The sequence below is a fragment of the Fringilla coelebs genome, assembly GCF_963513975.1.
Source record: "Fringilla coelebs genome assembly, chromosome: 4".
NCBI lineage: Eukaryota > Metazoa > Chordata > Aves > Passeriformes > Fringillidae > Fringilla > Fringilla coelebs.
Genome location: NC_140032.1, coordinates 22,320,948 through 22,442,843, shown reverse-complemented (window position 1 = coordinate 22,442,843; position 121,896 = coordinate 22,320,948). Strand labels below are relative to the sequence as shown.

The 121,896-nt window shown below is 39.2% G+C and overlaps 1 protein-coding gene across 1 annotated transcript; it reads right to left on the bottom strand.

The window, feature by feature from the left end:
- Positions 1–5,026: 5,026 nt before the first annotated feature.
- On the bottom strand, positions 5,027–54,021 carry NWD2 (NACHT and WD repeat domain containing 2; the record flags this gene model as incomplete). Its single annotated transcript, XM_084204603.1, has 7 exons — positions 5,027–8,959; positions 10,471–11,060; positions 11,362–11,506; positions 13,057–13,260; positions 28,953–29,069; positions 33,900–33,988; positions 53,871–54,021. 7 exons carry the CDS (start codon positions 54,019–54,021, stop codon positions 5,027–5,029), a joined length of 5,229 nt encoding a protein of 1,742 aa, XP_084060729.1.
- Positions 54,022–121,896: the final 67,875 nt, after the last annotated feature.

Genomic DNA, 121,896 nt, shown 5'->3' with positions numbered 1-121,896 from the left:
TATTTTTTGTTCCACAGAGTGTTCATTCTGGAGATTTCTCGAACCAGCAGCCCGTATTCCTGTCGTAGTAGAGCAGTTCTGTCCCAGCCCCTGCAATCCCAACCGTGCTGTGCTTCTGAAATTTATCGTTTCCTGTGAGTATGTGAGAACTGCTGGGATCTTTTGGGGTTGATTGCCTGACAGGTTTTCACGGATGTGTCCTGCAGGAAATGATCACTTGTCTCACCAACCCATAGTGCTTGTTCAATAACACGGGTGTGACGCTTTTTCAAAGGAAAAGTAGTTGAGACATTCAGCCTTCAGAAATCCTCTTTTCCCTCTAATCTCATTTTGTACCTTAGTCCACTGTTTTGGCTGGGGGGGGCTGTGGCTTTCTGGAGAATGCTCCTGCTGAGATAGAAGGCTGCCTCGAAAAATTGCAGCCTAAGAAGCTAACTTTATGACTTCATATGCTATTGTCAATGTGATATTACAGTGGGAAGTGCTGGGCAATTTACTAGCCAGCAAGGGGATAATGCAGACAAATGGCAGCAAGCTCTCCAGTTGCTTTGGGGATGTTCTGTTTTCATCTGTGCTACAGCACGTCTGGATTTTTGCTTCATCTCCCGCCTTGCAATTCTGTGTATTTCACTTTAAGTATGCTAACTAGATCTATTTTAGTCTAGAAGCTTTCTCACATGCACTGAAATGCATGTGTAATCAGAGATGTAGTAGGAGAGCAGGCAGATGATTTTATTTATACAGTACTACGTGGTGAAAGCTCTGGCAGTGGGAACATGTGAACATGCCTTAAATCCATTTTTGTATATTCCCTGCTGAGGCTGGAGGAGAGACCAGTGAGCCACCACCAAAAGAGCAGGTCTGCAAGTGGAGAGTGTACCGTGGCTGGGAACACATCAGGGGCTTCACTGAGTCGGGGTGGGAGCTTCACCCACGCTGGCAAGCAGGGCAGCACAGGGCTGGGATGACAGCACAGCAGAGGCGGGGAGAAGGGCTTGGTAGATTTTAACAGTCACTTTGGGAAATGTGTGATTTTAAGACCATGTTATACTGTACTGGTAACATTCCCTCACACTCTTCTGCTTATTGGCCTCTGTTTTCAAGTGAATTGAGCATTGTATAGCTTGTCCTTCATAGTGGAAGACCTTTTTCACAAAAGGTGATGGTTCAAATTGCTCCTTCTGGAGAAACACATGATAAAAGGCTCAATCCTGCCTTGGGAAGGATGGTGATGACTATTCTTGCAGCCTTTGACCTTCCTGTTGAAACTGAGAATGGAGATTATGAACTGAACCCACACTGAGAGCATCAGTTATGTCATGTCATAAAAGTCAGGAGCCTACCCCCAAAATGCAAGGAATGGTGTTCTGTAACCAGGCTGGAAAGGTAAACCATGTAAAAAATGTAGCTCGCCCCCTGCAGCCATGTGGTGATGTAGGAAGAGTAATGTCCGTAGCAGGTTACAAGAACCCGAATTGGTTATATTTGTAGCATAAATACTTTATAATGATTCTTAGTAACAAGTCCTTGTTAATGAAACCTATCCAGAGGCCCCAGTCCACACTTGGATGACTACATGATCAATTTTATGATTATATTAAAAAATGCAGTGGTTATATTAACAAATATTATTATATGAAAAAAATAGAAGAAACAAAAAAAGATTTCAGAAGTCTGTCCTTTTGCAGTCTTAATATTTATACTAAAAGAGGTATTTTAAAATCTTTAATCAAGAAAATGAAACAATGCAGAATGTTGTTAACAGCTTTATAGAAGTGCCCCAGAGGACCCATTTTATGACGTATTATACAGACACATTAATAGTTTTTGACAAATAGCAAACTCTCAGGGGTTTAAGCTGAAAAAGTCCCCTCTGCATACAAACACCATTTCAGCAATCAATATTTGCTTTAAATTTTCATTGCAAAATGGCCAATACTTTCGTTTCTGCAGGTAAAGGGCTTGAGTGTGCATCATGGAAAAATAAGGGCTGGGGAGCCACTGAAACCTGAATGCCTTCTGAATGCAAACTTTTCCAGGCTACATGTTAACCCACATTTTGATGTTATCTGATAATAATGTGAAAAAAAGTCAAATGGCTGCAGGCTGTTTGAAATGAAGTCACGAGCCATGCATTCCCCAGCTGTGGTGCAAAGGAAATGACTGATAAAAGTATTTTTTCTAGCTGACCTCTGGCTTACCTTTGTCTGCCTAAGAATTTCCGGCTAATTCCCTGTTAAAGCTTTCTTGCAGCTACAGCCTATTCCTAGAATCCTCTGTATCAGAAAATACAGACTCCACCTGAGCTTGTTTATAGATGCACTTTATCTAAAAGATAAATGAAAGCTTTGTTCTAGAGATGCAAACAGTGCTTCTTAACAAAAAGTAAATTGCACTATTCCTATGTAGGGGTAGAACAGCACTTGGTATTTGGATGGCTCATTATTGGAGAAAGTACTTTGTCTCAGTACCGAATCTGGGGACAGATTTGTGAAGGGCTGTGGAGCAGTCACTCTTGCAGCAGCAAGTATCAGCAGCCTGAAGCCATTCAGAACCCTGTGTCTGCTGTATAGGCTAAATGTGAGGAGTCTGACCCCTGAGGAATTGATTCAGAAAGCTGGCAAGCTGAATGAGACAGGTTAGGCACAAGGTGTGATTCTTAGGGGTGTCCTATGCAAGGCTAAGGGTTGGATTTGATGATCCCTGGGGGTCCCTTCCAACTCAGAATATTCTGTGGTTCTGTGGTTGCATTATACTCCATTACTACCCCAAATCAGCCACTCTCCTGGCAGACAGAGGATGTACTTTACCCTTCCAAGATAATGAAAGAACTAACTTTCCAATATTACACAGGTTATGGACAGGGAGTTCATGGCCAAGACGCACAAGTCGTGCACCATGTTTGAAAGAAGGCAGAAGCTGCCTACATTTGGGACAGGATCCTGGGAACTGTGGTGCCTCTTCCCATAGCTTCCCAGGTCTGAATTGGAGTGGGGTTTTAGGTCCTTTTTGGGTGCTTTTTACTGGGTTGGTCACAAAAACCTCCAAGTCTGCTGATTTGCATACTATCAGTATGCAATCTGATACACATCAGTCATACACATAATCTAAGAAGGGTGGGGGTTTTTTTGGCAAATCTCATTGTATTTCGAATGCTTGATTTGGTTAGCTGCAATGGGAGAAATACTGGAATTTTTCCTTATCAATACTGTCCTTAAAAATTATTTATGTACAGGCCAAAGGGAGCTGTGAAGGCCACATGTCCCTCTGCCAGAGTGGAATTTCCATGAAATTAAGGGACACACACAAGTCTGCTTCCACAGTTTATTAGTACAAACAATGCATACACAAGACTGTATATTTGTTTGAAGACTGCAATAGATTTCTAATTTAACAACTCTGTAACAAAATTTAACTAAATTTGACATTTATGAAAATATAAATCTCTGATTGGGTAGGTTCTCCCAACAATACAAAGTTTACATAAAAACATTCAATATGATCTATTAGTTGCAAACCAGTTAGGAAAAATCATTCAAGTCACTTAATATACTATATTGGCTTGTACATTGAACATTCACACACTACATTAAGTTCTAGCTTAGCATTCATTTCTTGGAAATTTGTGATATGGAATACTGATTTTAAAAATAAGATTATTCTGTTTAAATAATTTGAAAATATTTCCATGGGTGTGGCATCTTTAAGATATGTAAGTAGGGGAAAATTTTCTTATGCTTTCAGATGTTGTCTGGTATATTTTTTTTACTTAGGAAAATGTAATTTTTTTTTACAGCATTTGTCATTATTTCACAATTTCTGCCTTGAAACTGGTAAAACTGTACAAAAGGCTCAGAACAGTTTCTAAAGCAGAAAGTGAAGGTTGTATGCATGTGAAAGTAAGAAAAACCCATTACAAACTGGTCTAAGAAGGGACCTGTTGACAGCCTTTACATTTAGTGGAATATTTCAGCAGGTACACAAACAGTCTCAGAGTGTTTGGTCACTTGATCTGTATTTATAATGGGAAAGAAGAGAAACAATACTAAGGCAAATGTTATAAGGACTAATACATGGCATGTCTGAAAACTACCAGGATTACTTTGGAGACATAGGAGATACTTTAGACTTTCTTACAACAAAATGGACAGCAACCTTTTAATATAAAGAAATTAATGTCTTTAAGTGTTCATCAGTAACGCCCCTTCTCTTTGAAAAGTTTTCATTACGACCTGTACTAATACACACTATGAAGACGAAACATTTCCCCAAACCAAAAATAAAACCCCAATCCCTACACTTCCCTTAGAACTCAGAACTTTTATAATTTTTATCACAATACAGAAACCTGAAATCCCTGCATGCAATTTAAAAAAAAAAAGCTTTCATTCTGTTCATTGAGGTGAACAAATACTTGTTGCCTCACACGCTGACATGTTAGCAGCTGACTGGCACTTACTCCTTTCAGCCCAAAGGTTAAACCCAATTAAAAAGAAAAATAAAAGTAGATATTTTTAAAATGATGATGGAATGTATCAAGTGTTCCAGGTTGGCAGGTGACATCTTGTCATTGCACCATCAAGCAGAAAAACACATTTTTGCAAGTGGGTATAAAGTTGACTGTTAGCTATAGACCCATCTAGGTGACTTGGAATATAAAATAGTGGTCTGACTTCTCACCAATCACTTAGAGCTTTAGCTCTAGTTAAAACAGTCTGTCAACCACAGATACGATCACCTAACTTCTGTAATAGCATAACAATTTTGATAGTATTGCTAGAAATTTTTAATCAAGGCCCTGGTGAAATTCTGGACTAAACCTTGTATTCCGAAATTAAAAAACACCCTGCAGCCCATTTGCTTTATGTCTGCTTTTATGTTTACAGAAATGTAAGACAGGAAAAAACAGCTGGTCTGCCCTCTGCTGTTTCTATCTGTCTTCCAAGAAACACACTGATTTTTACATAAATTCAGAAGACGTACCTAAGCACGGGTACTACTCAGATAAGCTCGCCCAAATGGTTACTCAGTTGTCAGATGCAAAACTGTGTCTGCAATCTATGGCTGAGCACACTTTCTCGTAGCAGTAGCTGTGTCTTTTGGTGGGTGTTGCTTCACTCACCTCAGCCTCTGTAACTGTAATGGGGCTATCCCTTGCAAATACTTCTGTTGATTCCCTCCAAATGCAGTCTGCAGTCACTTTGAAACTATAATTGTGACACTTTGGCCTAATCACTTGTGTTGCGTTGTTGAAAATCTGACGGCTGTTTGAAGTAGCAATTTTGATTTTCAGTGCAGCATCAACTCGATCCACTACAGTGTAAGTACCTATACTTCCATCATCAAATCCAATAATAATGTTTAAATGTCTCTGTGAGAGTGCAAGAAAAGTGGGAGTTTTATAAAGAGAACAGGCACCGATGTTTTTGCCATCTGCTAGCCTCATTACTATTAAACTAGAGACCGCACCATTGTCATCATCTTCTTCCCCGCGACAACAAATGTACACCAGGTAGCGGCCGTCACGGGACAGCCTCTGCCGCCAGACGACACCCGGAGCGTGAACCACACGAAGCTTTCCGCTGTGGAGATCAAGCACATTGATGTTCTCATCACCACGGGTTATAATTCCTAGCTTCCCATTTGGAGATATTTCAAAGTCTTCCAGTTTTTTTAAGAAATTGGTAGGCAATTGTACACGTCTGCAGATGACTTCCTCTGTTAGGCTCCAGATGTTCACACTTTCAGTAGATGTTATAAATACTATAATATCTGGGCAGTCTGGTATCAACTTAATATCCACAATGCTTGCACCGTCATCACAGCAAAACTTCTTTGTTATACTGCCTGTCCAGAGACTCACTGCCAAAACTTTGTTCTTTGCCATTCCAACCACAAATGTATTTGCAGTTGTTATAAATGCATTCTGTAAGGCAACTAAAATATTGCAAACCCTATGTCCTGTAGCCAGTCGCCAAACTCTGGATGCATTTTGCTCACAGAGAGAGACTACAAACTGATCATTATGAGTAATCATTAGCTCTGAGATTTTTTGTCCATTAATGCGAAAGATATTTTCACCGCTAACTGTGTGCCACACATACTGGCTGCATTTATCATCCGACGTAACCATTATCTCTCCAGAAGAGGTCAGCACACAGTTTTCAACAATACCTTCATGCTTGAACACAGCTTCAATAAATCCAGTGCTGAAGTTCCACTTATGGACAGAATCTGATCCATCCAACGTGTATATTAATTCACCTCTGGCTGGCAACACCAGTCTTTGGATGGGTTTGCCAGATTTGTCAATATTGGACATAGCAGTTATGATGTCTATATCCCAGATAGAAAGGACACCACTGGTGGATAAGGATAGCAGCATGTTATGATGATTTGATTTAATTAGCCTGACTATAGTTCCTGAGATTTCCTGTAAGCTTGCCATACATTGTCCAGTATCTCTTCTCCAAACAAAAATGGCTGAGGTATTTTCCATTGAAGCAATTATACAGTTGCCATTTTTGGACAACACGGCAGATATAAAGCGCTCATTGTGTTTAGCTCTAAACTTTTCAGCCACCTTCCACACACGAGTGTCAAGAAGTTCAATGCTGAGAGCCTTACAAATTAAAATTGCACTTTGGTCTTCAGAAAGCTCTATGCTGACAACTTCGCTGTCCTCTCTTCTGCAGTCAAAGTCATCTGTAAGCTGGGGTTTTGCGATTTCCTCTGTATTCCAAACAGAGAGGCTGCCCTCGCTGTCCACCATCACCATTTCTTGGGCTGTGTCTAAAATGAGAAGGAATTTCACAAATCCACTTGAAAATTCAGAGGTCACAGTGGTCAGCTTCTCTCCACTGCCCAAGTGGAAAATGGTTGTGGTGTTCAAATACTGCCCGCAGAATGCATAAACTCCATCTGGAGAACACTGCACGCAGGTCACTTCGTACCAGCAGTGGAAGTGATAGAGAGGCCAACCGTAAAGCAGATCTATTACAGTAACATCTTTACTGGCCTCCAGCCAAGCAAGCGCATGGTTGACCGATAATGTAAATCCATTTATAAAACTGGAGTCCCCTGCAATTCCACAGTGTTTTGACCCCTTAATTTCTACCTCAGAAAGAAGACAGGAATTTATGTTATCATATACCAAAAGAGTGTTGTTTGTTGTAGCTACTACAAGATACTTTTCATCACCAGTAAGCTTCATCCCTAAGATAACAGACGGAGCTGTTGTAATTTGCCTTAGTAATTGTCGGGTTTCTACATCCCAAGTGCTAATGGAGCCATTTTCCAAAGCAGCAATAATTGTGCTGGGATTAAATGTAGGCAAAATCTCAGTGACATGCATGCAGCTGGATGACAGTGGCAGGCGCTCGGGGCTGTAAGTCACATCCATGGAGGAATGCAAAGGGACGATCGAGCAGTACTTGGGTCCATCCTTGTCACATTCTAGGAGGAGATGTCTGAGTTTGGGCAATGAACTTACTACTGGGAGAAGTCTCTGCTGCAATTCAGCGGAGAGTGAACCTGGGTATTTTACTACTTTGAACTTTATACTGCGGAGGGTACTGGCCAGAAATTTCAGCTCCTTTTCTTGAGAGTAAGTGTAAGCTAGTTCTATGTCAGAAAGTGCTTTATCAAACTGCCCTATTCTAATCATGGTGTAGAGCCAGCTGAAGTTCATGATCACTCCATACAGAAGGTCATCAGTTCTTCCGCATCTTGTTAAGTGATGAATAAGCTCTGTCATTTTTCTGTGGTTAATAAAAAAGATATCAGGTTCCAATGGGTTACACTGAAAGACCCAAGGCTGATCTGGAGCCTGCCTGTCAAAAGCTGCCTGATCCATGCAGTGCTTTTCATCCTCGTTCATGCCCCTACTGGCATGGTCAGGACAGCCACTCAGATATTGGTCATTGCTGTAAAAAGGTTTTCTTCGTCCACCTGACCAAACACCAAGGAAATACTCTGCCATGACTGTGTGCATCTCACGCAAGTCTTCTTCATTGTGCAGGTACAATTTCTGGGCAATTAGTTGCAAGTGCCTATTTGCCCAAAGAAGCAGTGTTACATTTTTCACCTGTCGCTCTATTAAATACCCCTGTAAGCCCTCCTTAAGTCTTGCAATGTATATATATGGAATTCTCAATGGGTTACTCTCTCTGACTCTCTCATTCAGTTCATACATAACACTGTTGTCAAGGGCTAAAATATCCTCCAGTTCCATTTCACTCAGGCCAGATTTGGACATAGTGATGTAGCCAAGTGCTCTTGACAATAGTCTTGACCCACACTTGTTTTCCAGTGACCAAAACAACTGCTCTATGCTTTCATGGACAGTAACACAGAGGGAGGACTCATCCACATCCTTGTGAGATCTCCAGTGCCTGACCTCTCTGAAGGTTAAGTTCACAAACATAGGCAGTGTGCACTTGGAGAATGCCTCATTGACATAGATTTGTTGCCCTGATGTTACTTTCCTTTTAACTCGCAGCAGCTGATGTTTCAGTACTTGACTACACATCTTTCTGTCCCTTGCAGTCAACTCAATATAGTTGCTTTCTTCATGAATAAGGCACCTCAGTTTTTGCAGGATCCCGTGCTTGTTTGGCAGTGTTGACAAAATTATCCGTACTGAACGTGGAAGGTGAATGGGAAGCCACCAGAGCTTTCTACCATCATCACTATCCGTTAGCTGCTCTAAAGCATCAAATATAATCACCAGTGGCCTGTGAAATGAAGACTCATTCAAGAGATTTATGAACAAGTCCCGAAGGTCATGAATCTTTTTTGGGTAACTTTGTACGAGGCAGCGATAGTTGACTGCTAGTTGTTCACAAATGCTTTGAAGTATATTCTTCAGATCTGTACTTGTTTCAGTAGATCCTAAAAATCTTATAACTACCACGGGGTCAGAATCTGGTCCCATCTCTTCTTGCAACCAGGAATAGGCCTAGAATACAAAGCATGATTTAGTTTATATCTCAATGAAGCACAGTAACAGAGTTTATTCATAATGATAGTCTATATATGAATAAACATTTAAAAATATGACTTGTTGAATAGAAATGCTTTCACTGGCAGAGTTCAAGGTGGGTGCAGTGAATGAAATTCAAATTGTGTATCATTGTTTAGCACCAGAAGGCTTACATCAAAGGGGACATGACTAGAATGTATTCCATAAATCCCAGGGTACTCTTCAAAAAATCTAAGTCTCACCTCTGAAAGTGTGTAGATAGAGTCTCTTCTAAATAGACTTCCTTAGACACTACACAATGTCGTCCTTGGTCAGCCACACCAGCCTACCACCTAAATCTGTTTAGCATTGATTCTGACTGAGTATAAAGACACATCTCTAGAGCACACGGACCAGAGTACAGATCCCTGGGCCACTGAACTACACTTGCCCTGGTGTACCTGTGATTTTACTCTAAAACACTGCCACAAAAGAGTAAAAGTGTCTATCTCTTGAAGTTTTCTTGGCTAGAGCACTCCAAGCCAGTGAGGAATGTAACTTCTTTAAATCTTCCCAGTCTTTGTAGGCTAACACACTCGGTTCTACATCTCTTCACCTCACTTTATGGTATTTTACAGTATTTTAAAAGAAAAGCAGAACCTGAGTCTCTAGGCTGACTTACATACTCAGATATGAAATGAGATCCTGAGTTGCAACTCCCAATTTCATATATGCAGCTAATGTGACTCCACAGGAAGTAGAGACTGGGATTTTAAACAGTAGTGTTCCTTTCTTCATCTCCTCCTGGCTGATATGGCTTTTTCCCAGCTCACTATGCTAAATTCTCTGACCACCCTGCCGGGATCTCAAAGTTGTGGCTGTCATCTGCAGAATTAGGTCTAGCGATGCCAGCTTTGTCTCCTTCGGCATCTTGTCCTGCCTTGCACAAAGTGTTTCATTCATTTCCCTGTAGGACTCTGCCCAATGACTTAAACAGCATACTCCAGATAAGTAAGTATGGGTATTTTTGCAGCTTATTACATATAGATGTGTAGCCAGTGTATTAGAATAATTCTGGAATAGCTTCTTATGAGAACATGAGATGGCATGACTTGGAAAGACATACTGCATTTGTGTTTAAGACAAAAACCAGAATAAGATGTTTAGATGGTTGTGGATTCATAGGGCCTCAGAGGAACAAGAAGGAAAGAGATAATTCTAAAATATACATTATTAATTTGGAATATATTGATTCCTATTAGATTTATAGGAGCTTTGATAAACTATATTTGTTTTGGCTAAGCACATGATACAGATACGTTATCATTGAAAGATAATATTTTTCTGCATTTTATTGTACAATAATATGCCAAATATGCATGTTATTATTTTTATTTTATGTATCGAGGGCTGATAGATCTGTTGAGAAAAGAAAGAATTAAACTAAGCTGGCCTTTACACACAGTAATGCTCTCAACATGACTTTAGGATGTAAGATACTCATTTACCTTCTTTGCTGCTTCAGCTAACAGAAGAGTCTTCCCTGTGCATGGTCCTCCATATATGATAAGAGGGTTAATGTGTCCTAGTTTTCTAGGTAAAACATATTTGTGAACAATGTTTAATGCCTCACATCTATATTCATAAAAAGTGGAGTACGTTTTACACAGCGATGAGTGTTGAAGAACTTCATCGTACAGCACGTCTGTCTCCGTGTCAAAATTCTGCTGCACTGTAGCTTGGATTATGTCAATCATGTCTTCATAGAACTGTTTACCAAGTCCTTCAATGTAATGGCTCTCCACTTCCTGGGAGTAACCCAGCTTCATGTCACAGTGGGTGACGGAGGTGTACACTCTCAGGTTGGACGATGCGACGATGGTGGGAATGAATTCATCCCTGAGCTTGATCAGTTTCTCATGGGCTTCAGGATCTCGTAGGAACTTCCCAGCTTTATGCACCACGTCCATGTATTTTCCCATCTCTGGAATTTTAACGAAACGCTCGATGTTGGCAATTTTCCGGATGTAGCAAACACACTTCTTTAGGAAAGCCGGTGTTTGTTTACCCAAGGCAAAATCAAGTTCATCTTCAATAGCTGGGGATGAAAAGAGAACACAGAGTCTCTGTCAACTTTTCTTTATAAACAATTTAAGAACATGCCCTACCCCCGACAGGCAGACTCGATTGCATTTGTTCTCTGTAAAAACAGAGAAAACAAACACAGAGAATTTGCTGAGTGCTTTTGTATGGGTTTTAGTCTCAAGCAAGCACAACAAACCTTTTTTCCCCCTTTAATTATATGAGAAATGCCAACAGAAATATATCTTCATGTTTGTGCAAAGGTTGACAGAACAGACAATAAATGAATACATAGAAATTGTTAGTGTGAACCTTACCAGAGGAAAGATATCTCTTTGCCTGGCTGTGTTTCATTTTTCCTTTCTCATACAGCAATTTCACAGCAGTCTTAAAAATCTTCTTAATCTCTTCTGATATATCTTGCCATTTGTTATCATTCATTGAATTTGAAGAAGATTCCATCTTTTAAAAATATCCATTGTTAAAAAGTAGGTGTAATACATACACATACAACTTCAGAAAGTAGAAATCTAATATTCAAGGCCAAAAATAACATGGTAACAGACAAACACATACACTAACAAAAATCAATAAAAGATAAACATTTTATACTGCAGATGATCATATTGTATTCCATTTTCAAATTTTAAGAGTTAGCTCCTTGGAGTATTTTCTAAACCCCTAGTGTAGGCAGCTAATGCAATATTTTTCAAGAATAAGGCCACCTTTATAGAAAGAGGGGTTTGAGAACCAAGCCTGAAATAATAATAAAGCAGCAGCAATACTGCTAAAATTAATGCTCCTTTAATGAGACGTAATAATGATAATGATTTAAACTTGGATCTCAAAACTGAAAATGGGGTTCCTGGTACCTATAATTAAGTGCCTTCTATTAGCTACCATATTTTAAAAATACAGGATTACATGTGACATTATGATCACTCATTCATTGCTATAGTAACACTAATCTTAACTGTCATCAGAGAGGAATTCTAATATAAATTCACTAATCCTTTCAGATGGTATCTTGTAAATGCCATGCTGGTGCTTTCCCTAAAGCAGCTGGGTTTCATTTACTGCTGGTGAAATATTTCAGGGGTCTCCAGTTTTCTTGGAGTGTGGAATATCCAGGATAAATTCCCTAGCAACTCTTTCTTGACAGAGCTGAGTATCTTTTATTATTTTCTATAAGTTTATGAGATGTAACTCTGTGTTCCATCTTTAAGTTATGTTACATCTATGTTACAGCTCTAAGTTATGAACATCTTTTTATTTAGTCCTGTGTTAGTCAGTAGCTTCAGGAAAAGTACAAAGACTTAAGAAAAAAAAATTCCCAATAATATAATATGCACTGAAAATGAAGTGAAAACTCTTTTAAGGACTTCATTTTTTGTACACTAAAATATGTCCTTAGGTATATACTGGATGTGTAGGAGGATAGAACTGAGCCCTGAGAAACAGATACAGTTTTTATCATCATCAATTAAAGACAAATGCCTGCTTTAAAAATCATAATTAACAGTGTTGAAAATAATCTTATAATAGTTAATAAGTTAAAAATATGATATCTGACTCAGGACAGTGCTAAGCACTTGTCTGACAGGTTTTCTTCTATGGGGATAGAAGGGAAAATGTGTATTTCCTCTGCAAGTCCTGTTCATTGAAATCTAGCATATGCACAGTAAAAAGCAGAAGAACCTGAGTTCTCCATGTTACAACATCAGGGAAGGGACATCTGTCCCACTGTCCCACTAGCCCTACCAGGGCACAGAGGACCCAAGTTCACTTGCTCTAGCCATCAGAGAGCACATCAATGCAGGAGTCGTGCTCCTTGGTGTTTTGCAGCTGCTCCTTCCCCGTGTACAGGAAAGGAGCACCACAGCAGCAGTTGTTCAGCTGTGGACAGCACTGCAGAACCTAATTCAAAGACAACAGCAAGTGCCTGGCCTTGGGGACTGCCTGCCACTGAAATGGATACAGAAAAATTTTGTGAGCAGGTGACTGTGACTTACCGTATTCTGGTAGTTCTTCAGCATTTCTGATTTTGGTCTGAGGTAATACGCTGGTGGCACTGCGTTCTCATCCCTGCAGTACCACTCTTCTAAAATCCTTGTCTCTAGCTTGGCCTCGACAGCAGCATCCAGGATCATTTCAAATTCTGCTGACTCAACTTCCCCTGGTATTCGGATGTTGCCATACTTCTCTCCCAATAGGCCCTATGTAGTTACAGAAAAGTAGGGATTAAATTTTTCTTTTTCATTATGCAAAAAGCATCCTCGGGATCTGCATTTCTTAAAAGTAAGTCTGGTAGTAGTGTAATGACTTTGAAATTACTAGGAAGGGAAACAGATCCTGTGTGACAGGAATTACTGTTAAGGGTACTGTACTGAGCTATATTTTACTATGATGACTTAGAAACTATTTCAAGTAGATGCATTGTCTCTCATAGGACTAACTAATAATAAAAATACTACTAGTATTTTTACTACTAAAAAGAAGGCATTCAAAAGAAATAATTAAAAAATACCCAATATACTTAGCACGGTGTTGACTCATGTATTATTGAGTTCCATTAGTCACAGGCTGAGATTATCCTCACATGCAAAAGCAAATTGACATTGTGGCTTATATCAGCAAGGATCAGTGTTGCAGAACCACAAGCTACTTTGCTATCTTCTATTCTTGTCTTTGCCCCAGTAGCTGTCCACTGAATGAACAGTGGGGCAAGGAAGAAGCAAATACTGAGTAGAAATTGATCAAACCCAATTTTAGTACCACTGAATAAAGGTAAAGGTTTGTGGAAGTCAGTTCTTAAACTGGGGCACAGGAGACATTTCCCTTAAAAAATGAGGATTAAAATACTGGTTGTGGTGCTCTAAATATACTCTTTCAAAACAGATTTATTTCTGTAGTTTATTGTCTGTAAACATTTTGTAAAAATATGATTGTAATGTCCTACAACTTCATAGACAATAGTGTTATAGGAAATTGCTGCAATCTTTTGACAATTTTTTCAAATTTGTGACCATCAGATCGATTCTGCATTAAATACTTAGTCTACAGAAGTCAGTGAGAATTCTTACCTGATTTAAAATGTGATTTTAAAAAATTCTTTCCTAATTTTAAATGTATTCAGCAAAGATATTGTGTTAATGAGAAGGAGCACTTAATGTAGAGGAACCAACAGTATCAGAATCCTGATTTGAACCAGAAAGATCTCTTGGTAAAGTAATGCTAATGAGAATATAGTAGTGCCCTAAAAATGTGAGCATGTTTGTAAATAATATCTAAATATTCCTTATTTTTAAACCACTTGTCATAATGAGAAGCTGTTTTAAACTCTTCCAGCAGAAGAGCAGCCTGAAAATCAATAACTGATGATGATGAAGTCTGCTTCACTGATTACAAAAGCAGGAAGCAGCAGGACACTTTGCTGAACCCAGCTATGCTGGCACACAGCACTCCAGTGGCTCACCATGCCAGATGCTGCAGCCCCAGAGCAGGCATCAGAGCAGTGCACCAACCCTTCCTAATCCTTCCAGGGAAAACCAGTCAGCTCAGACCACACCTGACACTGTGAAAACTAACCTGGCTGATTTTTGCCCGGAGCAGACTGGGGAGAACTCATGAACTGCCATGCTGGCTCTGATGGCAAGCAGCCGGCACCCTCCACAGAGGAGCACGGGCAAAGAGCTGGTGGACAGAACAAGTCAGTGTCTGCCCAGTGCCCAGGAGGAGCAAAGGAATGTAGGAATTGTGATAGTTCACACAGCCCAGGATCCAGTTTCTGACAAGTCACAGCATTCAAGTCCTTCAAGAAGCTTATCCAGTAGAGAGGCTTTAGGGGAAAGTTGAGTTTGCCTGGCTGCCCATTCAGATCCCACCATAGTTCCACTCAGGGCACACATCAAGGAGCCACGAGAACAGAATGAATGTGTTCAGCAACTAGAATTATATAATAATGAATTTAATGAAATAAAATGAACCAGTATTTCTATAATCTAAAATTATTTTTGATTTGTGATCATTCCAGCTAGTAGCTCCCTTCAGAGAGGGCTATGTTGCTTCACATAATGAGATAGCTGGGGAAAATTTCGAAGCTTTTACTGGTCTGATCTATTCATAGAGCCCTGTAATTTTAGAATTCTGAAGCTGCAGAGGTTAAACAAAATATAGTATTATTTGCCTTCTTCATTCAAGTGAGGTTAATAACTTATATCATGCTGAATTGGAAAGCTTCTTCACATTCAGGTTGACGTAGAAATCTCACCAATTTCTCTCAGAGGAGCTTTTATCTTGTATAGAAATTATTACTTAGAATTCATTAGGCTCCACTTTTTCCAAATATAAGTCCAGTGGATTCAATAGACAGTTCCCTCAGCAAAGATCAATAACTAGGCCCTTCATAACAATACTAAAATGTCAACATTATTATGTCTGATTTTAATGTACTGCATTTAATCAACTAAATTTGTTTTGGAATTATTCTGTGTACTTTTCTGCTTCTCTGGTACAGGTTATGCTGTTCTCTCTTCACTGTACTATAGCTGAATAATGACTGGTTTTATTTTAAAATGAAAAGACAAGACTTTTTTTATACCTCTCATCTGTCATTGCAAAAGACATTATGTAAATAATCTTGTACTAGGGATTATCCTCCTGACTACTTGAGCAAAACCCAATAAAAAAGAACTTTGATATGATCCAGCAAACCCTAAATACAGTGCTGAGCAGGTGTATCATTTAGAGCAGGGTCATCCCAGGCACTGCACTGCACCTGTGTTCCACAGAAGTTACCTGAGTTCTGGTATTAATACCTGACTCAATGCAATCATTTGAAGAATATTCTGGTAGAAAATTTTATGAGATAGAAAACTCTTCATGGAGTCACTCCTGTGCTTTCTGGTAACTTCAGACCAGTTTCAACCTTCAACCTACAGCCCAGTCTCACTGGCTCTTTAATGGAGGCATTGAAACAAAACTCTTCATTTTACTGGAGAGTACAGAAGGGACTAGCTCTAGTTTTCTGCAGGACTGTGGTATCACAACCCAGGCTGGGAGCAGGAGGCATGCTGAGTGAGTGCAGCTGTTTTCTGCTGAGGAACTAATGCTCAAACGCTGGGTTATGCCACATAAACACACCAGGCTCCTGGGAGACAGTTCTTCACCCAAATGCGCCTCCTCTAGGCACACTGCTTGTTTCCCATTAGCAGGGGCACCAGTAAATTAAAAAAAAAGACTAAGGGGTAAAAAGAGACTATATGTATTTGCTGGAATTTTAATCCACTATTTGTTTCTAAGGCTGCATGACAGCCTTAGGATGGGTGCATTTGCAGGCACAGGCTATGAAAAATGCATCTTCCCAAGTTAGAGGAGAGGCTTGGAGTACCTCCTTCCCTTTTTTGGTGTCATTCTGGTTAAATTGCTATCTATCTGTATAAATGTAATCTATCAGAGTACCACAAAACCACTCAAACTTTAGAGGAGACAATGAGAAGCTCTGAACTGCACTTTTCCTTCAGGAGTTTCAGTGTCTGAACTGCATCTGTGTCAGAGGCTTGCAGCAGCCTCTGGAAATATCTGCCCCATCTCCATGTCCCTATACATTCAAGTAAATGCAGATTTCTCCTTAGAAAAATAAAGAAAAATGAAGCAACAGGATTGAAAGTAATTTCTCACAATCTTTATGTAGTTTCATACTTAGTCTGTAAATAAGAATTACCACTATTTCAGATCCTTTTGAAATATATTATAGTACTCCACAGCAAGAACCCCAAACTTCAATTTGTGATAACAACATTGTAGCATTTTGATGATTATTATAGGGAATTATTTTTAAAGGGAACAGTAATGTTTACACTGTGCTCACTATCAATAGACAGTTTTATATGCAGGCTCGTGAACCAAAAACTCCCACCTGATGAGTCATTTTCCTCTAATAGTAAAACAACAAATTAAAAACTCATTAGATTGAAGGTGATTGAACTGTATAAGACAACCAGGCTGACAAATGTATAAAACCCTCAGCAACCATTTGTGTCTAACAAAACTTTACAGAATTAGCACAGAGCAGCCTCAGCAGTAGCCTTGTTAGCAGAATCACAGAATCACAGGATGGGTTAGGTTGGGAGGGACCTCAAAGATGATTTACTGCCAAGTCCCCAGCCTTGGGCAGGGACACCTTAAACAGACAAGGCTGCTCAGAGCCACATCCATTGTTGTTCCCATCAGGAGTGCTTTGTTGAGCCAGAGGCTGAAATCACTACTAAATGAAGGTTAAAAAACTACTGTCTGTATGATGAGAAGTATTTTTCATTCTAATATTCTTGGTGTGGAAAGATATTAAAATTATAGGTGCAGTCACAATAATGACCAAAATGAGGACACAAAGAAGATTTAGATTTGATCTTGAGATATGAGGGATTTACATGGCATGTTGTTTGATTAGTTCAGACACCACCACTAAAATATTCATGAATTCTGATGCCATACATTATCTTATGGCAAAACAAGTGGAAATTTTAGATATGTTTAATTGCAGCTAAGATATTTGGTGGTAATTTTAATAAAAAACAGCTGTCAAATAACAGCAAATTATATTAATTGCTGATTGGTTTAATGAATCTTTTTTTACAAAATTATATCTTGACATCTGCAAATGAAGCCATTTGAGAAGTCAGATTTGTAAAGTTTTACGGAGTGGTTTTAGGTACTTGCCAACTTAAGAGCAACAATTTTTTTTGCTATTTTGCCAACAGAGATCTGATCCAATCTTTTGCTGAGTTACTTGGAATCAGTCCTTTGTCTTGGTCTCTGTGAAGACATGTGACACTGAAGTGCATACACATGGCCTCTCTGTCTCTTCTCAGAGCAGTCCTGGATTGCCAGCTTTTTGAAGCATAAGCATTCAAGAGGTCATCTTTGAAGGAATCAAATCTAACCACAGCTAATTTTTTAACTTAATATACTTCCTTGTGTACAGGCCTAAGCACTTCTTAAACAATCTGGTTTTGCAAGATCCGTGAGAAATTACAGGTATTACTGTCCCCATGCAACACAGGAATTAAGTGCAGGGAATTAAGCCTGGGCCAGGACTCAGAGCTGGGACAGGTATGCAATGGTTAGTCATAACCACAGAGTGGAAGCTGTTTTTCCCTAATTATCAGCTCAGTCCTTCTTACAGAAACTGCTCACTGCTGAAGGAAGAAAGCCCTGACCCCTTGTGATGACATCCTGAGTGACTCACAGTTCAGCCTGCTAAATTAATATAAGCTTAGACTAAGATCACTTATTCAAAGAGGAACAGCTCCATTAGGAGAATGAGTATCTCACATTATTGAAAGAGGTGTTCAATGCTTCACTCTGTGGGCTGAAATTTGGAGGGATTTTAGTGCTTTTAAAACACCTGGGGTATTAAGTTCATCTGTTGTCAGGGGCTGGGAAAGGCTGGTCCTACTGATGTCCCAGAGGTGTCCTTCTACCATTCCCAGGAGAGCTGTGGATTGCAGTCTGGGTCATGCCATGCCTCAGCAGGAAATCTGCACAGAAATCTGGTGTAGCTTGTGGGCAACCACCTGGAGCAAAGCATGAAATAAGAAAGCACATCCATGGTGCAAAAGCCCCCGCGGTTCAAAACCTCCCCTGAACTGGAAGAAGATCAAGTCAGTGGTCACCAGGTATCAACCTCACTCATCAGAGCCCGAATGATGGGGTCACATCACACATCACAGGCCCTGCTCTGCAGCTCCTTTCTGTGCAAGCAGTCTCATAGCATTGAGTATTAGCAACTGAATATTCACTGCAACACAAACATGAATGTTATCTTTCCACGGTTTGCATGACTAACAAGGGCTGCAAAGTCCTCTGGATCCCTGTCTCCCCTGTGGTCACTTACTGTTCATTGCCTTCTGTTTATCCTGGGGTTAGAGACCTAACTCCCTCAGCCTTTGCTTCTAGCCTTCCTCCCTTTTGTAGTAAAATCTTTCTTATGAAATAAAGCTTCTTTTTCCTCTTTAAAGCCATACATTTCAGTCAAATAGCCATTTTTTCTCAGACAAATATTTTTTTTTTCTCTACTACTTACTGGGATGTTCACACATGTGTTAGCTGATAAAACATAAGTTCCTATGCAGTGGATCAGACTTCTTTAGACAAAAGAGACACATAAAGAAAAAAAGTAAGTGAAATATTGACATTTCTATCTAGCACCAGGCTTAAAAGACCTCAGATTTAATCCAAATATTTTTTCTAAAAAGCATACTTACTGTAATCAGATTACAGTGCCATTTGATTTCTTTCAGTTCCTGTATTTGTATGTATGGATACAGAATCACTTCAGCATCACTACAAGAAATGCTGCATTGTTTTCAAATCTTACTTTTTACATGCATGCTGGCTACACTGCATGTCTTCTCTTTCATATTGAATTTGGAGGTGGTCAGACAGTGCATTTGCACCTGCAAACCTGCCCAGGAAGCCATTCAAGTCGAGGAAGGCACACACAACTGAAACATGTCGGCATGCTTGCCCTCCTTGTCTGCAGAAATGTGGGATTAGCTGATATAACCAAATATACAGTAAACCACATCTAGAAAATCTGAAACAAATGGTCAGGATATCAGTTTTTAAGGGTCTTTTATTTAACATTCCATCCTAAGAAATTTAGTACAACTATAGCTCTTTTTGGTTTCTTGCAGGTATATGATAACTCTGTTCTAACAGTATCCTGTATAAATCACTTATGTGATATAAAATGTGCAGGTCCAGCCAGACATATTTTGGGAAAAAAAAAAGAAAATTAAAGTAACAGGATTGGCTGGGTCCCTGCCTGCCAGGCCTTGAAATCAACAATTTACTACCAAAAAACTAACAAAAAACAATATCCTATTTTATTATTTTTTTATAAGTTAAGGGAACAATAGCCAACTTATTTCAAATTCAATGCCGAAATGTGAATAGCTAAACAATAGTGAATCATCAGATCTAAAGCCAGAAGAGTATGTTTACTTCAATTCCTCTCAATGGAATATACCTGTTAATTGCTTGTTAGGACAAACTCCAAGCTGTTGTACCAGAAACTGAAACCAAGGTGAAGAAAGCTGTAATACTATGCTTAAACTAAGCCAAGTTTTAGGAAGTTGGAGTTCTAGAGTAGCTGGTGCCCAGGAGATGTCCTGAAAATTGCTGCCTCTATTCCTTTTTATTGTACTTCTAGCTGCAATGAGGTACAGTGTAAGGACCTCATGATAGAAACACAGGGAGAAAGTCCTCCAAATAAATAAATAAATACATTTGATGGCTTTTCTTGCCTATCAAAGGAGAAAAGTTATGTTGCACTGGTATTAAGTTTCCCAAAAATACCACCACTAGAAATTAAAAATATGAAAAAACCCACAAAAATGTCATAATCTGTGATTTCTGGGATGTACAGGTCAAAGTGTCTTTTAGAGCAGCAGTTTTCTTCTTTGCCAAGAGCTGTAAGGCAGTGCAGCTAATCAGACAGAACATTAGAGCTGCTGCAGATCTCTTAAATCCTCTTTCCTACTTTTACTACATCTCAGTACGGAAACTTCTAAGTTCCTGATACTTTTGCCACTGACTCAGACTGCCTATCCATAAAATGAGGCGAATGATAGCTTGCAAAATAAGTCTTTTGTTTTGAATATTTCTATTTTGATATGCAAAGGATGTGTATTTATGCATCAGCAGCGATGAAACTGGTTTTTTACAATATTTGTCCTTTTTAGTTTTTAAGGGGAAAATGATACCACAGGCAGTATCAAATATTTTCATTTGCTTTTTCATTTCATTTGCTTCAACCTATGGAGATAGGTTGAAGCTGTGAATAAACAGAATTAATTTTAGAACTTCAGCTCACTGTAGAAAACACAAGAAATACAATTTTTAATTGAAGTTGCTGAAGCGAATAGGAAACTGAAGGCATAATGAAGATGTTTCTGTACTAAGAATTGTTTTTCCACCTGCCAGGATATATATTCATGTTCCCTAGCTTGAGAAATAGTGCAGTGTGTTGTTTCACAGAACCATGCCCAATTTCTGTTTTCCCTTTTTCCCTGGAGGCACTGCAGGAGCAGCCTGGGGGGGACTATATGAGTTTCAGAAACTGGAGACAGGTCTTGGTTTCAGTTTCATGAGAAACAAAAAGGATTGTTGAACTACCTTGTAAGAAAACTGACTGCAATTAGGACTGGAAGGATGAGGTGCAAGTGCTGAAGTGTTTTGCTGTGTGTACAGTTTCTGACATAAAAGGTGTAGAAAAGAAGAAAATGATGGTGAAGTTTCTTGATGCTTGACCTGTCTTTCAGAAAATTAAAGAGACTGGCAAAACCTGGCTGTAAATGACCCAATTCCCTCAACTCTGAACTTCACCCACAGTGCAGTATTTTTAAATCTCAAAGCTTTCCCTAGTGGTAGGGATGAAACAAGGATGAGTAATTTCTCAGGACATGGTGTGTAGGAGCTACCAGTCTATCATACAGAGTGAACATGCTTTCTCAGAAGAAATTCATGACCCACTTCCTTGAAACAGTTTGCTTCATCAGAACTCTCTCCTGGCTGAGAAAATATTAATGGTCTTTCTCCACAATCTCCCTGTCTTCTACAGGATCACGCAGCACCAAATGCATTTTGTTGCCTTTTCCTTCACTGCCTATTATTGCTGGGTCTTTGATCAGCCTGAGCATAGATGCAGGTGAGAAAATCAGTCAAAAAAGTTATAATTAGGGAAGAGGTCAGTGAATAAAGATAGCATAGAGGAAGAACTGGATATTTTGCCTACCCCCGCCTAAAGACCTGAGGAGCACACTCACTGTGATTCTCCTTCAAACAAATGTGTTATTCTCACTTTGCTCTATTTTTGAAATTGCATGGGAGATTTCTTGACAGGCATGTACATTTTCCTTTGACATTAAGCTCAGGACCTTGCAGGTAATTCCTACCGCAGTCCAGATTTCTGTCAACTCTCTGACAGGTCCTGTAAAACTTGACAAGAGTGGAACTGGGTAGAAAAACAAATCAAAAGGGTTAGCTTTACTAAAAGACTGTAGCCCATAGCCCAGACTGAAGTCAATAACCTTGTCTGTGGAAATCAGTGCCCTTCTTACAGAGAAGGGGAAATGCACCTTTGTTGGAAACAGCAGGGAGATCAATACTGTCTTTTAGAGGAAGGCATGGTGGTGTAACCTTCCTTGCTTTGTAAAATAATCACAACACTCATCCAAGCCAGAAAGAATTGGGATTTGAAACACTGTCTTGCATCTCTCAGGTGTAGAGTGGCTAACAGGGAAATGGAAAAGCTTCTCCTCCTACTGCTGTTTAATGTGCCTTCCTGAGCACCCAGGGACACAGGTGTCCTGGAGTCAGAGAGGAGGAAGATGCTCTGAGCCTGTCAGTGTAGTCCCTGGGAAGACAGGGCACTGGCTTCTGGGCCCCAAACCCTGGAGTCAAAAGCTGGCACTCTTCCACGTTCTTACTGCCCTCTTTGGTATACTTGGTATGCAAAGAGGGGCCATATCTTTATTTTCTATGAAATATGCTTTTTCTTGTATTTATCAGAAAGGCAGCTTAGTTTCTGCATTCCAATTTTGGGATGGTATTTATGTGTTAAACAGCGAGACAAAGAGCTTAGATCGAGTTAAAAGTGAAATAGTGCCTTTCTATTGGGATATCTTTATGACTTTTCTAACACTAATTTTTACATAGTAGGTTATTTGACTTACAATTAATGGTAAGCATACAAACAATGAATGTTAAGTACTGCCCTGCAGGTAATGGGTCAGATCATTAGGCAAAAGTTTAAAAATTCTGCAGCAGATGTCCATGGTAATGAAAAAAACATAGCAAAACTACAATGTGTCACTCACCTGAATGAAAACAGTCTTGCCTGTGCCATGCACTTGTATGACTGAGAGGCAGAGGATACAGTCTGCCAAAGCATGTGGCCATCTGGTGAACTGTGCTTCCAGCCATGAGTAGCACTGGTGTACTAAAGTATTTTAAAACAGTTTCAAGCATTAAAGTAATTTCTGTACTATGCAAAAGAGCTAAGAAGAAAAGAACACGTAATTTACTCACAATAATTGCAGTCTCCCTGGTTTTCTAAGCAAAAACTCCCTAGTTTTTGATGCTTCATTTTTTCAAGGTGGAATGAAATAAAAGGTTACTGTGTGAGGTTCTCCAGTTACAAAAGAAAGAAGCTTATTACATTGCATATTAACAGGACACAAACTCCAAGAAAGCACATTGCACTAAATGCAAATATTTTAACAGAGAAGAGGCAGCAACTTAAGGATGCATAACAGTATCACTATGTATTACACTGATGCATTTTCTTATTTTACTTTGTAAATTAGCATCCTTCATTGAAGAAAGAGGGATCCTGTGAAATTATACATGCTGATTATTCAAAAAAGAAAAAAAAAAAGAAAAAAAAGAAAAAAGAAAGAAAGAAAAAAAGAGACCCAGCTACTGCTAGCTGGATTTAACAATAATCAGACTGAAAAGTGAACTAGTTACTTTTTGGGTGGGTGTTTCTTTCTGGGTCTGCATTGGAGAAGTGAACTGGATGTCCATATTTGAGAAAAAGGAAGGCATATATGCTAGGTACTAGCAGCACTATTAATATCTCTCTTTGAACTTACCAGCTGCCTGCTAAATATTGTAAAGTATGCTGTTTCTTTACACAGAAATAGCACTGCAAGGTTTAGAATCCCCTCCATCTCTCTCATTTCTGCGGAATAGTTGATGCTGGATTTTTGACCTACAGATTCATTTGCAGGGCAGATCATTACATTTAACTGATTACAGTACTACCTCAGAAGATGGTTTGGTAAAGTTCTTGAGGGTCATGAGAAAATAAATTGCATAAATCTCATGCAGCCTATTTCTTCCTCTACACATTACATAGAATGATGGAAATATGACTTCGTGTTAATCGTATTCTGGCTAATATGGTCATTCATATTAAATGTAATACTTAACCTTTCTGGAACACAGCACCAGAAATTGTCAAGAAAAAGAAGTACAGTGGCTTAGCAGAAAATATGTGCAGTCTTCTGACTGAAAAATACAAGTTATTTTTAGGCTACATAAAAACCTATGCAGTTTCTGTGTTACATGGAAAAGCTGTCTGATCAATCTTGTCCCTGTTTCCAATGGGCAAAGTATAAAAAAAAAGGTAAGTATTTAAGATTTAAAGAATCAGAGATGATTCACAGGAAAATACATTCCCATCCCTAAAGCAGATGAAGGAATTCACTCACAATAGCTTAATCATGTAATATCACCTCATGCTTGATTTCCCTTTCTGTGTCCATGTGTTGTTCAGAGCCAAACTATAGGGAAAGGGATAGAAATCCTTTGCCTTTTAGTCTGGAGGCTGTGAAAGAAGAGCAAAGTCTGCTGGGGGGAAAGTTGTGTATTTTGTCTTTAAAATGGATCACTTTGTTTTGAAGGGTTTCAAAATACACAAAGCTCTACTTTGATGATTTACAGAAGAATCTTTCCTGTTGGTCAAGTCCATCTAAAGCAGGATTAATATCTGCAGACATGTACTTTACTCCAGACTCAATGCCAAGAAGTCTTATGGAGCCATTCCTGATATGACCCCAAACCCACCTATATTAGAGGGAGTTCTTATTTTATGGTTTTAAAATCAGATGCAGAGTGAGAAGAAAAGTAATAATTTGATATTTCTTTCTTGGAATTTACTTTGCTGGAAGAGGTGGACTGTTCTGCCATGTCTGTCTCTATGTATTTATCTTCATTCAGTCATAAACAAATATATAAAAATAAATAGAACTGTGTCCTTAGGGAAAATGAAATACTGAAATGCCCAAGCACAGATAACTTCTGCTGAATTCCCCAAAAGCACTGGGTCCTTAGCATTCCCCCTGAAATGGATGTTTTAGTATAGATACATTTGGCTGACTCTTGCCTCCCTAACTTAAAGTGCGTGGAGAATTTCCCAGGAAAGCAAAAGCAAAATATAACTTAGGCATTCCAGACCTTGTGTGTATTTAGTTTACATTAGGAATAAACCTTAAAGTAACACCAGAACTGAAACTGGAGTTGACAAGATCCAGCAGAACAGTAATTATATAATTTGGAATTTTCTCTGAGCTGGAATGTACTCAAAATGAATTATCAACCATTTGTACTAAGAAGAGAGACTGCAGCAATATCTTTCATGGAACAATTAAAGCATGCATTAGACTGAATAACACAAAGACACAAACAGTTGAAACATCCCAGTCCACAATTTACCATACTTCCTCTTCAATTTCAGTATGATTTAAGGACATGCCAAATATTGTAAATTGCTAATATTCTTTTAAAATACTACTGGAATTCCAAATTTATAATGCTAGATTCTTTAGGTCTATGGAAGTTGAAAGAGTGTTATGCTTCCCTAGGAACTATTCAGGAAGGGATTCATGTGTTGCTCCTGAATTCAGGCCTGTCAGTCACTTCCTCCTGGCTTGCCCTGGACTGAAAGTGCAGAAAAGAGCTTTTATACATCCCCAATAAGTTTGTGGAAAGAGAAGCTTCAGAAATACTCTGTGGGTACCTCAGCAGACCAGTCAAAACACAAAGCAAGAGCTCAGGTTGCATTTGTTTAGATGTGGCAACTCTTGAGGGCATGGTGAGAGCCAATTCAAAATGTTTGGTGATTCTTGTATCTCTGTGTGGTCACTTGTTCTCCATCAGCAAACAAGGAAGAGAACTGGTTGTGGATGCCGCTAACAGGTTCAGATTAAGAACAGCTGCTGGTAATTTGAGAGGGCTAATGTAAATTCCAGATGCTGTTCAGGGTACGTTGCGAATGTTTTTAATATTCTTTGGCCCAGATGTTTTAAATTATAGGTGGAGATAACCTTTAAGGTTTGTACAATCCCAAGCATTAATTGAGCAAATCTTTACAGGTAACAGACTGACTTTTAATTTCCATTTCTCTTCTTCATTTTGCAATCTCTCAGGACATAGTCGTGCAAGGACAGCAGTTCAGGCAGATGGAAAAGCACCTATGTGTTATAATTTGCAGGATGTATGTAAATGTAAAGGTTCCAGTGATGCACTAAATCTGTTTTTTCTTTGGTATTGTTGTGCAATGTAGAGTTTAAGCAGCCCACAATTTAATAAATATACTGCATTTCAATCTTCCCAAGTAGATTCCAAAGACAAGATATCTGCATAAAATTTGTATGAAAAGTATTTTCTCCTCATAAATTAGTCTTCATAAGTTATTCTGTAGACCAAAAAGAGCACAGTATGTATTTACACAGAGTAAAAGCTATGAGTATCTAAATTATTTAAATGATAATATAACAGGCACTGATTTTATGCAGCAGAAAAATCCCCCCAAAAAACCCACAACCTAACAAATAACCCCAGCCTAACCAAAATCCAAACAACTTCCCTCTCCCTTAACTGAATCAAGTATTAGTAGAGGTCAGGCAGCAGTGAAGAGAAGAACTGTAATTCCCAAAGTCAGTGTTCACAGGAAATTAGTTTTGCATTTTTTTTCAGAACTGTCTCCTCCTTGTGCTTACAAGTATGTGTTAATTTTGATTATATTGTTTCATATTTGGAGAAAAGCTTGGGACATCCAACTTATTCACTGCACTAATTTAAGGACTGAATTTCATTTTCTCTCCATCCGCAATTACAATGCAGGCAAAAACTGCCATTAAAAAACACTTTCTAAAATCAGTATATATCAAGTAGCTAATTCTGAATATTTCAATTTAATCCCAGATGTTTGTCTCAATTCAAAAAGTGGTAATTGATAACTACAAAAAAAAAACAAAACATAAAAAACCCAACCAAAAAACCCACCAGCTGAAAAGAAGTGGCACATTTTATAGAATTTTCTGAAGAAATGGCATGCTGCCCAAAGCCTTCAGTGCCAAAATAAATTTTTCATTATGTTACTATAAATTAAAAATAATTATGCTTGTTGGAGTAGAATCATCTTCAATTTTTGTTGTAAATTAAATAAACCCCATCTCACTATGGTACAACAGAGAGAAAAATAAATGTGCATAAGCAGATTTCTGTGGTTTTGCCAGTCTAGTCACTGGGAGTGCTACTACTTTGGCCCATACTTGGAAAACCTGAAATAAACATTGAAGTCATTGGCTTACTGCAACCTCTTTGCTAACTGCTTCATTCTGTTTAAAAAATCTGATTCAGCTTGATTTCTTTAGTAACAATATCAGGCAGGCAATTTTTAAAAGCTTCAGGACTGTGAGCTGCTAAAATATGCAGCAATAGTATGTGACAAGGTTTCTTTCACTATCAGAGATTTTACAAATCGTGTCTAAGGACACTGGGTGTTGCTACATGAAAACCTCCATGCCTTTCTGTTCCAACTCTGTTTTTTTCATCAAAGGGAAGATAGAAAGTAGAAAAATAAACCCAGAAAACTAAATATAGTCACACAAGATGAAAGCCACCCAAACTCTCTGGAGATCTGGGCCAGTGTGTCCTTGTGTCATGACAGCATCAAACCCAGCCCAGACTCTGTACTCCAGATGCTGGGTTCTTATGGTAAAGCCTTTGTTCTCCAGGGCTCTGAAGCTAAATAAGGTACTGAGGCAAAAAGGTGAAAGAATAAGAGCCAGAGATGGTTGTAAGGGTGTGACAGAAGTACAGAATGACACACGCAAGGTTGGTCCTTGTCTGATCTTTGGCATGGAGAAACGTGATCTCCAGCCTTCACAGCAGGCAGTGTTTTGTATCCTTTCCATCCACTGGACTCAGTTCACAAACTCCTTAACATTCTTCACTTAAAAAAATAATCAAGGACTTGCGGTTTTTTCTCTGCCTTATTATGACAAGACTAAGATTTAGAGTTGACTTAGCTACATTTAGACGCAAATGAGAAAAACTGTGTACCTTTTGTAAAGTATTTTCTTGGCAAATATAATATATAAAAGAACATTTGGGATAGTGAAAGCATGGTCTTAAGACTGTTTTGCATTGAAGTCTAGCAAGAGACCATGGAGAGAACAATCAGTTGCATATCAGTATATCAGAGGGGACCTTATCACCCTCTACAACTTCCTGAAAGGTGGTTGTAGTCAGGTGGGGGTTGGTTGGTCTCTTTCTCCAGGCAACAACTGACAGAATGAGAGGTCACAGTCATGTTCTGCTGTGTCCTAAGCTTCACCAAGGGAAATATAGGTTGGATGTTAGGAAAAAAGTTTTTTATGGAAAGAGTGATAAAGTACTGGAATGGCCTGCCTGGGGAGGTGGTGGAGTCACCATTCATGGATGTGTTTAAAAAATTGGATGTGGCACTTGGTGTCATGGCTTAGTTGAGGGGTTAGGGCATGGGTTGGACTCAATGACTTGAATGTCCCTTCCAACCTAGTGATTCTGTGACATCACACACTCAGAGCCTCCTCAGGTTGTCACTGACCTCCAGTCTTTTCAGGCTCTAATACCGGCCATACCAAATTGTCCTAAGTTTGTGACATGAAACAGCAAATGCTGATCAGAGCAGATTGTTCTTTGCTGTTGCTGCTGCTTTTTTGTAAGTCTTTCTAGGTCAGCTGATAATGCATGTGTGAGAAGAACCAAGAATTAATTAACTGTGGCCTCCTTAAACAAGCTGTCAATAATTCTGTTGTGATAGTAGTACAGTCATACAGTCATACCCACCTTGCTATGAGGACTGATCACTAAAGATCCTTGTTTCCTCTCCACTAATACTGAGTAATCACTGTTAATCTACAGAGTTGCACATAGAAATATTTGCATTGCAAATGCACAGCAATGAGCATAAAGTATTTTAGAAAGAAGAAAATCATGCATTTGTTACTGAATCACGCATGTTATAACATTATATTTTTCTTGTAAAGTAAAACATTATTTTTATACCCACAACAAAACATGGACCTGCAGAACTTTTCAAGCAATCTTCAAGCAGCTTCATGCGAGTCTTCTGCAACTCAGGACTGTCCCATTCATCTGCTTCAACTCCCCAGTACAAGTCTATGACCTGGAAAACAGTATGCAACATAGTCACTTATCATATGCTCTTTCTACCAATCAAATAGAAAATGAGCTTTGCCAACATCCTGTGCACTAAGCTTTGCTCTTCAGTGTGGTAGAATGCAATGAGTTCTACATCCAGTCCTTACACAGACTGGCAGGGTTTCCTTGTACAAATGAGAATTCCAGCCTCTTACTTTCCCTCCCAGACAGTCCCTCCTGGGACAGTCTCTCATTTCATAGTCATATGGAGATTAGCATGACAAGATCCTGATTTGATGCAGCCTTTTACCCTTTTCTACTAGATTGCATATAATGGGTAGGTAAGAATAATGACAAAAGAATTGAAAAAAAGTCCTGGCTCCATGAAAATTAATGGGAATCTCACTGTGGATCACAGTCAAGACCATGACTTGACACCCAGTGTCACTTCTATCCACAGGATACAAACTTATCCTATGCACATGGCTCAAAAGAAAGAATAGCAATGGTTTTACATTATCATACTTCTTTGTTAGCTGATCCTTGTGCTTTGGAAGCAGAGCTTGTAGAGACATGCAGTGGCAGAGAGCTTGCTGTCCAGCCTTTCATATTTAGCTACAGACTCAGTTTTATGACCCTAATTAGTTGCAAACAAGCTCCTGCAAGAAACTTATTCATGTTACACTTATTTGAACAAATTAAGTGATGACCTGTGACTTCATTTTAACTAAAGGCTGAAGTCTTACAGTGGGAAATCAAATTTACAAAGGTAGTGATCACATGTATGATTTACTTTTGGAACAAAACTCATGGTACAGGCTACTACTCTCTCATTTACTACTGATTCTTAACATTTTGTATGCAACTGTAGCAAAAAAAAAGTCTAAATGAATAATTTAAAAAAACCAATCAAAATTGTGTCAATCCATGAATATAGTACAAAATTACAGTTAATTTTAGTGTTGTTTGTTCTGTGGAAGCAGTCTGCGAGAAACAGAATAATAAAATTAGCTGTTGTATAAGAACTAATAATGAGTTGATGTATAACTAAATTTCAGCAGTTTTCCAGCTGGTTAATCTTCTTGGGAAATTTCTCCTGCCAAGACCAAGGTTTAAGACCAAATCCTAGAGCTATTTATGCCGATGTGTAATTGCACTATCAATAGTTTCATTGATTATTTCTGCCTTAAAAGTTTGTGACTCACATCAGTGTTTGCTGCAGCAGGCACATTGTTACTAAACATGACAGGCAGTGTCCTGTGTGACTCACGATGAGTGAAAAAACCCAGGTATGGAATGCGTAAGTGTAGCTTACACTGCCAAGAAAATACACTCAATATCTTTACTTTTTACAGAAACTCTGTTGAAAAATATTGCAGGAACATGCATTTTCTGCCCTACAAAACTGCATTTCAAATAACTTTCCTATTTCCCTCACTTGCACAGATTTCTTTTTGGTCCTTTCTTTTTAGTCTCATTAGGAAAAAAAGTGTTCCCTTCTTTCTCTCTGCTTTCTGTTATTTATTAATACAACTTTATTATCGAACTTCACATTGTAATAATCTGTGATTACTTGCATGATGTATGATAAAACTTAAATATTCTCATTATAAAATCCTTCAGATACCAATCTTAGCATACAGTAAAAAATGTTTTAATTACTTGTTGAACGAATTTATTGTGCTGCTGAGGTTCTTCTGAAATGTGAAAGCAATTTCTATTTTAATTAACTATTCAGAAATCACATTAATTCTGAAAATATGAAGAAGAAACTCCCTGGAGTACCAGATAATCGCAGGGGCTCAGTGGCTGTTTTTTATTTTATGGGGTAACAGTTTTGGTGCAGAGTATCTTAACATGATGCAATTTGGTCCTCCAAGAGTAAATATTTTGCCAAACAAACCCCTGAAGACACCACAAATTTTAAAGTAAACGTCTCATCAGTTGATCATTATGCTAACTAAAATAAATAGCATTTAAAAAATTAAAGAAATGGAACAAGGAGACAATGATATCTGATTCTGAAGCATGTTTTTACTTATACTTGGAAAACTGTGTGACAAACACTCACTCAAACTTTCAGCAGGGCTGCCAAGGTCATATGACAACTAGTGCCCTCTGCAAGAGTTCCTTACCCACAGTGGACTGACGCTGCTCTAGTTCAAGTCCACACTAGTCACCTAACAGGACATTTTTCATGTTTCCTTTTGCTTACTTTAGCTTTTGTCCTACCAATCCTACAGTTTCACAGATTTTGCTTAGGAGATAAAATGATTTTATTTTTATAATTTCCAAGAGCTTAAAAAAGAATTAAAATTTCCATTCATACAGAATTCTACTTTCCTTCTAGCATATATATCCTGTTGAAAATTATTTGAAACAGCTCATTGTTTTGCAGAAGTGTATGTTGCTAATTAACTATGTTTGGTTAGCCTCCCAAAATTTTCAATTACAACTACTTTCTTTAACCTCTCCATCCTCTCCTGTAAAAGTACTGTATTTCAGGTCAAAACCACCATGAGTTCTGGAAGCCTGTTCCTCAGCTTATTTGCCTCCTTAGCCATAAGCGTGTCTTTTTCTGAAATATTTTCCAATACAATGACAAAAAGACCATCAAGCTAACAAATTCATAGTGTGATTGAAGACACTTCACAGATCTTACGCTTTGCAGCCACTGAAACCATTTTGAGTGCAGCCAGGTGACTCAGTGAAACTTGCAGTATGCATGTACCCAAATGCTTTTCATTTGGGTCATGATTTATTAGGTAGAGGGTGTCCTGAATAGTGCATTTGTGGTAGTCACATGTGAGGTAGCTCTTCTTTGGTCAATAGAAGATTACATACCAGGATGAAAAGTTATGTGCTCTGCTCTGCACAGAGAAATATAAATTTACCCCTGTATCTGAAAATGACATAATATTTTAACACTGTAAGAAAAACTGTAGTCTTGATTTTTCATGCTAACCTAAGAAATTTAGTGTATCAGGCTTGGAATAAGAAACAAAAAAGGTCTTACTAAAGTCTACCTCAGAGTCTCTTTCAAAAGGCTTTGCTACTTTTCCTTGGGTTTTTTGGTACAACTTCCTACTTTGCTTCCCCAGAAATGTGATAGCTTTCTAGCAGTTTTTTGAACTGTGTCAGTTGAGCTGGCTTTCACATCGCATAAAGATGCTGGTGTTGACCTCATATCACATAAAAATACTGGTGTTGAAACTATACAATAAAATAATTTGCTTCCATGAATTAACTTTACTAGAGTAAAGTTAATTTTTCCTACCCCAGAGATTACATTACAATCTGTTTGAAGAAAGATATGTGTCCTCTCACAAAGAATTCAGTGGATTATGATTTACTTGGAAGAGACATTTCCTTCACCAAGAAGTCTCCTCAAAGATAACAGAAATAAGGGGTTGATATTTTCGATGAATATCACAAGAAAAATATTATTTAAATATCTTTTGCTATTCTTTTCATGTACCACTGCAGCTGGGACTTCCCAATCAGCTGATGAGCTAGGACCTTCAGATGAAATTCTTTTATAGCCATAATCAAAAATCACTGGAATTTACCATTATGAAGATTCAGCAACTCCACTGTGACTCAGGGAATTAAAACCAAATATCCTAATTTAAGAACTTGTTATTTTGATTAAAAACCAGCTGCATGTGCATCAAGAATAATACACTGGGAGGAACAGGATGTTGCAGAGAAGGCGTTAGCTGTTTCCGAGCTACACTCTAGAGAGATGAATTTTTGGGGTCACTAAGTATGCAAGGAAAACTTGTGGATGCAGAGCCAGAATTTTTGGAAGACTGAACATTTTTGCAACATCACAAGCTGTATTTGTTTCTCTTAGCAGAGAAATGGTTCCAGGCCTGCTGACATATAAAGGACTGTGAATTAGGACATACCTGATTTAAAGTACCAGTGACTTTAACAGTGATGCCAAACACACCTGTTTTTAATCAAATACAACTCTTTTCATTACCAACTGGCTCTTGCCAAAGATGTGTATGAGTCTATTTCTCTCATAAAAAGAGAAGAAAACATAAACTTACTGAAGCAATGGGAATGCTACAGTTGACATTGAAGAAAGCAAGTTCCATAGTATATAATCACAATAAAAATGCAGCATGTTCAATTCATTTTGGTAATCAGTTTTGGCATTCACCTGTTTAAATTATTTTTCACGTTAAAGTGGAACTTAAATATGGTTTCTAGAAACACAACATAGTAATTCAGATGTAACATTATTCCTTCTTATATACTCTGAATACCTAAAAGAGAGGTGGTACTTTTTCATCTATTCGTAATTTACCTCAAATCTGCTGTACAATCAGTACATTAAAGTACTGAGAGAGCTGGGCCTGTTTAGCCTGGAGAAGACACAGATGAGAGGGATTTTATCCAAGCACACAAATAACCTAAAGGTGGGTGTCAAGAGGAAGCAGCCAGGCTCTTCTTGGTAGTGCCAAGCAGCAGGACAAGAGGCAATGGGCAGAAACTGATGCACAGCAAGCTCCACCTAAACATGAGGAAGAACTTTACTGAGAGGGTGACAGTGCACTGCAACAGACTGGCCAGAGAGGGTGTGGAGTCTTCTCCTCTGGAGGTACTCAAAACCTATTTGGATGCAATCCTATGCAACTTGCTCCAGGTGAAGCTGTTTTAGCAGGGGAAATGGACTAGATGACCTCCAGTGGTCCCTTTCAACCCCAACAATTTTGTATATGATTATGTGAAATAAAGTTTTTGTAATTTTCTATTTTTCCAATGATATTTAAATTTGTTATCTGTTCTAAATAGAGTTAATTTCAAGTCAAACGAATGCATGATTCAACACAACAAAACCTACCTGAAATTCCAGGCCATAGTTTTCTCTGCAGAATTCTCTCAGCTTAGGATACACATGTTCTCTTAAGGCTCTCCTTTCTGCTATTGTATCTGCATTGTGGAAAAAGATGCTATTAACAACATTTATATAAACTCCTTTTAGTCAGGTTCACAGATTTTTCACTTAGAAATGAACCCTTAACACACACAGAGCGCTAAATGAAAACCAAGTGCTGGGATCTAATTCCCAAACTGTATGTTGTACAAACACAGGGAAGTATTAGCATGTGTAAATATATGTAAAATCACATAAATGTGTTTGTATGTGTCAAAGTTATGCTTCATACACATTTTAATGTGGCAGCATATTACAATTCAGTGGAGCTGAATTCATTTTGTAATTCAGCGTCAGAATTTCTTTATTGTTTTGACTTCTACTTGGTTTCCAACAAGCTGAATTTTACAAATAAGAAACACCATGGAAAAAAGAGATATACCAAAGATGAAAGAGATCTCAATGCTTAGAAACAAATCAGTAACATGAACTAACAACATTGTCTCAAATGTATCGCTTTCTTCACCATCTTTAATCTAATAGTATCTTCAAACCATAATTCATCATTATTAGTATTATTTTTCTTTTGCTCAGATGATTCCTCCTATAAAACCAAATACCCAGTTCTGATATCATGCAATTCTTACCAAGCAAAATGATGTTTTGATAATGAAGTACCATGACAATGACACCAAAATTATTATTAAATTCACTACATCCAAGTGAATCTCAGCACATTTATATAAAACATATCACTTGCACATGCGGTCAAATATGAAGTAAATTTGGTTAGTAGTGATATTTTGTATAGATAATACATTTTATTCTCTTTCACAAGACTATGCTATGGGATGGATTTTGCTACATTGTAACTAAGTTGAGACCACACAGAGATAGCACTGTTGCTAAGTTATTTCCAAAAACAGAACAAAACTGTTGTAAACCACTAGCTCTGAGCGACATGTGATGAAAAATGAAGTGTTAACTTATAAATGATGGGGAACATCTACTGCAGGTAATGCATTACTTGTGTAACTGCCCTGAAACAAAACAACAGATTACAACTGATTTGATGCTTCCCATATCGTTGCAAAGAAGAGACATATATATGCAAATCTAACAATGCTTTAGAGCCACAATCGGAGCCACAACTGATAGACCTGAGTCAGATGTCTGTTCATAGAATCATGGTCACAGACTTATATTGTTTTCATCTAAAAAATCTAGGAAAGTGTGAAATCTGTAATTTAATTTATTACACCAAAAAAAAATCCTTCTCACTGTATAAGTGTATCTTTGAAATATTACACAAATGTGTGGTAAAATTGCCACTTATTTTCATGAACAGAAAGCAATCCAGAAACATCCAGAGAAATATTTCTCCTGAAATCTTCATCAAGGTAAAAAAGTCTGTAACAAAAGGTTCAAAAGTACATTCAGGTTTAATTCAATTTATCTGAATTACCACAGTTATTCCTTTACAAACTTTTGATGTGGGAAAAAGTCAGATACGCTTTCAGAAAACATCCCCTCTAAGTGGAATAATGTAATGCAATGCATTTATGCTTTAACATTTCAAAATACACTATGCTCATGCGTGATAGCAATGGTCCAAGAAACATTAAAGTCCTTGTTACATCACAAACTTTCCATTTGACTGTCCACACGCCATGCAGAGTGAGATTCTAACTCCAAAGTGTAGATCTCATATATCCAATCTGAGCACTCTTAATAAGAAACCCTGGATGAGTGTAGCCTCAGTTTCTCTGGGGCAGTCATCTCCTCTCCCTGGCACTCCCTGGCTTCACCAGCAATGCTGTGCCCAGCTCTGGGCACCCCAAATCAGGAGATGGGGAGGAAAATAGAGAGGCTTTTGAGAAAGAGGACAAAAGCACATGGCTTACACAGATGGAGGGATCTGGGATGTTTAGTCCCGTGAAGAGTCTAAGAGGGAGCCAATGCAGCCCACAATTACTTCCAAGGCATTTACAAAGATGATGGAACCAAGCTCTTCATGCCAGAGAGCACAACAAAGACAATGATAACACATTACATCTTGGAAGTTCAGGTTGGGCACCAGGAGGAGCTCCTCCATTCTTGGAGCTCTTCAAGACTCAACTAGACAAGTTTATGGCTGACCAAGTTTCTGCTGGCAGCACCTCAGGAGGGAGGTCAGCCCTAGGACCTGAGCTGAGTACCCCCTGCAGTAACCTGTGGTGATCCTCAGGAGAACGTGCAGGTTTGGCTGGGTTATCCAGGCTGCCTGTACACTGCCTGGGAAGACTCTGGCTCCTGTCTGGGCTAGTGGGAGCAAAGCTGCAGAGTAAAGCAGCTGCTCCCAAGGACCCAATGTCAATGCCATATATTTTTCAGGGCATTTTCCTTTACACTGAGCTCAAACCTCACAAACATTTGGAATGCATTTGGTGAGAACCTGGAGTTATCTTCCTGTTTTTTATCAAAAAGGAGTCCATGCACACCAAGACACCCCTATGACATCAGTCAAAGTGTATTAGATAGTGAGGACCAAGAATTCACTTCACTTGCAGATCTGGCTGAATACAGACACATCCTACAAATCTTTAGGAATGGAATAAAATAAACAGCACTCTCAGCTTAGAGCTGCCTGTGTCAGTACATAAAAGGGATGGATGAGTTGCTCCCTCCTTAGGACCAACAGTCATTAATTTTCTCTCATACTTCAGTGTCTAAGTCATCCTTTCCTTGCAGAATGCAGTACACAGCTAACAAGGCTAATTAGTCAGAGGGTTGCACTATGCCAACACAGCAATATTATTTTGGCTCCAAAGCAATGGTGCTGCTGGACCTTGTGATAAAAGCTAAAGGTGTAGTTTGCTTTATTTGAAATACTTCATTTTTCTATCTTCACAGTAACTGAGGTCCCTAGATCAGTCAGTGATAGAAGAATTTGTATTCTATTTTTTTTTTTGCCTTAACACAGGTTAATTTTGGCATACAAGTTTATGAAAACACAGAGCATCATACCTTCATGATCAAGTAGAATAAACTCTGTTGAAAACTGAGTTATTACTCAGTTAGTGAGATAAACCAAAATTATTCTTGCATTTTTAAATTAAAATCAATCATGACTACAGCTTAGTTATTAAGGGAGCAACAATCCACAGTTATTGTTTGCTGTTACTTAAATGTGACAGCAGACAGAATGGTCTTAGGGATATAAAATAGGTGAAGTTGCAGGAACAACAACAACAAAAAGGAAAAATGCAGAATTTTAAATGATAAATAGGAAATATTTTGCCTGAGGTTTACAATAGGTAAAACCATGTTCTCCTACTTTTTGTTTATACTGCAGAACCCCACTGGCTCTAGTTTTAGAACATGGTGCTGCTCCCTGCAGCTTAACATGCAGAGTCTTGTTCAGAAAATGAAACAACACGCTGCAGGAGTAGTGCTACTTTGTAATATCTTAGAAATGAAATAGATAAAACATTCCTTCAACTAGAACTGTGGTCTGGATAAGACACTTGGCATTACCCATTCTGTATTTTTATTCCTACTTTCATATCTAATGGAGTGTGCTTATCTAATTGGAATTTGAGTCTGGTGCTTATATTAATTAATTTTAAGAATTCCTGCATTTGAAATCAGCTTTGAAACTTTAGGGAAACAGAAGTGTATATAGTTAAGATGAACTCTGGTAATTAGTATGGATGGCAGATAAACTGGTTTAATTAAATATAATCTAAACTTGATTTAAAGTGATGGCAAATTTGTGAGCTGGAAGCTCCTAACAACGTCACACAGGCAAATTCCACCTTCCAGGATGCTGCAGCAGATGAACAGATTAACTAAATTACACTCTTCTAGCAGTGAAAATGGGACAGTAGTTGTGAGATGAGCTTACCACACCTCTTAATGTTAATTCTGATACTCAGATATACAAATAATAGTTCACAATAAACTGTGGGAATGAAACTACATGTGAAAAAACATAAGAGAAAACTTAAAAAAACCCTCCCAACCCTGACCTTGTCTCCAGTATTTAAACAAACCCAAACCCACTTGCTGAGTGCACATCCTCCATCCAAGAGCCATCTCTTGCAGATGGCTGCCTCCTAAGCCATTCCATACCCACGCTGTCCTGCCCACCCCTGCACTTTGAACTGACAGAGAATGTCAGCCCACCCTCCTTCTCCTCGTGCTCCCAGGGGGGAATCCTGAGGACTGAACTGAATTAGTCACATACCCATCTACATCCATCCTGTCCAAGAAACACCACTGTTTGTGTGCAGTGTGATTTCTGAGGGCTTGTAGCTCAGTCAAATCGCTGCCAGTTTTCATTAGAGCATGCCAAGGTGCTGCTTCTCAGCGTGAACTATTCCCATGCCAAAGTCTGACCTTCAAACACAAGCTGTTCTGCTATTAAAGTCACTGATTTTATTTTAATAGAGCAAGTACATTTTTCACTCTTGTATTAGTAAACAGATGATGTGTATTTACAAACAGCTGCCGAACATTCATCTCTGGGATAAAATAGGTCATGGAACACAGCCCTGTTGAAGAAAATTTCAAAATGTATATGCAAGTGAAGAGAAAGAGTTAACATGGGCCTGATGGAAATTGCCTGTTTTCAAGCACCAGCTATTCTGTCCTAAGACCAAATAGTTTATCTTCTCGCTGGTGCTGCTCTGGTCTGAGTTCAGCCACAGTGATGTGAATGGCTGTTTTCATGAATGTGGGTTGCAGTCACACATGGACTCTACTCAGTCAAGGCTTGATGCAGCAGAAGAAGGAGATTGCTCAGCCCCATTCTCCTACTATGTGTGGCAAGGGAGGTGCCAATGTGGGGACAGTGAGCCCCACTCACCTCGCTCAAAGGAGCAGCACATTCAGGTTGACAATCTGCTCATGGAAAGGTTACCTGTGAGTACCCATGCATGGTGCCAGCTAAGGTCCTCAAGCAGAGGAAAATCCTAAGCAGGGAGGTGTTTGCCCTGTCACTCTGACTGACAGGGCAACATTGCAATACCCAGCTTGAGAGAGCCAGCAGGAAAACTGCTGACTGACATAACAAGTTGAGGCAGGCAGCTGAACCTGGAAGAACCCTGGCAGGAAAAAAAATAATAATTAAAAAAAAGAAGTAAATAAAAGAGAAAAAAGCTGCTCTTACAGCTGTTCAAGGCACCACAGAAACAAATGTCATATGGGGTCACAGAGCTGTCTACAGGTGTCATCTCCAGGCAGTCACCCAAGAAAGAGCAGCTCCTCCCAGTACATGCAGAAGAAACAATTTCTGTATCACCTCCTCCATTCTTGGTGACCTCGTGCTTTGCCGTGGGTCAGGGCAGACACTTGCTGGAGGTTTTCACCTCATGTCTTTCGGCCCACTGCTCTGCTGCCAAAGTCTCCTGCCCAATTCACACCTTATTACCACATAATGTTGGAATCTCTTGTGCAACTGAGGAAGCCCTGGATGAGCAGTGAACTCCTGATTTAGTCCTGAATGCATGTCCACTAAGACACCCAGCAATTTGCTTTCTCTAAGTTTTCTAAATGCTTAGATTAGATAGAAGGGTAGAACAGACTCCTACTGTAGGATTTTTTTTAATGCATTGCAATATTAAAAAATGTGGGTATTTTATAACCGTTGTCTGTTAACTGCAGTGAGAATATCTGCACTTTAATTATCTAAGGTTAAAAATTACTTAGCAGCAGTGCCAAGTAAGAAGTGGCTGCCAAGCCTCTTAATGCTAGTATGTTCTTGACTCATATGACTGTTCAACTGAATTATTCCTTTTAAACTGCCCTTTTCACTGATAATGCACAACAGCACTGGTTATTACCCGGGCTACTACAAACTTCAAATACTAGGAGGTAACATGTCCCTAAATATTATGGAAAACTTGTCTCTGAAAACAATACCATAATAATATGTAATTTTTATTTCTACAGTGCCTTTCATCTCAGAGTATTCTGCAAGCAGTGAGTTTGAATCACGTAGCAGATAAGAGAGGGGAAAAAAAGACTTGAGTTCCCTACTACCCTTGCCTTCCTAGAAAATCAACTCCATAGACACTGATGTCATTTTTTCCCCTTGGATTTTCTGTGAGGAGAGAGCATTAGAATAGGCATCCAAAGCTTCCCAAGATTAGGTAGACCAGGAATCAGAACAGACTGATCTGAGTCAACTCTCCCAACGTCTCTCCCCCAAACAACAACGGCAACCTTGAGGTCTCTAGTGGCTCTCTGGAAGGCAAGTAAGAACACTCATTAATTCAACTAAACCCCAGAAATAACTAACCATCCAAATAAATCCTGATTAGCAAACCACTGCAACATTACTGTGATGTAACAGAGTGTGTGTCCTCACTCCACCTGATGGTCAGAGCTCTCTCAGGAGCTCTGGCCAAAGTGCACAAAGTCTGTGTGACTCAACCTTCTCAGTTCTTAAAAAACATAAATACAAGACTGGACTAAGCATTTCAGCCCAAAGGAATGTCCGCTTGTCATGAAAGTCAGAAGAAATAACGAAAAATAACATTAAGATGGTAAGTAATTCTGAAATGTGTCTCTCAAGCAGGAAGAAATGACAGGATGTGATTACAAATTTGTGATCTACACCAGAACACTCAAACAAACACACTTTCAAAACAAAAGACCTAGCTAGGCAGGATTCAAAATGTAGGGTGTAATTATAAGCCTAAAACTTCTAGTTGCAGCAATTACCTTTTCTTTCTTAGCCCCAAATCAAACAATACCTCATTTAAAATGAGGCATAGTTTTCTCTGAAATGTTCCATGTTGTCAGTTCAGTAAGAAGACAAGTATAAAAAACACATATACAATAAGTGAGCATATGCAACATGTATTTTTTAAATTATGCTTTCAAAGTTATAATGGCCAGATTTCACCGTGTCATTTTATAAAATACCCTGCATCTTGACTGCTACTATGCTTAACTAGTGCCACCTATTGGTTTGACAGTAACACCCAAACAACTGGAAAAAAAAAAAGGTTGGCTAGTAAAATCAGAGGGGTCCAGACCCGTGTTAAAATACAGAATTTAGGGGAAACATCAGTATTAAACTGATATTACAGAAGGGAAAATGTGGTTCCTATATCCAAGTATCAAGATTCAAATTTTCAGTCTTCACATGATTGTCTTCCCAATTTGAAACAGATGTTGGTTTCTGACAGCTCTATTTTGTGTGCAGCATGCTTACATGGAACAAATTTGGAATTTGGATGCAAAAGTTGGTGAAGTTAGTGGAAAGATCTGCTAATCTCAGCAGATTTTAAAGGAAGTTCTACATTTGGCATGTATTGAAAGCTTGTATCTTTTGATACCTTACTGACTTCCACAGTCTGCATGAAACCTCTCAATCCATAAATAAATCAATCAACCAGCAAATAAACAGTACATACTCTCGTGTCACTCTAGTGGTGATGACATGGATGAAGACTCTGAAGCAGAATTTTATCTCACAACGTGTCCTAATTAACTAAACCTCACATTACCCCTTGGGAACAGAGCACCCTTATAGAGAGATGTTCCTAAATATAACAAGAAGAGCTAGGTTGACCTGGAATCCTTCCCCAGCCCTGCACAGGTGCAGATGTGCAGACCTGCTCATCGTCCCTAGAGCACTGCTGGGTGCAGAGGTGTCCTGGTGTCCCCTGGCACACTCGGGAATGCCACAACCTGCAGGAGCTCCAGCCACACCGCGGGCTGCAGGCAGCATCGCTGCAGGGGAGAGCTTCTTGCACTCTGCAAACTGCACCAGTGGAAGAATTCAGAAAAGTCTAATTCTTTCACTTAATAAAGCAAGTCAGGTAAAGCTCCTGCAAACATGACACTTTGCAAACCATTAGTGTGGTACAATTAAATGATGTGACAGGAGAAACTGAAGACGCAGCACATTTAGAAACATCAAAATTAAGTCTGAAAATTATCTCTTCAGCTCCCCAAAGGTTATGAAAAATAAGCACTGGAAAACAACAAGGCCTGTTAGGACAAGAATTTGCTACTATGATCAAAATTAATGAGAAAGAAAAAATTCTTGTGAAATCTAGAGGAGGAGTTCTGAATGAGTTGTGGAAAAATGAATAACACATGACAGAAATAGAGACGAGTGTAGGACAAAAGTTATGGGCAAAAATCCCATAACTTCATGATTCATCCCATGATTCATTGAGAGGTGTCAACTCACACTTTAAAAAATTATGGAATTTCCCAGAAAGCAGAAAAAAGGCTTACAACACCAGAAAATGCTTTTAACAATTAAGTTATGTGCACTGCAATAACTTTGCTACTTTTTTTCTCACCTCACTAGACCAAAGAGAAAACCATCAGGGTGTGTTACTATGGCACTTAAGGTAATGAGGCTGTGGCAGTCAATAAAGCAAAAGGATGTCAGAGACATTCTTCATCCTAACTGCAGGTTCAAGTGCTGGAAGAGAATGAAGTAGTATGTTGTAGGCTTTGAGAAAGCATAAAGCACAGCAGAGCCCCAAAAACCACAAGAAAGCCAGTCTCATAAAATCACACACTTATTTCACAGAACAGCCTGGTACAGGACCTTCACATACACCTCATTCTGAAGAAATTCCAATAAAAACTCCTGCCTTTTCATCTGCCAGTACTGCAAAACAATGGAAGAGCTCTGCAAGCACTGTTGGCTCCTGAGTAAAGTTGCCCTTCCTTTATCTAAATTTTCTGCTTTAAGTGCACTAGTCATGGAGTTCCAATCCAGCTTGCATTCTTCCTTAAATTTGGTGTAACACAGCCACAATTTGGGTGACTAAAAAACTGGTGAGGTCTGTTGGGCCAACTGGAAAAGCACGACTGAGAAATGTGTGGGCTTCAAGTGAAAGATGTGAAGGCTTTTATGCCAGAAGATGAAAAAGTCCCGAACCTGACACTTCTGGGTGTGCAGAAGCACCCACATAAGAATAAAAGTTGCTGCTTGCTATCAGTGCAGTAAGTTTGCATCACTACAGTAGGAGTTTTCTTTGCAATGGATTTTTTTCTTGATGCTAAATGGAGAGGATTAAATAACATCACTGAGCAGTCAGAACAGCTCGTGGTGGTTGTAGAAACTGTTGTCAAAGATGAATAAATGAAATGACAACCCCAGCAAAGGGGAGCAGCTGCAAGAGGGCATTAAGCCCAGGACAAAGGGACTAAGTGAGGGAGGTATGCCAGATACTCAACTATGGCTTGCCTGAAGAAGTGGATCTCAACTGATTTTTAAGGACTACTTCACTTACTGACAGACAATTTCAACCTGGGTATTAACACCCACTTACAGGCCCTGTGGTACAACAGTTCTTAAAAGGAGAATTCTAAGTAGGGCTTGCACTGAAACTCATTGAACGTGGCCAAATAATTTACAAAGCTGGCTCGTTTTGATGGATTATGTAATGTCTGAGAGGCAAACAGTGACTGACATGTAAAGGAAGAGTGATTTATCAGACCTTGTTCTCCTTACCCTTCCAATTCTAATGATTCATCTAAGCATTATTTTTAGTGAAGATTATATAATCCAGTTGAAAAGGCTATTTTTAATAAATTCTAAAATGTACCTGTTTTTATCAGTCAATTATTCTTCAGATGATTTGATTTTCCTAGCTATTGCTTTCTTGCTCTAGATTTTATTAATTTCTTCTGCTTGCTAATCACATTTTGATGACTACATGTAAAGGTAACAGTAAATTTGCAGTTGAACAATCTTGAGGAGTAAGTAACTGAAAAAGGACAACACAAGTTCTAGTCACTTCGAGAAGCAGATGTAGTTGAAACAAGTAAGTCTAATTTCTCACAAACACCTTATACAAGTATGATATAGAAAATAATTAAAGAAAACTTCCAAATGGCATCCCAATTTCATTAACTGGTGACTGAACTACAGAATGTTTCCCAGATTGGCACTTTCGAATTGCTTTAACCATCCTCCCCACCTCTTTACTCTTATTTTCCTGATTATAATACCCAATGAGTTATAAATACCTTTAAAGGAGGATAAAGACCTTCTGTGCTGCTATGGTCTCAGTGGCAGTGTAGAACCTGGCTAAAAGGGTGGACTTGACTTTATTTCCATTTCTTGCACTGCCAGACAGTATCAGTCTTTCTCAGTGTCTGCAAAGGTATTTGTCCCTTGGCCACAGAACAGAGAAAAATACATCTTTTATCTGCCACACCTACATACAGTTAAAGGCAACTGAATCTATAACTGGAGATTTTATTTGAAACTATTTTGAATTTACATAATGACTGTGAGGAACTGACTGTGGCATTAACATTGGAACAATATACCAGCAGTGGAATTGCTCAATAGAATTATATAATATTATACATGGCTGATTATAGAAAGTGTAAAATAGAATATTTTTAATTAAAACATGTAGAGTGTAAAGAGATTATTTGCATTTTAATATCTGTTTCCTAAAAAAAAAGAAGGGAGGAATAAAGGATGAACTGTATTTTCTACATGTGTTCTGTTCTCTTTTCAAAAGTATTCTTAACACATTAACTGACATTAAACAAATTAGACCAACAAATCACCATGTAAATAAGAGAAATCCTGTAAATGAGTCTCCCATTCATAAATAAACCACCAAAGCAAAAGCTGTAACACGAGCAGTAACATTACAGACACTTCATAAATGCCTCATTTCCAAAAAAGCTTTACCTGAAACAAGCAGACCACTGCAGGACATACATCCATGATAAAGTTATCCTGACAGGAGTTTATTGATTTGTACTATCTATCTTTTGTACACATGCTCAGATTGAGTTCCTGACACGGTAAAAGGATGAGGAGGAAGAAACCAGATTTGAGAAATTTGTGAGTAATTACATACAGCAGTTACTGAAAGTTATTGAAACTCATTCTAAGCAAGGAAGTTTTCAATAATTTTTAAACTTTTGGTAATTTTATTGACTACTGAGGTTATTTTGTGTCTGTATGCCGCTTGTAAGGATGACCACAATGCTATTGAAGACACACCACTGCAGTATGCTGTAAAGTCTGCTTTCCTCTGTATTTTCTTAACTGGTTTGGAGGCAGCTCATGGAATCTGCCAGGAATGGCACAGGTAAGTTTGCTCCAGCCTCGGACAGGAGGACAGATCTGAAAGGCTCGAGAGGTCCCTTGCAGCCCCTGTAGTCTGTGATTTGCACAACAAAAAATGACTAATGAAATATCTCTCTTACAGCCACACATGCCTGCTTTGGGTGCCATGTCATGGAACTCAATGGCACCAACCCTGCCCACCACAGGTGGCTCAGTTCTTTACAATCCCACGTCAGAAATGACTTGCATTTCAACATAAATCATGACCCAAATTTTGCTAGAGTTTTGATGTACCAAATTAGGGATCAGACAAACAGAAATGCTTCAATAACTTGTTTCAAGAGCACTGTATAATTCTTCATTACTTTTAAATGTAATACAATACATATATAGATAAAACAAGACCATTATCAAATAATATGATCCTATAATTTTCCTAGTATTTTCTAGCAACCACTCCTAAAAAGATCAACTCTTACTGCTCACTGATATCTGAGCTATCAGAAATATTATAGAGTGAAAAATAGAAATTTTCTTCAGAACTTACTACTTTGTCTCGCCAGAACAATACAGGTTGTGAATCTAGCCACCAGGACTATTATCTAGGAAGAAAATATTTTTCTTTTGATCTCCTTTTATAGAATTTGTGGGGACTTTATTACACAGCAGTAGGTATGGGGAAAAAAACCACAACCTCCTGAATTTCAAAAAATCACTTGATCACTTGACAATAAAGCAAGATCCTCTAGATGTGTCATGTTGGCATAATTAGGTGTGGAAAGTTCTCAATAATAAGGTAACCCTTAGAGTGCTGCATTCCTTTAGATCCAACTTCATACCTTATGCTCCTTAGATTGTTGAATGCTGTCATTTCCTTATTTATTTCTTATTATGGCTCCATTGTAGTAACTCTGTAGGAATAAGGACATTTGGATACCTAGGTCTCCACAGCTAACCTCTCTTTCTATATACATATACACAAAAATGGATCACTGCAATGATGGTTTTGGATAAAGTTACTCTGTAAGGGAGATCTGCTTCTAGGTACCCCTTCTCCACAGATACTCTCACATTTGTTTTTTGAGATCTCTTCTTTGGGTGAATGAGCACGGTCTTGTTCATAAAAAAATTCCCAATAAAGTTAGCAGGACTAGGCATTTTACTAGGCAATAATCCATCTCAAGATTTGTAAAGGTTGTCACAACTACCAAGACTATTGACAAATTAATGGAAGCAAAGGGCCTCACAGGTTATTAAGCACAAAGACTTCACCCTCATCATTTTGTCCCTGTTGTGATTTATTATTCTTTCATCATACAGCTGAAATTGCCAGGGTCAGAGAGGAGTATTGGGTTCCTCTGGTCCAACTCACTAAGCCTGATCTTACTGCATTTGCTTCTCATTAATCTTATATGTAACAGCTGATTTGCATATCTCTTCAAGTATGGATAACTCTTCTCATCTAAAAATATTTAACCCACAATGGTTACTCATTGGTTCTCAATCATTTAAAAGTAATTTTAATCTAATATTTTAAACTTAAACTTCAAAAGTAAAGCTGCCCAGACAGGGCTCTTAGCCATTAATTCTCCTTTCATCTTAATGTTTCGTAAAACCCTGCTAGTTAGAGAATAAATAAGAATTTCACAAATAACATTGCTATGTATCATACATATAGTACAATAACTATCTCAACACCTGTTTCAGTTTGGATATTCATAAAGCCTAGATGAGACTGTGAAAGTACTCAGTTGCTAGGAGGGTGAAATGGGCTCTATTAATAAATATTTTCAAGGGTTTAATCCTACCACACAGGAGTGTTACTATACTAAAGAATGCAGCTCTGCTACCCCAGGAAATGCTAGGAGCAGGCTGAACAAGAGTATTTTACAGGCTCTGACAGTTTGAAATCTGAGCTGTTTAGCTATTTGATCAGTCCCAGTGATTGATACATACAACAGCATGACTGTGGATTAGGTTCAGTGTGGAAATCCTGCCATTTTCTAGTCTTTCCAGAAGTATTTTGAACACTCTGATAAATCTAGTCTCTCAAGGTGACTTTTTTCTCTATTCTGCACAAGAACAACAGTAGCTGCTCAGGCCTAAGATCTGTCCAGCCCAGTGCCCCATTTCCAAGAGAGAGCTGTAACAGGTGGTGATAGAGGGAGCTAAAGGCCAGGTCAAAGATAGATGGAGCCAGTTAATTATGATGGTGGTGAGGGGGCTTGCAAAAGTTGCATTTGGTACATGTCCTCCTTACCCAGCACAGCACCATGCACATGGCAGGCTGCACTGATTTGAGCCTTCTTACTGTTTACTCTGCTACACTGCTTGTGTTCAGCTACCTGTGATTTGGCCCTACTCCCCTTCTGACTACAGACTTTTTAAGTAAAAACTTCTCTCTGATGCAAACCCCATATTAATAAGAGCAGTGTCAGGCTTTATTTTAGAGGAGCACTGACACGAACCATTATTAAATTGTGTTCTCTAATTCTATCTATTATTATCCTTCTTTAATTAAAATTCCAGTAAGGGGCTAAAGCAGTTTTCTTGAACAGTGCTGCCTATATTAAAATCTGCCAGATTTCTTTGTAATCCATGCACATGACTATTTATGATATTCTATTTATATCTACCACCTTCAATATATTAAAACCTTAAATTACTGTAGGTAGATACTACTAATGTATTATTACTGCAGCCTGAAAGGATGCACACAAAATACTCTTTCAGCTGCTAAATTCAAAGAAAATTCATTTGCTTTAGATGAAAAAATTACCACTTGGGCACTGCCCTCATATCTTGAATTAGAAGCTTAGTAACTCCTTGAAGTTTTCTTATGTGACATATATTTTAAAATAGTCCAAATAAAACTTAAAGTCTAATGGAGGATTTTCTCTTGCATGTTCACAAATCTGTGGACACATGCCCACACAGTCATTGTATGCAAGTTTCTTAAGAGGAATTATTTTGCTGCATAAGCTTAGAGACAGGATGCCAAGTTATGCAGTTATGTACCTTTGTACTACGCTGCTCTTATGTGATTACACAAATCCCACCACAGAATACATGTGGCCTCCTGAAGCACAGCCTTGGAAATCCTCTTCTGTTGCTCAGCTGAGAGGTCATCCCAGCGCCCTTGAGCAGGCAGGCAGAAAAGAAGCTGCCCTCTCTTGACTGGGGAAGGCTCTGGGACGCTGCCTGCTGGGTGCTGCCTCTCATTTAAAGGTCTCATACCTTGCTGAGGGAACAATTCACAATAAGGACCCCATTCAACACCACTACTGTTCATCATCTAATACATTATTTGAGAAATTAATATCACATGGCATTTGCACACCTATTTCATTGTTCCTCACTGTACTTAGAAACTGTGTCAAGGGTCCAGAAGCTCCCCTTCATCACTGAAAGAATGCCACTGCCCCTAAGAACGAGGCATGGTCTAGCATGCAAATACATCTGAAGAAATAAAGCAATATTTGCCAAGTTAGAAAGAAAAAAAAGAAATTGTAGGTAGGTTCTGCTTTGTTTTAATATTATTTCTTCAATGCTATGAAAAGCAGTCATCCTCCTCTGCAAAGTCTTTACTTTTACAACAGCATTCAACAGACTCCAGGCAGCTCTTCAGTATTGCTAGAAATACAACCTTGAGTGATACCCTTTGAACATACTCAGTTCTCACAAGGGAACTGAGCACTACCAGCAAGTTTGAATATAGTCTATGACAGTGTGACTAGAGTGTCACACATCCATTTATACCATGCTATACAGTTTAGAGTATTTTACATAATTTATGTATATGGGTGCATATGTGTGTACAGGCAACTGTAGATACATAAAATTACAATTTTAATATTTTTAATATTAAAAATAATGGACAAGTGGTCAAAAATTTTAAGTAGATAATACAAATACCTAATTCATTTGAAGCTGATAACTCCAGGTGTTGCTACCAGGAAGGTGACTGACGACCAGGAGTTTCAGGTAACTTTGCTTATTTCTAAATAGCAAGAAGCAGCCACAAACCCAACAAATTACATAGCTTGCTCTTTTACTACAATACCCCAAACCAACACCTCTTGATTATAGTACTGTTGCTTATAGTACTGTTGCCAAATGCACATCCTACCTTTTGAGTACATGAATTAAAATTTTGTGGAAAATTAAACAAAAATTCTCAGAGCTTCCATTTGCATATTTGGTACATTTGGAGGAAGTCCTTAGCCCAATCCACAGGCTACATAAGTAGACAACCCACATGAAGAAGAGGAGAACATGAAGAGCAGTTCTTTTCATACAGATTGTCAGATTATTACAGTTTTTTCAAGTTTCTCTGTGTTTCAGAATAATGGCAACAAAGGCTGGAGGATCTACTTAGCAAAAAAACATCTTGTACTGGCTGGTTCTGCCTTGTAAAAAAAGTTTAAGCCTACATAAAACTTAGTCATACAGTCTCAAGGAAAGTCAGATCTTGCTTTTTGCTCAATCACCCCGACAATGGAGTTGTTTCATAGCACAAGAGAAAAGAGACAATTATACACAGGAGCAGATGTACTGGAAATGGCAGGTTGCTTTCCAACTTAATAAACTGTTGGTATCTCTAACCTCTGGACCTCCTGAAATAAGACATATTTCAAGTCAAGGTTTACACCAAACCTGGGTACTTTAATGATTTTTTCTCCCCCAGACTCTGAGATTCTTTAAAATGACTGAACTCCTTTCCCCCACCCCAAGTGGTAGCTTGGTTTTTGGCTCTTAAACACTGCAGTGATGCGCGTCACACAAAACCATAAATAGGTACAAAATTAGGTAACCAGAAGTAACACTTAGCACAAAAAAAGTCCTGGAGTTATTTGTCTCCACATCTCCGCAACACCTCCTTTGCAATTTCATACACTTGAACATCTGTGGTTTTCTTTAGCTAAGGAATAAATTCCACTCAGATTATATAAAATTGTCTTTATAAAAAGATCTTCATGTAACATATCCAAGTAGGGACACCATATGGTATTTTGGGACTGGTCACCACGGACCATCATTAACTAAGCATTATTCTGGCTTTTGAATATTTTTCCACTTTAACATTTCCACAATTATATTTTCCTTAAGGAAAATAATATTTCAGGTAAAAATAATACAACAGACCTTGAACATGCTAAGAATGTGAGATTATGCCTTTCTCTTATCACATATGGCAAAAACTTTGTAAATAAAGCAATTATAATTCTTCATCTGTTTCACCTATCATCATGTTCTAAACTACAAATTCACATGACTTTTTTTTTCTTTCACACATAACATAGATAAAAATACATGTAATTCCTGCAAAGCAGCCAACAACACCAGGTCCAAATGAAAGCACTGGTAAGACCTGTTTCTGCAGTCATTATTTAATTCTTCTCTAGTTAACAAAACTATCTGCTGGTGGCAATTTTGCTTTTCGTATCATGAAATATGAGCAAATTTGGCATTGAACACTTACACTTCATGACAACAGAGTGTTTTTCAAATTAATACAATGTTCTGGATGATGCATGACAATGGAAATGAACTAAGGTGAAAAACTGAATAGTAAATCAAGAAAACTCAAAGTCATTCAATAGTATAAGACAAGGAAACCTCACTCTGGCAATTCATGGGGAAGCTGGTGAAGTTCCAACTGTACAGGTTAGTTTTATACTGTGCTTGTACAATGGAATCATTAAAGTGGTGGTAATATCAGTAGTGTCTTATAATAGAATGAGATCTTCATTTTATATTTCTGCATGTGTACATAGGACTTCATACTTAAGACTGTCAGTCATGTCAAAACCAGTAATTGGTTTAATGGTTTTAAAAAATGGGTACTGGCGACACAGAAACCATGAGGAATTAAACAGGGCTGTTAAAACAAAGCTTGTTCATGATATCATCAAAGTTGGTTGTTTGCACAACATAGGGTATTAATACGCTAAAAATGGCTAAAAACTATTACCCATCAAAATCCAGTAACAGCAAGCCAGTGCTGGAACTTAGGAAGTATGCAAGGGTGCTGCTCAAAGGAGTGCAGTATGTAGCTGAAAGAGTGGCTGGGAAGGGGAGCATCCTTGTCGTGTGAAGTGCTAGGTACACCCCTGTTTACACTTTGAGATTGGGCTGGCTAACACCACCTGTGTCAGGACACACTCAGGTTCTATATAAAGGTATTACCATCCTGTCTGCAGTGGAACCACCTGTTGTAAGATTTGGCTTTATACACATCCCTTGTCAGTGCATTCATTTGTTTCTACTGATTATTAAGGCATCTTCACAACTAAAACTCCAAGTGATCAGAGCAAAAAAAAAAAATTATCCATGTCTTAATTAACTGAAACAATAACAAGACTTTTAAGTCAAACTAGCAAAGAGCTGATTTTCCTACTTTCAGAAGAACCAATAGGATTTAAAGTGTTCAGAGTTTTGACTGCTTGTTTCAATTCACTGGATTTCCTTTTCAAGACAAATTCCTAACTCCATTTTAGGCACCAGTTTTCATGAGAGCTCGTAATATTTCCTTACACCACCACATAACTTCTCGAAACATCCAACTTTGCAACACAAATGATTTTCTGTTTGAAGTAGTGACAAGAATCATTGGACTGTTCTGAACCTATATAGGGCTGATACCACAGTTCCATGTAAAGGTACCATATATGGGAGTTGATAACTGTTGTTTTTCACATGAACTGTATGTTCATGGCAGGCATCTACACAGGCACTACTGAGTAGCAAAGAAACTGTCATTAATTGACTTGCTGTTAACAGTGCACAGATTGCTACATGGAACAGTAAAACACCCATTACAATCAGGCAAAAATGGCTTACTTTTCTTATCACTTTGAAGTAATGAAAATATCTTGAGAAAACCAAAACCAATAAAAATCTTCAGCCTCTCTTAGTCAAAATGCCTATTGAAATGCATTTTCAAAATATTTCTGATTGCTTATGTCTACTGAAATGTGAAAACAGATTTATTTGTATTCAAATAATAGAACAACTTCCATGTTTCTAAAGATCTGGTCATTTTCAGGATGTGAAGATGGATGAATTGGTATCAACAACTTGAGCAAGACAATGCTGCTAACTAGTAGGGGAAATTACAGTTTCATTTATCTACAAGATTTCCTCTAGAAAACAAAACTGCAAAATGAAGCAATCTTGCTCCTACTACCCATGCTCACTGTCTCCAGTTGTTCTTTTCAGGGACTTCTAGTTAAGAAATTTTTCAAATAACCACTTTCTTAGTTGCATATCTCAGTCATACTGAAGTATGTTTGTAAACATACTGAAGTATGTTTATAAAGACTGATTACCAGAGCTCTCCCCTACACACTTTTTCGAATTACAATTCCACGGTAAAATCCTGGAAATGGATATATATGGCTTTAAATTTTAACTTTCAGAATGAGTTTAGTGGGTTTTCTATTTTAGCAAATAACTAGCTAACATATCAAGCTACCCTAAATGCCATTCACATCAAATGCAGAGGCATCTGCAGCTTCCCAGTTAAGGCAATGCTGGCAGAAATCCATTTCTAATGATCCACAGTAATTTTCTTTCAGAGTTTCAGTTTTTTTAAAAATCTACAGTAATTTGCTTTCAGAGCCAAATAGATTTTTTTTCTATTATCACTATTTTTATATCTCTTCGCTTGGATTGCAGCAATAAACTGCCTACATTTTCATGCCCTCCTTAAAGAAGGTCATCTTTTTAAACAAACAGGGACGTTGAATACGAGACCAGAGAGTTTCCTTGTGTTCAAAGCAAGTAAGAAGTGCTGGAGGTGTGGGAGTTCTTCAAAGCCAGCACTATGCCCAGTTTTTTTGCTTGTGAGCACTATTTCTCATACTCCTGTAAGTATTTGTGCCAAGACAATTTTCACTTCAAAGTTCAAACTATTTTGTCGTTTCAGGCATGATTTTCAGATCTCTGATGTTTGCATAAAAGGTGACAGTATTGTTGAATTATAAGTGTTGGGGGGAAGGTGGTGGGTGGTGGTGTGAAAGATAATTGTGAATACAGCAGGCTCATTTTTTTTACAGACAAGTAACGTCACAAGTGTGAACGCTTAATTTATTATTTCCGTGCTTCGAGTGGGAATATGCTTCAGCAACTCCTATCTTACAAGTGGGAATGACACCTCCTGAATGTATGCAAATTCCTCGAATCAAAGGGTAATTTTAAAAATAGGCTTTAAACAGCAGGATGCCTAATTAATTCAGATACTGGGTATACGACCCCGACTTTATTAAGCTAAAACTGCAGGTTTCAAGGCGTGCTTCCCTGGAAGCAGAGTATAGCCGGGATTAAAGGATCACCTTAGCCGTAGCCTCAGCCGGCTAATACTGCTTTCATTGCGCTATGAAATCTACCGGAAACTCTTATTAACTAGACCCCCCAGGAGAGCTCTTCAAAACATCCCCCTCTAAAAAGCCTCCCCTTCGCTAGAAGGCAGCCCGTTTCCGTGTCTCCAGATCCCCGTGTGCCCAGCAGCTCCGACAGCGCAAAAATTAGAGGATGCCCCGCGCCCCGGTGCCTTTCAGGCGTGTCATTTACAGACATAAAACTTAAGGCGCGACGTACACCGGTGCCTCCGAACCCCGCTCCGAGCTCGTACACCCACAGCCGGCAAAGCCCGCCCCACAACCCCGCTGCCGCCTCGCACCGCTCCTCACACCGTCCGCCCCCGGCCCGGCACCCCGGCGGTCCGCTGCCGGAGAGGGGCGGGAGCCGGTCGCGGCCACCCCGCGGCCCTTGAGCGGGGGTGCCCGGGAGCAGCGGCCCCTCGGAGCGGGGCCGGGGAGCGGCGCGGGCGCTGCGGGCGGCAGGGGGAGCTGCGGGGCGGCCGCGGCAGCCGCGGTTACCTTCGGGGTTGGCGCTGATGAAGACGCGGACGCTCCTGCCGCTCGGCACCAGGTGGGACGGCAGCGCGGAGAGGTTGCCGGAGAACGCCGCCCGCCGCAGCGCCGCGTCCCGCGGGCAGGGCAGCCTGCCGCCCGCCCCGGCCGGCCACATCCCGCAGGGCGAGCCGCCGGCTCAGAGCAGCCCCCGGAGCGCCGCGGCGGCGCCAGCGGCTCTCGCCACCGGCTGAAGGGCAGCGGCCATACGGACCCTCGGGCTGCCCGGGGCCGCCGCCTGCCTCCGCGGCGGCGGTGCGGCTGGGGCTGTGGCCGCCGCCCGGCGCCGGAGCGCGGGGGGAGCGAGGAGACGATGCGCCGACCGCCCCCGCGCCGCTCCCTTGCGGCGGCCAGGAGGGCGCGGGCAGAAAAGTTTGCGGCGGAGCGGTGCCGGGCGCGGCGGCAGCCGGACCCCCAGCGCCGCCCGGCCGGCCGCGGCCAGCACGGAGAGCGGCGGGAGGCTGCGCGCCCGGAGCGCGGTCTGGCCGGCGAGTCGCTCTGGTTCCCCCTCCGCCAGCGAGGGTTTGCGGTGTCCAAAGCGGGGACACCTCCCGTGAGGCTGACGGCGCCTTCGCTCCTCCGAGTGTGTCACAGCCCCGGGATCGGATTTTTATAGGAAAACCGCTGCCGGCTCATCCTTTGGACTCGGAAGAGTTCAGCGCCCTTCTTGTGTTGCGTTCCGTAATCTCCTGCCCAGGAGTCCCACCTGCTCAGATACAAAGGAGAGATGCTCTTCCTGCTTTTTTCTTTCCTTTGTTTTTAATCAGTTATTTATTTATCGGAATAAATGAAAAGCTGCGGTTTGAAGAATGAAAGAGACAGGAAACAGCGAGACGTGCCGCCGGCGGGATGCGGTCCCTTTGCAGCAGTCAGTGGCGGGGCATCCCGTTGGGCAGCGCCGATGAAATATTCAGAAGGGCGGCGGGGTCGGGCCGCGGCTCCGCCGAGCGCGGGGGCGGGCGGGGGCGGCGGGCCGGTCCCCGCCGGAGGGCGGCGGCGCGGGGCGGCGCGGAGCGGAGCGGCGGCCCCAGCCCCAGCGGGCCCTGGGCGAGCCGCGGAGTTTAGAAACCTCCCCGGGAGGGGCGGGCAGGCAGGCAGGGACACGGCAGCACGGCGGAGAGGAGGGGCTGGGGGGCAGGGGAGAGGGGTGGGCGCGGGGCTGCAGACAAACTGGTGGGTCTGTTGGCCGTGGGAATCCCTTCTAGAGGGGAGGATGGAGACTTCGACAGAGGGATTTGTCAAACACTCTGCAGGTGTTTGTCCGTGTTTGAAAGGCTGGCGACAAAAGTCTTTAACGCGGGTGTTATTTATACATTTCGTGCGCTGTAACTGATACAAAGCTGATTTGTCTGTTTCCAGATGTACAATACAATAAGTACAACGTACACGAAACAGTCTTACTGTGTTTTTAAACGCAGTATTTAGGACCTGTACTCTCTTGCGTTACCCCCTGCGCTGCCGTGGTCCTAGCCGGACGACTTGCCCGCTGTGGCGGCAGCAGGGGAGCCTGAGCTGGCTTTCGCGGAGGCAATGCTATTAAAGTAGGCGAAAGCAAACTGCTCAGCTCTGCTTCAGAAACGAAGGTGACAGCCAGATGGGTTCCTTAAGTACTGATGAGCAGATTTGTTAAAAAAAAAAAATCCTGATTTTTTAAAGAAATACGGCTTATGTAGAATTGCATCCCGTATGTATTTGCATGTGAGTATAAGGGAGTAAATTTGGTGCTGTTTGCTTGCTGTTGCTTTGTTAGTTCTGCACCCTATAAATTTTGGGCTGATATACAGAGGGGTATATTTTGAAATATTAGTTCTTAAAGAAAGAACATTCCTCTAAATTCTGTGAACATAGCTGGGCAGGGGAGAATGTGCTTATGTGCAAAAAGGAAAAATATGCAGGAAATGTCAGCATTGGGCAGAAGGGTTGTGGGACTGTTGGGAACTGAATAGCCAGGAACTGGAAAAATCCCACTTTTAATCCAAATGTATTCCTGTAGGATTCAGCGGTGTCCAATAAGGGGCTAATCTCACTTGAAACCTGTCATGGTAGACATGCATATTTATCTTCTCTCTGGATTCTCTGATGTTGTGTTTAAGACAAGCCTGAAGCTTTGCTATAATTCGGTTTAAAAATCTGACAGTCATGAGATGCAATTCCCTAGGAAATGAGGCTTCATATATGTCACTGCCTACAAGACTGTTGGTCTTATCTGCCCTTCCCTTACCCTTTGTGTAGCCAATATGCTTAGGCATGCCTTTTTCTGCCCGGTGTCAAGAACAGGTAATTTCTGTAATACAGAGATGAAAAGCAGCTCCTTGGAGCTGCAAACAGTTAATGAGTGCACGAAGGAAATGATTTATAGTGTGGGCTGAGTTATGTCTCATGTACTTTGCTGAGACTAACTCTCAGCTGGGCCATCTACTTTGCTTCTCCGGCATAAACTACTAGGCAGTTCTTAGGTAGGAATTTGCTTGTGGAAGCAGCTCCTGGTAAGGATGCCGAAACTATCACTTCATATTGCTGCTGCCTCAGTGTTATCATCATTTTCTCAGACAGCTTATTTGGAAGATGAGGCTCATTGATCTACCCTTTTACCATGCCAGCCATAATACAGTGTTTTTTTAAGACTCTTTTTGGCAGTCATCTTTGCTAAGTTGAAAACCTGAGTTTGCATAATGTGAATTCTTTTGAAATTTCATCTTCGACAGCATTGACAACATCAGCTTTTAACTGAATATGTTGTTTCATGAACCCAGGCTGAATGAAATGGGACCAGGCGTATCACTTCCAGCTGTTCCCCCTGCCTGTTTGTTGCCTGGCTGATGCTGTGCTGGTGGCAGGCATAGCTGTGTTGCATATGAAGCAGGTAGTCCGTGCAGGCTGCCACTGTGCAGCTCAGAACCTCTGCTGATCTATATTACTATTTTGATCTGTACACTGGATTGCCTTTATGCATGACTCAGCTTCCTGTCACGGTAGCTGCCACCTCTGTGAAAGCTGAAATGGACAGATGCCTCGGAGTGGTAATCTCCTCTGCTGCCCAGCTTCAATCTGTTTGTATTTGAGGCTCAATGTCCTACGCTTTAGCACCTGTGAATATAAAATGCTGGGAATGAAGTACAGTGAGGCTGAAATGGAAAGGATAAAGAAATGACTACAGAGAAACTAATTTATTGCTTTATCTGAGACTTCATCAGTATGAAAGCACTCTGGGTGAACTCATTTGGGAGATAAGTTAGTAGCTTTTCTCAAATTAAAAATACTTATTTTATTAATTCAAAAAATTAAAACAATATAAAAACATTATGGAAACCAAAATAAAAATAATGTCTAGGGTTCTTCTGTGTTTGTTACGAGCATACATCAAAATGACCCTGTTTCATATTGAATGACATGGTTTTTAAACTGTTCATTTAGAAGTGATATGTTAAAATCAGTGTCTGTATTTGAGTCCCCACACTAGTTGTGTGGAAGCTGCCTGGGCAGAGGTTCTTGTCCTGTGGAAGATGGTAGAGCATTGCCTGAAGGCATGATCCCCAAACTTTCACCCTGACTTTTTTGTGCTTGCAGCAGATCTACAGTGTCTGTCATTAAAGTTAGTGCAGGAACTCTCCTTGTGTCACACAGGAGTAAAACCAGATCTATAATTCTGCAATCACTTTATATAAACATGGCTTGATCCTGAAAAACAATAAATCTGCATAGTAGCAGGGAATCTTTGCACATATGTACTTGGTGTATGTTTTTTCCCTTTCAACATAATGTTTCTTGGTTATCCTTCTGTGCTAATTTGCTCTAAGTCGAGTTACATTTAAATGGAGCTACAAAATTAATTCCTTGGTAAAACACATGAGTGAAGTCTAGTTATTCCTGATGATCTGATCTTGCTGTAACTCAAATAGAGTGGTGCTTTATTTCTTGAGTAGTCCCACAGGAAATGGTAAGATACTGAAGGTAGGAAGAACAATTCAGTAGTCCTGATTCACATCCATCGTGGTCAGTAAAAAATGCACCAAGTTGTTTTGGCTTAAACCCAGCATGATAAGGGTTTGCAAATCAAAACCAGCTTTCTGAGTCAAGTTGTCTGAAAATGAGCATGACAGATCAGTTCTACTGTGTTGAAGAGCTTGGGAAGTAACCTGAATTATATGCTACAGGTAGTGTTGTGACGCAAACATAACTATGAGAAAACACTTATTCTGTCTGCCAGGTAATTTAAGTTCTTGTTTATATGTGTTCTGATACTTCAATATATATTGTGGAGTGTGCAAAAGCACTTGGTAGTAGTTCAATTTCAGTCTCACTGCTGTCAGTGGAGACAGGCTCAGTACTTCTGTTTGGAGGCATACCTGTAGCTGGCACTTCTGGAAAAACTGTACCAAGTATGTGACAAGGCCACAATAGTTGAGGGGTGTTATTTATATCTTTCAAATAAAGTGTTTTGCTGTGTCCTAAAATAAAGCACTGTAGTATATACCTAAAATGCCCATCAGTTCTCCTCAGATATTTAGAGCCTGGTTCTGCTAGGGGCTGCCTGTGCAACCTTGCTATTGCCTTCGTTCCAAACCAGTAACTATTTACTGGTTAGGAGTTGGGAAGGCAAACTTTTAAGATCAGGTCAAAAATCAAGGTTTAAGGGTCTGCAAATTGACCAGCATCTCGTCTTTTGTGTGGAAATTAAAAGATTCCTGTGTAGAATTGCATCATCTGGTGATATAGTAACTCAAAGCTGAGTGTTACTTTGCTGCTCCCTAGCAAGCTGGCCCAGTTTTACGAGCAGGCGACGAAGGCAGTTGCCTAGAGCGACAGACAGAAGGAGGCAATAAAATCACATTCTAAGCAAGAACGAGACCCTGTGACTCTGTGCCTGTTTTTGGCAGCTTAATGAGGACTCGGTGCGTTCCCCAGGCACCATTTGCCTCAAGGTGCTGATGTGCTGAGACTGAGCAAGCTCCTTACTACAGGAGCCATGGCCATGGCTGTCTGAACATCCCATCTATTTGTGCTTGTCTCTGCTTCAGCTTGATGCTGCTGAAACTAAGTGGAGAAACTTTATATGCTCCTCCTCTGTTCCTTTTTCTTGACAGTGCTGTATTACTTTTGCCAAAATGGTTAGATTGGCAGGAGAGCAGGGACAGATGTGCTGAGACTAGAGCTCACAAAATTCATGCTTCACTAAAAATCCCCTTGTTATTATTAGCCTTGCAAATTAGGAATGACAAGCTGCTGAGACTTACTGGGTTTATATTTATGTCAAGAAACTGATTGCAAGAAATAAGACATGTCTTAGTAAATCTTACATGGGTACTGGGTTGCTATATGGACCTTTTGCTGCCATCTCAGGGTTCAGTTAACACTATTTGATGTAGGCTTCCATTTTCCATCCAGTTTTGGGTGCAAATACGTTTCCATCCTTTGCTCCACTGCTCTGTCACCTCTGGACTTTTGGGATGGATCTCTTCCATGCTGTGAATGGGTTGCTGTATCAGGCTTTGCTAATGGACTCGGTGGAGACTTCAGTGTCACTGTGCACATGGTTAACAAGCTGTAACAGAGAACCTGTCAGGAATGACAGTCATTTTGCCCTGCTTCTTTTTAGAGGAGCTGCTTGGAGCAGCAGAGATTTGTGAGCTGACTGCAGGGACTGAGGTGCCACTGTATTGGTTTACTTTAGGTTCACAGTTGGTTTGTTGTGCCATCCAAAGGCAAGCACTGAAAGCATTGCTGGGGCAGCCTTCACCACACGTCAAGGTCTGTAATTGAAAGAAAGGAAATGTGTATGGATTGCAAAAAAAGAGACAATCTAGTCTCATCAGAAGTAATAAGAATTTGGAAAACATACATTTCATTAGACTTTACAACTTTAGTTAATCACTGCATCATCAAAAGGGGATTGATGGGAGGCAGATTATCCCACTTTGGCCCACTGGAATGTTCTTACACTTTGGAACACCTACATTACTTCATCCAAAAGAGGATGTTAAACTTGAGTTTCATAAAACAAGGACAAGTCTGAGTTTCCTTATTTTTAATCCAGAAATACATTTTTCTTGTGCATGAGCCTGTAATAAAATTCTGCTAACTTCTCTGTGTTCTTTGCACGATTTCATAAAGTTTTTTTTTCAAATTTTCCTTTTGTTATTTTGCTTTTGGATAGGCAGTAATGGGATATGTGTTAGGTTGTCAAATCACTTCACTTTCACAAGTTCTAAGGAGGGACTCCAGCCTAGAATATGATTTACAAATGCAGAGGGATAGGAGCAATCCTGGCTCTCAGGAGCAGTCAAGCAATGTGATTATGCACCTGTACAATACACAGATTATTTTGTATTTCAAGAAAAAGAGAGAGGTTAATACCTGATTGGGTTTGTACCTTTGTAAGCACAGCTGTACTTCATTCCCACCTTCAAGTTTCAGTTATTTTATTCTAAATCCTGGGAATCTGCCTTGACCTCTGGCTTGACAACGAACTGGAAATTGAAGAGGTCTGCACCCTGGGTTTGTTTTTGTTTGTCCGTTTAGGCTTTTTTGGTATGGATTTTTTTTTTTAAATCTCCTTTGGAAATTTTCTGTTTTCTTTGAAACTGGGCAAGGCAAACATAGCCTTTTCTCTAATCTTGTAAGTGGCTGCAGCACATCTATAATTTTATCTCATCTCATGCTTGATTAAAATGTTCTTCAGACCTAAAATAACATGATTAATTTTTTTTTTGGTGTGTGTTAGTTTCTGCTGGAAGATTAAAAGAAGCCCTTGCACACATATGTAGATATACACTCTCCAAGCATAGGTGCATACAAACATGTACACACTCAAAAGACATAAAAAAAGTATAGATAAATAAATTCACATAGAGTATGCAGTGATACATTCAAATCTGCCCATATGCCTTTAAATTTTACCCTGTTGCACATAAGTGTTACAGCAACCTAAAATTAACTGACCCAGCACTCTCTTTTACAATCCTTTTTCATATCTCAGTGCAGAAAAGAGGGGTGTTCATTTAATGAACAGTTTTCACCTCTTTGTCAGGGTGTGTTTGGAGGCACACATGCAGGTCACTGTGAAGACCCTGTTAGAAGCAGGTGTTTAACTTGTGAAGTGTCCCATATAATTTCCTAAGTTAGTAAGTAAATAAGCATTTCCAAATGCTGAGTAACACCCAAGCCAGAGGAAGTTTTGTGTTTCATTATTGAAGCAAACTTGTTCCACTGAAGCACAGGAAAACTAACACCTAAAGTATCAATTAATTTTGGATGCCCTCTCCGAGACAGCAAGGACTGCATTTTTTCAGAGTAACTGGTATTAGATACTGAGTAAAAGTTGTGATTTTTTTTATCAGCTTTGGTTGTAGCTGAGAGTGTTTTTGTGTGTCAGCCTTAGAACTTCCAAGTCAGGTCCCCAGAAAATGAAGAACCTAGAATTAATGACCACCCCTGAAAATTTAAATTACTTAATTAGCATCATAGGAAATCTGGGGTAGAAGCCAGGACAAAATATCATTCCCTCCCCCTATACAATGTTCACTTTCTTAGCTGTGAAAGTGGTTCTTTCCTTTAATTCCTTGCCCCATTCCTAACCTCAGCTAAAAGTAAATTTGCAATCTGCTTTATTTGATGGTCCTGCATCATCCTTAAGGGTAGTTACAATAAAATAGGCAAAACATGCTCCCAGGTGCTTTTAATTTACTCATTAAGCCACACTTTCCCTCCTTAGTCTGCCCTCCGAGAGTGCTCACACACTTGTTCTGCTTCCCTAAAGTCCCTAGGACTTTATCCTACACTACTCTCCATTTCTTTATCCCATTCTGCTTGTCCTAACCAGCTCTTTCCTACATCTCCCAGATTCCTGTCCAGTATGTTTGTCTCTTTCCATTGCCCAGCACCTGTTTTTCCCTTCTGGCTACAGGTCCTCTTTGTTGGGCAATGTAAGGATCCGTCGTTGTTCTTCCCCCTCCTTTCCCTGCCTTGTCCTCATTTTTTTTCCAACCACTCACTTTTAGTTCATCTCTCCCTGTGCTTTCTGTGGTTCATGACTTCCCTTAGCTGTTTTGAGCTTCTCTTCTCCCCAGTTCCCCATTTTACTTCATTCTTCCCTTTCACTGAGGGCAGTGGGGCGGCCCCTGCTCCTCCCTGGCAGACACTTCTCCTAGGACAGTGAAAAGGAGCTTTAGTCTTCTGGAATGTATACTGGTAGTGGTGACAAGCGTGGTAAAGTCCCCTTTGATGACAGCATTTGAGATGGACCTAAAGGATTCTGGGTCTAGAAGTTGCTTATGGCAACAAAGAAGATGCACATTGCACTCTCTCTGAGGAAATGCAATCCAAACACAAAGCAGAAAGTAGAGGAAGAGGAGTGACAGAAGGCTGAGATCCTTCTCTGAGAGCCTGTCCAAGTTTCTGTGTCACTGCTTTTGCATAGATTGTTGTGGCAAGGAATCTTGGAATCATATCCGAACCAGAAATTAGGGAGAGGCTGAGCCTGGGGAGAATGTGCCTGTCTGCAGCTGAGTTAAGAGAGACCCATCTGCTGTGCAGGTTTCATGAGTGTTTTCTTCTAAGTAAACTTCACCTACTGCACAAGTGGCAAGTCAATTTTAGATGCATATGTCAAAATATTCATGTTGCAAGGTTGCTGGTGAATAAAATTGAACAATCTGATTTTGCATTCGTGTCTCTGTGTATGTATTTATTTATTTGTGCACATTACGTGCAGAATAAAGTCACTGCTCTCTGATGTGTTTGTGCTAATAGAAAATGATGCCATTTACACTCCATTGTTAATGTGATTTTATGGGATTTATTGACATTGCAAGTTTATTTTAGACATATGAAGGCCTGGGGGAGTAGGATTATAATAACAACATTAATTTGTCTTCTTAGTGCTAAGAACAAAATAAAGAAAAAAAGAAAAAAAAAAGCTTGCTAAGCTTTGTTTAACCTGCAGGGGTTCTGGAAAAGCATCTGTCACTTTTTAAAGTCATATTTAGTATATGCCATTATTTTTCATCTGGATCCTGAATTGATACTGCAGCTGTGCTAGAGGTAAAGGAAACCTCCACCTTTCCAAGTCCAGAACAATGTAGCTAATCTTGGAGGCAAGCAGTGAGAACAAAAGGGAGTGTCTTTGTCTGAATCTGATTATTCTGGCACAGAAGTGGTGGCAGTGGATTTCTGTGTCTAGTCTACTGTTGCTAATAGTGATTTCTGTAAGTTGATGGAGCACAGAGTACCTTATTACCAAATGTCTTCACAGACATGTTTTGCAATCACTGCCATGTCACAGTTGTACAGTGCTGTGCTCTGAAGGCTTGTGAAGGCCCTTAGGCACCCTCAATGTAAAAACTGAAGAATCATGAAGACAGCTATTATCATCCAAGGGTGAATTTTAATTCAAAATAATCTTTATTGGTCATTTGGTTAATTGCTTCAGTAAAATTATTATTTTTTTTTTTACAGAAGCAAAAATAGTTTAGTCTATTCTTGGCAGTTAACCATATTTGCTGAGTTATTTAAATAATTCAGTAACTCTGTTCCATGAGCTATGCATTGCTTATTGTAGGGAATTACATCAGTCTGTTTTTCATCAATGTAGGTGTGTATAAACCAGCAGATGCAAAAATAGGATTATAGAATCGTCAGGGTTGGAAGAGACCTTTAAGGTCATCAACCATCCAGCCAGCACTGCCCCTGTAACCCCTAAACCACATCCCCCAGTGCCAGATCCAGATGTGTCTTGAGCCCCTCCAGGGATGTGACTCCACCACATCCATGGGCAGCCTATTTCAGTGCCTGACTACCCTAACAGCGAAACCTTTGCTCTAATATCTAATATGAATCTCCCCTGCCTCAGCTTTAGGTCATTTCCTCTACTCCTCTCACTGTTGGGAGAGAGCAGCCCCCCCTCCCTACACCCTCCTTTCAGGTGCCTGTAGAGAGCAGAGATCCACCCCGAGCCTCCTCCAGGCTGAACAAGCCCAGCTCCCTCAGCTGTTTCCACAGGACACCTTTTGTCCTATGAGGGGCAACAAAAATGATTCAGGGCTCCCAGCTCTACAGTCATTGAGGTTGCTGCTAGGGTGAGATGATGTACCAGCCCCTTTTCTACATTCTTCTTTTTGGAAGAAAATCTGCCTGCTGGCCTTGGGCTGGATGGGAGCAGCAGCGGGCACCGGGCAGAGACAAGTGCCTGGACACTCAGTGGCTGCTTAACTCCAGGCACCAGCCTCTGACTCAATCTTTGCCAAGTTCTCTGGGAGCAGGTAAGTGTGCTTTACATGCCATTTGATATTTCCTATCAGCTGAGCTGCCTGAAGGGTGCAGTCCCTCCTTTTTTAGTTTTCCTGTGTAAGAGAGTTGGCAGATTCTCTTCCAAGAGACACAATTTTCTCTTGTTTGTCTGGATGCCAACTGAAACCAGTTGGATGGCTTTAAATCTTTTATAAAAACAAGTATGTAAAAGCTCTACTTTAAGGTGTCCAACTACCCACAAAAAATTCTAAAAATAATAAATTCCCTCTTCTTCAGAATTAGAGCTTGTTCTCCCAGTAGGAGTGTGTGAAATTGCTTTATTGGCTTTTTTGTAGCTGCCTTCTATTGACAAGAAGTGAGGCCTGAAGATGCAAAGGGACAGTTCAGGCATGTTTGGGGAACTCAACCCCAAATTCTCCTCAAGTCTCAGTTGAGGTGGCTGTTTTTACTCTTTTTCTGTTATTACAAAAAGAAAGGAATCAAAGCAATTGAAAGCATTTTATCATCACCCCCCCCCCCCAATTCATTTTTAATTTGTTCATGAAAGGACATAAAAATGTGAAAGATGAGGAGAAGTGTCTTCCTTTGAGGATGTGAGTACTCACAGCTGGTGATTTCAGTAGGAGACAGAGCAGAGATAGAACTGGGATGAAACAAATTATTATATCTGAGTCAGGAAGATGATTCCCTCCAGGCCAAGCAGGGCATTGAATGTATTTACCCCCCAAATTCTCATGCCTACAGTAATTTTGTGTCTTTGTAGTGCTGTATGCATGACAAAGTATGTAGGCTTTAGTTTGTTACAGGGTGTTGAAAGATGTGTTACGGTGTATTATAATATGCTGCTAAGTAAAATAGTTTTCCTTTAGGTTTTCTTTGCCTCAAATATGTGTTATGTATTCTCTTCAACTTGCTGATGGAATTTTCTACTGAATGAGGTATGGTCAAGGTGTCAGGATTTAACTCCAAGGCCTGTCAACATTTGTAATGACTAAACAAGTGAATTAGGACTAGCTCATCTCAGAAATTTAAGGATATGATTCCAGGTGATCATGATGCATCTTTGGCCGCTGCTGAGTCCCTAGTTCCGTAATTGCTAATTTAGGTCATTCAGTCTTATGGTTTCTGAGAGCCTCCTTCCTAATAAAATAATTATTTCCAGGGATATGCACAAGCTAGGGAGTCAAAGCTGCAGCTGATGACTGAATAGGTTTAGCAGTAAGTTTATATGCATCATTTCCTCATTAGTAAGCTGTGAGGGAGCAGAGATACAAGCTGCAGTATCTCCTTGCCTCACAGGAATGATGCAAGCATTAGAAATCATGAGAAAAACATAAGCATAAGACCCTCCAGGTTGCACTGGAGGTCCATTACAAATTTCAGTTGTTGTGATACTTAAAATGAAAGAATTTTATTAAAAAAAAGAGAAATAATCTAATTTACCAAGTCAGGATTTGGCCAGGACAATGGACTTGAGTCTACTAGTCTTGAGAGGACTGCTTTTGGTACTGTCATAACACAACTGCATAAGATGTCATTTAACTCTTCACCTGGAAAATGCATTTTGATCCACATTCTCTGCTAAATTCAACTTGTGGCATTGAATCACTGAGGGCAGACAGGTGTTACAAGTTACCATGGCGCCTCCTTGGTGATTTCCACTTCATAGCTCCCTTGAGCAGCAGCATATTTTGAATTTTTCACAAACATTGCATCCTGGAATGGTGTGTTTGTATTGTGTCCCTTTTTCAATTTTTGTTTTAAGGTATGACACCAAAACTGAGTTTTAACACTGTTTCTCTTTGAAGACACAAACTTGAGGTGTGAAACATTAGCAGCTGAGAGCAGGTGCTGGTTCTGTCTGCCTCTGCAGGACTGCTTGGCAAGTAATGTGGCCACAGTTTGGCACTATTTTGGGACATCAGCAGCACAGAGGTTTCTTGACATAGGTGTGACTTGTATTTAGGAATGAATTAAAGTTTCATTCTTCACAGAGAAGGTGTCATAGATGTTGACTGCTGCTCTCCAAAGGAGATGGGCAGCTGAGCTGTTCAGAAGATAAAAGCACAGTTCTGAATAATTTTTTTAGCAAATAACTGTCTGTGCCTTCAGAGCGCAGCAATATCATGATTGCTCAGAGAAAACAGCACTGAAAATGTCTGACAATAGTAAAGTCTCACAAAATTTAAGAAACTTATTACTCACAAACTTAATTTAGTATCACAGTGAAATGTATAAAGCTGTTTACTTTTGTGCTCTTAAGGGCTTTTGGGACATTTTGAAACAGTATAGAAACAGATGGCACCTTTTAGCTGTTACATTTCAGAGTCTTGCTGTGTTTTCAGGACACACTAAGATGATCAATGACAACATTTTTTTTGCCATATAGATTCAGCTCTCTTCAGTCCTCACTTCTCTCTCTCCAACTGGGGCTGACTTCTATCCCTGTCAGGATGTGCTACAGCTCAAGGGGGATTTTCATTATTTACACTCAAATGGCCATTTTTTCAATGGACATGTTATTTTCTCTGAAATCCTGTTTTCTTGGACCCTGTAGGAAAGCACTGGAGTGAGAGATACAATGAATTATTTATTGGAGTGATTGGGTCAGGTATGTGGCAGTAGTGTATTTCAAAACAGTGGAAAAACAGTGTGCAGTGAATAGCAGCATTTTGATGTGATTTTCTGCTTATAGTGGCTTTTCAGTCTCTAAGAAGCAAAATTGAGAGTATGTACTAAAGTGGATGTTGGACTGTTTTCCTGTTTGCAGACATGGCATGAGCTTTATGTGTTCTTAAAGCTCAAGGCTTGGGGAATGATCTTGTTCTGTCTGGCCTGGTACAGGCCAGGATTCAGCTCTGCTACAGAGTAGCACACAGCTGAGGAAGAGGAAGAACTGCCAGGAAAACAAACTGTGGGGAATCCAAGCTCAGGGAAACATCATCTGGACCTGGAATGTTCTTGTGGACTCCTCAGTGGGAAGGCCACTTGGGAGGACATGCAGGGGAGGATGCTGTCTATGACCTACCAGGGAGGGACGGCACAGGAGGTGTTCTGATCCAATTACTGCTATTATCAGAGATGCCTCTGCCTGAATTAAGGGGCAAACAAGACCATATGCCAAAGCCAATAGTAAGGATTTTATTTCACAGTAATATGAGGTAGAGAGAGATAGAAATTGGGAAAAGAGAGAGTGGGGGAGAGAAAGAGAGGGGCAGAAAGACAAATTAAGAAAGATAGTCACCACTTCTGTATATCCAGTAGTGTCCCCCTGGTTCTCCTGGTCTTCTCAGTGGTGAGAGTCCCACGAAGCAGAGCTCAATGAGTTAGGATATGTTCAGGTTCAGGTGGGAATGCCCAAGCACCTTCCCTGGGGGTAGTTTGACATCGTCTTTTACAACATTGGATCTGTTGTAACATTTGTGGATTGTGTGCAGTCCTCTGGTGGAAGGCCTCAGAAATGTGTCTGAGGAGCACTGCAGGGGTCTCTGATGGTTTGTGCACCCTTTTGGGACATGAGAGATGCCTCTCATGTGAAAGTCCTGTGTGAATTTGATCTTCCTGTGGTGTGATGGGGAGTTTTACAACCAAGCTAGTTTATAGAAGAGAAGACAATTGGCATGATAAAAAGCACCATCTGCAGGATGTCTTGGTTTGGAAAGACAGGTGCCTGCTAGAGGACCTCCCCACCTCCCCACCCCTCCGAATTGCTACGAATTTTAAATACGGGGCTCTCAGGCAAAAAATATGGGAGCAGAAAATAACAGTTCTTTAATAGGGAAGGGAAAAAATAAATGGATAAAATAAACCAATGCAATACACTAGAACAACACTGACAGAGTCAGAACTCAACCTGACACCCTGCTGGTCAGGGTGCTGGTAGCAGTCCGGTTGGAAAAGGGGCTGCAGTCCTCCTGGAGTGTCAGGCGTGGTTCTGTTGGAGCAGGGGTCCTGTAGGAAAGGGGTGTCTTCTTCCTCTGCAGATCCGTGGAAGTAGAAGCAGCTGCTGTTCCTCTGGGGAATCCAGTGAAGAAGAGTTGTGTTGGTGTGTCAGAATCTCCAGATTTATATCTGGATAAAAATGCTTGGTTCCTCCCTCTGGGCGGAGCATCTCACAGTGGGATGTTATAGTTCTTATCAGCCATGCAGTGACATTCAATAGCCCCTTATCAGCAGATGTCCCCTGTTGATTATGATCACTCAGGAAGAGAGATAAGGAGCATTGCCCACTTGACACCAGACAACTGCCAAACAGATGGCAATAGAATACATCTTGCCTTGAAATCTGGAACACAGGGTCTGTTTATTATCTGACCCAAACTCAGCTTGCAATCTCTGGTAGTGGATGTTCACTTCCTCTGTTTTATGCAGACCAAAGGTTTTGCCATCACCCCAAAAACTCTCCTGCACCTTCTCGGTTTGTGGGGAAAAGTGTGGAAACCCAGACTCAGCAAATGAGTCTGTGGGCTATAGCTTCCCCCAAACCTTGTTTGTGTCTTTTTAGACTTGAGATAATTGGACTACAGAACCACCTTTGTTTTGTCTGAAGTTCCTGTCAGGTGGTTTAACCCACAGTGCAATTTCCCAAAATCCAGGAGGCACACTGGATACATGCATCCCAGGGTGGTGCAGGTGAGCAGTTGCTTCTTTGCACACTTTGCTACAGTGGACAAAGTCCTCTGCTGATCTTGACAGTGTACAAGAATGATGATTTTCAAGTCTGTTACAGGAGGCCAAAGAGCACACGCTGGTGGGAGGGCTCCTGGGAAACAGTGAAGGGGATCTTTGGGAAGAGACAGATTTCCATTGATTTAATGGTCTAAGCCTTCAGTGCTACATAGAGAAAGTGGTCCTGTTCTCCTGGTATTTGTCTGCAGCTGGTGGCTGAGGATGACTTTTAAGCTTTATCAGAGGCTACTGGACCTTGATATGACAGGAAAAAGGAAGCCCTGGAATATGTATTTGCTTGGATCAGCCAATTTTCTCATTTGTCCAGGGTGTTAATTATTCCTTAAGAAAAAAAAAAAAAGGAAAATATATTTGAAGACACTGTAAATCCAGGTAGCACACAGCTGTCATTTATTTTTCACAAGAAATAAAGAAAGGTCTATTTTTGTTCTTAAAAAGCCTTTTCACTTTCCTTCTTTTAAAGCACAATGACAGTTAATGATTAATAGACACAGTCCACGCTGCTGCCAGCAGGAAGCCAGCATAAGTGTGGAGGAAGTCTAAATAATTGAAGGGAAAAGGTGACAGAGGCAGCCATTAGTTCTTCTGGATAAGAAATTCTTCATTGCCTGGCTATTTGCCCAAATGAAAGGAAAAACCTACTGTTTGAGTAGCACAATCTGTAGACTTCATGATGCACTTCTCCTGGGGACAAAAGAAGCAACTTGACTCAGTCTTTTTAAATTAATAGAAATTGGTACAAAATCCCCTCATTTTTAATTGTGTCACAATGTATTATTGGGCTTGCAACGTTACCAGCTTGTCAGAAGTAACTGGGCAGCATTCCAGAAACAAACACCCTACAGCAGAATGAATGATATCACACTGGACACTTGCCTTCACAGAGTGACTGCCCTCCTAGATGTCCTGGTGGTCACAAAGGACCCTATGTACTTGCAGAGAAAGCTGATCATTTTTAGGACTGAGCAAAACAAAGTGGCAAATGTTGAGCAGAAAACTAGCTTCAGTAGTTCCACCAAAATGGGCGACAAAAACCAAAATTATCCAAGTAAACAAAAAAGAAAATAAATAAAAAATAATAATTAAAGAAAATAAAAAGAGCAAGCTTTTGTTTGTTTTCTGAATTGTGCATTCTGGAACTCTCTGTCATGGGCTTAAGTAGATAATGTTATTTCATATTCTTACTGGGAGAATGAAGATCCTTTCCAGCATTTTTTGAACAAACTGTGGATTACTGTCTTATCTGACACTTTGCTTAATAGTTTCCTTTAATTTCTAGTCATAATTTAACAAGTGTCATATCACAGGCTGTCCTATCTTCTATAGAAAAAGTTTTCTAGAAGAACAATTAAATGTGCTCATTTGGGAGGGTGGAAGCAGCAGCTACATCCAGCTCTAGAGAGCATCACATCATGGACAAAGCTGTCCAGGCCTGTGAGGTGGTTGCAGCAGTGGTGTCCTGTGCCATGTGCTGGGGTGTGTTGCTGCCTTTCCTTTGGTGTGACACCTGAGCTTTCTGTCAGCTGTGGAGTTCTGGGATAAAGCTGTGGTAGCAGGTTTAAAGAGAACCACTCAGCAAAGTGAATTTGACGTCCTTGACTGTGGCAGGCTTTCTTAAAGTGTTTGTGTCTGCTACCATCCTCCCTCTTGATGAGGTCTTGATGCCTCTGCTTAGCCCTGGTGAGTCCTCGTGTGGTGTGCTGTATCTGTCTCAGTACAGGAGGGACGTGGGGCTCCTGGAGTGAGTCTAAGAGGCAGGGAAGGGCTGTGAAGATGATTAAGGAACAGGAGCATCTCTGCTGTGAGGAAAGGCTGAGGCAGCTGGCTGTGTTTAGCACTGAGAAGAGATGACTGAGAGGGGACCTCATCAATGTGTGTAAGTATCTGAAGAGAGGGTGTTGAGAGGATGGAGCCAGGCTCAGATGTGCCAAATAAGACAAGAGACAGTGGGCACAAACTGATGCACAGAAGTTCCACCTGAATATAAGGAAGAGCTTCTTTAAAGGTGACTGAGCACTGGCACAGGTTGCTCAGATAGGTTTTGCCCACAGTCCTGACTAATGTAATCTAGAATGACCCTGGTTGAGCAGGGAGGTTGCACTGGATGACTTCCAGTGGCCCCTTCCAACCTTTCCTGTTCTGTGATTATGTGATTCCTTGAACCGGAATTAATTTTTAACTCTTTTTTATCCAGGATCTCCTGAAAGTTCTTTTAAAATAAAATCTCCTTATAAAAATATGAGATCTGCCAAGCATAAGCTTGCACTTAATATTCTTGTGTTCTTGTGAAGAGGTTATTTTCATTGCACAATTTTTTTTCTGTACATTTCTGGCATTTAGGTATTTACACATGTTCATTAAGTGCTCATCAAATGAAAGTCTGTGATTTTGTATAACATTAATGGCTCTTCACAACCAAACTTGTATGTCTGCTTGATGCCTTCCAGAAAAGTTCCATAACAACATAAAGGAGAGTAGTAGAGGCTACTGCTCTATTAAAGGAGTTTTAAATGAAGGGGAATCACAAATGTACGTTTGATTCTTTTTGCAGAGGAGTCACACTCATTGGTAATAGTAGGTACAAAGGCTGAAGAGAGAAACCGGAGTTAAAGGATTTTATTTGAGAGCATAAGATAGTACCAATTCCTTGGATGTCAATGAGAAGGCAGGACACCAAAAGAGAGAAAAAGTAGAAGTACAGTAGCAAGCAAAGTCAAGCTAGAGAAGGTTATGGAGGAGGAAGGAGGCTGTGGCAGGAGAAAGATGGTTGAATGCACAGGAGTAGGAAGAGCTCCACAGTCCAGACTCAGAAACATTTAACTTATTTACAGACAGCCCTTATGTTGTGAGTGAAAGTTGATGATATATTCTGTTGCTTATTTAAATCTGACAGATCTATAATAGTATTTCCTGGAGGTATTTTGCCTGCAGAATATCAGGATGTAGCAGCCACCTTCCCACAGTGCCAGTCAGTGTAGGAAACTGCAGAGAGCCCGTGTCCTGATCCCACCACTACTTCCCATCTGGTAAGGTTGAGACAATCCTTTCCCTGCTTAAAAATGTCACAGCAAAAGGCAGTTGCAGGCAGATACCAGAGCAGTTCCCAAGGGAAGGGTCTCAGAGAGGGGTTATAGAAGCATGTGAGGCAAAAAAGGCACTTTGAAGGATGAAAGGTGGAGGGGAGCCTGAGGACCTAACCTGGGAACATCCAGGTGTTAAAGAGGGGGCACATCTCGTCTTGATGGAGAGTGAATTAAAGACTTTTGTTAGATTGAGTCTGCTGAAGCAAAACTCATGTGATTACTGGGATCTTCTAGAGGAGGTGGAATATAACTATTTCTTTTGAGAAATATTTTTATGCACATAGTTTGTGTATTTAAACTATTACAGCAGTTCTAATGCTATTCCTAACAGAACTAAATTACAGAAGAGAGGCTTCATTTTTATTCCTCAAATAAGACGTAATGAGTCTTCAGAGATTCTCAGTGAGACTGGGGGAAAAGTAAAAATCATAAGTGATCTGTTTTGATTACTACTTCCATTATGTTTCTTTTCTAATCCTGAGGGGTTTTCCCACAGTTGTAATATCTTTGAATTTGTTACATTATTTCTAAATATAGAAAACATGAAAACTGCAAGGACTATCATTAAGGCTGCTTACATATTATACTTTGTGAGGATAGCTTACATTAAAACCCTACCATATTTACAAAAACTCAAAAGCTGATTTATTAAATTTCCTGCACTCTGCAGTTCTCAATGGATATTTTCCTGAGCTCCTGTGACTTCTGTAGGTCTCCTCATTTTGCACAGGAGATATTGATGTATCAACTAGTTTGCTTAAGCTGATGAGGAAGTCTGTGTTAGAGGGAGGTACTACCAGATTTCAAATCCAAAACTACTATTTTAAATGCACATTTTAAACAGGTCGCTGCTCAGATGGGTCACCAGAGTAATTGCAATTTGACTTCCTTACATGAATCAGATTAAAGTAATATTTTCAGTGCATCAATATACTTAACTTATTCTATTATCTCGTGCTTATTTGAGGTAGAAAAGGTGCTGCAGGTGCCTTTTGGTTTCATTTTTTTCAGTTGGCTTGAAAAGAGTTTAATCAGGTTTTATTCACTAAAGACTATCTCCATCTTAAGAGTTCTCTTACTGACAGAAAGGTCAATGAAATCATAAGGGAGCCATCAATGTTTCCATTCCACATCCATGCTGTAGTTTTAAAGAATCTTCTATTCCATCTGCTAGCAAGAACTTCCTTAACATTTCTCTGAAGCAAGGGAGAGTCTTTTTCTCTGTTTAGTGGGAAACATCTGTCTATAAGCTCTCAGCTCTAGAATCAGATAAGCAGGCATAAATGCAGGCTTTTTCAAGATGTGCTGCTCGTGTACAGATGTGCAGGCATTAATATGTTGTTAGTAAGCAAGGTCACTGATCAAGGCTGGGTCCTTACCCTCTCTAAGTATATGATGATGAAGTTTTTTTTCAGATAAGAACTGGAATGGAACAATCTTGTTTTCAAAAGTTACAAAGTAAATAGTTTTAAAATATCTGTGCTTTTTTCAATATTAAAAATGCTTGCTATACTTCGTAGACATTCTGTGAACCTCTAATTGTCTAATTCATATTGGCCAGGTGCTGAATTCACTGAGGAGTGGTCTAAAATGGCAGGGCTTGTGTTGGATAGAGGTAGGGGGTTTGATTCCCAGCTCCACTGCAGAGCCAGTTTTGGGTTATTTATCAAAAGATCCACTCTGAAAATGTGGATCTTGAAAGAGCTGTGCTCCTGTCTTTGGGAAGATCCTGGGGATAGGCACACCATGGAAGGATTTTGATTCTCCTATAGGCTCTATGACCTAGAACACTCAAGCATTTGGCAAAAGCTTGTCAAGTCCAAGACATTTTTAATAAAAGTTTGTGTTTCACACATTGACATTTTCTGACAAATACTCATCAGAACATTTCCACTGAATTTAATTCCTAAGTAAGAAGGAAGCCGCAAAATTTCACCAAGCAGTCCTCAACAATAGGATGTATTTGGGTCAAACTACAGCATGCATCTCCAGTGCTAAATTAATATCCTCTCTACTATTGTTAGTCCAGGCAGCTGATAGCTAGTCAAAGCACATGATAAGCTGATATTAAAAATTACTGAGCAGTGGCTAAGATGACCAGAGAAGTCTTGGTATATCATGTAATTATCTTGATACATGAGGAGGCTCTGTTATTACTTAATCAACTTACAGATTTTATATGGGGAAAGCCACTGTATTATGACTTTGGGCTTATTTACATGCCTTTGTCTAGTCAGAATCAAATGCAAATTTTATGAGAAAAGTAACCTTGAAGTAAAAGTATTCAGATAATTCACATATTCAGAATATCTGAACATTACGAACAAGGATGATTCTCTATTGATTTAATTATAAATGGTGTGGGCCATAATTTAAACATGTTTCCTTGAAGAACCTAAAATCAGATTTTAAAAATATTCTTATAGTAGATAACTGTAGGTTTTGTTAGGATTTAAGCTTAAGTTCCATATTGTATTATCACCACCATATGGATTATCTTTGACTCACCCACCTAGACACCACAAACTGTTGGTGACAACGTCTGGAGCTCCTGCTCTGATTCCATGCTAGATTATTTTAAAATAGAGATAGCAACGTTTCAGATATGCTGTCCATAGATGTGACTCTGCTGTGGGAGCACAGTCTGACATAACAGTACAGCTACTTTACTGCATTGCTGGGGGGATAAGATTTTTAACACCTGTTCAGATATGAATGATACATTTACTCCTCATATCTCTACACTGAAAACTCATTTTGCTCTGAAGATAAAAGTAGTTCCTTCTGTCAAATCACCAAATGCCCCCATTGCCACCCAGAAACCTGCTGACCCCTCAGAAGCAACCCATTCCTCCCAAACTCAAATCATCTGTTTCCAGATGGAACAGGTCCATGCATTGGAGCAAAATTTTGATGGAAGTGATTAGACTAAACTACATGCATGCCCTGTCTGCCACATTTTCAAATTGCCCCTAATATGTCAATCTGTTTAGAACAGACACTTACAGTCTAGTTGTAGCTCTCCTGTGGGAGGAAAGAGTGTTGGAGCTTTTTATGAGAAGAATGTCAGCCTTATTAAGAGGTAGCAGAACAGGATGGAAAAGGTTTATTTAGTGTCCAGAGAGCAAGTCACAAATATGAAGGAGGTCAAAAGCCAGGTGAAAACCTGGCTTGATCCCAGCTTGGTTTTTATACTGTGTCATATTTTTCATTATGTGCTTGGATGACTCCAAATCTAGTATGTGGTAACCCTGCATGCTCTGGTAGGTACATATGAATGTGGAGTTGGGATATAGGCAATGCTCAGAGACCAGCCATGGGGAAGGACATATAATCCCTACACTAAGGAAAATGTGTTTCTTGAGCATATTCTGGAGTATCTTCTGTTTGTAGCAGGACAGACCAAGCCATCCATATATAATATGAAAATGCCTGCTAGGGAGATATTCAGTCTTTAGAAGTAATTCATCCTTAGAAGTCCAGAAAGCAGAGTTTAAGAGGATACAAGAATGTTTCATTCTCCTAAGACTGTATTTGCTCTTAAAAAATCAAATTCTTCATGTAGACACCCAAGTTTCTTTCATGATTTTTCTACTCTAAAGAAAATTTTGGATGAGGATTTTGTTTAGAATGCTCTGCAGAAGATAGGAAAAAAAAAGCATTGGCAAACGAGATGCTGTTAAGCTAAATCATACTGTGCAAATCTTCTGTAAAAAATTGGCTCCAGAACTTACTGTGCTCCTTAAATTAGGTCTGTAGTAGAAAGAAAAATTATTTGCACTGTGAGCAAATTAATTAATTTCTTGTTCTCTGAGATAAGCTTATTGTGGGAGTAATTCTTCAGTGTCAGTTTAGCCACAATATTTATATGTGTCTGTACACCTCTTCAGAGACAGAGCTGGTAATCCATCCTGTTAAAGGCTTAAATACTTCTTTGATACTAAAATATTTTTTTTTATTCCATAAATATCTGGTACCACTGAAGTGGATATACTGCCTATTGTGACAGTGAGCTACAAACTTGGCGCCAATGGGCAATGACAAAGCGAGCCTCTTGCAAAGCAATTAATGTGATAAAACTTTTAGAAACACATTCTGTAGGCTTATAAAAAGATCTGTCAGCATTGCAGATACCTGGCAAAAGTTTTTGATTCCTTTAGTTGGTTTTAACAGCTGTAATGGGGTATTTTAAAAATGTTTCAGGAAGTTTTAGCAGTGCTGATCCCAGCAGAACAGCGAATATGGCACTGTGTAGAACAAGCACTTTTCTGAGCATTCATCCACCCACCATTTGTGTCTTGACCCCAAACCCCAGCTGTACTGGCCTCTGCAGGGACTGTGCCCCTTAGATTTACCTGAAACAGAATTACAGGCTAACTAGGTACCTACTGTCCACTTAACCATGGCTCTTCTGTAGAGGAAGAAGGGGATTTTCTTTTGAGAGGCTCTCATTAAGTGCAGTGGGTGTTGGTTCAAAGTCTAAAAGTACCTCATCTCTTCCCTTCATCCTAACACCTGAAACCCAGGCTAAATGCTGCACATGGGAAAAATGGCTTCTCTTGATTTTTCTTGCAATGGGTATAAATGCAATGGGTATATAAATGCATTACTTTGTATGGTCAGGAGAAGGTACTTATGTCTGACCTTTTAAAATAAAATACAGAGCGTCAGTAAAAGTAGCATCATCCTGGTAATTGTATTCACATACTAACAAATGCACTGTGCACTTGCTTCATACTGAAACAGAAGTATCATTTTAAATCAGTCTTCTCATTTAATTTTTCTGTTCATAGTATTGGCCAGAGGAGTCAATGTGTTCATTCTTCATCAAATTCAACAGAAGTAAACAAATGGCATTTAAAAGGGCTGCATTTACCTTGTAGGATTTTACATGAAGAAAAATATGTGGATGATGTCACTTTCAGATTGCTGTCCCATATGAGACATGAGGACAAGTTGGACAAACAATATTTGTAAAATACAAGACAAATGTTATTTCAAATGCATGATGATATTTATTGAGGTCTTGCAGAGTCATCGTTAGATTTAATTCAATATAAAGGTCTGTGATAAAAACAACAGCAACAGCAGCAACTCTTGCACTGCTGCTCTTGCTGCTTTGGGGATTTTAGCAATATTACAGAACAATTGCCAAGGAAGAGAAAAAGCCTGGAGTACTCAAATTGTGACATTGCACCAGAAGGAAATAGAAAGAAATTGGCAAGTTTTTACAAATCAATCTTACATTTCAGTTGGGGACGAAAAAAGGATGTTAACATGTCTCAGTATTTATTTGACTTGCAATGTATTTAAGGGGACATTTTAATGCTATTCATCTGTTTAGGGTATAAGACACCACCCCAACTGCTGTCACTCTTTGACTGTCTAGATGTATTTCTGATTTGAAACTCATGAAACTCACTTTTTAATTTTTTTTTTTTTAATTCTGTGATCTTGGCCTCTGTAGAAGACTCTGCATAATTTATTTTTTATTTTTTCTTTAGTGTCATACAAACATACATTAAAACATACAGTGTTTTAATGACATAAAGGATCTATTACCGACTTTTGAATGAACGAATTTTAACTCAATACCTGCGGTGTGTCATTTACTAGCAGATAAGCCAAAATTTGTGCTGTTTAGTTCACCAAGAGGTGGCAGCCTTCACTCAAGTCCCTCCAGACTTGTTCTCTGATACAGGTTGACCAGATGTGTACCTGGCATTGACAAGGGTGTACAATGGTTAGTGAATATCTGAGATGGATCCTCAGACTCTCTGCTAGTGGTGGTCTGTATTATTGACTGATAATAACTGGGAAAAACATCATGTGTGTCAGCTATTGTTTTTTTATAATGCTTTCTGTGCAGCTTGTATGGAAAATCTAACTGGAAGGGTTTTAGGTAGTATTTCTGTGGGTTAGTTTTCTAAAAAGTCAGATATCCAGTTTAAACAATCATTTGGGCTGTCATAATTCACAGTGAGAGAAAATCTCCTCTACATTGCATCCTGAGAGTCTTTCGGATGTACGACTTGAAGAGCTGGTTAAACATGCCCATCTCTCCCAGCAGGCTGTGGAGGAAACTGAGGTAAACAATAAAGAGTAGGTCTGAAATTGAAGAATGAAAGTGAGATGTCCTGAATATTTGTGTCGTTAAATTCTATCTGAAGGCGAGTATTAATTTTAATTTTTCTTCTAAGTTTTTGTGGACATTTGTATGAATGAAGGAAACATAAACAAGATATTTCTGCTGATCTTTATTGCCTCCTATTTACATTAGGAAAAGATGGTGAGAAAAAGCACATCCCATATTTTCTGGACATTTTGTACCTTTGAGAAGAAATTTTTAAATTATTTTGTGACAATTCCATGGATTTATAGCTAAATAAAGTTTATAAAATGTTATTAAGGCCAAAGAGTATCTGAGATAGGACTTCATATTGTGAGATTTTGATTTCTTATATTTTGTGTTGTGAAACATGCAACAGCTTTGATTTTAGATTTTCTGACCTATGAGGATGAATACTGATAAAAACCAGATTGAGTTATGATGCTCTGTTTGTGATTGAATCTCCCATATGCCTTTTGAAAGCAGATAAGTAATTTCCATCACCATTTGCATTAATAAAATTCTGGAAGAACATGTTGGAGAATGATTTCTCTCTTGGTCATAACAGTTCTTGACATTTGCAGAATTCCTTTGGTAGCTGAAACAGAAACATCACAGATGAAGCCATGGAAGAGCAGCAGAGCTGGCACAGATAATCCAGATGCAGTGACTGTAAGAATACCACAGCCATGTGGGTATGCTGCCAGCGTCTCATCAGATCACAGCATCTTCCCCTGCTTCTATGACCCCCACTGACGCTGTGCTATCACACATTACTGCCTTTCATGTCATTCTGGAGGTCCTTGAAAAGGTGATTTAAAACACAGGGGGCAGTTGCCAGTTTTTAAACTGCTTGCCCATTCCCCAGTTTAACGCTAGCAGTTTTGAGGAAAGTAGAGGTATTTTATCTGTGATGGTGATGCTCCTTGTAGTTTTCTTATTTCTAGGAATAAGATCTGAACTGTGCATTTGCACTAAGAAACTCTGAAAAATGTTTATAATGGTTTTAGTATTATTTGTGCTCTTCAGAGGCTTCTCATTCTGACTGGAGACAACATATGCATGTCTTAGGCTATTCAAATAAATGAATGTCTGGGCTGGAATGGTCTGCGTAAGGATGAAAAGGAGAGGAAGGTTAAAAGCTAAATGAGATCATTCAGAAGATTTACAATCAGCTGTGAAAGCTGTTTCCCTGCACTAAAGCTAATCAAGACAATGAATTTTCATGTTTGTCTTGTACTGCGGAGGAAATTGAATCAGATGTCTCCTGGGGATTCTGTTATTATTTGGCATTCACACACTGGCACCCACACTCCTTCAGCTGCTGGCAGTGAGAGAACATTGATGCACACACAGTAACTAGGCTTCTTACAAGAAAGTGAAGAAATAACACTTCCCAGCAACCCCTGATGTAATGCAGAGAGAGCCAGCACTTAGATAATGAATGTGTTCATTCCCACCTGTTGGGTGGTCCCATTTCGTCAGTATGGGACAGATTTGGGTTTTCAGATCCCTTGTGGGCTGTGTTTTGTTCTCACTGCTCAGAGTAGGGGAAATGGTTGTTGCCTGACCCAAGGAGCTGGTTTGTACTGCTGGGCTGGGGATGGGGCTGTGCTTGGGACTGGTGACAAGAGGTGAAGGATTTGTACCTGCAGCAGCAGCCAGAGCGGCTCCCTGTGACAGAGCACAACTGGGGCAGAGACAGGAGGACATACTGTTCAAGCATCATGCTTTAAATTTTTTTTTTTAACATAAGCCTGCTATTCTATTGCTGTTTCAGCTTTTTTTGTTGTTTCTTTTTGAGAGGGGCACAAAATAAAAAGTGTCCCTTTTAGTGCCTTGGGTAAAGAGAGAAACTACAAAGTAATAATTCAGCTGAAACTATAATATACATGCCCAGCTAAAGTTAAAGCTTGCTCAGGTCATCTGTTTTAGAAGATTAGTCTTGGTTGGGATTAACTCTCCCTGGTGCTAGCACATCATGTTTTGGTAGTTAAGACTTACTCAGTCAATTCCTTTCTGGTATCTCAAGATTCATAAACTATAAGGCAGTCTGGCTTTTCAGAATCTGCAAAAAGCTTAAATCAGTAAAAGAAGAGTATTCAGCAATTCCTGGAACATAAAATGCCACAGAATAATTGTCCTATTTTTATTAGGTCCAGAAGATATAAGGAAGACTTTTTTTTTAATGAATATGAGTCAGTATTTGATTTAAGAAAATATTTTCCAGATTGCACAAAACTACAGTTTTCATAGATCATTTGAGGAAAGCTAAATTTCCCCTCTGAGCTGCTACTTCATGAAAGGTGGTTACTCAATGCAAGGATATTTTTAAAAAACAACGCCATTAGCTTTCTCTAAAAATGGAAATTGGGCAGGGTTTCATCAGAAAGAACTAAGTCATTGACATTCCAGCTCTGTCTAAGCAATGACAGGTGCTGCAGACTCATGGCATATGATGGCAAATAGAGTCAGCCCTCCCTGCTGCCCCATGGAGCAGGTGCTCCCTGTCCAGCTCTAATGGGGAAGTGGGCAGGCCAAGTGACACCTGCACCTAGAAATAAGGAGGGGAAAGCTTTGCTCCTCTTTATGTGTTTTTCTCTGGTTTACTTCGTGTTCTTTGCCTCTCTTGCAGTAGGATAGGTAATGGGAGGATTGGTTAGCTGATGCTGGTGGTTTTTGTTTTGCTTTTTAATGAGAAAGGTTGTAAGTTTCTGTCTGCTTGTTCCCTGGACATTGAAGGACAGAAGGGTAAGTAGAAATTTGCTTTTCCAAGTGCTAAGGAAGAAAGAGAGACAAAAGTTCCTCGGGAAGGCCTCTGGATTTCTCTTTGAGAAAAACTTTGGGAAGTAGGGTTAGGAAAAAAAAAAGTAGAGGAATCTTGTAGGTATGGCCATGTTTGTGGTGTTATACTATGCTTCAGCATATTTGGATTTTTAATTCTGAACATGGGAGCGATACTCTGTGACCGTTCCTGGCTGTTTATATCAATTGAGAAGGAATTCACGACTCCATTAGGAGAAGTTGGAGAGAAGTGTGATTGTGTGTAGCTATGTGAGAGAAGAAGCTGTAGTTTTTGGTGATAAAGGAGGTGTGATCTACTGGCTTGTGATGAGGAGTTTTCCATGGAAATGAAAGAAGAAGGAGGAGAAATGAGCATAATGCACAGCTTTCTGGTTAAAGTTTTCATGATTTTCCACTTGGGATGAGCTCACTCCATAATGCCCTGCTTCTACAGGTGTACACAGGTGTGAAAAGGGAATATGCAAAGGCTGTGGAAGTGCTTTCATGTGTTGTAAGGTTTGTGAAGTGGCTACTGTGGAAGAGTTGTTCAACTGCTTGTCTGATACCTTTGTCAGGTGGTTGTGCTTAGAGGTTATTGCTCTACTTCAGGAAAAAGAGTCTATACAAGTGTGTGCAATACAGTCTGAGCAATATTTCTGTTTTCTGGGGGTAGTTATTTTTTTACTTATAGCAGCTAGAGCACTAATAGTGTAGTCAGGTTTGAACAGGCTTTCCTGTGGAGGTGCTTTTTGCTAATGTGCAAAATTCTTTTCTTTAATGTTTGAAAATACCTTTAAATTGTGAGGTATTGAACCATCTCCTCCTCTGTGTGCACACCTCATGCATCCTGGTTTGCTGCTAGGATGGTGAGGTGAACTTGCCTGTCTCTGTCCTTCTTACCAGAGGGGTTTGTATGTAAGTGAATTTGGCTCTCCAGGATGTTTGCACTGCCTTTGCATGTGGCAGGAGAGAAAGCAGATCCTTTGTCAGGAGAAGGTGAAGGGAAACAGGGGCTTGCTTGGTTTTTAAGTTAGTAACCACTGAGTTGTGCTGATGGGCTAATTATCCCTACCTGATGTACAAATAAAAATTCTATGTCCTTCTTTCTCACTGTTCTCTCAATTCAGCATGTTTTGCTTTGTGTTGAAGTCTAACTTTCCCCTGAGACAGCCAGGACATGCCCTTTCCAGTCTAAGTGCTGTTCTTGTCCTGCTTGCTCAGCCGTGCAGGCAAGTGAAGCTTGTGTCTGGGGGAGTGAGCAGAGATAGTGGTTTAATTTTTGCAGCAGCTTCTTGAAGCCTGGCCTTTGCTTTTGTGGAAGGTGCTTCCCCATGAGGTAACTGTGAGCTTGGATGAAAGAGTTGCTCAAAATCTGTGCAGTGAGAACTCTTTAAATGGTCCCTTGATGGAAGGAGAATTGGTGACTTAACAACCCTGAAAGTTGTCTGTGTGAGTGTAATGGAAACCCTGATGTGCATAGTAGCACTTAGGAATTTTGGGAGTTGCAAGCAGAACTTCCAGCTCCAGTAAACTGACTTGTAGTTGCTTGTGTTGTCTATGAATGCCCAGCCCTCCCTCACACCTCTTCTACAGCTGCAAAATAACCCTGTGTGGCCTACAGGTGTTGGAGCAGAGGAAAACTGGGCTCTCTTTCAGGTGTCAGACATGTGCCCTTCCTGTAAAGAGGTGTTTAATGCTGTGATTTGTATAGAAGTTAGCTAGGTGCTGATGCAAAGAGGTTCTCTCCCCAAATGTTCTGCATGGACTTAGCTGGAAAAAACCAATTTCTCACTGAGAGGGGGAGAGATGCCATTGCTTAGATGTCACCCAGTCTATAAGGGTTAGATTATGCTAAAGCTGCCTCACATTAAATTGTATTTGGCTAAATTACCCATGAAACTATTGTTTGTTTCACCCTTTGTTTATCTCTTGCCCTGAAGTTACAAAGCATTGAAGTTCTTTGGTATAAGCAGTACTAACATAGTTGTAAAAGTCAGGGGTCAACCACAGTCAGTGCATCTGGAAAGATGGTTATTATTACATTTTTTTTTCTTATCTTAAGGTATCTAATTGTGATGTGTAGTGATATTGATAATATGAAACTTTGTTTTTTCCCTGAAAATCCACAGGTATGTTTTTGGGAGGTAATTAATGCAAAAAGTAGGTCTTCCAATATGAAGATTTTTTTCCCATTAAACTCTCGCTTGCATGATTTTTAAACTTCAGAACAAAGTAGAAAATGTTAGGTCTATCAGCAGATACCTGCCATAGAAGTGTGTGGTGGTGGTTTTTCTTTTTCTTTTTTTTTTTGTGGGTGTGTAGGAAAAGATACATTGCTATAATATTAAGATTTGTTTATTTTTGCAACAGGTGAAGCGAGAACCCTTTAACTTGTATCTTGCTTCTTGCCATAGCCACTCCTATGACTTTGTGTGCTTCCAAGATGTGAAACTAGTTAGAAGCACTGCCTGGTCCAGATCCCTTCTCAAACAGAATCCATGCAAGGGAAAAATGCTAGACCAAACTTTTGTTTAGGGAAGTTGGACATTTAATGCATGCTTACTGTATCTTTAAACTTTTTCTGGTCTTTAATGCAAAGTATTTAAAGGAAAGCAATGGCTCTAGCCTACTTTTAATGCAGTTAGTAGCTCCAATAAAAGGAGTTAGAGGATTCATCTATAATCAGGCAGGATCTCAAGATCTAAATTGAAAGCTGCAATAACCTCAAATAAAAATTAGGAATGAGCTTCATATAGTCATTTTGTGTAGGTCTTAAACTGACAGAAATTTGAGTAAAACAGTCTTCTATACCTTCAGATTTTTGAGAAATGCCTTGCTTAGTCCCTTTAGATGGTAGTTATGGATCTTATCTGCAATGCTGGTTGATGCAGTAGTCACATCAGACTTGAACAAACAGGATATGTCACCTTTGGAGGATACTGGAGGCAGTCTCCTGGGAGGAAAAAATCACTAGTAGGTATCATTTTGATCACTCTCGTGGGAGTGCTCTAATTACCATTGACTGGTATTCACCAGGAGTACAAAAATCACTGACTTTTCTGGAACAAAAGAAATCAAGTTACTTGAAGTAATGTTATGTGAAAAAGATGTATATTATATTGGAGGAAGTATTCATTAGACTGAGCACTTTGATAGATTTTTGCAACATTCTAAAACTGAAAGTGAGTCTATTTTTTTTTTTTTCAAAAATGTATGATATAGAGAAGCCCTTTGAATTGCAAGAACTGACACCCTGAGCAGGCATTGTGCTGGTCATACAGTGATAAATCTTTAACAACTCTTAAGTTTTCTCCAAATGCCCAGACCAATTGTATTTCAAAGCATTCTTGATTCCTTCTAGTGAAGAAAACTGAAATAGGTCGCAGTGACATTAACCTTTGAATAAAACTGAAACTTGATTTGAAGAGGAGCCTTAAGGCTCCTTTCTGGCTGTCAAATTTGACCTTTCATCATAGTCTGTTTTGTTTTGAACACGGATTTTCACATATCTACATATTCATGTCAAAGTGATGCTCCTGATGGCAGTTACTGAGTCAAGCATTCAAAGCAGAATAGCAAACAATTTTTGGTAGCCAGCATGCATTCTGCACAAGATGCAATCACCTAATACAGAGTAAAATCTCATTTCAGTATAAAGCCTGTTGGGTATCATGCAAATGATAAGTAATGTGCATGTTGTGATAAGTAGCTTTAAAAATAGCTTCAGGAGTAGAATAAGCAGTTTTTACTTTTATTCTTGCTATGTGGATGAACTATGAAAGTTTGTGTTATTTCTGTCTTTGTAAGGCTGCTTTAACAGGACCAGATGGCAGCCCATGAATTGTGGTGTAGCTAGAGAGAAAATAGGCCCTCATCACAAGCAGCTAGTCATGAAAATGTAAGGGCTGTATTAGTCTTGCTATAAATGTGCATATAAATCTTGAGTAAGTGTTGATGGGTATAATTGTGCTGGCTCAAATACACTACCTTGTTTGCTAAACAGTGAATTAGCTGAAGGTAAAGCTGCTCCTTCAAAAATAAATGATTTTGTGTGAGCTGGGATAAAGTAGGTGTGCTCACACTTCTAGCAATTGAAGTTTTGACTTTGTACATTTCATGTTGTGCCAAGTTCACTGGTGGAAATTTCCTGATTTTTTTGAGTTTGGCGTGTATTCTTAGAATTCTAGCTGGTAAAACAGAGTTTCTGTTTGCCTAAGTGGATTTTTATTGCAAATGTGAGCACTGAGATTCAACTTGAGTGAAATGAATATGTTACATACAGTGGACTCAAACAGTATGAATCTATAGTTACTATTTCATTTTTACTTAAATATTTTTATGGTAAACCATTGAAAGAAATTTGCAAGGATGTAATGTGGGTTTCGGGTGGTTCTCAGCCTTGTGTGTTCTTTTGTTCTTCTGTGTGAAGTCTGCACTTTATTTCTTCAGATGCCATGAATGCACCCAAATGTAGACACTTTTGCCCTTGCTGTGGCTCAGTATTCCATGTCCTCTGCAGCAAATCCAGGGTTTGCAATGAAAAGTTTAGTTTTTCTGTCATTGGTAAGAGAAAATGGAATTGTGAATTCTTTATACAGATCTGTTGGTGAATGCTCTTTCCTGATGGCTCTAACTGGTTTGCCTTCCAACTTAATTAGGTGTTCTTTCTATGTTCCAAAGGGGTAGTGCATGAAAATCCTCTGAGAATTGGAACTACCAGAGTCTAAGCCTCAATTTGTCAACCTAGTGTCTGAGGAAGGAGGGTGAGCATAGAATTAGATTTTTACCTTTCTGCTGACTTCCCTGAACCTGAAGAGACCTGAATTTTCTGAGGCAGGTGGTCTTGGTCAAATTTAAATTGGCTTGGATTCTTAAGCTTACCTTTTCTATCTTTTAAGGCCTTGTAATGCATATTGAGAGTAAAATTTTAAGCATATTGGCTTAGTTTTATTCCCTCTTGGGAGATGTGCTGATTTTAGTCAAGGGTGCATTAAGAAGGAAATAACCAGCTTCATGCTGCACATGATAGTTCACTAGCTCTCCCTATAGGGAGGGTGAAATCTGAATCTTAAAGCCATGTTCATTTCATGTTCAGTACGAAATGCTGCCTCAGTGACACTGCTACCTGAAAGATTTGCAGGTGGTTATTTTCTTTCATGTTCTGAAGCCACTAGAAAATTAAAAAGAGTATTCCTGTCTGTAGGGAAACCTATGAGATTAAATGAGACTGCTTTTGGGCTGAATGGTTACTTTATTTGATTTGCTTTTAAGATTAAGACCAAAGACAGATGATACCAAAGGGTGCATGGTTTGTCAGCTGTGAACTGGCACCTCTGTGGAAATGAGTTGGAAAGAACAACAGGCTGGACAGAACAGCCCTCATATGCACAGTACTGCCAGGGCCTCCAAATAAATGTGAGATCTCTGTAGGTAGGATTTGAGCGGTTTTAGAGCCTTATAACTTTATTTGTTAATCCAAACTGGAGCTGAAGCAGTAGTCCTCCCTGACCTTGCATGGATTACACTGTTAGTGCCTGAATTTATGGCACTGGCTGGCACTGCAATGGGGCTGCACTTTTCAGCTGCTGGGTGGTGGGAGACCAATGACACCCCAGTTTTGTCACAAGCCAAACAAACTGGGTTTGGAAGCCACGCTGAGCTCTGTTCTGATAGCTAGTCCAAAGCTACCTGCCATACAGACTGCAAATTATTAATTTGGGGTGTGCCTGTATTGTTTTGTCTGCATCAGTCTGGAAAATGGTGTTTGTCTTGCATGTGGCTTGTGTGCAGATCAAATGTGAGGTTAATACAGTGACCTACTGAGCTGAGGAGGAGGAAGGAAATAAAAAGAAGTGAGAAACTAGTGCTCTACATACTTTGGAAAGTAGCACATTTGGACAGGGACACTCTATATTTAACAGGATATCAATCAAGAGGTCACTTAGGTGGAATTGTTTGTGGATAAAACTGTCCATGAACAAGGAGGAGAGCTATAGATGGAGTAGTATGAACAGTGTCATAGCTGTGGAAATAAATGCAGATTCTGTGAAAAGGAATATGCTTGAGATCAAAATGTTCGTGTGCTTATTTAACTGGTGATATGAAAATCAATCCAATTTATTGGACAAGGAAGCACACAAAATGGGACTTTTAACTCTGAAGATAGGTAGGAATAAATGGTTTTAAGCTCTAGTGGTTCTAAGCTCTATCTAATTAATGATTTCACTGACTCACTTTTTTTCAGGAATTCAGAATCTAGAAGGATTATTGCATACACAACTACACTGACTTTCCAAGAAGAAACAAGTTCTGTATAAAGACAATATAGTGGAGAATTTAAATGCAGCTGTAGAAAAGGAGACTTTTATTAATCCTTTTTTGTTGCAAGTAAACACTTGTACAAACTGAAACACTTATTAAAAAAGTTCTAATTAGCATTTCAGTTCCTCTTCAGGAAAAGCAATCACTTATCATTTCTAGTACATTATAAATAAACTGGTGAGAAGTGCTTATACTCTTATTTACAGTGAAATGCATATTTTTGACTTGTATTTTTTTAACTGGGAGCTGCTGCATCACTATAGTCCAGCATAATCAGAGTTTTATTTTTTAAAAATCAGCAAAACACAGTATCTGGGTGAAAATATGTGTCTTGAGAGCAAGTCATTATAAAAGAAAATAATCTGAGAACTAATTAATATTGTTAGTAAATTCTTAGTAGCTGTATAATCATGAGAATATCAGTTGCCAGGCTAGTTCTTGTCCCTGTCAATGTGCAGCTAAAGTATTTTTTTTTTAAAGGTCATTTTTCTTGTCATAAAGCCCCCAATTTTTTAGGTACTAAACAAGAAGTGTAGGGGAAAAAAAAAATGAAGTCTCTCTTCTATTTTCACTTTTCTGTTATAGCTGTATATAGCATTTGAACATCATGCAAGTTTAGTCTTTAGGTAGTATGAAGAGCTTGCATTCTACATTTGAAATGGCTTCCAAGTGACTAAACCTCTTCCTGATATTTTCTGCTGTCTTTGAAAGGGTATGAATTAACATTTCAAAATAGGGAATGAAGCCATTTCTGGACTAACTGCTAGGTACTGAATCAAACCCCAGGAAATGCATTTAAAGAAATTTTGGATTGCTGTATCTATTTTTTTTTTTATTGGAACATAAATTCTTCTCCTTATAGACCTGGGAAGAGCTATATTTATTCTATAAATATACATGCTCATTTTCTCTTAAGCTATATCAAAGAATTAATTATTTTCTTACAGGACTAGTTGTCGACTTTAACCTGAAAGCCATTCTTCACAGATGATATCTATGGATTTGAGCATTTTCAAAATGGTACTGAAAGGAGAGCTCACTGAAGGTTTAAGAGGACAAAGGGAGAGCGGTAGTATTGCTGAATAAGGAATGTATTACTAGAGATCATGAGCCTGGTCCTTCATTTATTTGCACCTGGTAGTTTTTGCATTAGAAGTTGAAGTGGTATTTGCCACAGCTGCCTTCAGTAAGTTTTTGCTTTGAGTAAGTTTGCAGCCTGTCTTCACAGGTAGTGTTTACCTGTGCTCATGTAAAGTGATTTATGTAGCATGTAAGTAAATATAAAGAAAGTATTATGAAAGTTATGGCATTTTTCTAGTCAAAACTGAATGACATCTTCCCCACAACTACTGCCAAGTCTCTCTTAGCAGCTAACAACTCCCTTTGCTGTAGATTGCCTTCTCTGGTGAATTTATTTAGTTGTGTCTGCATGATTCCTAGCATGGCTGTGTCCTGAATCATGTTGAAGACTAATAAGATTAAGTAGCAATGACTAGCTGCTTTTGAATGAGCAATTAGTTCTCTTTGCCTCTGCTGTACCCGTGACTGTGTGCAATATTTTCCCAAGAACTTATTTATGACTGGGTTGTGATGAGCTCATTGCCTAATTTTAGATATGATCAGCTCTTGTAACAGTATATCTTTAGGATAACTGCAGCTGCTATTATTTCTTTAAATGGCAGTTTTTTGAAGAAGCTTTCCTCTTGCTGGATGTCCTATATATACACTATATTCTTGGGAGGTTGTGGTCTTTATGAGAGCTAATACACCACACCAAGTGTGGGGCTTGGTTGTCAGCTGGGGTTAAACCATGACACCTAGTCAGGGAAATGATCAAATATTGGTCATTTTATGTTCTACTTGGGATCTCAAAATGGGCTTATATTTTAAGTGTAATGTGTGTCTGTAAGCAAACTGAGTTTGCAGAAAATGTAAATAGCAAAGTTCCCATTTGAATGCAGGTTTCATGCCTTCTTGTGATTAATTACAAGTTGTGACGTGGTAGAAATTTCCCGTTAGAATTGGGTAACAAGAACAGCACCCTGCTTTTCAGAAATGTATGAGCAACTGTTAAATGTTTATAGCCTAATTGTATTGTGGCTGGGATATCTCCAAAAGTACTTGCAAATACTACTTGACATGGAGGCAGAAGGAAGGAGAAACCTTAGCTGTGTGGAAGTCAAATAGGGGTCAAATGGATGAAAGGATTTTTAGAAGAAATAAAAATAGAATTATCTAAAAGCAGCAAGCTTGCCTCTTTCCATTAGATTTTTTTTTTTTTAATGTAGAAAATGCATCACTGCTCTGCTTGAGTCAGAGTGTGAAATGCTTTTAGATTCAACTTTTAGTATAGTGAAGGAGTGTTACTGTTAAGACATAATTTAAAGAGGAGGAAACTTGCTTGGTGCAGTCGTCTTTGAGATGTGCACATTAAAACCATTGCAAATGTCTGAATAAGGAAAGGGTGGTGGGGATGTGATGTAGGCTGTCCTTTCTCCTGACTTGCTGTCTTGTATGTGTGCTTTCACTTTTCTAAATTTGTTTAGAAAAAACCCAAAAAAGACAGAAAATAAAAATCCACAAAATATTTTTTTAACCCAAAGTGCTTTTTTATCTTCTGCGAGTAGTTTTCTCCCTGGAATGTCTGGAACTCGAGATGGAGGTGGAAAGTATGTGCTATAGCAGAGAAGTCTTGGAGGATGTCCTTAAGTTTTGATCTTGAAAGCTGCCCTCTTCTAAAGGTGTAAAAATCCCTGGAGGTTATTTCACCATGTTTTGCAGTAAAAAAATCAAATAGGTGAGAGGCCACCTGTGAGACAGCAGCTGCTGCCTGCTGGCTCTCCTGCTTGGTGTGCAGGTGCTCGGGTGAGTTGAGCACAGGGAATGGGAACTGCAGATCCTGCTGTCTCCTCCTTCTACCTGTCTCCCTTTCCTGTGGTGTCAGTAAAATTAGAGCTCTTCCAGAGGGGTTGGGATTATTGCTATAGGATGGAGAGCAAAGACAGGACATCCTTTTGAACGTGCTGAACTGGGGAAGGGTGGGCCCAAGGTTTATTCTTTAGATCTGTAGCTCTCTTGTGTTACTCCTGAACTAATTTTTTGTTTTGTATGTTCATGAGCTTTTTCGTCTGTACTGAATAAATTTTGAAGGGATCTTTATGCTTTGATAGTGTAATTTCTTGACTGGTTATGTTTAAATAGGAAAACAATGTTAAAACCAAGTGGAAAAAATTCCATAGGTACATAGGAGTACATAGGAGTTCCAGAATAAAACCATAAAAATGGTTTAAAGCCCTTACAACTGCCCTATCCTGAAGGTAAAAACATTATTTGAAAATGCTAAGGATGTACTATCAGCCTAATAGAAATGTGAATGAAGGCATCAATGGAGTGTTTTAAAATATTTGTGGTCTGTCATTGCAATAGACTTGCTGTCAGGTGACAGAGATAGTTGTTGTGATGAGATATCAGAAGACACATAGCAGACTTCTGAGATGTATATGAAAGACCAGTTTTCACTAATCAGAGGCATGTTTATCTGAAAATCTAGTTGCTATCTGAGCCTTGGAAGTGTGGCAGGATTAAAAACTAGACTGCATGTTGAATCTCCAATAAAACCCTGCAAAACCATCTTGTTGCTCTTTCAGTTGGTTTTGTCTGGGTATATATCACACAGGATCCCATTGTAACACAATTTCATTGTGTATTGTAACCATAATATACTATTTATTGAGATCTGGCATTTTTATATCACAGGCTTTCTAATTGTCTAACATCTATATGGTATACTGATGTAAAAATGTATATTTAATGTATATATGCGTGCATTAGCATTTTTACACTCTAAAATCTCTATTTTGTGCTTATTTCTGATCTTTCCTTGGGCCTTTTTCTAATAGTGCAATTATTGCTTTTAGAGATTAGTATTCCTTATCAATACTGTTTTTAAAGGAAGTCAGGGTTGGGCTTTGAGGACTACGTTTTTCTGCACAGGTAAGTATTTCAAAGGGGTTAATGCAAATACACAAATTTAATAAAATCTGTTAATTTAGAAACTTGACTGACAATTTATTACTGTCTTGACAATGAGTGAAATGCATGTCCTCTCACAAGTCCTTTCCAAGCCAGGGAAGGAACTAGGTCACAAAGCTTTATCTCAGAAGAAGATTTATTTATGTCTGAGATGAAGTTTAGTGTTTTCTCTTTGTGAGATACCATGTAGTTCTGAAACACCTGCTATGGATTCCCTAAGTCTGATTAATTTTGAATTGAAAAGTTGTCTTAGAAGAAACAGGGAGCAGTTTATATTAAAAAACCTGAGATTTAACTGAGAAATAACTTAATCTACAATTTCAAGTCCAGTTAAACCAGAAGTCTGTGTGATTTGCAGAGAGAGCACATCTCTTTTTTGAGGAGAGCATATTCCTTGCTCTCTTTAGAGTTTTATCCCTAATGTCCATTAGGGAAAAAGACCCTAATAAATATAGGTTGGACGAGTGACCCTTTTCCTTTATTTAATTCCTTTCTTATTTTGTGACTGCCATCAAAGAGTGGGCTTAGTGAAAACAATTTCTTGAAAGCAAATACAGAGTGAGGTGCTAGCAGTGATGGTATTGCAAATCAAGGAGACATTTCTGAAAAGCAGATTGTCTAAGGAGGGAAAGAGAGTGTGAACTGCATGGGAAGAGGTGACATTTGGTTGCATGAAAGCACTCTAGGGTTCCTGATGACATTTGTTACTTCCTCAATAATTTAAAATCAGGCAGTGAGTAATGGTGCTGTATTTATCTACACTATTTAGATTGCTGAACAGCAAATTGCCTGAAGTTGAGGGAAATCCTTCATGTTAACCAAAAGCTGTGCAAGGGCAGTTCAAATGTAAGCATAAATAAGTCTTCTGTGTGAGTATCTGGACTGCTAGGCTAAGCTTCAAAATCCTTTCAGTGTGCAATGATGAAAAGAGCTTGTATATACTTGCTAAGCAGCTATTTCCTTAAGTCCTAGTCTGTAGCCATTGCCTCTCACAATGTTAGTGTATTTTTATTTGGAGACAGGGTTATTTTAATTGAATCTATCAAGTTCTAAATGCTCCAGAGCTGGTTTCTTTGATAGTCTTGCAATTCTTAGCAAAAAAGAGATTAAAAAAAAGAGAGAAAGCGTAACAGTTGAGTTGTAATTAATTTTGTATGCTGGGACTCATTCCAGCCTTGTGTAAATCTGCATTATTAGGATGCTGTCATGCTAATTCATCTTTCCAGGATTGCAGGCTGCAGCTGGAAGATTCTAGATTCATCTAGTTTTAAGACACTTAGGTATCTTAAACTGTTGAAAACTAGGAGGCCTAAAGGAAAAAGTTCAGCTGAGAGTGTCCCTCTGGTCTCTGTGAGCTTGTTACAGACCTGTGCAATTTTGGCTTCACATCAGCAGGCTCACTTGTAAGAGGAAGCAGGTACACAAGTGATACTCATTCCCAAGTCTTTTACATTCATGTCATTCTTCACACTATTAGCAAGAGATTCCTGACAATTTTATTTGCCACTGGCAGCAAGGGTAATACAGCCCTAAGAACACTCCTAGAACAACTGTATTGTTTTCCTGCCTATCTCTTCTAGAGCGCTGACATTCTCCATGTTCCTCTTGGCATCTAAGGTTTTCCCCTGTGTTGGAGATACTCTGCAACAGTAAAAGATGACTTCTGAAAGAAAGGGATGAGTGGATTTCTTTTATGTAATTAACACAGAATTGTTGACTTCTGTTTTATTTGTGACTGCCTTTAGGAATGATGGTAACAACAGAGAGATTGAATGAATCCTGTTTTTAGTGGAAGCAAGTCTTAAATGTAGGACAAGTAAAGGTTAACTTAGAGATTAAAAAACATTACATTATTTGAGGTGTGCTGGTATTTTTTTACAATTATTGGAATTCAGGATTTCTTCACATGGAGGACCTGAGTGCATGTACATTTAGTTATCAGTTTATGAGTTTAAAATAGGATGTGCTGCTTGTGGAGACTAGAGTGATCAAAGCTGAGGTTTGAAAGGGATTCATGGTCTTTGTTTCAAAGAGGATAAAGAATTTTTGAAGACTGCTCATTGGAAAGCCTCTGTCAAGTATTTTGCCAGTCAAAGTGGAATTTGAAGGTTAGCTGCCCATGAAAAAGTGCCAGACAGGCTTTTCCAAGCAACATTGCACACTTGACTAATTTTCCCTTAAGAGATCTATGTGCTTTTCCTTCAGAGCCCTTGAGGATACTGAGACTCACGCTATTAGCAATGTAGTGAACAGTATCTGGGAGCTGGGTAATTATCACTAGGAGAAAACAGGTGACTGGAATAGTAAGAGATAATGACTTGTGTGCCCTTGAGAAGCTTGGAAACTAATGTGGGGGAGCAGAATCTTGTACTGAAAATGTGTACCCCACCAGAAATTAGAGACAAGGGAGTGTTTTAACATGGATAAGGTCCATCTTAAAGTTTCTGCATCAAATTCTTTTTTGTGGGATTGTGGAAGTCTTGGTGAAAAGGACCTGGTCATCTGGTCTGAGTTGTGGTCAGTGTTAGGTCAGCTCAGTTGTTGCATGGTCTAGCCAAATCTCTAGAGGACTCAGGATAATCTTCAAGACTGGAAATTCCATGACAATCTAAATGAATCGGTTCCAGTGCTACATTAATGCCCAGGGACTGTGTCTAATGCTCAGACTGAACCTTCAGAAGCTGATGTCTGATCCGAGTGTTTACGGGAGCGGCATCCAGTGAACTGTTTGCTCACAAAGTACGTCAATGGAACCATGGAATGATTTGGGTTGGAAGGGGTGGAATGTTCTGACACCTTGCCATGGGCAAGGACACATTCCACTAGGCAGGGTTGCCCAGGGCCTCACCCAGCTTGGCCTTGCACACTTCTAAGGAGAGAAATCCTCACCTTCTCTGTACAATAAGAAAGTTTTTTGTTTTATTTTTCTTAGCCAGACTTGTAAAGATGTATGCTAGAATTGAAAGAGTATTCCAAATACTTGTTTCAGTGGCTAACACCAAGAGTGAATGTAGAGTTACAAAATAGCTTCTTGCCCCAGATAGGAAATATTTTATATTTAGCAAATACTATGATTTTTAGAAAGTATACATTAAATTTGCTATTCTTTGAAGGTAGAGTAGGAAAATGGTGAGCTTTTCCTGTCACATGAAGCTAATATCATGCAAACATTGCTAAATGTCTTCACTTTTGAGTCTTGTGTTATTGATCTTAGTTTAATGGCTTTGAGTCAATTTGCAGGTTGTTAGAGAAGATGTCACAGAAAGAAGCTTGATCAAAGGAGCTTGTAAAGAAGTGTAATATAGTATGACTTTCAGTCATGATGATGAATATGCCGTTTGTGGACAGTATCATAATTATTGTAGATTTGATTATACTTTTAGAATACTAAATGTGTTTTAATGTTTTTCTATCTCTCTTACCACAAATGGTATCTTAAAGCTCCTGGAGTATGGCCACTGTTCTGCTTTTGAATGGCTCACCTCCAAAGGCCTTACAGTGTTTCTACTATTTTATGATTTAGGAAAATCATTAGCTGTTAACCTACAACTCCATGTTTGCTACATCATGCACAATTACAAAAAAACTATAGTAAATAGTGTGAGTTTTGGTGAGAACAGAGACTATAGCCATGCTTAGTCCTTGCAGCTTTCTTAAAAAGAAGTATTTTCCCATCTAAACCTCGTGTTGGTTTATCAGAAAAAAAACAGTGGATGAAGCTGCTGTTCTTTCTACAAATACCTGTAATGTGTTATCTCTTTTCCAGATGCTGACATTTAGGCTACATCTGCATAACATGAGGCACTGTCCCTGTAGGGCTTTGAATGAGGGTGCTTAGATGATCAAACTGTTAGAGATGCATCACAGCACATCATCTTTGGGATAAATAGCCCTGTTGAGAAGCAGAAGGTATTATTCAGGGGAATGCTGTGCTAATTTTGGTTTCTTGTTCTGCAGATATGCCCTAAACTCTTCTTTCATCTAAGTAACATTTAAAATATATATTTTTTTTCTCATCAGCCATGCAGCTACATATTTTTCAAAAAATTTCCCTGGTGCTTTCAATGAGAATCTGACCCAACAAAAGAATATTTAAGTAGAAGTGCAGCTTAGCTCAGGAGGTCACCAACTTTAAAAGCTGCTTTGCTGTCTCTTTTAAATAAGAGAAAAATTTGTAATATTTTTCCTGCTGTGAATAAGGCCTTTTGTGAATAAGGCCTTTTTTCCCCTTTTTTTTTGTTTTTCCATTTTTATTTTTTATTTTTTTTTGTTGGGGGGCTGGTGTTTGAGCAGAGTTCTGCCCTTTCTGATAAAGGCAGTGGGAGCGTATGGGCCAGGGATTTTTGTTTTATTGATGAGTAAATCCTTACTGGCGTTATTTTACACAAATGATAAATTATTTGATATTATGAGATGTAATAGTAAATGAGTAAATCTTTATTTGTACTAACTATAGTAACTTTATTTGTACTAACTATAGTAAATGGTCCAGATATATCAATTTAAAGTACTTAAACTTATTTTTGATTTAAAAAATCATAGAAAAATTATGAAAATAATATTATTTCTTTCAAGGTGATATGTTATTGTTAGCAGTGTATTGGAAATGGTGTTGCTAACAATATGAGAATTAAAATAAACCTTTCTGATGGTTACAAAGAAAATTTTTACTAAGATTTTTTAAAAGAAAATGCATTTCTATAACTGAAGCTCTGCTGGCTTTGCTTGAGCTGGATCATATTAACATAGGTGTCCTATATTTGTGTAAAAATTCTTATTGCAATTTAAGGCTGAAAATGAATTTAAGGCTGAAAACTTTGAATAATCTAGTGTTAGGATGAAAGGGACATCTACTCCTGAAATTATGATTCTTCATAACTTTATAAATTCACAAGCAATGACATGGTCTCACAATTATAAACAATTCAATGTCTTTTTCAAACTTAATTTGACTTTTATTTAATGGCAGTCACAAAATGAATATCAGGCTCAAGGAAAAGAGCTTTGAACTGAAATATTGTGTTGGAAAATGTGATCTCTAAAAGCAATTTCTGTTATTAGTGAGGAAGTAGACTCCACTGTAAAGTCTTTCATGCATCATGTGAGCACGGATATTTTGATTTATTTTATATTATAAGTTACCGAAAAGCAAAGTTAAGCTTTGTTTTGCTAGTAAAACCTTTTGGGTGTGTTCATTCAAGGTTTTTTGTTGTTCTGAGAGTCTTGGACTTTGACACTCAAACACACTTTTAACATCCTGAATGTTCCTGTCTGAAGCCTGGCAGCTGTGCTTGTACCCACATCAGCCTGTAGCTACTGCACAGGTTTTGTCAGCAGGAAGCTGGAAGAATACAACATACTGTGGGTAGCCACAGTGAAGATTTCTCTTGTCTTGTTTTGACAGCTGAATGTTTGTTAGCCAGCTAACAAACATTCAGCTACTGCTCCTCAAAATGCAAGCAAACACTTTGGGTGGGTACACAGTGATGTGTTTAGTGAAAGGCTGCTGTAACCCTGAGCACTTCACTGCTGAGTTCTACGTAGTCAGCTGCACCCAAATAATTTCCATTTGGTTTTAACTCGAAAGTTTGCAGTTCTCTTTAATTTGTTAGGTATGTATTGAAGCAGCATCTCCAGCAATGGGGGTAGAATTAATTCATTGCTTCGTGTGCTTGCTTTGCTTGACAGAAAATTTTGACCTAATGAAGCTTTTACATAGATTTAGAGTGTTTGATTCTTGCCACAGTCTTTCACTTAAATATCTGTAAAAAAGAGGTCTGTGTGTGTTTGCAACATTTTCCTCAGTGAAGAGATGTGCTTTTTCTTCCCCTTAGGATGTGTTGTACACTTGCTTGCATGGATGACACTTAAAAAAAATAAATTTAACTAGTCAAAGACTTATTAGATGCAGGTTGGTTTAGAACTTTATCTTGTGGAAGTAAGGAATTGAGAGAACAGCTCCAAAACTTGAGCCTGAATGGAGACTTAAAGTAATATTTCCTTTTTATGGTCTAACAATTACTACGTAATCAAATTTGGAGATGCTCAAAATAACCCCTGTAAGATTAGGTTCTGTATCATCAGGATTATACTTACATAGTAATTATTTCATAGGAAAAACCCATTCACCTCAAAATGAGAAACAAGTTAATATATTACTGAACCTTCCTGAAATTATTGCCTGACTCAGTAAATTCATTTTATGTTTGAACATTTAATCCATCTAAAGATTTTCTGATAGTGTTCCAGAAGTAAGCAAGTAATAGAAAACGGATTCATTTATTTGTTCATTTTTTGGCTTTGAGCTGATTTGCAATAAGTGATATTAAAAAAAAAAAAGAGAAGAAATGTAAGTTTGTGTAACTCTAGCAGATTGCCACCATTACTGTGATAACTTTCATGTGTGGCCAAAACAATCCTCTTCTGGAAAGGCAGAATCACAAAACTTTAGTTGTGTGGAGTAAAACACATGTCTCAAAGGACATGCCAGATCTCCCAGGGAGAAAAGAAGTGTGGTCTGCTGATGGGGTGTGTCTCTGCTCATCCAGCTCTGGAGGAGAGCAGGAAGACTATGCTCAGAAAAAGAATCTGAAAGCAGAGATGTGAACAGATTAAAATGTTGCATTTGCCTTGCACTCTTAGCTGGAGGTCACTGTTGTAACCTTGTGCTTATATTGGTGTCATCTGCACGCTGACCTTCAATCTGGCTTTATCTGGGAGCCAACTGGCTGCCTTGGCAATATTGCACAGCAAAAGAGAGTGGGAGACTGGCTTCTCTCACACTCCCTTCCTATGGCAATTTGAAAAACTGGCACTTGCAGTTCAGAGAAAAAGAATAGAAGGTATTTGGGTAGTAAAACTGTATGGAGAAATTCAATAATAGCATTTGTTTTTCTTCTACTCTCCTAAACTCATTTGGCTTCCAAAATATTCCTCACAGAATGTTGAGAAAATGTTTCTGTAACCTTTTGTAAATGTGTTAACTTTTAGGATTCATCATCCAACAGTGGGAAATACTGAAATATTTTGTTGAAAAGGAAAAAAAAAACCCACACAGTTACAAAACCCTTTAAGTATTCTTGAATATTAGATTAACTGGAAGAAATCCAGGTGACTTCTTGGAATTACCTGTTGCTGACAGCAATCATAATTTTGTGTTTTGCTGTGCCAATTGAGTTTTCCATCTCAGCATGGGTGGAGTTAATGATAAAATTTTTTCTTCCTTTTGTTTTCAGAGATTAGAAAATACCAATTAAACTGCTTTATGCTGTACAACCCCTGATGAACCCATAATTGTGTCCCCGTTCTAGCAAAATATACAAACACAGTCTTGTGGAAAAAGCAATACATTTGTTGCTGAGAAAGACACAGAAAAACTCCAGGGTGCCAAGTTTGAATGCTCCAGTGCTAATTGAGACAGTCATGCAGATCTGGAAACAGTTAGAGATAAGATTGTGCCTTTCCATCACTGCCATTAAACAGAGACTATTTTTGGGCTTTGTAATCAAGTCATCAAATCCATGTATCTAGAAGAGGACTGAAATTTGTCCTCTGAAATTAGAAATTCCTAAGAATTATGGTTCTTTTGAACATGCAATTCTCTACTTAATGTTAGGAGGATATTTCTAGTCTTTAGGGAACATTTTGATTCCAAACATTCACATAATTCTTCTTGTTTAAATTTTGCATTATCCAAGAGGAGGTGACAAAGATGATTAAGGGACTGAAGCATCTCTCTTATGAGGAAAGGCTGAGAGAGTTGGGCCTGTTCAGCCTCGAGAAGAAACAACTGAGAGGGGACCCCATCAGTGTCTGTCAGTATCTGATGGGAGGGTGGCAGAAGGATGGAGCCAGTCTTGTGGTGCCAAGCAATAGGACAAGAGGCAAAGGGCAGAAACTGATGCACAGGAAGTTTCACCTGAGTATGAAGAGGAACTTCTTTACTGTGGGGGTGACCAGGCACTGGAACAGATTGGCCAGAGAGGCTGTGGAGTCTCCCTCACTGGAGATATTCAAGAACATCTGGACACAATCCTGTGCCTTGTGCTCTGGGATAACCCTGTTTGAGCAGGGGGATTGGACCCACTGTGACCCCTTCCAACTTGGCTCATTCTGTGAACAGGAAAGGGAAAACAAAACAAAGAATCAGAACTCCTATCTTAAACAAGCGTGGGGGTTTTTGTTTTTTTTTTTCCACTTTTGTCTAACGCTCTGGAGAACACCTTAGAGGCGTATCTTATAGAAGGATCTGCTCAAAGAACTAAACAGGGATGATTTTTAGTACCTTCTAAGTGGATTGAATATTGGTTCAGGACCACTATAGCACAGATGGCTTGATTCAATTGTATAAGGAAGCAAAGTGAGCATTCTTAAAATATTTGCTTCTTTCAACATGACTTAGCAATGACATCTGTTCAAAGGCTCTTTTGAAAAAGGCAGGTCAATGAATCACTGTGAAATTCCAAATTTAACTTTGCTATTTTGGTTTGTTATGATTGGCTCATGCTGCTTTTCTGGGCATACATGGGCTATTCTCTTCAGTGGGAGAAGTGATTAGTATTCTGAACTACAACAACAGCATCTCATTAAAATCATTAGAGATCTTTGAATCTACTGGCAAAGCCTTAACTTCTGTCTTGCCAGTTGTGACTTGATTTTTGTTACAGTGTAGAAAGTTTTGTGCTGGGAAGTTTTTGTTCCATGCTCATCTCCTGAGAACTGAAGTACTATATGATTGCAGGAAAAGTGCTCTATGAAGACTGAGCCAATGACCCTTTCAGCATCTGTATTTCCCTCAGCTGTTATCTGATGTGTAGTGGCTGGCTGGGATGCAAGGAGTACCAGCTGTTGTATTGCTGGAGCAAAGGTGGTTACCCACTGCTCCCAGCTGTGTGCTTGAGGACCTGTTTCTAATGCCACTTCTTCTGGGGATCATGCTTATGCAGCCTTGTCCAACTACTGAGAAAATTTTAATGTAGCTTATTTTTTTGCAGCCAAAATTATTTGTTGTATAAACCACCTCACCATTTGCATAACAGCTTCACCATTAGGTATCAGGAAATGGCTGTGTAGGTGTTGTGTAGTTTGGATCTTATATTTTTAGAGGGAATCATTGCTGCAAAGTACTGAGGAATTGTCAGTATCTTGTGGAAAGCAAGCATGAGTAAAAATAATCACCACCTGCAAGGCCTTTTAAACTTGCTATTTAAAAGCCACAGGTTGCTTATTTCAACATCAAGAAAAATATAATGAAAGACTAAATGAAAGCTAACTTGTAAAGAAAGTTAGCCCTATGGTCTGATTTCAGAGTGTGATTATGTCTCACATGTGCTGTTCTTTGAAGGATTATGAAAAAGTGTACGTTTTCAGGAAAGTCTCACTTTGAGGCCCTGTGGCCTGTTCTTTACTTAGATTGCAGCTGTTTGATATCTTTATGGACCAAAATGGTCTTTCAACTTACCTGTCAGTTGCAGAATCATAGAATAATTTAGTTTGAAAGTGAGCTGTGGAAGTTGCTTTGAACCCTGTTTAAACAACAGGAGGTTGGAGATGCTCAGAATTTACCTGAACAATCCGGGGTTTGTCTAAATTAATTTTGATTGCTTCCAGGAATAGTGTTTCTACAATCTCTCTGGGCAACCTGTCCCAATACTTGACCATTGCCATGGTGAAATTTCTGTACCTAAACAGAATGTCCTCTTTTGTAACCTTTTCCCTTCTGTGCACTTTGCAGAGGAGTCTGGGTCCATCTTCTCTGTATGCACCCATTAGGTGACTGGTATCTAATTTAATTTCAATATTAATAAATAAACCTACATAAGACAGCTTAAAAAAAAAAATCCCTGAAAATCCACATAGCACAAGATGGGCCTAAGATAGGCAGCATCCTAGCTTTTGGAATGGCCCTACTTGTGCATGAGCAAACTCATTTGCCTCCAAAGGCATATGTTGGTTCTACTGCTGCATTTTCTCATGGGTAGGGAAAAAACCCTAAAATGTCTGGTAACCACTAACTTAACCTGGACATAAATTAATAAATAAATCTTAATGCTTGCAGAAGGCAGAATAGTCTGTAAGTCTTATCGTGTCGAAGAATGTCCAAGTATTTTTTTCTTTTTTTGGTAAAAACCCCAGCATACTTAATTTTAGAATGTACTTAAACCTCACTGCTGGTGAAAACCTGTTATCTGCTATGTGCTGTAGAACTGGGATGTTGTATTGGAAGTGGAGCTCAAAATAGGGATTTTGAGCTCTAAACTCTTTGGAAATTGACTGTCATGTTTGAAACAGGAAACTATATCCTTTTAGTTTTTCTTGACAGTACAAGGTTCTGTTGCTTCTCAGACTCTGTAAGAGATGTAAAGGAGGAAATCTAGGCTGTTTGAACTATTATGAAGCCATAAGTGTAATGAACATGTACTGTGTTTCACTTGATTATTCACTTTGCACTTTGGATAATCTTATTTCACAGAACAGATACAGTATGTCAAGCCAAATTTTATCATATCTTAGAGCCCTCAGGGCTTCAATGACTTCAGCTACTGTTATTTTCTTTCTCTTCCTTATTCTTTACTTGAGTTCTTGATTCGTGTTATGAATCAATCATGCTGCTCCTATATTTATTATATTGAATAGTCTGGGGGAGTCATGCTCAGTGATGTACACTATTGCTCTTAGTTTTCTTAAACTTGCTTTGAGAATTATTTTGCTTACAAGTAGATGCTTTTTCTTTCATATTTGTTTGATTTAGTAATTTACTACTATGTAGTCATTGTTTCATAATCAATATAAAGAACAGTACCTCTTGTTTAATAATGAATTTTTACTTGACTTTTACGACAGACTCCTCTGGCTGTTCTCCTCGCTGAAACTTTTTTTCAGAGTTGCTCTGTAAACTGAAAGCAAAATGTTGCTGAGAGCTGGGGCAGTTTCTGCTGTAACAAACTGCATCTTTTAATTATATCATATTTAAAATACAAATAAATACATGGAAGTGTTCTAGATAGAACCTTTTGAATATGTCTGCTGCTCATATCAGCACTTGAACTTGTAACAGTAAAATATGAACCTCTTGGATTGGTGGTACTTGGACCTTGTTGTGTGTTAACACATGCCTGGATTCACATCCCTGTGTGCTTGACACCTTGTAATGACATTGACAATAAACAAAAAATAAGATTTAATATGAGGTTTCTATAAAAGTTCTTTTGCTTTCCTAAAAAAAGTTCCTTTTGTGTGTGAAAAGCAACAAATATGCACCTTTTAGGTAGAGCATAAAGATAATGTGAGGGATGGAGAGGGATTTATGCAGCGGAAAGAAAGAAAAATAGTTTCTTCTGAACCTGAAATTTTCCAGTAGAGATGCCACAGATTTGAAACGCAAAAAGGAAGACTAACTTTCAGGAGTGGAACAGCAAAATATAAAATATTAATTGCTTGAAGCTTCAGAGCTATGACCATGAATAAATGGTAATTAATAAGGATACTGGGAAGGATCTGATGTGAAGGTCAGGCTGACTTACGCTATAATCAAAGTATAAGTAATTATATTGCTCTAATTTCTGTAGAAAGGACTGAGCTGTGAAAAATCAAGGCTTTTAAAAATTTGTTGGAATATGCTGTGTTGTTGAAAGTAAAAAGTGTCATGAAAAACAGTAAGAGACCAGATAGATGACACGGAACAGGAACAGGAGATGGACAAAGATGTGTTCCTCAGTGTTGACAATTTGATGAAAAACCAGGTGTAGAAACCATTATTTGAGGAAATCAGTGCTGTCTTGCTACCACCTTATACTGTCATGCTAGAGACACTTACCCATGAAGTCAGGATATGTTCTGCCAAGTTTCTGCTTCTGCAGTTCTTCATTTTTCTCCTGCAAAAGATATGAACCTCCTGTGGCTTTAAAAGAGCTAGGAAGCAAGTCTTGCACACACTCTACAAAACTCCTGCAACATGAAGCCCTAGCAGTGGGATAGCTGTGAAATTGTAGCTGACAACAGAAGCTCCATGGTAGGAAAAGCTGTATCATTAGTGCCCTGCAAACCTTTTCAAAGTGAGGCACAAAGAGGGAAGTTGAAATCATAATGCTGAGGCTGGATGCTCTTAATGAAATGGCAAAATGCCAGCATAAAGTTTTATGAAGTCCTGGTTGTAACTCTACATGTAACAAAGTTAAAGAGAAGATGCTTTTTCCTTTTGAATTTCAGCCCAATATGTTGCTCTAACAGATCAAAGCTGTTGGAGTTTACACTGTAGGGATAATCCTTTTACAAGAGATCTGCTGTGACATCAGGCAGCATTTGTTTGTGTGATGTGAGCTGTGGCAGTAGTTGTCTGACAACTTCTTTAGTTTTTTGTGTTTTCTCATGTTCCAGCGGTTACAGGATGTGACTGTAGGCATGTGATGTAGATTTTGCTGTCTCTGTAGCCAGGAGCCATGTTATACAATGCCTTTGCACAAACTGCAATCTGTAATCTGTAATCTGTAACATCAGCAGTGCTGCCATGGCACGTCAGTGCTCTCCTCTGTGTCCATTGCTAATGGCCTAAAGCACTGTAGAGAAGAAAATCCGAAATATGGTTGCTGTTGTTAATAAATAGGAATATTTAAAGTGTCAGCTTCTTCTGAAGGCTGATCAATCTCCATTAATGAACTTGTCTCAGGATCAGATTTCCTTTGCTGGAGAGTTGTTCCTTCCCAGTTTGTGGATGTGCTCTTGGCTGCCCCTGGCAGAACCAGTGGCGTTTAGCCCTTCTCCTGTGTGTGGCTTGGGCACCATGCAGTGGTCTCTTAGCCCATATAAAAGATCACAAAGCCTAGCCCTGCCCTAAAAGACACTGATGGTCCATGTTCTACCAATTTTTCCAGCTTTCTCTGTCCAAACCTGCCATGCTGCATAAAGCCATAAGCTCCAAGGAATAACAATGAAGAAAGGGTTATAGCTCTGCCTGTCTTGGTCTCTTCTCAAAAGGCACTGAAGTGAAAGTACCTGAAGAGCTGTAAAGGCTCTCTTGTTTAAGTTGTTTGGCTTTCAGCACAGTAACAGATTTGTTGTTCTAATGTTGTAAGCTCAAAATTACAATGTTTTTTCATTTAACATTACTGCATGCTGGGAGGAGGAAGAAGATCAGGTCTCGACACCTGCTGCTTTCATGTCTTGTAAGGAGACAGTCACTTCATGGGAAACTTCATGCTGGGTACTTAAAATAAATAGCAACCAGCTGCTTGCATTTCTTTTTTAAAAAAAGTGAAGCATAATAAATGCCTGTTCACTGTGAATTAATGTGAGAAGGAATGTCCATTTCTTTAAGTGAATTTTGCTCTCTTATTTATTTAGTTGTGGAGTGGTACTGTCTCCCTCTGCAGATAACTCATCTACTTGAAAATCTCATTAGGATTATGGCCATTTCCTGTGATTTTCAGAGGTGTCTCAGACCTTATCAAGAAGAGGGTCAACAGGTAAATAAGTTGTTCTAATAGTTTCTGACATTTCTTTCTTGCAAACATCTGGTAGCCTCATGACTCTACTGAGGGGTTATGAGGTGGTATGCTGGTTTCAGCTGGGCTAGAGTTGATTTTCTTCACAGTAGCTAGTATGTGGATATGTGCTGAATGTAGCTTTGTTTATATAGAGATTTTTTTTTATTGCTGAGCAGGACTTACACAGAGCCAAGAAATTTTCTGCTTTTCATAATGTGCTACAGTCTGGGGATGTGTGGGAGACTGGGGGCAGACACAGCCAGGACAGGTGACATGAATTGTGCAAAGGGATATTCCAGACCATGAGGGATTATGTTCAGTGTAAAAAGTGGGGAGAAGAAGGAGCAAAGGGGGGGATGTTTGCTGTGATGGTGCTGGTTTTCCAGGTCACACCTACCTGTGATGGGGCCCTACTGACTTGGGGATGTCTGAACTCCTGCCTGCCCATGGGAAGCTGTGAATTAAGTCCTTGTTTTGCTTTGTGGGTTTTCCTTCCCCTTTTAAACTTTCTTTATCTCAACCTATGAATATTTTACCTTTTACCCTTTGGATTCTCTCTCTGATCCTGCAGGTGGGGGAGTGAGTGAGCAGCTCTGTGAAGCTTGTTCAGTGGGGTTAAACTGGGACAGGTGGGCAGCTTATGCATGGCAAATGCTCATTGTGATGATGAAAGATCAACCAGGAAAATATGTCTTGCATATCTCCATAAGAAATAGTATGTCTTCCTCAAGTGTTTGGATGTGTTGGAGAGGATGCAAAAGGATCATTGAGTCCAGCTCCTGGTCCTGCAGAGAACCATCTGCAAGGGTCACACCATGTGCCTGAGAGGGATGTCCAAATGCTTCTGGACCTTTGTCAGGCTTGTGCTGTGACTGCTGCCCTGGGGAGCCTGTTCCAGTGCCCAGTGATCCTCTGGGGGAAGAGCTGCCTTCTAATATCCAGCTTAAACCTCCCCTGAAACACAACTTCAGGCCATTCGCTCAGGCCCTGTCCAGAGAGAAATGGAATATATAGCTATAAATTAAGACAAATCGCATCTCTTACAAGTTTCGATTTAGAGCAGCTCTGTTACTTGTTTTTCTGTGAAAACAAGGTTAGATGTCTGTATTGAATCTATGTGTTCTTGATGAAGACATCTTTCAAAGAGGTCCAATGGTTGCAGAACACTTATGCAGAAAAGAAATGCTTTCTTTTGTATTGACTCTACTCACAGCATCAATTTAGCTACTGATTTGAGATACCAGTGTTTTCTGAGTATAAACAATTCTTAGGTGTGTTGTGAGATTATTCAAATTACAGTTTTACAAGGGAAAGAAAGCATTCAGAAACTATTTCACTAAGGAAATGTGACGTGCAATGCTACTGATGTTCAGTCATGTCATTACAGTTGATTTCATAGCAAAACCTGTATGGTACCTGAGAACAACTTTAAATAAGGTCTCAGCAGCTCTTCTGAGCCAAAAGCCAGGAGTAGAAAAGCATTACGCTTATTTTTAATCGGGAAGAGAAATAGAAACAGAAAACTTTTTTGAATCAGAATGTGATGAAAGTGATAATGAAATCCTCTTTTTGGAACATACTCTTTGGTTTGTATTACATTTCAATGGGCTGTGCTTCCAGGAAGGAGAAGAAGGAGCCTACTCTCATGGGGCCCTCTGTACCTCCCTAGGGAACTTGTGGGAGGACTGAGGTAATTAACACTACTTATTCCTTCTGAGATTAAACAAGAAAGTAGCTTCCAATTATTAATTAGGAAATTCGTAGAGAATTCATAGATTTGCAAAAACAATGGACTTAATTACAGGATTTTAATTGTAATTTATAATGGGATTATTTCAAAATTGGTTCTAAGCTGTCAGTTGAGTAACACTTCAGAAAAGTCTGCTGCAGAGACAGTAGGCACTGAATTTGTTGCAGCAAAGAAATCTATTCTGAATTGCTCTACAGGTTTGCTGTTGGTGTTGACTGTGGGAGTAGCTGTGGGCATATACAATGCAAATGAAGAAGGACATATTCCACTTTAGTCTTAGTACACATAATCAGCTTTCATACTGGAAGACTGAAAAAACCATAATAGTCCATACATTGTAGTCCATGACTGCATCTTCTCACTGATCACCTGATTGTTTATGGATGTATTTTTTTTTTCTTCAGTAGAATACAATATACAGTTACTTACTCTAAAGCCACTGTCTACCCTTTATTGAAGGAACACTTGCTTGTTTCTCTTAATTTTTCTGGAACATTAACTGATCTGAGTTTTAAAAAGAATCTACTTCTGCAGTTGGGAAAGGAATTTGATTTATCTCTTGTTTTATTGACTATGTAATAGCTGTTTGGCTCTTAAAAAAAAAGTTAATCACTATACAATGCAAAAAAAAAGAGGGAAGAATTTAGATGTGATGGGCTTAAAAGACATGTTGTATCACTGTAATCTCTACAGAAGTGGGAAATCATCTCCAGTTTTGAGAACTTCAGTACCAATTATGGAATTGAGCTTTAAAACAATTTAGCTAAGTTACAAATCAGATTTGAGACAGGATAAGCAGCATTTCAGAAGTACGTCCTCTTAAGTGATTTATATACTGGCAAAGTAGTGACTGCACAGAAAAGGTGAGAACTGCATCATTTGCAGAGGACATGAGGATGGAGCAGAGATTTCATGAGAAGCTAGCTACAAGGAGAAGCTCTGGCAGAATGGAAAGATCTAAATTTTCCCTTCAGATCTTCAGGATACTGTCAGGTCAACACTGGGGTTGAAGAACTGTGACTTTTATTAAGATTCACCAAAAATAGATCTCAGGAGGATTTTGAATGAGAGTGTGTGTGTGTGGGGGAGGGGGATGGATGGCATATTGGAGTGTGAAGGTTTTTTTCCTTTTTTTAAGCAGAGTGGGCAGCATGGAGGGAGTGTGAAAAAGTAGCAGGAGAAGGAGACAAATAGGCGTTTCTGACTAAGTTGTTGTGACAGGAGGCAAGGTCCAAGGGCTAATTTAGGATGGCAAACCTTTAAGACCAGACCTGATCTAATATGGAAGCGTGGAGGAAAGTACTGTAGAGGTTTGAAGGAAGGATGTGGTTTGAATAAAAAGAGAGAGATTGAACAGATGTTTATTGGAGTTCCCAGAAAGCAGTGCTGTGAGTACTGACAGTCTTAATGCCTTGAGTGTGAGTGAGTGCTAAAAGCCATTGGACAAAGAAAACTTATCTACCCTTTATGCTGATAAAAGTTCATTGAATGAGATGTAAATGAAAGCGTGAGGCTTTGTAGTGCTGCAAAATAAGTAATGGTGACAATAGAGGATTTGTCAAAAAGAATAGAAAAATGCTGATGTGAGAGGAAAAAGAGAGGATATTTTTCCATGCTAAGTTTTGTCTTGCCTCCACTCATTCAGAACATGTGCTACCTGACAAAGGAGAGACCAGATAAACTAATAGGTGCAAAGGCATGAAAAATCTAAGGAGTAAAGCAGATGGGAGACTGTCAAATAAGAGCACAGTAGGTGAGAAGCAACAGACTTGCAAATTCCTAGGACAACGCACAGCAAAACCTGAATTTCAAATATTTTGCTGCCCAGCAGCCATTGTCACCTACGTATTTTGACATCACAGTCCAGGCTGGTTTTTCCTTGCCTTATATGTGGTGTTGTAAATCCTTAACTCTCATGCACGGGAGAAATGAATATGTCTTGTGTTGTATTAAGATAAATACTTTGCTTGAAATGTAATTTGATAAAACTAATTAAAACAAAGCTGTTAAAACACTGAAGACCTGAAAAAATGTATTTAGAGTTATAAAAACCTGTAGTTAACTTCAGGCCTCATTGGCTCATATTTCTCTATGGCAATGGAAAATTGTTCTCCAACTTAGTTTTTGCTAGGCCAGTGTTTTCTTCCCATGGAGCAATATCCAGGCTATTGAGGCCTTTTGAGCCACTGGAGTTTCACAGTCCTGTTTAGAGGTCTTGTTCTTCCTCTGGCGTCTGCAGCAGCACTGTGTTGTCTTGGCTTCTTGTGGTACTTGGGACCAGGCACATGCTGTCAGCAGCCCTGCTTCAGACCTGCTGGTATTTATTGGGCTCTTTTTAAGGGGATCAGCTCAAGCCAGGGGAAAGAAGATGAGGAATGTTGATATCTGGACCTTTTCTTTCTGCACTTGAAGGATCCTCTCTACCAAGACAGGGATTTGTATCAGAACTTGTATCACAAATGTCAGCTAAGTGATTTGCTTCAGTCTCAAACTTTCAAGCAACTCAGAAGCACACCTGCAGCCCTGAAGGACCATATAACAGTGGGATTTAACACAGCCCTGTAGCAATTATTGCATAGCACTTTCTGGAAGCAGAGCTGGCTCTCCCTTGCCCGGAAGATTTGGCTTCAATATAAATAAACACTGAAGACTTCCTTGAAGAAAGACCATATATGAAGATGGAAGAACCTGAGCACACTCCAACTAAGTCAATTATGAATTTAGATGTTATAGTTTCTTTTTTCCCTTATACTTAATTATGTCTATTTCACAATTCAGGTTTTACATACTCTTTTCCCACTCAGTTGTTAAAGATCTACAAAGTTAAAAACAGGCTACCTTTTAAACTGTTTTCTTCAGTGAGGCATTTCTGCCATTTAATTTAAATTTAAAAAGCTGTATGTTTATGTCATTCCATTTCTTGATATAAAGCTGATGCAATTTAAAATATGGTTTAAATGGAAGGGACCGAAGGCAGCCAATGAGATCTGTCTCCATTTTCTGCAGAAACAACAAGCCTACCAAAGGCTTTTAACAAGCCTCAAGCAATGCCTGTTATAAGATTATGTACCATAATAGTCTATTAAAAAACATTTTAAAATAGTGTTAGTAAACCATTAAATCTTCTTAGCTTCATTTTGACTTTTGTGTATATGGGCTTTTAAAGTGGACTTAGAGGCTGACAAAAAGTTTGCAAGGCAGTGTGAAAATTTGGTGCTGCCTGGATAATCCTGAACCATAGTGACACTTGCAGTTGGGTAAGGGCCAGGAAAGGCCTGCAGCTGTGTCCTGTGCAAATGATGGCTGTAACAATTCCCAGGGCATTGTTCATTGCTGGACACTGTGGAGAGCAGTGAGGAACCTGTGCCTTCCGCTTTGTACTCCTGTGAAATCAATGAAAGTTTGACATCCTCAGTAACAGCTCTGTACATGTAATTCACTCATAAATACCCTGTCTTATTTGCAAGAATTACTGGTGGAAAAGAGACATCTAAAACATCTGTTCTGTCTGAGTAGGATTACAAGATGCTCTGTCAAATGGCATCTGAGAGAGTGCTGTGGTACAGACACATCAGCTTTTGAATTTGGTAGGGATCACTGGCATGCTGCAGAAAAGCCACCCAGCAGATGGCAAGTAAAAGCAGCTTCTGTCCCTAACAAGGTGGGATGACTTTAATTCACTGAGCTGAATGTAACAAAAAATATTTGCCAGTTATCCAGTCTGACTTGATTTTTCATAATATCACAGTTTGCATTTTTGGGCAGAATTTGTGCATCTTAATTTTTTTGTGCTTTCTTTTTATGCTTGTCCTCATGGTTTTGGTTAGTTGTGTAGAAGACATACAACAGGTTTGTTTTTATTTAATGTTTAATTTTGGTTTGTTTGCTTGTTTATTTTGCAAGTAATGGAAATAGATAAGTTTTCACGGAGATTTGAATTACCTGTGTAAATGTCTGACAACAGATAGGAGGGAGACTATTCCTCCATTTCCTTGATGGAAAGATTATGCTTGATTTCAGTTTAGGTTTTTTTTTTTGGTATTTTTTTGCATGATTACTGTTTACCACAGTCAACAGTTCACTTATATAACCACTGCTGACAATTTTAGAGGGCTGATATTTTTCATTTGTGTATAAGTGCTTGAATGAAATGCAAAGGTTTAGAAAGTTAGGTATATGTCTCCTACTCTTCTAGAAATACTCTGTCATTTTGCTATGAAAAACTAATGAGAAATATTGAAAGAATATTAATCCAGTTGTGGGGGGCCACATCTGCATGCTTTAGGACAGCTGGGAACAGGAGATGTGTGGGTTTGTTTGTGATTATGTGTACTTTTCTCTTTGAAACTTGACCCTATATAGCCCTTGTAGAAAAATGTGTTACAAGCCAGAAGTCATCAGTCAATTCTACTTAAAGTCTCTTGAAAAATTAGAACCTGTATCTTTAGAATAAGGGGTCCCAACTTTTTCCTTGTGTGGAAAATACTTCCAAACAGCACTTAAATTTCCCTACACCTACTTAGTTTTTTTTTTTGTTTGTTTGTTTTTTAAATATTGAATCATGAATATCTGGGATGAAAATCAAGCACCTGTCAGTGATAGGTGATTAATTTATATACATTTCTTAAAAATTACATTCTGGTATGAAGAAAAAACTTGGAAAGGGAGAAATTTTTCCTGTCTAGAGCACCAGCTCTCTCAGGCACAGCAGAACAGCTGTTGTGAGACTCTGCTGGAGGTGCTGAGTGGGCTGTGGTGCCATGCAGTAACCTATAAGAAGGGAAACATGTTATGAATAAAAATGAATATAAATGTCAATGATGATGAATTAAGGTTGTTTGCAGACCACATGGGAATGTTTATTTATATATATTTTAATACATATATATAAACACTTGCATATGGAGAGGCAAGTTCAATGCAAAAGGGAATACGAAGAACAATCAAGAATTGTACAAAGGCCTTTAAGTTATTAATAAGGAAATATGATTGAGAACTATAAAGTGTTTAGATTATTCAGTTAAAGGAAGAAGTCATAAAATCATAAGATGGTTTGATTGGGAGGGACCTTAAAAGATCCTTTGATTCAACATGTTTGCAAAAAGCAAGGAAACTTTCCATTTAGATCAGGTTGCTCTAAGCTACATCCAACTTGACCTTGACAACTTCCAAGAATGGGACATGCACAGTTTCACTGGGCAACCACCATCTTCAGGAAGAAGTTCTTCTTTCTATCTCCCCTCTTTTAGCTTAAAATTGTCACCCTAGTTCTGTCACTACAGACCCTTGTAAAGAGTCTTGTTTCATCTTTCTTATACACCCTCTGCTTATTCAGGTTCTGTACTAACATCTCCCTGGTGTATTCTCTTCTCCAGGCAGAGCAGTCCCACTCTCTCAATCTGTAGTCATGGGAGAGGCACTCCAGCCCTCTGACCAATTCTGGGGCCCTCCCCTGGACCCACCCTTCCAGGTCCACATCTTTCTAGTGGATCTCAAAGCTACAAGCAGTATTCCATGTGGACTCACATCAGAGCAGAGAAGAGGGGAAGAATCACCTCCCTCAAACTTTGGCCATGTTTTTTTTTATGCAGCTCAGGACACACTTGAATTTCTGGGCTATGAGTGTGCATTGCTGGCTCATGTCCAATTTCTTAGAGAAGTCAAGGTAGATGTCATGGTATCAGTTCTTCCCTTTCCCAGAAATGCAGTCACTCCAGTAGCTGGACTGAATTTCTTTGTTACTAGCCAGCAACTCATTTCCTGGAAATAATAATAATATAATAGTGAGGACTGTAGGTGTTAATATAATATGAGCAAGACCAAAAGTCGGTCTACATTTTAGCAGGCTATCTTTGATACAAATTAGCATTAAGAGTGTAAAGTTTGTAGATAGATATTTCAGTGAGAAATTATGCTCTGTTAAGTTTTATGGTGGCTTCCCTTTGTTATAAGAACTAGAAAAAGTGATCTGCTTTGCAGATTCTCTATCTTCTAAGCACAGATCTTAAGAGTAATTTCAAATCCCAGATATATTGATCATATTTTCAACTGCTGGAAAATGACATGGCTCTGCCTTCAGTGAAATGATGTTCAACTAGAAGAGTAAAAAATCTTAGCCTTTAGTCGAGTAACCTTTAGCTCACATGCTTCATTGCACTTTTGGGACAAAGGCTTTTATTTGCAGTTATAGTTTGTAACCAAGAGAATGAATGGAATAATCATGCTAAGTGTAAATATCCTCAGCTACTTATCCTGGCAATTTTCCATGAGATAAGTCATCTATGGAGACACAGAAAGTAGTGCAAACTAGTGTTGAATGAAATAAATGAAACATGAGATGTTTTGGCAGCAGATTAAATCAGTTTTCAGATCTGGTAAGGGAGGATTGTTTTAGTATGTTTTTCTGTGTACTACAGATTCTTTAAGTTTTGGTGAATAATAAATGCAGATGTTGTACTTGATGAAAATATGTTAATTCTTTTTTTTTTTTTTTGTTAAAACTCTTTTTGAAATAGGGAGGAAGGAATGGTCGTGCAAATTGGTAAAAGTAACTTATAGATAAGTCTGCCTGGGATTGTGTCTTAGAGTCTTAATAGTTTCCAAGCTCTCATCTTGTCATACATGTTCATTTCAGTTATTGAAAGAGACAAGGTTTTCATAAGATGAACCTTTTTCTCTGAAATTGTGATTTTTTTTTCCTTGCTGAAATGGTAGCCTATTCCATCTCTTTGGATCCTGTTTTAGAAAGGTGTTTTATTTAGAAGCACTAACAGGTGTTCTTATAGTATGATTCTATGTCTTCCAAGCTCCTCAGTAATATTTGCTTTGTCTACAATTGCAATGAAAAATTACTGAAAATAAAATGGAAAATAACCTTAGGTGATAACTATATACTTGTAATTCTGGTTACATGTTAATTGATATTAATATGAGACATGGTGTAAATCTTGATCTCTGCTGTAGAGCCTTTACTTATGGGGGAAAGATAGGTGAGTTAAAAAAAGGTTACATGAAAATGGGAGAGTCTGTTATAAAGTTAACAGATGTCTGGATCTTTTTATCTAGGTTTCTAGATGATATTAATTTGAATATTGGATTTTTGAATTAAAACCAGCCATTCTGTCACCTGATGTGTAGATGTCACTATTCTAGCAAGGCAGATATATTAGTAATTCACTACATACACTTGATCTGGATAAACCCAAGGTTTTAAAGGATGGAAGAAGAATGAAAATGTATCAGCTATCCTGAGAGTGGGAGTTTCAGTAACAGAACTTTTAACTCAAAAAAAAAAAAAAAAAAAAGGAAAAATGGGTAGGATTTGGAGCTGGGCTGGAAAATATCTTGTCATAGGTTAGGCAAAGTAAATTTAGTGCAGATCTGGATGCTGGGGTGGGTTAATCTAAGAACAGATGAGCTGAGAGCTTCTGCCCTGCTTGACTTGAGCTCACATGAGCTTCTTCACTTACACAGTACTGCATTCTCCAGGTCTTGCCTTCTGTTCCTGTGGGTCCGGGGAGGTTGGGCAGGAGGTTGTGGTTGCTGCTGTGGGGATGCTCACTGTTACACAGCTGCAGTCCCTGGTATTAAAGACGTGGTTCCTCTGCACCACTGGCATTTGCCTCCGTGCATCTTTTAGCTCCAGGTTTTTCCCCAGCACTGGTCAGTTTCTTTGTCTCCTAGCTCTCCTCTTGTTTTCTAGGCAATCTGTTTTTAAGAACTTTTGGGAATTGCTTTTGGGAACATTTTGCCTTTTTACAGAACCTCAGGTCCCTGGTTATTTTTGACAGCCTATGTGCAGAAGCACAATCCATGATGAGCTTTCTAATCTGTGATTATGTCTCATCTCTTCTCCTGTGAGTTGGTGAATTTCAGGAGGTGCTGCTTTTGTGTAGTTGTTATCAAAATGTGGAATCAGCCCGTAATGGTTCCAAGTAGCAGATAGGCTTTGGCTTGAGAGTTTAGAAATTGTGTTTTGGATATTCACTTGCTCCTTGCACAGCCCCATCCCCTCTCCCCAGTCACGTGCCCTTGTGTTTGTATTCACAGCTTAAGCTATGTATTTCCTATAATTGTGGAAAACTGAGTGTTGTGATGGACTGTGAGCTCAAAACTGCCTCGTTTTTGGTTTTGTCTTGAGACCAGGGCTGAAATGGAGATAATGTGCAATTACCTTATTTTGAATATGCAAATATCCACTGCTCTTTAGTCAAGTGAGCAAGACTTGTGACAGGCCATTAGTCATTCCTGTAATGATCTTTTTGAACTATAGGTACCTGTTTTAGAGCTGGTTTCAGCAGCATTAAGTTTACTGAGATTTCTCAAGTGCACAAAATTTTTTTCTAAATGAAGCTATTTTTGCATTTCCTTGAAGGTAAAACTTAGCTTTCAGATAAATATCCAATAAATTGCAAGTGAGGTGAGATTGTTAATTTTTAGGAGAATGGTTTTTCTTGTTAGACATCAGCTATACTGCAGGTCAGTGTAAAAGTCTGGCCGAAGCTTAAGGGACTTCAAGCAGAGCTGGTTACATTTTTGCTTTGAGACCAGATTTGCTGGTACAAAGTACTATAATTTTTTTTTTTCTTAAAATATCTGGTTTTGCTTTCAAACATCTTGAGGTTGGTATTCAACAGCTGTGAATTTCCAGGTAATTAGCATAACTGTCTCAGCAGGAAAGTTGTCCTTCCTGACAAAGATGTCACTGTCAGTGATGTTTTCTCTTTGACTCACATCTGCTATGACTGCTGTGTTTTTATTCTGACAGGTCAAACAGGTGGATCTCAAACAAAAGCTGTCTCTCCCAAGGTGGTATCAGATGTGATTCTAGGAGCAAGTAAAATTGCTATCATTTCCTTGCTTGTTTAATTTCTCTTTCTGGGTATTGTGTGAAGAACCCAGAGAGCAACAGTCTCCAGACATAACATCTTTATGAAAAATATGGTTTCAGAAGTATTTTTGTATAACACATATAATATATTCAAGGCCCATGAAAGACTTGGGAAAATGCATACTCTTTTCCTTTGCAAATTAACTGAGTAAAATCTGAAATGTTGACCACTTGTACAGAAAACAAGGAACTTCCTGCTACCCTGTTATGGATTTGGAGTTGACAGTCTCTGGATTCTCATAGACTTTCTCCATGTGAATTGATCTGGGAAGATGGTGATCAAATTTCCATTATTTTCTTGCAGAGATCTCCCATTAGAATCTGAATGAGGGTAGGTTTGGAGATGAGCACCTAAAGAAATGCACTTGGCCTGTCACACTGTTAGGATATGATAATTTTGATTAAAGACAGTGAAGAAGGGATCTAAATGTCAAAGGTCCTACATCCTCCAGAAGCTATTTCTGCCTCGAGGTGTTTGAGAAATAGGACACTTATAAATGCTGGGAAGTTGTTAGTACTCTAGCTGCAGGTAGAAGAGAACAACAGGAGTCTATGAGAATCTCAAAATCTCAGGAGGCAAAACTAGGATGCTAAATTGGTAGGAGGTAGCAGTAGACTACATTAGAGAAGTTTAAAAATTCCACATTACAGAAGTAATTTCCATTTCACTTTCATTCCATTTGGCAAAGTCTATTTCAATAATGGATTTTTTAAAATTTCATTTTAAAATGAACCTAAATATCTATGTAAGTCTTTCAATTGCAATTGTGGCCACTTGAGTAATTAGAGAAATAGAAGCAGAGGGAAAGATTTGTGAGCAAACCTAGACATTCTAAGTGCTTCTTGAAGATGGAATAGCTTCTAAAGTACATATATAATTAGGAAGGTTTCTTAATGCTTAAGGAAATATAGTATTTTATTAAGAATATTCTAGTCAGTTCTGCTAAAAAAAAGAAAAAAATAAAAAAATCACCAAAACCCACAGCAAAACCTCAAGCCTCACAGTGAAAATGTACTGTAGATACTCTGAAGGCAAGATTGAAACCAAATAATTTTGGGTAATTTTCTCCTAAAAATAAGACTGCTATTTCCTAGAACATTTAGTAGTTAAAAGTGTAGCTATTGATCATGCTTCATTCTTTTCAATGCCAGTATCTGGCTGCCTAATTCAGTATCTGAATGAGAAGTAAGCCTTGAACTTAACCTTCCAATCCTAATATATTGGGTAATTAGTCCCTCTGGGGTCTTGTCCAGTGCTCCTTCTCAATCACAGTCATCCAGAGCCAAGGATGGTATCCAGACAGTTTTGAATATCTCCAGGGATGGAGAGTCCACAACTTCCCTAGGTAACCTGTGCCACTGCTCAGTCCTCCTCACAATGAGACAGTTGTTTTGATGTTCAATTTGTGTTTCAGTTTGTGCCCTTTGTCCCTGGTCCTTCCACAGGGCACCACTGAAACCCTGGCTCTGAAACCCTCTCTCTACACATTCTCCCTTCAGGCACATCTATACATCACCAAGAGGATCTCTCAGCCTTTTCTCAGGTGAAGGATGCTCCTGTTGCTCTGTCATTTTCACAGGAGTCTCTCCAGTCTGCCTCTGTCTCTTCTGTGGTGGGGAACACAAAACTGGGCACAGCACTTCAGAGTGGTCCCTGCTGAGCAGAGCAAAGGGTCACCTCCCTTGACCTGCTGGCAGCAATCCTGCTAATGCAGCCCAGGACAGTGCTAGCCTTGGCTGCCACAAGGACACAGGCTGCCTTGTTTTCCACTTGGTTAGTTTTCCTTTCTTGAGTGCTATGTTTTTTGTCACTCTTTCCCTGTGTCTCGGTTGGGGAAATAGGTTATTGTCAGCAATTATTTCAGCCTTACTGACATGATAGTTCTCACTGTCAGGTCTTGGACAGCAGTGTTCTTGTTTTCCTCCAGGAGGGTACTAAGCTGCAAAATCCTCCTTAATCCATTTCTTCTAGGCTCGAGAAGAACAGCATATTGCTTTGGTTGAAAACAAGAATCTGTCCTTGTAAATAGGACCTGTGTAAGGCAAATCAGTATATTTATTTGTCTTGGTTGCTTTTGTGGGTTTTTTTTTGTTGGTTGTTATGCTTTTTTTTTTTTTTTTTTCCCTCCTGGAAGTTTCAGATCCTTCTGGTTCTGTTTCTTGATTTTGTGAATGATTGTATCAATCAACTCAGATTACTGGAGAAATACTATTTAAATGTGCATTTATTGTTCTCCAAGGAGAACTGTTATGGAGCCTATGGCTATTTCCAGGATGTCATTAATTGGAATAGAGGTTATTTATTACCATTGACCAGACTGTTGGTAGAGGAACTGCATCAAGTCTGCAATTTTGCAAACCTTCCCTTGGGAGGTTTACAGAAATATTAAAAATCAATTCTTTTTACTGTATTTTAAAAAATCACTATTTCAATTCATCCTTGTTTTCCAGCTCAAAGAAAAACTTTTTTTTTTTGTAGAGATGTCTCATACAAGTAGGCACTGTGTCTACCTCATCCACTATATCTTTATTGGGTGCTTATTATGAACTCTGTGCTTCAAAATTGCTGTAGGTTTAATTTTTAGCATAAAGAAGTTCTTAAACAGTTACAGATTCACAGTCTAAATTTTAATTGTATATCTAACTCAGGGAGAATGGGTGAAACATGCCAGACAAAGCAACTGGTGCAGCTGTGGGCAAAATATTGTCAGGCAGCCTAATATAGGGGCATGCTGAGGATGTAATGTCCATGTTAAGTACCTGGATACCTATTTAACATGAAGGTATGCAGCTCCTTGCTCTGCAGCCCTCCCCGCTGCTTTGTGACCTGGTTTCTACAAGGAGGGGTCACAGGGCACTGGAATGTATCAATGCATCCCACTTTGCATGAAACACTCTGTGGAATGACTGCCCTGTGCACAGACCTCGAGCCCAAGTGACGTTCAGTTGCCATTGAACTTTAATGCCGTACCCTTGGACAGCAGCCTTTCACTGCAGTTTTCTGACAGTGTTCTTGTATAGAGCCTCTGGTGTCTGTGCACCAGAAAGGTGCCTCAAAGCAAAATTTTTGTTTTGGACGCTTGCTCTCCTTCTGTGCAAGCAGAGTGTGTGTGAGTAGGTATATTTGTGTGCATATATAGACTCCCAAGACCCAGCGTTTCACACATTTGTCTGAATTTCAAGCATTTTAGGAAAACAGAGTAGATATGAAACATGAAAAGACATTCTCCTGAGTAGCCCTATTAGAGCAATGCAAAAGCAGTAAGCTTCTAATTCTTAAATAACAGGACTGTCTGTAGTCAAAGGAAAGCAAGTAATAGCAGCTCTGCTGAAGTCAGGCAATGTCAGATTATGGCGATGTGAGATCAGCAGGCACCAGGATTCTGCTATTAATCATAAGTGGGACTTCTGTTTCCAATAGAATATTAAAAAATTACAAATACAGACTTTCTTAAGTATTACTTCTTACTGCTGTGACATGACAGAGCTTTCGTGGTGGAATAAGATGATGTGTCCTGGTTGTGTTTTGAAACATTCTCACAAATAAGATGGCTTACTTGGTCCACAGCCCTCTGACTTGGTCTGCTATCTTTAATCCTCTATCTTTTGCTTTTTGGAGATTCAGTTTTAACAATATTTTGTTCTATTGTAAGTTCCAAACTCTGTGTTTAGTGGAGGTCACTGCTGGCAGCATGGAGTGATGTTACTTTTAGGCTATGAAAGTTTCAGCAGAAGTATTTAACTGTTTTGCTTAGCAGAAATCTAATGGGTATCTGTGGATTGAAAATGTTAGTGCTCCTGAAAAAAATACATCACATATTTCACAATAAAATGTCTTCTGGAGATAAGATAGAAATGAAGGTTTCTTTTCTTTAATCATCTCAAGTAAATGGGGTGCAATTGCTCACTTAGGTCCATGGACCCATCAAAATATAGTGAAGGAATAAATTCTTCCTTGAAGCGGTATTTTTTCTATGAGCTGAGACATTTCAGGGAACCTGATTGCTGATATACAGGAATCTGTTTTCCTTTTTTGCCATAGGGTTGTTTACCCTATGGCAATATGCTGGTTATGATTTGGATTGATATCAAGAATGTTTTGCCATTGAATATTAGAAATGTTGCATTTTAACTCGGCCACAGGGATGGTTTTTAATATTTTTTGGGTAACCACTCTTGTAGAACCATCACAAACACTTCCAGAAGTTCTAATCTGTCCATGCCCTGAACTGTTGAGAAACAAGTCTGGGAGCCAAAGGAAAGTCTGCCATAACAGTGACCCTCAGTTAAAAAGAACTCCTTTTCATGATCAGCATATTGGTGATGAGGACACAGCTTCCAGTATGGAAACCACACCCAGTCAGCTGAAAGCGGGGGAAGCATGGCCATGAGAGCCCACACAGGTACAACCTTTCTGTTGTAGTACCAGGATTGCCCTCCTGTGGTGAATGCTCAAAACCTTCCAGTGGATTATAACTGCATTGTGGCCACAGCCTATGTTTTTCAGGTTGAAAATTATCTTGTAAATGATGCTTGTTGGGTCATTGTGCAAGTCAGATGTTATAATGTAGATGAACATTTTCCAGCCATGAGTAGCTGCAATGAGCTAGAAGAATAGAGCCGTTCTCTCAGGACCAGAGATTTCTGGTTGCTTTTCTGCAGTGCACAATTGCAGCGCCTTGCATCCATGTGCAGATCTGTGCAACCTTCACATATGAAATAACAAATGCAAGGCCTCAAGTCCGGAGCTCTCAGTTACTGGAACAAAGGTTTACTTTATGGAAGAAAGGTGAGTTAAAACAGTCTTATAAGACAACAAAATTTCTACATGAAATATACCTCGAATTGCAAAAGAGACCAGGTAATAGGTATTTTTGAATTATTAGTTCTGGTTTTGGCTGGAGTAGAGTTAATTTTCCTCAAAGTGGCTGGTGTTGGGGCTATGTTTTAGATTTGTGCTAATCACTGAGTTTATAATATAGAGATGTTTGTTGCTGTTGCTGAGCAACTCTTACATGGAGACAAGGCCTTTTCTGCTATTTGTACCAGCGCACCGACAAGGATTTTGGGGGTGCCTGGGGAGACTGGGAGGAGACAAAGCCAGGACAGGTGTTACAAGTTGACCAGAGGGATATTCCAGACCATAGGGGATCATGCTCAGTGTATGAAGTGGGGAGAAGGAGCAATGGGAGGGGATGTTTGGAGTGTTGGTGTTGGTCTTCCCAAGTCACAGCTACCTGTGATGGGGCCCTACTGTCTTGGGCATGTCTGAACTCCTGCCTGCCCATGGGAAGCTGTGAATTAATTCCTTGTTTTGCTTTGTTTGTGCGCAAGGCTTTTGCTTTCTGTGTTGAACTTTCTTTATCTCAACCCACAAATTTTCCTACTTTTATCTTTGGAGTCTTTCCACGCTCCTAATGGTAGGGGAGTGAGTGAGTGGCTTTGTGGGGCTTGGTGGCTGGCTGGGGTTAAACCATGACATACTGTTTCTAATTTTTTTTGCTTAAGTGTTGTAGCTTATGATGGAGAGCTTTCAGGGATGTTTATTTCAAAGTTGTGTAGAATCTGCATCCTGGGGGCATGCAGATGGAAAGTGAATGTGTTCTGTATCTCCAGCATGGAATAAAAGGTTTAGAATATTAAATTTTATTTTTTTGTCCCCAGGGTTTCATGAGATGTGAGCAGATGTGACTTTGATTTCAAGTGTAAGCCCAATGATAAAAAATTGGAAATCACACCATTAAAAAATTATAAGCAGCAGGTTATAAATTTTTATCACTTCCTATTGTTAATTAACCTTTAAAAGTTGGTCATATAGAGGAAGCCTGGGGTTTGGTTTCTGTGGGAACACTTTTTAGTGGTAATGAGCACCTGAGGATTCTTTTCTCTCCCAGAGTGAACATGACATTTCAATTCTTGCAGATTTGTGCATGATGCCAGCGCCTTTCAGTCTTTTAGGCATAGCTAGAAAGTTTTGTATTTTCTGTATAGATGCAGAAAGGGCAGCGACTTTCTTCTGCTTAGGCTGGATGTGATTTCCCTCTCACATTCAAGAATTAGTCTCCTGAATAGCACTTATTTCAGAAGTGTTGCTGGGAACCTTTTGCTGACATTTTGCCATCAGCAGGAGTAAAAATGAAAGCCTGTAATGATGACTTCACCTTTACTTATATTTATCCAACTGGATATGGCTGAATTTTGTAGCCATTTAAAATTACTCTCTTCTTTCAAACAACTTGAATTGCACCAAAATAGATATTAAAAATAATGGCAAAATAACACTATTTTAGGATTTCAATGTAAATTGTATGCAGTTTAAGATGCATGTTTTTTATGTGTTTCTGAGCATAGTATTTGACAAAAAAGTGTAAGGAAAATGTTGCAAATACTTTCACAAGTGAGAGAGAGAAAATTCTGTATCATGAAGTTATTGATGTTTGTAATTTCTTCATTATGATTAAACCAGACATTTTCTTCTCCACAGAAAACCACAGTCTAGTATAGCTACTGTGGTAAGAATTAGAATTTGAGGGTAGGTAAGTTGAATACCCTCTGAATCTATATGGTTAGTTTGTGGTCTTCTCCTTGCTTTAGACTGGGACAATTTTT